Consider the following 144179-nt stretch of genomic DNA (forward strand, 5'->3'; position numbering starts at 1 on the left):
GAAAATAAAGCCACTGACTATGCCACTGATCTTGTGGAATGTGCACGGACTCTTCTCTCTAGCGGTTTGCCCGCTTCTTGATGGCAGAACTGAATAGCACTGGAGATCCAGCAAGAAATGCTGTGTTTGGAGAGCGGAAATCCCTTCCGCGGGGCACTGTAGGAGACAAACAATCGTGAGGATTTCCTAAAAGGTTTTGTGCGCTCCAAATAGAATTTTAAAGATCTCTGAACGTCTAAAGAATGTAAGGACCTCTGTGCTGGAGTAGTAGGTCGCGGAAAGAACGACTTTAAAATTAATGGTTTATTCAAATGGAATTCAGATGGAACTTTCGGAAATAACTTTGGATTTGTTCGTAGGATCAGGACATCCCGTCGAATTGTAAGAAAGGTTCCACGATTGTCAGTGCCTCGCAGAAGTCAAACCCAACAGAAGAGCTAGCTTCCAAGATAGGAATTTAAGGTCAGTCTTGTGAATGGGTTCAAACGGTGCTTTCATCAACTGACCCAAGACAAAATTAAGTTGCCAAACTGGTGGAGGAGGACGGATTGGAGGAAAAACAGGCCTTTCAAGAACTGCTTGACAATCCTAGCAGACCAAAGCGAAGGACCTGAAGACGTCAGTCTGAATATTGAGATGGCAGCCAGATGAACTTTGACAGAAGAATGAGCTAACCCAGATTTAGCCAGCGACAGGATATATGGCAGAATTTGATGCGGAGCTGAAGTGTAAGGGTGAAGATGTTGTTTCTGACACCAGAGGCAGAATCTTTTCCATTTTGCCTTGTAGGTTTTATTGGTACTTGGAGCTCGAGCTTGAGACAAGATGTCCCTACACTCTTTGGTGAGATTCAGAGTGTGGAATTCCCTGTACTCAGGAGCCACGCTGTCAAGTGAAGCGAGGCCAGGTCTGGATGGAGCACTTGACCCCGAGACCTTGTCAGCAGAAAAGGGACCGTTTGCAGGCGAATTGGATGATCCTGAGAAAGCAGGAGGAGTTCCGTGTACCAGAACTGTCGGGGCCACGCAGGTGCAATTAAAATCATTGTGCACGGCTCTGCCTTGATTTTCCTGAGCAACCTCGGAATTAGGGGTATCGGAGGAAAAGCGTAAAAGAATGCGCTGTACCAGGCAATCGAAAGCGCGTTCCCCAAGGATCCCGGATGGTGATCCCTGCTTGCATAGAATTGGCATTTGGTGTTCTCCCGAGTCGCAAACAGGTCTATGGCTGGGGTCCCCCAGACCGAGAACATGTTATGTTATGTTATGTTATCCGGATTTATTAAGCGCACAGATGCCCCAGCAAAGGGGCGTCCTGGCGCTAGAACAGAACAGAAAACCGGACAGAAAGAAAAAAACACAACGCAACAACAGCAGAACTAAGGTGCTAAGGGGAAGAGGAAGGTTTTGACAGCCTTCCTGAAAGCAAGGAGCCCCTCGATGGCACGAATATGGACAGGCAAGGAATTCCATAGCTTGGCGGCAAGGACTCGGAAGGAGCGTCCGCCAATCCTAGATCTCTTAAAACGAGGAACTGTGGCAAGGTGGAGAACAGAGGACCTCAGAGAGCGAGCTGGAACGTAGGGAGAGATAAGTTGCTGCAGAATCTGAGGGGAAGAAAGTTTAAGGATTTTGAAAGTCAAAATCAAAGATTTAAACTTTATTCTCTGTGCCACCGGGAGCCAATGGAGATTGTAAATGGTTTTCCTAGCTGAGCAGAATTTGGGCAAGCCAACCAGAGCCCTGGCGGCAGCGTTCTGGACGCGTTGAAGACGAGAGAGCTCAGCTTGATTGACTCCAAGAAAAAGAGAGCTAGCATAATCTAATTTAGACAGGATCATGGCTTGCACGATAAGTTGACGGGTGGGAGCGTCAAAGTATTTACAGGTGGACCGAAGCTGACGCAAGATCCCAAAGCAAGATGCAGCAGTCTTTTTAGTATGGATGGAGAAGCTCAATTGGGAGTCAAACCACACCCCAAGATTTTTAACTTCAGTAACGGGGGTAGGGGTAGGGCCGAGCTCATGAGGCCACCAGCTATCGCCCCACAGGTGAGTTTGTTTCCCCACAATGAGCACCTCGGTTTTCCTAGCGTTCAATTGCAGGAAATTGTCATTCATCCAGTGGGCCACGGATATAAGTCCCTCACGGAACTTAGCTGCCTCAAGATTGGAAGCCCCACTAATCGCAACCGCCAGCTGAGTGTCGTCTGCGTAGGACATGATGGAGAGGTTCCCACGCATGGTGACATCAGCTAGCGGCTGAACATAAAGATTAAATAAGGTGGGGCTTAAAGCCGATCCCTGTGGAACTCCCTGGGCAATCGCATGTGGTTTAGATTCGAAGGGGGGAGTGATGACCCTGAAGGAGCGATCAGATAGAAAAGATCTGAACCATTCAAGAGCCAACTTATCCACCCCAGCCTCAACCAGACGTTGGAGTAAAATGTCATGGGAGACAGTGTCGAAGGCGGCACTTAGATCGAGAAGCACAAGTGCCGCCGTGTGACCCGAATCCTCCAACATGAGAAGATGTTCAGCCATGTACAGGAGCGCAGTCTCGGTGCTGTGACCGGGCCTAAAGCCATTCTGCGTGGGATCTAAAATATTCGCAGAATGGAGATGGTTTGCTAGAATGGTATTAACATGAGCCTAAGTCAGTTTGGCAACCCACGGGAGGAGAGAAATAGGACGATAGTTCTCAGCTTTTTTGGGGTCTAGAGCAGGTTTCTTCAGAATAGGGATTACCTGCGCCTGTTTCCAGGCACAAGGTATAGAGACAAATTAATAAGCTTACAAAGCGGGGGAAGGCAAAAAGAGGGAGATTCTCTGAATTGTGAGGGCCGCAGGGGATCTTTCGGGGAGCCTGATTTCACTCTAATAACAAGTTTGTCGAACTCCTCCATAGAAAGCTCCGGAAGATGGGATAACGAAATGGAGGTTTTAGGAGTGGCTGTGATACACTGCCGAAAGCCTGTAGGGTTGGGAAAAGCTCGATAAATACCGTCCACTTTATTAATAAAAAAGACAGCCAAATCCTCGCAATGGGAGGAAGAACAGATCGCGGTAGTAGAAGTTCTACAGGTGGCAAGATCTTTCAAAGCTTTGAAAATAAGTTTACTAGGGTTGGTGCTAGCACTGAACTCACGAGAAAAGTAAGAGGCCCGGGCCCTACAGATGGCTCTGTGATATTTCTTGATGGTGGCGCGGTACAAAGCTTTCCTGACCGGGTCATATGACTTGCGCCAGAGTCTTTCGGCTTGTTTACAAGATTTTTTTAATAGCCGAAGAGCGTCATCATACCAGGGACTGGAATGGATGCGCTGTTGTTTAGTCAGGGTGAGAGGAATAAGCTTGTCCAAAGCATTGGTGAGCCAGCTGCAGTAAAGATTGTAGCCGGATTCCACATCTGTAAAAGGGGCCAAAGGGACCTCGCCTAACAGCTGATGAAAATCATTGAGTTTTAACTTTTTCCAAGGGCGCCTGAGGATGGCAGGAGCGGAGGCGACTACAGGAGGATCTTCAAGTAGAAGGTGGCATTCAATTAGGTGGTGGTCAGTCCAGGCCATGGGTCTAGGGGGCAAGACTTTGGCCGATGTAAGGGAAGTAAAAAAAGGATCTAGGATATGACCACCAATGTGTGTATCATATTGAACTAATTGAAAGAGTTGGAGAGCCTCCAAATCAGCACAGGTGCTACTGGCCACCGAAGGACAAGGAGAGTCAAAATGCAGGTTGAGATCCCCGATTATATTGAAATTAGCAGTTTTCAGGACCAAAGAGCTAACTACATCGGGAAGGGCGGCCCTGAAGGCAGCATCGGGGCCCGGAGGCCGGTAAATGAGTAAGCCAGAGAAAGTAAAGTGCGGATTAACAGAAACTGAAAAATAGGCACTTTCGCATCCCGCAATATCCATGGCCTTCCATGTACATGGATACCTAGTTTTAATAGCGGCTGCGATGCCACCCCCTCTAGAGTCACGATTAAGAGTATAAATGGTATACTCTGGGGGGAGTGCTGAATTGATGGCAACTGAAGCGTCATTATGGAGCCAAGTTTCAGACATAAAGAGAATGTCAGGGGCCTCATCGAGTAAGTCATGGACATCAAGATGGTGCTTGACCAAGGATCTAACATTAAGATGATAGATCTTAAAAGTTGTAGGCTCTGATGACACACGAAGGGCAGGGCAAAGAGTAGAAATAGGGGTAGGTGTAGGAAGCGTAAAAGCGCAGTCGGGACATCTAAAAGGGCCGTACAAAGGATGAAGAGAATGATCCGAACAAGGGGCAGAGGTTGGACGAAGGTGAAATAGGTCGGTTCTAGAGTACATGGCTGGAATAGTGCTAAAATAATACAAATATACGTACCGACCAGGAGCAGAGCCCTGCCCTAGCGCTTCCACAGCGCTGGCGGCGCAGACGGGCAGGACTCTGGCGCGACTCAGGCGCAGAGAAGGCGCGACCCCCTGCGCGTCACCGCTGCGTGCTAGGGCAGAGCTTAAGTAGGGCGGGCGGAGGAGGGCCGCAAGGCTAGAGCGCTCAGTCCGGCGCCTCTAGGACGGCACGTCCTCACCCAAGATGGCGCCTATACAATTACCGGCGAGCTAGGAAGCCCACGGAACCCAAACCCGCTAAGTAGCGGTGCGGAAGCCAATTATGTGCAAGTGGGGGCCAGGAGTCCCTATTAAAATCAGGGTAAAAGTAAAAGAAAAATAAACCAAAATAGAAAAAAGCGGTAAGTTAAAAGCGCGAAGCGCTATGCAGCGAAGTGTTGCAGCGTCAGGGTCACAGCCACGCTGTTTGTCCAGTAAGAGTTCTAGCAGGCCAGATGATGATCAGCCTTAAGTAGGGCGGGCGGAGGAGGACCGCAAGGCTAGAGCGCTCGGTCCAGAATGCTTTGGTCCAACTCCCATTCATGACTGATGGTTTTCCGACGACTCAGAGCATCCACTGTGATATTGAGCGAACCTGCCAGGTGTCCTGCTGTCAGAGCAATCTTGTGAAGAATTGCCCAATCCCAAATCAGTTGAGCTTATTTGGAAAAGATCTGGGATCTTGTTGCGCCCTGCTTGTTGATATAGTGCATGCCCGTTGTATTGTCTAATCGGACCAGCACTGAACGATTCCGCATTCGTGGCAGGAAAGCCTGTAAGGCTAAACAAATGGCTTTGAGTTCTAACAAGTTGATGTGGCACTTGCTTTGAACTGCATCCCAGTGTCCGCTCACGTGCAGTTCCTGGAGCATCGCTCCCCAGCCTTCTAACGAGGCGTCTGTGGTGAGAACCATGGGAGACTGAGGGATTGTGAATGTCATTCCCTTTGCGATGTTGTCTTTTACCAACCACCAGTCGCATGCTTTTCTCATTGCTGGTGTAACCGTAATCCGGTCGTCGAAAGAGCCCTCTGCCTGGTACCATTGCTTGTCGAGCTGCTCTTGCAGTGGACGCATTTGCAGCCTGCAATGTGGAATTAAGGGTATGCAGGATGAGATCGATCTGAGCAGGGACTTGTAGAGCCGTACTGATAGGGATTTCCTCTTTAGCAAGAGGCGAGCCAATAACATTAGTTTGTCTTGACGTTCCTCTGTTGGGTAAGCTTTGCAACGTTTTGTGTCCAAAATGGATCCCAGAAACCTTGCTGACCTGGACGGTTGAAGAACCGACTTGTCCTTGTTGAGCTGAAGGCCCAGGTGGTTGAACAGTTGGATGCAGGTGGTAATGGCCTTGGAAGTTTCCTGGAAAGATGGAGCTTTGACTAGCCAGTCGTCCAGGTAGGGAAAAACTTCCAGAGATTGTTTCCTGAGGAATGCTGCCACCGGAGCCAACACCTTTGTAAATATCCTTGGTGCCGACCGGAGACCAAAAGGAAGTACTTTGAACTGAAAATGGCTCTTGCCTACTGTGAAGTGCAAGTATTGCCTGTGAGCTGGACCGATCACTACATGAAAATAAGCATCCTCCAAATCCAGAGTCGCCATGTAGTCTCCTGGATTTAGCAGACGAAGAATATCCTGGAGAGTGACCATCCTGAAGGATAGTTTGATGAGATAGGTGTTGAGCTCCCGTAGATCTAAAATGGGGCGCCATGTTTGACGTTTTGCGAAACCAGGAAGAACCTGGAACAAAACCCTTTCACCCTTTGTGAGAGAGGTACAGGTTCTATTGCCCCCTTGATGAAAAGCTGGTGGGGCTCGAGATGTAGCAGTCCCAGATGTTTCGACTGGTTGGCGCCTGAAGCTCTGTTTGGAGGAAGATGTTGAAACTCCAACGTGTTGTCGTAATTGGCCCGTTCGGATTAGCGATTAGCTGAACCTACACGTTGTCCTCTTTAACTTGGCTATATACGATAACGCCATTTTGAATGTTGCAGCGGCCATCTTAGACCATGAGCGGCCTCGTGGCCGACGTGCCCTTTAGTCCTTTGTCCGTTCCGCTGACCACTTTTGTCTGCCCAGCAACAGGCTATTTTTAGCCTTGGTCAAGCCACACATGCGCAGTTCCCACTGACTCGTAAACCTTCAGGAATGTGCCGCTAACTGACCAGTGGGTTTGAAACCCTCCAATGAGCTGGCAGTATTCCAAAAGATGACCATATATGTCTCTGAAACTGTGTCTTTACTTGTGCCGCCTATCTTTTATTGCCCCAAAATTGTATATAAACGGGGTCACACCGGTGTTCGGTGTGATACCTCTTGCATTACCGAAGGGTGCTGTTTGAGTGTACCACCACCCCATGGGGTCTTAATAAACTTGTTCTTTGCCTTTTACAGTTTCCGTGCCAACAGTTCTTGTGTGTAAGTGGGTAATCTCTGGAGCGTGTAGGCCTTGGGAACCCCGAAATACTTCAATTGGCGACCACGAAGGGACTCATCGGCGACTCGGATGCCCGAAGGAGAGGTCGTGACGAAGGCTTGGAAACCCGCCATGGGCGCGCGCTGCCACGAGTGACCCGAGTCTTGGCTGCCACGGTGTTTTTTCCTTTCCTTCCGATCTGACCTTCCAGGTGGCGCCGGTCTCCGACTGAGTCTTTGAAGTGTCTGCATCGCTGCGAAAGTGCCGTTTGGCTGATTTGGCTTATAAGACCTTGGCAGTTGGAACCTGGACATTTGAGAATTTGGTAAGCTTTGTGTTCGGTAAGGTAGTCTTCGGACGCTTACTGAAGTTCTGCGATTTGTGTTCGGTAAGGTAGTCTTCGGACGCTTACTGAAATTCTGTGATTTGTGATCAGTGAGGTAGTCTTTGGACGCTTGCCGAGTTCTAGGAACTTTGATTTGAGTTAGCTAACATTGTGAATTTGTGATCTTTGAACTTATATGTGTAGTGCACTTCACATAGGCAGGCATGTAGAGATGTTTCTCTAACTTTGTTTTTTTTCCCTTTGAGCGGCACAATCGTGTGGAGAACTGTAAGTGCCATTTTTGTCTGGTGTCACGCTTTCGTGATACTTTTTGAACATGCCTGTTTTCAGCACACTCCGAGGAATGTGTTATTTTGGAGAAGGTACCTCAATTAGGTTAGCGGAATCACAGCCGGCTCCCCCAGAGGGAACACCAAATAGGGACATGTATATCAAATTTGGCCTTCCACCTATTATGTACAGTAAATTATGGCATAAGTACACCAAGGCCGATCCTGAATTGCAATGGCCCCTACACGGGTCGTACGATTTGAGTAAAATCCAATTTGTAGAGCAATGTATGTTTCAACGCAGGTCTAGACAAAACATGTTTGATTGCGTACGAATGTGGGAGAAAGCGGCGCGTGAGCGAATGAAGCGTGAGGTTGCCTTGGCGGACAAAGAGCAGCGCAAGGCTGCTCGGGATAAGGCTTTACAGCTTGAGGAAAAGGAGGCTCAGGAGAAGAAAGAAAGGGAGGAAAGGGAACGTAATTTGCAAACGACTGGTCAGTTTCCTATTCGCCGACCACTTTATCCTGTCCTTAATAATGAAATTGATGATTTTTCTTTGTTAGATCGGTCACCGCCTCCGTACGTTACGCCGACGGCTCCAGCTGTGGATTCTGATGATGGCGGACAGGATAAGTCGGGCAAGAAGGGCGTATCTGCTCTCAGGTTTACTGCGGATAGGTCCGCTCATTTACGCAGTTGGGCTCGTAAAGTGAATACGCGTACTGTTACTCAGGATCAATTGATATCAGAAAAAACAGGGTGGACGGATCTTGAATTGATGTATTTTCTGTCTTCCTTGGCTGACGAGGTTGTGAGCGCATATCGTGACCTTTCTGATACGTTAGAGCCCAAAGTGTTGTCAGTATATCGTGAAAACTTGACTAAAGGTGATTTTGATCTTTCAGATGTTGATGACCTGTTTGCGCAATTGATCAAGCTGCGGGATGAGACAACTCGATTGCGGGAGGAGCGGAAAAGGAAACAAAAGGAGTCTGAATTGGAGCATGATGGGCAGGCTAAACAGTGTTCTCTCCGTGGTTCAGATAAGAGTTCTGCGTTGCATGTTATGCCTATGCGTGAAGCTGCGCCTTTGTATGTTCCACCAAAAGGGGAAGGTACGGATGATGATAAGTTGTCGAAGGATGCGAAAGGGTATTTTGTGTATAATTGGGTATATACGCCATGGAATAGAGCAGATGTCATGGCATTGAAAAATTCTTTACCTGATCTTCGGAAGAATCCAGCGGCATTTTATGAAGGGGTGGAGGGGGCTATATCGTCTTGTGTGATGACTCTTGTAGACATAGATTTGTTTTTTGGGCTAATTCTACCACCCGATATGTGGAGGCAAATTCGTAAAACTAATGATGAAACGATTTTAGGGGGGACATGGAAAGAAATAAATGCTGCAGACTTAGATAGGGAACCAGCATGTAAGCCTTGTCAGTTAATACTAGATCTCCCAGCAGCTATCTTGCATAAATTAAAAACGCTTGTTCCCTCCAAAAAGATTGATTGGACCATGTTAACGTCGTGCAAACAGAAACCCGATGAAACGGTTTCAGATTTCTTTACGCGCTTCGAGGAGGCCTTTCATGATTACAGTGGTCAATCTTTAACAGATGATACGGGTCGGCATTTGTTTGTAGATAAGTATGTGGCTAATCTCCTACCAGAGATTGCAAAGCGATTGAAGTCAAGTGAAAGTTCCTGGGTCACGGCGACCCCTGCGTCCTTGTTAACTATGGCTCAGTATTATGAGCGGCAGGAAGTGGAGGCTAAAGAAAGTGTAGAGAAAAAGACGAAGGAATTGAAAACGAAGGTGATGTTGGCACAGGTTCGGGGAACACAGGGTAGAGGGAATGATAGAGGCAGACGAGGTGGAGGAAACGCATCGTATGGTCGTACGGATATTGCGGAGGATCAGTGTGCCTATTGTAAGGAGTTTGGGCATTGGGCCGAAGATTGTCCGGTACTTCGTGAACAGCGTAGTCAGCGTGGTCGAGGCAGTGGAAGGTCAAGAGGAGGTTATACTGGAATGAGAGGTGGCGGAGGTGATCGTAGACAGGTTGAGGAGAGGGGCCGTGGCCAGGACGAACGAAATACGTTTGATAGACGGAATCAATATCAGATTTCGGAAGGAGAGAATGTGGAACATCAGGATTATGTGCATGCATAGGATTGCGTAGGATGGGGTAAGGAATCAGTTGAAGTGGCAGTAGATCAGCAAGGTCCATATGTAACAGCGGGTATTTTGGGTTCTACTGATCAATTTCTAGTCGACACCGGAGCTACTCGTAGCGCGCTGTCGAAAAACTTGGTTCCGAGGGCTCCCCTGTCTGGCGAAATGATTATGTGCGTAGGGTTTGATGGCACACCCTCCCCCAGCCCATTGTCCAAGCCCCTTGCACTATGCATTGACAAATACTTTAGTTTTGGGCAATTTTTGTTATCACCTCATACCCCAGACAATATCCTGGGCATTGATTTGCTTAAATATTTCCGAGCGACGATACGCTGCGCTCCAGAGGGAGTGCGGGTTATCCTGAACGACAACTACCCTGACCCTGATGATTGCCCTGACCCTGACAGATTCTATGCCATTTTCGATATCCCTGCTTTGGCCTCTCTGCCGCACACGTTGTGGGCGACATCAGATACGGATGTGGGAGAGATGCGCATTCCACCAATACACATTACTGTTAAGGAGGGGGCCCCTCTACCACGAGTACCACAGTATAAGATCTTGAAGGAAGGTGAAATTGCATTGACACATATCGTTCAGGATTTGATTTCTGCAGGGGTGGTGGAGGAGGTCCCTTATAATGTCTGTAACAGCCCTATTCTACCGATTCTTAAGAGAGACTCGGATGGCAAGATCTATCGGTTTATTATTGATTTGCGTGAAATAAATAAAATTGTCATTCCCCAATACCCAGTGGTGTCCGATATCACGACTTTGCTTACTTTGGTTCCACCGACGGCCACCACCTTTAGTGTTATTGACTTAAAGAATGCGTTCTTTTCCATTCCTGTTCACCCAGATAGTAGATATCTGTTTGGTTTTACGCTCAATAATAAATCGTATAGATTTTGTCGTGTTCCCCAAGGATATACTGAAAGCCCTAGCATCTACAGCCAGGCTTTGAAATGACAACTAGATTCCTTTAAATTGCAGTCTGGCGTTGCGCTCATCCAGTACGTGGATGACCTTTTGCTTGCCGCCGACTCCTATGCACAATGTGAACAGAGTACACTTGCATTACTTTCCTTTTTGGCACAACATAATCACAAGGTTTCCAAGAAAAAGCTTCAATATTGTAGACCCCAGGTGACCTACCTCGGTCATCTGTTGTCTAAGGAGGGGCGGGCATTAACATCTGATCGAATTCAAGCAATTTTAGATACACCAGTCCCCTGCACGCAGAGAGATGTGCGTGCCTTTATAGGGTTGACATCCTTTTGTAGACAATGGATCATGGATTTTTCACATATCATAAAACCGTTGCTAGCATTACTGTCCAAAACTACACCGATGCCTCTTGAGTGGACAGATGAATGTCAGAAAGCTTTTGAACAGTTGAGACAGGCCCTTTGTTCCACACCCGTGTTAGGAACACCAGACTACACGAAACTTTTCACATTATACGTGCACGAGAATGATGGGTGTGCGTTGTCAGTGCTAGTGCAGTTACACGGGGATAAGCAGAGACCATGTGCATACTTCTCTGCCATTTTGGATCCTGTAGCACGAGGGCTGCCTGGGTGTTTTCGAGCAGTAGCGGCAACAGCAGTAGCCATACGACAGGGTGAGGGCATAGTGTTATCACACAAATTGTTGGTGTTAGTTCCTCATGCAGTAGATGCCCTGTTAAACCAAACAAAGACCCAATACCTCACGAGTGCACGACTTACAGGATACGAGCTGACGCTCTTAGCGCCACACATAACATTGAAAAGATGCGCTACTTTGAACCCCGCGACTTTATTGCCCTATCCGGCCGAGGAGGGTCAGGAAGAAAAACATCACGACTGTGTTTTCCTGACTGAGGAACAGACAAAGGGTCGTGTTGACTTACAGGATGTGCCACTTCCTGATGTGGATGGGGAACTGTGGGTTGATGGATCGTGTTTGAGGCTGCCAGATGGTACGACTTCCGCAGCATATGCGATCACGACTCTTAAAACGGTGGTCGAAACAGCTAGAATACCACAAAAATCGGCTCAGGCAGCAGAGCTGATAGCTTTAACAAGAGCCTGCGAATTGAGTGCTGGCCTATGTGTGAACATATACACGGACAGCCGGTATGCCTTTGGAGTGGCCCATGACTTTGGGCTTCTCTGGAGAGAACGCGGGTTCCTGACGTCACACGGGGAGCACATTATGCACGGAGAGCTAGTGCGTGATCTCCTGAATGCGTTGCTCAGTCCTAAAAAAGTAGCGATAGTGAAGTGCAGTGCCCATAAGAAGATTACGGATAAAGTGGGCCAAGGAAATGCCTTTGCAGACAGCATAGCAAGGCAGACGGCTATGTCCCGAACTAGCTCCCCTATGTACGTGGTACAATCACAGGCTGAGAGATGGAGTGACGCTAGAGCAGAGATACGGGATATTCAAAAATCAGCTACAGAATCTGAACTTGCGGCTTGGGCAGCAGATGGGGTACTAGATGACGAAGGTTGTTGGAGAAGCAAAGACATGGAGAAGTGGAAATTGCCTGCGGCTTACTTACAGGCGATGGTCCAGATGACTCATGGACTGGCCCATGTCGGAGCCCTTGCAATCACTCGTCTTTTAACGCGAGTTTGGGAACATCCGGAGATTGCAAATACTGCAAAGAGAGTAGTGCAGACCTGCCTGGTGTGTTTGCAACACAATCCTGGGAAGGGGACCCATACTCCGAAAGGAGGGTTCGTTCCACCTTCTGCACCGTTTGAAGTGCTTCAAATGGATTACATCCAACTCGAGCGCTGCAATAACCTGAAGTACGTTCTAGTGGTGGTGTGTGCTTTTAGCAAATGGGTTGAGGCCTACCCCACGAAAGACAATACGGCTTTGACAACAGCTAAGGTGCTGCTTAAGGAATTCTTTCCTCGCTTTGGAGTTTGCAAGTTTTTGTGGAGCGATAATGGGCCCCATTTTGTTGGGAAGATTGTGGAATATGTACTGAAGGGGTTAGGGATTCAGCAAAAGTTCCACGCTGTATTCCACCCTCAGTCAGCAGGTTTGGTTGAGCGGTACAATGCTACGTTGAAGCTTAAGCTGGCCAAAATTGTGGCGTCTACATCATTGAAGTGGCCAGATGCGTTGCCGCTAGCACTACTATCTCTCAGATCAGTACCCCACTCACGAACCGGCCTTACGCCCTATGAGGTGGTGTTTGGCCGCCCTATGAATATCTGGGGGGTGCCCAAGCCGCGATTAATACATGATGTGCCTTGTGTTATGATGAATGATTATTTGGCACGATTAACAAATGATTTGCTCTCTATTCATCAACAGGTTCGAGAAGCGCTCCCTGATAACTCCGCTGGAGAGGGCCACGATCTTCGTCCTGGGGACCATGTAATGGTCCGTTCGTTTGAAAGAGCAAGCAGTTTGGAGCCCAGGTGGAAGGGCCCCGAGCAGGTCCTCCTGGCGACCCGCACCGCAGTACGAGTGACGAACAGGAAGCGGTGGGTGCATTCGACACATTGTCGCCGTGTCTCTCCGGATCTGGTGACTCCTGCTGTGTTGACTGATTATAAAGAGATCTTGGAGAAAGAAAAGAGCCCCGCTGTGACGTCGGCCGAAGTGGAGGGAGCCTTCCCGGACCAATCTGCTACCGGAAGAGAGCGCTACGATCTGCGTCCACGATAAGAAGATTTTTGTTCTTTTTGTTCATGACTGGTTGGTTACCGCTCCAGGTTTGTGAAACGGAAACCGGGAATTCCAAGGGGGGGGGTATCAGTTCTGCCAGAGTAGCGACACCCGTCTTGGCCCGGAGAAGAAAACAACGGCTACCTCGGAGTTCAGCACCGCATTTTTCCTTTTTTTTTTAGGTATACACGCACGTGTATCTGAGACAATCTGTGAACAATTTGTGAACAATTTGTGCCACTTGAGACTTTGCACAAACTTTCTTGAACTATGGCATCAACGGCATCCCGTGATAAGAAAATATTGGGTGCCTTTCTCTTTGTTCTAACTATTGTGGTGATAGCTGTTATGGCCTGGGTAGTCGAACTTGTGGTGCCTGTACGTGAACATTTGCTGCCGACTACCCCGGCACCGTCCGAACACTTTCATTTTACATTGCCATTCCATGAAGAGCGCCATCGCCAAACGTATTTAAATAACAGCTTCATTCAGATTCTTCACCACACGCATAATATGACCAATACCTCTAATTGCTGGGTGTGTGGAATGTTGCCTGGGCACCAGAAAAGAGGGGGCACCCCACTTATTCCACTCCCGTTTTCGCACGATGGGTCATGCAATGCTTGGTACACCCTCCTCTTTACTCTGAGATGGCCAACTAAAGGGGGGGTGCTTTTCCGTTTGAATAAAGTATGTTCTCATGACAAGGATGGGTTTCCCCGGGCTGAGGGCACACGTTTTGAATGGGAAGAATACAGGCCTGATAATGTATCTGCTCCACGTGTATATAGCAATCAGCGAAACGTGAATGTATCCAGTGCTCATGTCATAAATGTCATTGCCACAAAAGCCGATTTATGCATTAGAAACAAGGGCACGATTGCGGTGGGGAAAAGCGAATGTAATATTACTCTCACATTTGATAGCCCGAATGGCATTTCATTTGTTGCATCTCGAAACACCTACTTTATCTGTGGAACGAAGGGGTACCATCAGCTTCCAGTGGGGTGGTTGGGCACGTGCTACGTATCGTTTGTGCTACCTCCTGTATTCATTGCCCCTCCAATGTACCACAACGATTACACTTTGTACCACGATTTCGTTTTGAACAGGGTTAAACGAACTGTTGTCCTAGAGGACATTGATCAAACGGACACTACGTTACAACAGTATGTGGATTTTAATCTGGGACTATTTTCCTTTGTGGGGGCTGCATTGAACAGCCGGAAAATAAGACGGCTGACACGTGTTGTTGAGGCTGTTGCGAATGACACCGCCGTTGCCCTGGGGAATATTACTGAGGAACTACAGATTTCTAGAATTGTTACCCTCCAAAATCGGATGGTTTTGGACGTAGTTTTGGCAGATCGTGGGGGAGCATGTAGAATCATCGGAAGCAGCTGTTGTGTTTATGTCCCGGATAATTCTCCCTCTGTGTATGATGCAATTTCCAAGCTGCATAAAATAGCTGCCGAAATACACCCGGACAATGGAACTTGGACACTTTCTGGATGGTTCTGGTCCATGATTGCAACTTGGGGCTGGAAACTGTTGACAATTCTCTGTATACTTGTGGGAGCAATGTTCTTTATATGCTTGTGTATTCAATGTGGCCCTGCCTTATGTTCAATGTGTCTATCAGCTTGCTTGCCATCAAGGCGGGCTCTTGCCCATGACAAAATAATGCTACACAAAGAGGTGACACAAATTATGTTAATAGACATCGAGGACGAACATCCAGACTATGTTCATTATGAGGTAGATTCAGCTAAACGCTAAAAGGGTCGTCTGTCGTAATTGGCCCGTTCGGATTAGCGATTAGCTGAACCTACACGTTGTCCTCTTTAACTTGGCTATATACGATAACGCCATTTTGAATGTTGCAGCGGCCATCTTAGACCATGAGCGGCCTCGTGGCCGACGTGCCCTTTAGTCCTTTGTCCGTTCCGCTGACCACTTTTGTCTGCCCAGCAACAGGCTATTTTTAGCCTTGGTCAAGCCACACATGCGCAGTTCCCACTGACTCGTAAACCTTCAGGAATGTGCCGCTAACTGACCAGTGGGTTTGAAACCCTCCAATGAGCTGGCAGTATTCCAAAAGATGACCATATATGTCTCTGAAACTGTGTCTTTAATTGTGCCGCCTATCTTTTATTGCCCCAAAATTGTATATAAACGGGGTCACACCGGTGTTCGGTGTGATACCTCTTGCATTACCGAAGGGTGCTGTTTGAGTGTACCACCACCCCATGGGGTCTTAATAAACTTGTTCTTTGCCTTTTACAGTTTCCGTGCCAACAGTTCTTGTGTGTAAGTGGGTAATCTCTGGAGCGTGTAGGCCTTGGGAACCCCGAAATACTTCAGTGTGGCCACTCTGAACGATATTTAGGACGCACTGGTCTGATGTAATAACCTTCCAACTGTTCAGACAGTGAGAAATCCTGCCCCCCCCACTGATGTCATTGGAGGGGTAGGAACAGTAGAAAGAGCCGGGAGGCCGCTATTGACGCTTGGAGTTATCCCGACCTGGACGATTTTGACGTCCTCTCTATTGTTGGCGAGAGAAAGACGCCGACTGGCCTTGGCATTGATTGGAGTATTGAGGTTTGTAAGATTGGGAGGATTGTGAATAGGAAGAATATCTCTGTTGGTTGCCACCTCTGTATGAGGAGAAACCTCTCCCCCTCGCACCTCTGAATGGAACCTTGCGGTAATTAAGAGACCCCAAAGACTTTGCCATGTCAGTGTCCCTTTTGATGCCTTGAAGTATGTCATCTACATGCTTTCCAAAAAGCATTTCTCCATCGAACGGCAAATCCAAGATTTTGTTTTGGACTTCCTGGCGAAACCAGTTGCTCTCAGCCAACCCTGGGGCTGTAACACAGCTGAACCCGCCAAGATACGAAAAGCAGTAGACACTATGTCCATAGCACAGTTTATTATCTCCGAAGAGGAACGTTCTCCTTCCGTCAACATTTTTCTGGCCTCAGCCTTTGCTGACTCTGGAAGTTGATCCACAAACAGGGAGAAATCGCACCACATTTGGCGATCATACCTGCCCAGGATGGCTAGTGCATTAGAAGCTCGAACTAGGAGACTGGCCATAGTGGAGAATCTTTTGCCCACATTCTCCAGACATCTCTCTTCCTTATCCGGCGGTGTCATGAGTGGCGTTGAAGGATTTTTTGACTTGCTTTGCGCCGCTTGGGAAATGACAGAATCCGGTTTAGGTTGTCCAGTTAGGCAAGCTGGACTGCACTCTGGCGCTTTATATTTCTTCTCCAGCCGGGGAAGAACCGGATGACTGTTGCTGGATTTTGCATGACCTTAATTCCTTCTGACCATACATGCTCTATTATAGGTATTGGGCGAACCGACTACTTGTACGGTTCTTTAAAGTCATAAAGAAAACGATCCGTCTGCACTGTAGTAATTGGCAGGCCAAATCTTTTGGATGCTCTCTCCATAAGGTTATGAAAACCTCCAATGTCAGCTGGAGGGGAGGTAGCAGTATCCGGCACTGGTGCATCCGGATCCTGAAGGTCATCAACATCATAACCTCTATCTGGATCATGAGGAGGGTCATCCTGAAAATTGTCATCAGAGGAGACATCGTCATCCTGAACCGTCACCACCTCATGGTGACTATCCCTTGGTTCTGGCTCTGCAACTCGTGGAGCCACCGGTGTTACTGTCACTGCAGGAATAGGAGGTAGAGAAGGTGAAGAAGGCCATTCCTGCTGAATGGTAGTATGTGATGGAAATCTGTTTCTGTAATCCTGCAACATCAATTGCAAATCTGAAATGAGAGAAGACGGCATTGCCACCATATCCTGACCTATGTTCTGCGGAGGCCTGTCCTGTTGGACATATTGGCGATCGTAAAAATACTCCGAATCTGTATCTTGACATTTTACATTTAAGTTCGATGGGCTGTAAGCATCCCCATAAGGACCATTATCCTCCTCGTCGTCAGATTCCTCATCCAGTAGTAGAGTAGGAGGCAAAGGTGTTACCCGCCGTGCAGACGTCATCTCAGGTGTTATCTGGCATCTTCTTATTGAGAAGCGAACTTTTTGGATCATCGTCGACGGAAGCGTCGTCGATGGAACCGTCGACGGGGCTGTCGACGGAAAGAAGGTTCTCGTCGACGGAAGACTCAACATCGACGGAGGATTAATCGTCGACGAGCTTGTCGTCATGATCATCAAAGCCGTCGTCGACGTAGTTCTCGTCGTCGACGCAGCCGTCAACACTACCTTCGTCGTCATCATCGTCGACGTTGAGAAAGTAGATACCATCGTCGACGAACAAGAAACAGGTACTTTAAACGTCAACAAAGCTATTAATGCTGCCAACGACGACGAAGCTGCCGTCGACGGAGACATACCTGAACTTAGATCTTTTTTAGAAGTCGTCGTCGAACCAGCTGTTTCTGTCATCGACGGACGTTGCTTCTTGTCAGATCTTTTCTCCCTGAGGGACCGCAGAAGGTTCTTTGCCTCCTTTCTCCTTTTCAGATGGTGAAGTAACGGAAACACTTTTCTTCACCTTCTTAGCTGTCTGTGTCTCCTCAGTCTGTCCCTGCCTCTCCTTTACACCTCGGTGAGGAGATTTTATGGGACTAGCCCTTTCAGAGGTCCTTTGTAGGGCTTTCACAGGGGGCTCAGTCGAAGTTGAAGGGGAGGACCAACCCCTTTTCTTAGATCTTCTGGAGGACACAGCAGAGGAAGAGCCCTCACTGTCTGATGACAGGACTTCCTTCCGGGACTTTATTTTCTGGAGCCAAGTTAACAATCTGCCTTCCGTGTCTCTCAAGGTCTTTGTTGAGAATGTTTTACAGATCTTACAATCTGTGGCTTTGTGGTCAGGGTACAAGCAGTAGATAGAGTCCTCATGCTTGTCTTCCACAAACAGCCTTTTCTTTGAGCAGGTAGCACAAGCTCTAAATAAAGCCTTCTTCTCCTTGTCAGACATAATAAAGTTAAAGAGATTGAAAAAGAATTCACTTTAAGAGAAAAAAATCTGAGCAGAGCTCAGTGGAGACTCCCTAGCACAACGTGCAGTAGAAAAATCTGAGGCTCTCTCAGGAGGGTTCTAAGGGGTGAGGCAGTTCTGATTGGTTGTTACAGAATTCTTGGTCTCTTTTACAAAAAGAGGCGGATAGGATACAAAATGAGATGAGGTCTAGGCCTAGTTTTCTCTTTTGTACTTACTACTATGGTATTTTTTATTTACTGAGGCTCCCATTCCAACGACGGGGGAATGATATAAAGCATGGGAATCTATGAAAGTTCCAATACTGGGGCAAAGTAGTATAGTTCAATAGTTACAGCTATTGCCTCAAAAGTACATTCTCCAAATTTCTGAAAGCACGTGTCATCTTTCAATCGGTATAGTTGAAACTGCAACTGTCCCCTGAATCGCATATGGACTATGGACTATATGTTGAATTCTCCACAACGAAGCAAGAGATGCCAAGACATACAATGCATTTTTAACAAGACTGGAGTGGGGGTGCTGCTTACCTCGCTGCCAGGTCTTGACAAGACTGCTGTGCGAAAGCACAGCAAAGGAAAAATCAGTTACCTGACAGACATTACCCTGTCGAACGTTAACCTGCCCGGGAGGGGAAATCTTTCTGCCAACTGCTAAGAGTTAGCAGATACAGCTACGCCGCGGTGCAGGGGCGCAGCCCTGGCCCGCTCTGCGCTAGAGAGCTGCTTGGTCTCTTCCGCGCCGCCTCACGGTGTGCAACCAGGAGCTGTGCGAGCGAACACGGTTCGTGAGACAAATGGTAAGTCGATCTCTTTGAGTAATGACTTCTCCCTGCTGGGGGAAGGGGTGGCGGAGGATTTAGAGCCCGCAGCCAGAAAGGGGGGGGGGGCAGAGGTGGCCAACGCCAAGTTATGCATCGGCACAGACGCATTTAACTGGATAATAGGGTAGCCCTCCTAATACGCTAGGGTAGTGTTTCCCAAACTGGGGTCCATGGACCCCCAGGAGCCTGTGACACATTCCCAGGGGGTCCGCAGGAAGCTGTTTTAAATGCACTGCAAAGTTCCTTGTAGAATTAGCAGTTTTGGAGCAACAATAAAAGTGTCAAGATAACACCAGAGATTAATCTACCTGCTGGAGAGAGATGAGTTTTGTCCAGTGGCAGGTATGACATATCTGATGTAGCACAGAGGGTGTATATGCCTGCTGCAAAGAACGTGTACCATGCATTAAAAAAACAAAAAAAGTATTTTATGTGCATAGGTCAGTGGGTTGCTGCTTTTGTCACAGAGATTCATTTGTTACTCTGCAGCTCATTAGAGACAATCAATCTAGCACAGTGACCTATAAACGGTCATCAAAGAGCTGCTTACACACTGCATGGTACAAGTTAGTAACTTATGTTTTTTTCCAGTCTTTTTTTATTATCCTGATGCTGTTAAAGGAATTTATTTGGGAGGAAATACAGTTTTATTGTTACTGAATGCTAACCACTGTGTTATGTTCTGAATCCTGAGTTTGTGCTTTTCCAGACGAAGCACTCTTTAAAAATGCCTACCAGTATGAATGCCATGTGAATCCTACATCTTGTAGTTCCCTTTCCCTTATGTAACATTTTCTCTATGCTGATTTACAAGTATGATTCATTGTCTCTAAATGTGTGTGATGTAAAGTGTTCTGACATCCTACAATGGTATTCAGAGATGCTATAAAGCAAATGAAATACATGTGACAGGTGTGCTATGGAGAAATGAGAGGCACTGTTAAAGGGTGATAAGGGAATCATTAAACCCCAACAAAGATTGTTGTATCTTGGTGCATAGTAAGATCATTTACTATTCTTTAAAAGCTAATACAATTCAATTTATAATGATAACTGTGTGGTAGAATGCACCATTGTATCTTAAATTTTCTTTGGGGGGTGGGGGGGGGGGGTGGAGCCCCACAAACCTCTTTGTAGTGGTCAGGCTCACTCACTGCACTAGGTGTGCACTGTATGGGGACTGATCTGAAAATATTTGCCAGGGCTGCCCTGGGTTTCCACTCTGGCCCTGACCGGAGCCTTATACTGCGAAATAAAACTAACCATTTAAAATTTAATCACGGAGGAGCAGCACCATCTTTCCCATTAAAATGTTCTGTTTTTTGCAAACTCTTTCAATAGAAAATACCAAATACCTTTGTTTATTTTTTTCAAATTACTCTTTTAATGTTTGAAAATTAAATCCTACAAATTGCTGGCGGTCCACGGCTTCCAGTGGTGAGTCAATGGGGGTCCTCAGGAGTCAAAAGTTTGGGAACCACTGCGCTAGGGTGTCTCTCGCAGCCCTGCAGACTTAAGGTGAATGGAGCTGAGGAAACAGGATTGAAAGACGTGTGGTTGTGAAATGGGCAGGGGTTTGGGGATGGAGGTCAGATGTATACTTTTTTTAATCGTCAGCTCGCAAATGAGAAAGGCACTTTTAAAGAAGTAAAATAAACTTGGGTTTCGTAAGAAAGCAAATACAAGTACTAATGCTGATTCTACAGCTGCGTTGTAGTGTTATAACTTGAACACAATTGTCTCTAGGCATTGCAGAGTTGTCTTCATTAATCAGCACATGGTATTTCTCTCATCAACATCGGAAGAATGAAAGGAAGAGTGTACCAGAGCGATGACAACTTTTGACCTGGAGGTGGGTTCGGCGCATATCCTTTGACACGTCACTGGCACCGGCAAACACGGGCTAAGAGACTTTTTAATACTTTGCAAAATGTACACTTGGTATCTTACCTTGGAGTTCTGGACCTTTTTGGTTCCGTCCAGAGGTGTCAGGGAACAACACCCAAAGACCCCGGAGTTCCACCTGCCTTGGTGCACAAATGAACAGAAACACGGGCTTCTCGATGGTGGCGTCAAAGACCAAAGGTTTATTACTGCAGGGACACAGAAGTCACAGAAACTACGCATGGGCAGTAACTAGGAGCCTGTTCGATTTGTACAAAGTGGGTTGCTCCTTATATACTAAATTTTGGCCTTCAGGCGAATTCTTCACATTTTAGTACATTCCCAAACCTTTGTGTCCTAAACAATAAATATTTGGCGTTGCACAGGAATCGTCGACAATATCTGATGTCAAAACATTACGAACGAGGGGTTCCCACTTTTCCATCATAATCTCATGTCAACTTTTCATTCAAGACCCGGACCGCCTCATCGTAAATTTCGTTACCTCCCCCTAATAAAGGCCCAGAAGGAAAGGAGCAGAGCCAGGTGCAGAAGATAGAAAAGCAGGATAAGGGATGTTTGTGGGTTGTAAATGGGCAAGGCTACCGGCTTCGGCCGCCTAATCGTGATCAGGACAATGGACACGAAGACCAGTTTAGCAGGACTGGCCTCGGGCAGAGGAGGCAGCCTTTGTCGAGTCATGCAGCTACAGCGTGATCTGGTTTAAGGTGCACGTGTCATGAAAGAGGTGAATCTCCGGTTAAGGCTGCGTGTCCTTAATCTAAATGAAGTGATCAGAGGTTATTGCGTATGTGAGGGCAAGAAACACAAAATGGCGGCCATGATCTAAGATGGATGCCGTGGGTAGATCAGAAATGTGTTTATAAAAGGAGTGCTCTTGCTCGTAGCGTAGCGAAAACACCAGGATATGCTAAATGGATCATTTGCGGTTCGCTGATACCAATATTATGTATTTCCTACAATATTGAAAACACGGGTTCAAATCGTCACGGAACCTCAGACCCTCCTTTTGCCCTTACATAGGCAATTACTTAATCTATGTCATCTAATTCTATGTTCATTAGGTCAGTGACATGCTGTTGTATCATCATCCTTTCTCGTGCCTTTTCTCCAAACGCAGGTGGTTTTCTAAGACAAGTTGCAGCACAAAGACTACACAGAGCAGGACCACACTGGATAATCAGGCAACATGAGAATAGGAATACTAAGATGACACCAATGACCATTAGAACCTTCCATCCCCACGCTGAGATCAGAGTCCAAAACCACTCCATGAAGGACCAGTTTCCCTTGTCTACGTGAATAGAGTCGGAAATCTTGTGTAGCTTAGAGATCGCCTCATAGACTGTTGGAGCATTATTAGGAATAAAGACACAGCAGCTCGATTGGATCATTCTGCATACCCCACCTCGATCTGCAAGGATAACGTCTAGAACCATACGGTTCTGCAACGTCATGAGTCTATCCGCCTGAAGCTCAGCTGTCAGATTGCTAAGGGCACCAGCAGTTTCGGTAATAGTAGATTCAACTACCCGTGTTAGCTGACGTATGTTTCTACTATTGGCCATAGGCCCCCAGAACGGAAGGAAGCCTTTGAAGAAGTCTCCAGCTTCCTGACCAGCAGTATCTTCCTTACTGAAGACACCTCTCGCTACTCTGGTCTTGTGGTAGTCAGATGATGCAGTATATGTTGGAGGCAACAATCGAGCAATATAACATGAACCTGAAAAGTCGGCAGGTAACCATGTATAAGCTCTATCTCGACAGATGAAGTAGGTACCCCTAGCAGTAAGAAAGGCAGGGGAAGAGTTAGCCGGAAACACATAAGTCTCTACGCACTCACTCCTCCCTAGCTGAGCTCTCGGATTTCTCCCATTCCCTTGCAAACAGACCTGACCTCGGTGAGGTACGACCCAGATTGGAGTTGAGCTTTTGCGCTTGCTTTCTCCTAAACTAAGGCGATACTCTGAAGCATTCCAACTTAAATATACTCGCAATTCGTCTCTATGGTAAGATGGAGTATTATTGACGTCCTTGATCATGTCAATAATTCCCTGGACTAAAGCTTTGTTGGCAGAGTTATATTTAGTAGAACGTGGTGGACGTGGAGGATAGGTTTCAAGGGCATAAGCAAAGATGGTTTGAAGGGCCTGAAATGATCCATTGTAGCTGAAAGGCAAAACCAGATAGGGAATACCTTTATCCATAGTGTGGGGTATCAAGCCACACACCCAGCAGTCTGTAGTGTTAACTACCAGTTGGTGTTGATGCAAGAGCTGTACAAAAGTGTTGTTAATGAATTCTGAGCGTCGGGCTTGCTCATGTTCGGGAAACGAGTGAAAAGAGTGTATAGAAGAAACAGTAGAAACAGCAGGATCAAGGGGAGGTACTGTAGTAACTGGCACAAAAATCAAATGTATACTGAAAACGATTCCTCCCACCAACGTTATCAAAACAATCAAGAATGTAATGGCACATTGCATCAAAAAGCATTTGCTGTGAAGGATTCTGTAAAGTCTGTTTCTGCGAATATAAAGCACATTTTCTCGTTGCAGCGCAGGAAGCTCCATCTTCTACAATCCGCTCGCGACCACTGATGATGTGTACGTAGATGAAAATGCCTCTATCAGCCCTGGGAGTTCCCAGAACCAACAGAAAGATCAACCTTGTGTCAGACCCCCGCAGATTCAACTAGGCACACAGCCACGACCCTACGGCTACCCAGACGGCAAGGCAATTTTAAAACAACAAAATAATAGCAAACTTCCTGGCTGAAGGCAAAAGTTCAAAATTTCAAAATATCACAATGGGCAGTTGCCTGCTTTATTTGTCCATTTTACGGTTTCGTAAATTATATCTTTGCTTCGCAGGTACTGTCTGATCGGCAAATAGCGTTTCACTGGTAGCTGTTGCAGTGTTCAAGTTCGCAGATGAGAGTTTTTTCTGATGCAGGGGACAAATGTTCAGAGTTCAAAGGAGTCTTTTTCGAAGGAGTCAGAGCTTGGAGTGTCCGTGATCAATTCGGCATCGCTGAAAGGGATGAACTTTGGCGTGCTTTCAAATTCGGAGGAACCAATTCCCTTCTTCACCCAGTCGTCGTAAGGAAGTGGCAAAGGTACACGCTTTACGTGGGATGCGTGCACCCAATGCTTGCGACCAGCCACACGAACTGCTGTTCTTGTTACAAGTAGGATCTGGAAGGGGCCGACAAATCTCGGCTGAAGGTTCTTCGTCCCGAAATTCCTGATAACCACAAGATCTCCTGGTTTCAGCTGATGCCCTGGACTCTCCGGAGGCTTTGGTAAAGCATCGAAAACCTGTTGGTGAATAAGACTCAATTTAGCAGTCAAGTCGTAAAGGTAGTCTATCAACATAGGATATTCTAGAGAACAAAACTCCTTAGGCCTCGGCACACCCCAAATATTTGCTGGACGGCCAAACACTATCTCATAAGGGCTAAGCCCCACTCTAGAATGTACAGTTGCTCTCGTTGATAACAAAGCCAAAGGAAGTGCGTCTGGCCAGGCTAAACCTGTGGATAATTGTATTTTAGCTAGTTTCAGCTTGAGGGTGCCATTGTAACCCTCCACTAAACCAGCAGACTGGGGATGGTTCGCACTGTGGAACTTTTGTTTCAGACCTAGGCCGGCACACACACTCTGCATAACTTTCCCTATAAACTCACTTCCGTTATCTGACCATACAATCCGTGGCATACCGAATCTAGGGAAATATTCTTTGAGAAGAATCTTGGCAGTTGATAGGGCAGTGTTGTCTTTTAGTGGGTATGCTTCAATCCACCTGGAAAAAGCACAGACTACCACCAGGACATATTTCAAATTATTACAGCGATCCATGTGAATGAAATCTAACTGAATCACTTCAAAGGGACAGGAAGGAGGAGCGAAGTGACCAGCAGGAGTTGGAGTTCCCTTGCCAGGATTATGCATCAGGCATACCATACAATTTTTCACCACTCTCTCTGCACACTTACTGATCCCATCATTCTTCCAGACCGGAGCCAACATCTTACAGATTCCTTTAGAACTTATATGTGCTACTCCATGTGCCATTGTCACCACTGCAAGCACATACGCATCAGGCAACATCCAACGCTGCTGTTCTGTCAAATCAATCCAACACCCATTCGAATCCAACTTGCCCGTACTTTCTTTCCATACACGTTTTTCCTCCTCAGTTGCTTCTTTCTGAATCTCTTTCACACTTTCCATAGTATCCTCACACATTCCAGACTCAGCAATCCATCTTGCAGACGTAGCAACATACATTCTGCTCATCGTGTCTCTAGCTGTCTGTTTAGCAGTTTCATCAGCAAAAGCATTCCCGCGACCAACATCATCCGTGATTGCTTTATGAGCACTGCACTTTACAATCGCAACTTCAGTCGGCAAGGTTAGAGATTCCAACAAGTCGTTAACTAGCTGACCATGTTGAATCTTAGTCCCATGGGACGTAATGAAACCTCTTTCTCTCCACAAACGGCCAAAACTATGGGCCACGCCAAATGCGTACTGACTATCTGTAAAGACATTCACTCTCTTTCCCTTAGCTAAAACGCACGCTCTTGTTAGAGCTATTAATTCTGCAGCTTGGGCAGAATTCTGACTCACTCTTGCAGTCTCCACAATCGTCCTCAAAGTTGTTACTGCGTAAGCAGCAGTCACATCACCATTCTCCAATTTAAAACATGACCCGTCCACATACAGCGTGCCATCTGGATCGGATAACGGAGTATCCTTTAAGTCAATTCGTCCTTTTGTCTCTTCCTCCGTTTTAAAACAACAATCATGTGGCTCGGAATCACTCGACTCTTGATCAGTCGGCAACAGCGTTGCTGGATTCAATACATTACATCTTTTGATCTGAATATGACTCGCTAGTAATGTCAGCTCATAACCAGATAATCTCGCACTGGTAAGGTGTTGTGTCTTCGTTCGATTCATGAGTGTATCCACCGCATGAGGAACCATGACCACTAGCATGTTGTTCATCACCAAACCAGCAGATTGTCGAATGGAAGCCGCAGCTGCCGCTGTAGCTCTCAAACAACTAGGCAACGCTCTAGCTACCGGATCTAATGTTGATGAAAAATACGCACAAGGGCGTTTTTTATCACCAAATTTCTGTGTCAGAACACTCAACGCGCAACCCTCTCTCTCATGAACATAGAGCGTGAATGGCTTACTGTAATCAGGTGTACCCAATACAGGAGCTGAACACAATGCTTTTCGTAATTCAGTAAAACTCTCTTGACATTCCTCAGACCATGGCACCGGACTCGGAACATTTTTCCCAGTCAAAGCTACCAACGGTTTTGCTAAAAGAGAAAAATTTGGGATCCACTGTCTACAGTAAGAGGTAATACCTAGGAAGGCACGTACTTCTCTCTGTGTGCGTGGAACACTCATCTGCGTAATTGCTTTTATTCTCTCTGGGGTCAACTTCCTTCCCTCCTTTGACAAGAGATGACCTAGGTAGGTCACTTCTTGGCAGCAGTATTGCATTTTCGAAGGTGACACCTTGTGATTCAAATTAGACAAATGATGCAATAACGAGATCGTAGCTGCTTTGCAAGTTTCTTTGTCATCGGCAGCCACTAAAAGATCGTCTACATACTGTACTAGAGCAGAACCTGGAGGAAGGACAAAGGAATCTAACTGGCTTTTTAATGCTTGACTATAAATAGATGGGCTCTCACAATAACCTTGTGGAGCGCGTTTGAATCTGAAACTTCGACCTCCTAGACAGAAGCCGAAAATATCTCTGCTTTCCTCGGCTATCGGAATGCTGAAAAAGGCATTCTTCAAGTCGATGACTGAGAACCAAGTGGCTGTAGCAGGAATTAATGTTAACAAGGCAGTAATGTCTGGAACCACAGGAAACTGCGGAACTACAATCTTATTAACTTCTCTTAGGTCGATAACAAACCTATACACTGGAGGCTTTGTGGGATCAGTTCGTTTCAGAATCGGTAGTACAGGACTGTTACAGACATTTCCTCTCGTTTCTTCAACCACACCTTTCTTAATCAAATCTTGCACAATCAATAAAAGTGCACGCTCACCTTCACTAGATATTTTGTATTGCGGAATTCTTGGAAATTTTACATTTGCTTTCAAAGTTACTACATATGGTGGAATTTCTAAAAGGCCTACATCATTAGGACCAGTCGCCCAAAGAGAATCTGGGAGTGAACACAGCTCTGGCGGGAGTGCATCCATTGACAAGTACATCGGAGAAGTGATATTTTTACCCAGTGTAAGCTGTACTCCTTCCGGAGAACAGTACAATGTCGCATATAGTCGTTTTAACAAGTCTAAACCAAGCAGATTTTCATTACAACCTGTCGTCAAAATCAGGGGTGCTTTCAAGTGACACGGTCCCACAGAAATAGACAAAGGACCACATATAGGGTTGTACACAGGGGCGCCTGAAAAACCTACAGAAACATTTGTTGAGCCGGACAAAGGTGCGCCAGGGAGTTTCGATAGAACTTTTTGCGGCACCAGTATCCAACAGAAACGGTTCGACTACACCTGATGTTGCTACTGCGACATAAGGCCCACTCTGATCCACTGGAACTGATACTACTCCCTCTCTTTGTCCATGGCTGTCCTAGTACCCCATTTGCTGAAATCCTTCATCCACTTCACAATAATCTTCAACAAGATATTGTTGAGATCTATTTTGCTGAGTAGATCGTTGATCAAAGTGATTGGAAGGACGATCATTCGTTTGTGGAGGCATAGCACCTCGCCCTCGACCTCTAGAATTCTGCACAAAACCACCACGACTTCTCTGAGCTGCTGCTGCATTATTTTGCGCTAAGATCGGACATTCATTTTTATAGTGACCCTCTTTCTTACAGTACGCACATTGGTTCCACTGATATTGAGGTCTCGATGTACTATAATCTGTCCTTTGATACGAACCCTGTTGCGTATTAGTCTGATTCATGCGAGGCGGATACGCCTGTTGCAAAAGAACTTTAGTTTTTAAGTCTTTCGTTTTCTTGTCTGATTTCTCCTTTTCCTCTTTATCCCTATTTTCGTAATACTGTGCAGTTGCAAGTATTTGCGCAGTTGTGGAAACAGCCCACGCACTCTCCGAATCCTTTAATTTATTGCATAATTCAGGTAACAAATTATGCACAAATTTATCGACAAACAGTCTTTGTCCTCCTTCTGTGCTCATGTCCTGACCACTATGATCTACAAAAGTCTCTTCGAACCTCGTGAAAAAGTCGGAGACACTCTCGTCTTTCTTCTGTCTGCATGCGGATAACTTGTCCCAATTAACACGCAATGCGGGCATCAGAGTCTTCATTAGATCGATTATCCTACCTGGAAGATTAGCAATTAGGGGTTCAGGCTTTGCACCACCTGTTTGCTGACCATCCGCTGCAGTGATAGCTGCCCAATCACCACCTAAGGCAACTTGATGATCCTCTCTACGAATTTTAGCCCACACTGGTTGCGGAACTACATTGCCAAATAACATATCGATGTCTGCTAAGTTCATTATACAAGCTTCAACTGTCTGTGTTAATTCCTTATAATATCCAGCAGGATTTTTACGCGGATCTGGCAAGGCCTGCTTCACTGCTAGCACTTCAGCTCGTTTCCACGGAATGTGTATCCACACCCTTTGGAATTGCGCTGGAGCAGCTACAATACCATTATTCTGATCAGCTTGCACAGCTTCGCGCCAAATTGGAGGAACCTCCCTCATTGGATATTGGCGCACACCCTTTGGAATTGCGCTGGAGCAGCTACAATACCATTATTCTGATCAGCTTGCACAGCTTCGCGCCAAATTGGAGGAACCTCCCTCATTGGATATTGGCGACTTAATTTCATTTTGCCTTTCTCTAGATTTCTCGGTGAACGAAGTGATGGGTCATTCCTATAACTTAAAATCAATTCCATCGCTTCTTCTATATTATCACCCACTATCATTCCTGCAGCAAACTCTTTCTGAACCTTAATTAAATCTTCTAAATTTGATTCAACATCGTCTTCTTCTATCTCCTCACGTAACAACGAGCACATCTCATCAAAGACATACCGTTGCGTTGGTTCTTTCCACTGCATAAATGTTTCTAGCACATCTCTCGTACTATATCTCCTACTCTTCGAAATCCATCTGAGAGCCGTGGAATCTAAAATTCCCCGTTCCTCAGTACTTGGAAGCTGACTACGTCTCTGAACAGAGTCGGAAGTAGGAGTCTTGATTAAGGTTTTATAGAAAGGAGACAGCATACTAGACACAGACTCAGTGATTCTCCGACGAACAGAAAGTGGAGTCAACACACTCGCAGATGTAGAAAACACAGTAGAGGTAGGAACAGATAACAGAACAGTAGGAGTATCGAGAAAAATAGTTTGTGGAACAGTAGGTGTAAGCGAGACAGATACAGGTATAGAAGTCGGCAACCCAGGAAGAGGAGGAGCCGTAGGAACATTTACATTGACCACAGGAGGTACGATAACCTGATTCTGAGGGACAGGAGCAAGAACACCAAGTTGTCCAGCAACCGGCAATTGAACATTTGGCACAAATTGGGCCGTAGCACCTTGTGCATACGGTGGAGGTGACCGTAACAAGTAAGACAGCAGAGGATCGTTTTCAGAATCCTCCAGTATCTTAGCTGCTTTCGATGGCAAGGCAGGGTAGCACTTGTCAATCGCTAAATTGTGCTCTCTAATGGCCACCTCTATGGCTTTCTCACACTCGTTATCCTGCAACTGCTTAGTTGCTTGTTCTAGAGTCAACTCTTCTTTCTCTTTCTGTTCTTTCTTTAACCTTTTCATTTCTCTCTGTTTGGATTCTTTTCGCCAGTAACGGAAAGAATCAAACATTGCCGGCCGGGCTTTCTTCCTAAACAATTTCGCTTCTAAATTGTCGAGAATTTCGGGTTCAAAACTACCATGCAGTGGCCAACTAAGGACACCATCCTTCGCAGTGTATCGGACCCATACCTCATTATAAGATATAGGACCCACACCATGTTTACAATACAAGTCATATAGGGGAGTCCCAATCGGAGGAACCAGACATGAGTCCTCCAATCGTGAGTCACTGTTGCAACTAAAACACGCCAACATACAGTTTCTCCGACTTACCATTTTTCAGTTCGGAACACAAAACAAACAAAACACAAAACAGATATGTGCACTTTGAACCAAGAACTTAGGCCTACCAAAACGAACTGATGTATCGATACCCACACTAAGCCAAATAGATTATCGTAACCAGAACAACCAGTGATAATCTTACGAAACCAAACCAAACCAAGAACCGATCAAGGATTTTAACAACCCTCACAGAGTAACTAGCTAGCAACCACTAAATACTTAACTGAGGCACTGAAGACGTCACCAAGGAGAAACCCGTCACGTTTCGCTGTACTAAGGACTGCACCTCGGGTCCAAGACAGGGCGACGGTCAAGGCAACGGCCCACTGCAGCCGTCCTGAACGGGAACCCTCGTGGAAGAGAACTTCGGGCCACTTTTGCGATATGCCGGGATCGATGAAGTGGGGCGCCTCCCTCAGGAATCTTCTCACGAAGCTTCTCGAACTCTTCAGGCTTTTGGACTGGTACCGAATGACGTCGCCCGACGTTGGGCGCCAATTGGAGTTCTGGACCTTTTTGGTTCCGTCCAGAGGTGTCAGGGAACAACACCCAAAGACCCCGGAGTTCCACCTGCCTTGGTGCACAAATGAACAGAAACACGGGCTTCTCGATGGTGGCGTCAAAGACCAAAGGTTTATTACTGCAGGGACACAGAAGTCACAGAAACTACGCATGGGCAGTAACTAGGAGCCTGTTCGATTTGTACAAAGTGGGTTGCTCCTTATATACTAAATTTTGGCCTTCAGGCGAATTCTTCACATGTTAGTACATTCCCAAACCTTTGTGTCCTAAACAATAAATATTTGGCGTTGCACAGGAATCGTCGACAATATCTGATGTCAAAACATTACGAACGAGGGGTTCCCACTTTTGCATCATAATCTCATGTCAACTTTTCATTCAAGACCCGGACCGCCTCATCGTAAATTTCGTTACCTCCCCCTAATAAAGGCCCAGAAGGAAAGGAGCAGAGCCAGGTGCAGAAGATAGAAAAGCAGGATAAGGGATGTTTGTGGGTTGTAAATGGGCAAGGCTACCGGCTTCGGCCGCCTAATCGTGATCAGGACAATGGACACGAAGACCAGTTTAGCAGGACTGGCCTCGGGCAGAGGAGGCAGCCTTTGTCGAGTCATGCAGCTACAGCGTGATCTGGTTTAAGGTGCACGTGTCATGAAAGAGGTGAATCTCCGGTTAAGGCTGCGTGTCCTTAATCGAAATGAAGTGATCAGAGGTTATTGCGTATGTGAGGGCAAGAAACACAAAATGGCGGCTATGATCTAAGATGGATGCCGTGGGTAGATCAGAAATGTGTTTATAAAAGGAGTGCTCTTGCTCGTAGCGTAGCGAAAACACCAGGATATGCTAAATGGATCATTTGCGGTTCGCTGATACCAATATTATGTATTTCCTACAATATTGAAAACACGGGTTCAAATCGTCACGGAACCTCAACCTTCTTTTCCAATACATGAAGGGAAAAAAATGGAGTAACACAAAAAGCGAAAGCAAATTTAATAATCTTCACCATGTGAAAAAGGCAAATTTATAGCAGCCGATCAGGGCTTCACTCAATGAAAGCGGAAATGACGGTATATTTCTGAGCACACAGCACTAAATACAAGCGCTCACTATTCCAGATGTTTAATTTTGTATCACGCTTTATCTTAAGTGAAAGCGAGATGCAAAAAAGGTGCCATCTCTTTTTTGTCCGGCCCAATCAGAGAGCCAGACTGGCGCGTGCAAGGCAGCGTAACGAAGCTTGTGATAAGAAACTTCGTCACAACAGCCGTAATGGAGGCAATGAAGTCCTTGGGGGCCGTCCAAAAAAGCCTAAGGGTGGCAACGGGAAACCCTCCTTTTCAATGGGAAGCCAGCATTTAGCATAAGCACTGACGCTACCCAATGAAAATGAGGGGCGGGGCTCGAGTCCCCTTCTTGAAACTAACTTGTTAACTATAGTTCTCGCAGGCGAAGAGCTCATGCATGCCCAAACGCCAGGCGAGACCTAAAAAACCAATAAAGACGGCACCCCGGTTTAAATGTGAAAGATTCGACTAAACATGAACTAAACTCAAGCCACTCGTTTTCATAACAGAGTTTACATTTTTTAATGAGAATATGATATTCACAGCTATTATTTAATTGTTAAAATGTGTCACACATGTAATGTTATTTATAAGACAAAAGATCTATTATATGTGTCAGGGCCGGCCCTAGGCATGTGCAAAGTGTGCACCTGCACAGGGCCGCCAAACCCCAGGGGCCGCCACGACGAGGATCGGATCAGGATCACTGGCACTGGCGGCCCTCTCGCACACACATTTCAACTTGAGACCAGGTCATCGAAAACCGGGAATCTAAAATGGGAGAAATTGAAAATATACCTAGAAGGCCTCTTGGGAAGAAAAGCTGTGGCCAGGTTGGTTGCGCTAGAATGAGAACGTGCACAAAAACGGTTCAAACGAAATCTTTTAGGCTGGCCTGATAAAGTACAAATAGTTTTACTATATGTGAAACAATCACGATCACAGACATGCATTTTAATTGGCCTTTCTTTTAATTATAGAAATATATCCCTATGCTTTACTGCTTTGTGTATTAGATAAATTGAGAAGCAGACTTCTCCAGTAATCGCAGGGCTCATTTAGTTTTCAATAGATTTTCCTTTAATTTAGATCTTTTTATTTGCCCGCGCCATGGCATTGATCACGAGTTTGTTTGCAGACAAAGTAATTACATTAGGTTTACTCTTTCACCTCCTAATTACAGCTTCGTGAATAAAGCTACTCGAGAGTATTTCAGGGTTCAATTTCGAAGTGGGCACATTCCTTTACTGAATGTCCTGGAAAAACAGGCTGAGAGTTAATTAAAGGTGTTTTGTAAAACTATAAAGCACTCACAGGCCTCATTAGAGTGCAGCAAAATGAACGTCCAATTACTACCATCATTACAAAAACCTATAATATGTGCATTAAAGGGATGGAGAGAGAATTGGGGAAATGTGAATTGCCCTGGTGCAGCATCATATGTATTTTATTATTAACTGCAGTTTTTAGGTTGGATGTAGAGACACCACTAGCTGTCGTCCCAGCCTCATTTTACCAAATAAAATATATAAAATAATATAAATAAAAATTCTTATATACATACCTATTGAGGATTTGGGTCGGCCCTCTTCATCCAAGGGATCTGTAAATCTGCCATTCACTGTTTGCTTCCCCCACTAAAACACGAGGCATGTTGTCATGGACGAGCCCACTTGCTTGTACTGCTAGAGACCGCATTTTACCTTTCATACGTCCACATCTGCCTAAAAATAAGTGCACTTTGGTGCGAGGGATGTTTGCCTAACACTTTATTTTGTCCCTTATTTTTAGCCTTTTATTCTTTATCCTTTTTAGTAATCCTTCTGTTTTAAACTACGTCTTCAGGTTACAGTAATGGAAAGTCAATTGCACCTTTTCTGTGTACCCAAAAGACATATATTACTGTGATGTCCATTACAACAAAAAAAGACCTTAACACCTGTTGTAAGTACACTTGCCAGCTAGCAATGTACCCATGCTGTTGTTTTTTTTTAATATATACTGGCTATTTTCATTTGTTTTTTCAAAGCTTATGGCCACCAAATTTCTGCACGGGATGGGTCACACACCACTCAGCCAGGTTGAATTCCCGAAGCCGGCGGCCCGACCCAGTTATTATGCAGCGACGCGTTGTTGTTTTACTTTCAGTTTCACTTACTTGCCCAGCCTGGCAGCCAGCCAGCCAGCAGGTTGGGTCCCAGGGCCGTCAATCTTAGTCCTACTACCAATGACGTGTCGTGGCGGTCCTGGGACAGTCAGCCCGGGCCCCACCTACGCTCCCTGCACAGGGCCACCATGAGCCTAGAGCCGGCCCTGTATGTGTTTATCAATGGTTGCAAACTCCACCTTGGTGCTAGCCCATTCCAATAATATGTATTTGCTCAAATTTGGATTACACAAACAACGGATTTGCTGCGTTTATCAGTGTGTGTAATTAGGTTGCTGACGCAACTTACAGGATATTGTAGCAGTTCTCGGCTAGCCCCTCAACACCAGCAGCTCTTTCCAAACATCTGTCAGCAAAGAACTGTACAAAATCACAAAAAATGTTTCATGCGCTTTTAATACAAAATAGACAATAAAAAACAAATGCAATTGATGATCGACATTTATGTACTGTTCTTGCAAAAGAAGACACCACGGGGAGAAGGGAAAAAAGTTTTATCAATTTATTAAATATGGAAATAAGTTTTGCTGCAACTTTGGGGACATTTCAAAAGAGAACAACGTAAAAAAGCAAAGAAAGGTGTGGTAACGCCGGAGTCTACTGGTAGTATAATTCAAGGTTCATTCCATCGTGAATTTCATCTGGAGTAAACGATGTAAGGAAATTTTCAGCAGGTAACTGTTTGTCACACAACAAGTTTAACTTACAATTTAGAACAATTCTCTGGTATAGCTGGAGGGTGATCTGTTATTCTGTGTGCATTCCCTTTCGTCACCATTGCTATATATACCAAGTAAAACGGTTAAAAAAATATATGTAACAATTAAATAGTTGATCTGCTGCTACAGAAATTCTACCCATAGTCCTGCTGGGAGTGAGATGAAAACATTCTATCAGTACCCCAGGCAACAGAACCCCCTTTAGAAGCATTCTGAAACATTTGTGCCGTCTCCAGAATACTAAACAATATGCAACATGGAAATTTCTTTCTCTAACCAAACACCATGACTCCAGCAATAAGAAGGCCAAAAGCGTAAAGGGAGTCAGTATCGGACATACAAATGCAGCCAGCCAACGTTATGTATAAAGCACTGGCGTCTCGGGGGGGGTCGGGGGGGTGTAATAGTTGGGTCCGGTGCCCCAGCTCCATATGTCCTGCACTGCCGAACCCCCCCCCCCCCCCCACTCCCCCCCTTCTGCCCTACCTCCATAGCTGTCGACTGCTGCTCCATGCTAAAAACAACACGGAGAAAAATAAAACCACACTTTTCAACACACAATACGTCCAGCTACCTGTCACTTCAGGGGCAATTCTTTGAGGCTCTCCATCAGACATTACATGAGCCTTTAAACATATGGATGTGTGCATCTAGATCTGCATAGATACACACATGAAAAGTCATATTTAACATTTTGAACAATCACACATATATCGGTATACATGTAAATGTTCATATAAATGAATGCAGGCAAACACCTTCTTCAACTGCCCCTTGTAGCGACCAATTTCATCTGTGGCCCAATGCGTGAACCCAGTAAAAAAAGACTACTCCTAAAGACGGTACCGGCCTGAAGGAAATGTAACTTAAAAAAAAAAAATGTATGCATAAACATTCTGCTGTAATTAAATGGTCTCGTGTTTCTGGGTGGCAAGGACGAGAAGGCATGCACTCAACTTTAATTTAACATCACAGCATGCATAGTTTCTTAACCACAGGAATGAAGGAATTAGAAACCCAGCAATAACACACCACAGATGGATATCACACTACAGAGTAGGGAACAAAACCGGTTTAACCTCTTCCGTGCTCATGACGGAACCACTCCATCACGAGCCACAGACGTGCTGTGCGGGTGACTGAGTGGTTCTGCAGGAATTCCGCGCCTGCGCGGGTGTTCTATTGAGCGGGCGGGCCGGCCGTGACGGAACCACTCCGTCAGAAGCACAGCATGCCCGTGGCGGAGTGGTTCCGTCACGAGCATGGAGGCACCGCGCGGACCGCCCTCCCACCCAGCGCCGCGGAGGAATTACCGCTGCGGCCAAGGGGTTAAGTGTGTCTAAAAAAACAAAAACACCCTCAGTTTCCCATTACTTTTATGGCAACGCAGCCAGGACAGTACGAGAACCTTAAATGAGCGATCCCATATATGTACTCCCAGTAACTGCGTATTTGCAAGTCGTTGGGGGTCCATTATATAATCTACATGCAACCTTCCTAACAATTGCAGCTGTCCGATCAATGTGGGCTCTTTAGCAGGAGTAAAATGAGCCTTACTGTATAGGAGTCGTGATCTGTAGAAACAGAAAATCTAGCAACCAAGTGCTTGCCATGAATTCATATGAATGATACTGGGCTTGGATACTGACCTTTCCTGGCCAGCTAATGGTGTGGGGTTCAGGTATCTTGCATTCAATGTGTTCTGTGGGTCCCTGTTCCATCATGAGTATGAGGTTGTCTGGAAGTTACTGTGTCGCTTGGAAACCTGGCTTGGCAGGTGGGACCAATGACTGAGCAGGGAGGTTTCCAGCTCCTGGAAGGGCACCTATGGGTAGCGTGGGTGTTATATTCCTTATGAAATGGTCAATGTTTGATAATGGAGTGTTGGAATATAGTATGTGGAACCCGGTGCATACAGTGGTGGTGGTGGTGGTGGGGGGGGGGGGGGGGGGTAGGGGAGTTGGAACGAGGAGGGGACAGGATGTCATACACCTACCCTCTGTCTTTCAATTGGTTTTATCCCGTTTCTCTGCCCTTCCCATAACACACCTGTAGTTACATTTGCGCTCGAATGTAAACTTGTGTGTGGCATCTTTCCCTATGTATCCAGTGGATGTAACCTGTAAATGGTTATAACATACATTTGGACCAAAGTTCAGTGTTGGATGAGTTTTAAATCACCTCAAACAAAATAAAACTATGCCTAGAGAGACGAACACCTTTTTGGCTGACATCATTGAGCCCTTACCGTAATATGGCATGGAGCGTAAAAAACATTCATCACATCGAAACAGATTCATCCTTGAATTTATCGCCCAGATTACAGCAGTTGTCATGACCTGTTATTTTTCCATCTAAATTCATTGAAGCATACTCTCTCTTTTCATTTCCTTATAATGTACAGATTTGTAATGCTTTAGTGTAATATTGTCTGAATTACTGCAGCTCCTGTCATCTCAGTCTAAACTTTATCTGATCTACAAGTTACAGTTAATCCCAAACTATGCAGCAGAGCTGGCCCAGAGACTTCGCAAATAATTGGCCAGCCCTGGTACATAAAGCCATTTTTACCCCCAAATCAATCTCCATTAAATCACTGTTTCCACTGATACTCTCCCAACAGAGTACTGAGATCTAAGGGCAAATTTTCTCTTAGAGGTCCCAACGTTGCATTAAAGGCAGTCAGGCTTTTCAATTGTGGCGGCTTTGAAGTCGCTCACCTTTCCACTCAGTCTTCACTGAGAATCTAATCTACACACATTTCGGAAAATTTTGAAGACTTTGTTGTTTCCATGATTAAATTAAGATTGCAATGGTGGTTTTGATGTTCTAAACACAATTTGATTATTGTGCTTCTCATCACCAACGTACTCATCAGGGTGAACAATGCGCTCTATAAATGCAAAACCTAACCTAGTTGAAGGAAAACCTGAGGAGTCTAAGTAAGCAGGACAAGATATGCAATTAAAAGCAAAACAGTGAGATGAACCCTGTGGGCCAACACTGCAATCCCTTTTAAAACAAAAATTTGAAAGGGTACATAGCAATGGGTTAGACTCTGGAAAGACGAAAAGTAGTGAGTACTGTTAAAGTATCATTCAGTCATCAAGCAGTATCCCCCACCAACCAGTCATTACAATATCATAAATATACAACATATGAAATTAGTCGAGAGGTAGAAGGAGTCAGCACTGGTCTGCATTCGCCCTGGGTAGATGAGTCAATTCATTTAAGATTATATTTAGATGTACTGTGCTAGATCGGAGGAGGGGGGGGCAGTGTTTAATGTCTCTGCTCTTTGCCAAGCATTTATTGTGAAGTCTATTGAGAATATTCTGTTCATGTCCTAGGATTGTGGGTCTTGGGAAAGTGTTAAGTATTATTAGAACATTGGAATGTGGAGCACTCCATTGCATACAATGAAGTGCGTAGAAGAAAAACAAGGTGGTCCCTCTTACTGATTCACAAAAAAAGGGGGGATAGCACTTGCTTTATATAATGCCACTATAGCTCACGAGATCTTTACAATTTCAAGCCACTCATAACAGTTTATACCAAGTTATAATACTCAACACAATCAAATAAAATATCTTAGTCATTTATTAAAAGAATTTTTGACAATGTTAAACATCAAATAACTGTGCCACAGGAAAATGTTAAAAAAGAGTGTCGGCATCATGCAACAATGATGTACATCTCTTAAGTATATACAATAAACAAATTAAAAACAACAATTGATTAAAAAAACCAAGTAGTCGACGCAGCGTTTCGGTTCTTTAAGTTGACACCTTCATCAGGACGGGGTTCTATACAACAGAGAAACATTGGATTAACACCACATATTGCTTTCACAATTCATAAGTGTCGTATCCCACCTATTGCTACTTTTTACAACTTATATAATCTTTAGTGACCATCTTCTATTTTTATACCAAAGAGACATAGTTCATTACTAATGTGTGGTGGTTTCTCTTAGAACATCTTTTAGAACAACAATTAAAGTGACACAAACAACCGTGGCTACTGGATCTCATGAGCTACAAGGAGAGGTTTCATAAAGAAAGCTTCATTGGGGCATTAGGTCTATACTTGTGATGCAGTACATGGCATCATTTAGATGTATTATTGCAACCAAGGTGATTATGCTGCAAGGAAGAATATGTGAACTTACTTTTAAAAACAGAACGAACTCGTGTTGTCTTCCTCTATTTTAAATTGAAGGAGACAATTCTAGATTCATGGTAGAATATCACATGAAATGGATTGTAATGGTTGTAAAGGGTAATCCCTTTATATCTGAAAACATATATAAAAGCTTCCGTTACAAAAAATATATATATATAAGCACATTTTAATTTGATGTAAATGTGTGTGCATGGCCCATTTATACAGCAAGTTACCTGAGTGTTTAAAAGAAGTTTTCATTCAATGGAGGAAAAAGGAGCCACCGATATATAGGACAGTTTCTTTCAAAAGGCTTCCTTAGGGAAATAAAACAGGGAATCCCAATTAGTTCCCGGGGTGGTCTAATAATTTACAACTCATTCATCAATCATTTGAAAAAGAACTCACCCCTATCAATGAGGTACCAACGAAAGAGTGAAGCACGTGACTGGATGGCGTCAGGCTATTTTCGTTCAGTGGGGATAGGTTCCTTGTCACTGTTCTTGGAGGGTTTTTTTTACATTCACCTCTCTACAAGAGACATGCAATAATGAAGCGTTTATACATTAGTCGCTCTATTAAAGTATTGCACCCATTGTTGACTCAGTTATCTATAATCTGAATCTATGGTCGGATGGATATAATTTTTACCAAAAGAAGCTCCCCCTAGGGTATTTGGGTTCTTTAGAGTCGCTTTCTTTATGCATTATACAGGAAGAACGCTATTGAACATTCGCATTTCTATTAGTGGGGATTCACGCACCTCTCCCCATCTTTAAAAACGCTTTCTTTATGTATGTGCCATTGATTATATCGGATGGACGTTATTGAACATAGGCATTTAAGTAGCAACCTCTCGCTATTAATCCATTACTGGGTGCATTTAAGTGGTTCCTTTATTACTTAACTTTGTAAATATGGGCGGTTTAGCTGTCTAAATTCAAAAACACAATTACTGGGTGTATTACTGGCCAACGTTAAAGTGCATAGTTAGCAATTTTCTAAGGCCGGTTATTAAAAAAGGAAGGAAGAGAGGGCGCCCTACCCATCTCCCCTACAGCTAGAGGTGCTTAGCGATGCCTCGTATATATTAGCGGGGGTTCACGCTTACCTTCTTGCCGAGATTCGGCCTCCCTGCTCCTATTTACGCTCCAGATTCATCGGGTAGATATTCCCCATGCCCGCACCTATGTGTATTTAAAGGGAATTCTCGCGCCGAATTTTTGCAAGTCTCGCGAGATCTTGGACGTTATTTGCAAGTCATATTGGATGCGCCGTCATTTAGAGAACTACCTGAGTAGTTCAACATTAGATGTAAACAAAACATTCGTAATTGCAATCTGACCTTAATCTATATCAACATAGGTCGTTTGTTATAGATTTCAGCATTATATTAGCTGGGATATATGCTCCAAGGCGTATCTTTTAATATGGCAACGTGCAATAAACTACCGCAGTAGTTTTTGGACTAAATTATCCTAATTTGTCCTCCTTCATATTACGCGGGGCTACACTGGTAATTTGGGTCTTATTTCCCGCATGGTTCTGGTATTATTTTAGTTGACCAACGGGGATAGTTTCTTGCTTTAATGCGATTTTATCCAACAATACTACCGCTGTATTCTAAGGATTCGTGTTAACCTAGTTATTACTCAGCCATCATGTAAAGTGTCGAACAATAATTATTACTGGAAAGACATTGAAACATCAAAATCTTTTGACATATAATGTTTAGTGGTGAATATTATAACGGCTATATCTTTTTTTACTTTCTTGTTTCTCTGAAAGTTGCTATTTACCTGGAGGCTATTGAGCCAAGGGATTAGGAGTATCCATTGTGAGTCACATATCATCAAGAGCGAGAACCATGTGTATTGTCTAAATATTTCTATAGCAGAAGCCGTTCCCAGTCCTCTTTATTATTCAATCCGGTTCTCACAGTATTGAATCGGGACATAAAAAATTGTTCACGCTTTTTTCTTTTAAGGACCTTAAAAGAAAAAAGCGTGAACAATTTTTTATGTCCCGATTCAATACTGTGAGAACCGGATTGAATAATAAAGAGGACTGGGAACGGCTTCTGCTATAGAAATATTTAGACAATACACATGGTTCTCGCTCTTGATGATATGTGACTCACAATGGATACTCCTAATCCCTTGGCTCAATAGCCTCCAGGTAAATAGCAACTTTCAGAGAAACAAGAAAGTAAAAAAAGATATAGCCGTTATAATATTCACCACTAAACATTATATGTCAAAAGATTTTGATGTTTCAATGTCTTTCCAGTAATAATTATTGTTCGACACTTTACATGATGGCTGAGTAATAACTAGGTTAACACGAATCCTTAGAATACAGCGGTAGTATTGTTGGATAAAATCGCATTAAAGCAAGAAACTATCCCCGTTGGTCAACTAAAATAATACCAGAACCATGCGGGAAATAAGACCCAAATTACCAGTGTAGCCCCGCGTAATATGAAGGAGGACAAATTAGGATAATTTAGTCCAAAAACTACTGCGGTAGTTTATTGCACGTTGCCATATTAAAAGATACGCCTTGGAGCATATATCCCAGCTAATATAATGCTGAAATCTATAACAAACGACCTATGTTGATATAGATTAAGGTCAGATTGCAATTACGAATGTTTTGTTTACATCTAATGTTGAACTACTCAGGTAGTTCTCTAAATGACGGCGCATCCAATATGACTTGCAAATAACGTCCAAGATCTCGCGAGACTTGCAAAAATTCGGCGCGAAAATTCCCTTTAAATACACATAGGTGCGGGCATGGGGAATATCTACCCGATGAATCTGGAGCGTAAATAGGAGCAGGGAGGCCGAATCTCGGCAAGAAGGTAAGCGTGAACCCCCGCTAATATATACGAGGCATCGCTAAGCACCTCTAGCTGTAGGGGAGATGGGTAGGGCGCCCTCTCTTCCTTCCTTTTTTAATAACCGGCCTTAGAAAATTGCTAACTATGCACTTTAACGTTGGCCAGTAATACACCCAGTAATTGTGTTTTTGAATTTAGACAGCTAAACCGCCCATATTTACAAAGTTAAGTAATAAAGGAACCACTTAAATGCACCCAGTAATGGATTAATAGCGAGAGGTTGCTACTTAAATGCCTATGTTCAATAACGTCCATCCGATATAATCAATGGCACATACATAAAGAAAGCGTTTTTAAAGATGGGGAGAGGTGCGTGAATCCCCACTAATAGAAATGCGAATGTTCAATAGCGTTCTTCCTGTATAATGCATAAAGAAAGCGACTCTAAAGAACCCAAATACCCTAGGGGGAGCTTCTTTTGGTAAAAATTATATCCATCCGACCATAGATTCAGATTATAGATAACTGAGTCAACAATGGGTGCAATACTTTAATAGAGCGACTAATGTATAAACGCTTCATTATTGCATGTCTCTTGTAGAGAGGTGAATGTAAAAAAAACCCTCCAAGAACAGTGACAAGGAACCTATCCCCACTGAACGAAAATAGCCTGACGCCATCCAGTCACGTGCTTCACTCTTTCGTTGGTACCTCATTGATAGGGGTGAGTTCTTTTTCAAATGATTGATGAATGAGTTGTAAATTATTAGACCACCCCGGGAACTAATTGGGATTCCCTGTTTTATTTCCCTAAGGAAGCCTTTTGAAAGAAACTGTCCTATATATCGGTGGCTCCTTTTTCCTCCATTGAATGAAAACTTCTTTTAAACACTCAGGTAACTTGCTGTATAAATGGGCCATGCACACACATTTACATCAAATTAAAATGTGCTTATATATATATATTTTTTGTAACGGAAGCTTTTATATATGTTTTCAGATATAAAGGGATTACCCTTTACAACCATTACAATCCATTTCATGTGATATTCTACCATGAATCTAGAATTGTCTCCTTCAATTTAAAATAGAGGAAGACAACACGAGTTCGTTCTGTTTTTAAAAGTAAGTTCACATATTCTTCCTTGCAGCATAATCACCTTGGTTGCAATAATACATCTAAATGATGCCATGTACTGCATCACAAGTATAGACCTAATGCCCCAATGAAGCTTTCTTTATGAAACCTCTCCTTGTAGCTCATGAGATCCAGTAGCCACGGTTGTTTGTGTCACTTTAATTGTTGTTCTAAAAGATGTTCTAAGAGAAACCACCACACATTAGTAATGAACTATGTCTCTTTGGTATAAAAATAGAAGATGGTCACTAAAGATTATATAAGTTGTAAAAAGTAGCAATAGGTGGGATACGACACTTATGAATTGTGAAAGCAATATGTGGTGTTAATCCAATGTTTCTCTGTTGTATAGAACCCCGTCCTGATGAAGGTGTCAACTTAAAGAACCGAAACGCTGCGTCGACTACTTGGTTTTTTTAATCAATTGTTGTTTTTAATTTGTTTATTGTATATACTTAAGAGATGTACATCATTGTTGCATGATGCCGACACTCTTTTTTAACATTTTCCTGTGGCACAGTTATTTGATGTTTAACATTGTCAAAAATTCTTTTAATAAATGACTAAGATATTTTATTTGATTGTGTTGAGTATTATAACTTGGTATAAACTGTTATGAGTGGCTTGAAATTGTAAAGATCTCGTGAGCTATAGTGGCATTATATAAAGCAAGTGCTATCCCCCCTTTTTTTGTGAATCAGTAAGAGGGACCACCTTGTTTTTCTTCTACTCCTTTCACTCCTCGTCCCTTGATTGGATTTGTGAGGAGACCTCCCTTTCTGCTTTGTATACAATGAAGTGCTCCGGGCTTCTACGGGCTGGTAAAGGCCCGCAGAGACACATTCCAATATTGTTTGAACAAAGGCCCCTCGGGCTCTTGAAGCCTTTGCTTTATTTGTTAGAACATTCTGCGCTCTAGCGGCAGAATGTTCTAATAGCATTATAGCCCTTCTTAGCTGAGCTATACCAGTTTCTTTTCCTTGTTAAAGGCCTTTGGCTCTGGCCTTTAACGCTGGAGCGGGCCTTTAATGGCCGGTATAGCCCACTACGGTGGGCTACTAGGCTATAATGAGGTGATTCTATTATGTTACGTCCACTTTCCCTAGACCAGCAAAGGATGGAGGAGAGGACATTAAACAGCATTAGCATGTTGAGCACTTCATTGCAGACAATGGAGTTTTCTGGGCTTCTACAGGCCAGTAGAAGCCCGCAGAGCAACATTCTAAATTTTCTTTTTTTTCATTTACAGCCGCTGCAGTGAACAACAGCCTCTGGGAGCCAGATTGGATTTAAATCCCCTCGGGGTCAGTGAAGCATTGGTTTTATTTGTTAGAACATTCTCCCCTCTAGTGATAGAATGTTATTATAGCCCTCCGTAGCTGGGCTACACCGGCCATTAGAACACTGGAATGTGGAGCACTCCATTGAATACAATCGAGTGCTCCGTGCTTCTACAAGCCGATAAAGGCCCGCAGAGCAACATTCCAATGTTGTCTGAACAAAGGCCACTGAGCCCATCCTCTCATGATCCGAGAGGCCTCTGTTTTTATTTGTTAGAACATTCTGCCCTCTAGTGGTATTATGTTCTAATAGCCTTATAGCCCTTCGTAGTTGGGATATAACGGTTATTAAAGACCCGCTCCCTTCTTAAAGGCCCTCACTTTCGGCTCAGGCCTTGAACGCTGGAGAGGGCCCTTAATGGCTAGTATAGCTATAAAGCTATACTAATACGAAAAGAGGTTATATTTCTTTATGTTTTATATTACACAATTCATCTTTTGAAACAGGTTAATGGGAGATCATAAATACTGCAAATACTTTCCAAGTGGTCATTTCTTTAAAGCTGCCAGTGAAAAATGTACAATTATTCCACAGGACAATGTATGAAAAGGATGTAGAAAGCTAGCTGTGCATTTTTTTTGTGACAAAACAAGTTCAATAGGCTTACAATCCAGTTCTTGAATTAAAACCTAATAGGCAACATAATTCCCAATAAATAAGTGCCATAACAAACCCCTGGAGCGAGGACAATCAGAAAGAAACGAGGTTATGAAAAAGGATACAATCACCCAACGTCACATGATCCTTAAAGATAGTATACCTGTAAGATAACAGATTGTTATTAAAACACAATGTACTTTTTCTATTTTCTTAAATCATAACAAATTTATTGACAGACAAGCTATCAGAAATGAGTATGTGTAATGATGGAAGACTAAAAAGACAGGACAGATCAGAGGTGGGAGAAATAAAAGTGAAAACCTTGAATGAAACAATTGGTGTATGTCTATTATGTCTAGATTCTGACCATGTAAGTACACACAGGAAAAATCCAATTATTTCCTATTACTCACTTGCTTTCAATCAAATGAATCCTAACAAGTTAAAAACAAAACAAAGCCCTAAGCTTCTGAAGACAATATGGCTCAAAAACGATGGGGAATTGAAATAGTTCACGAGGTGCACCTCTCGTAAGCACTTCCAAGAAGCAAGCCTACCGTCAAACAGGTTTGTCACATAACCCGAAAAGTCAAGAAGGAAGAACAGCACAAACACCTCATGCAAGTAGTAACTCCAACTCAGGCTGCAATTTCTCATCAAACCTAACTTCATTTCCTAAGGAATGCCCAAATAAGGTGCCGGGACGAGATAAGGAAAAAAACTGTGGAGGAAGTATTATCCATCTCCAGTCCTGCCAACCTTGCTGGAGTTCAATTGCCTCCCATCAAGACACGACTCGTGTCAACAGCCAGACTTCTGCTGTCCACTAAAAAAATTCAACAACATCTTACCTATTAAAACGAACTACGAGTGAAGAGAGGAATACATTCAAGTTTGCTGCACAGGTCCCCTTGCCTGCAATATTCAGCTAACCTTCTCAACTTGGCTAACAAAATGGCTTTAGGGGCAAAAAATAATCCGTTACAATGTGCAGAATAAACAGGAGAATATATTGTAGGAAACGTATTAATGTTACAAATGATTCTTCCAGTCACAGAAATTGTTAAAACAATAAATAAAGCCAATAATTTTGTAACTCACCACTTCTTGAGCACAATCTTGTCCCATCTTGTACCAGTTTGAGCAGCAATTAATTTCTTTAAATCTCCTATAGTATCTTCACTGCTAAGTAACTTGTTAAAGAAAAAGTACACAATATTTGAAGAGCATCATGCATGAAATAACAGGAAATTTCTTCAGTAAGGATATTCGCTTATGTCTCCGGATAATCATTCGTAACCAGTTCTACACTGCATTGAACATGTGGTTAAATAGGGGAATCAAGGCACTAGCAGAAGGAAGAGCATGCAAACCTTCACCAACAGATCATCCTCTTTTAGCATAAAGGTGGAAAATGTAAGCTCAGAATTATAAATGCTTATATCACGGACGATTTTTGTTAAATGTGGAACAGGAAAGTTCCGATGCAGGGACTATGACAAAGTTTAAAACTATAGTTCAAGCACAAGAAAAGGAAGGTGATGGAGCAAGGAGGAGAAACAATTTTGTGTACCCCTTCTGAAGTTCTACTTCAATAACAATGACGAACTAATGGAATGATGTGTGGAACGAATCAATCTAGAGTACAAATTGCACCTACACAAGTACACGTGGGGATTAACTTTGCTTATGTTGCAATAATAAACTAATTATGTGATCTTGTCGTGTCCTAAACTAATAAGCAGCTTTGAAATAATAAAATGCAGCATTAATGTGCTTTTGTTTACGTATTTGTGGCAGAATCTGAAGGAGAAGTGAGTATATTACGCCTAAATGTCGCTCATCTGCTAGGTAACTACTAATAGGGAAAACCTTAGTAAGGGGGGTGGTAAACATAAGGGCTAAAATTCTAAAATTAACGTTTGTTTGTGTTTGTTTCTATGATCGTTCCCATTCAGGCCTGTGAGGCCTTGCAAAAGATGACAGACTTGCTGAACTGCGAACAGAAAATGTACTGAGCATGCGCAGGTCCGACTCAGAGTTCGAATGCAAGCTGCTGGTGCCTGGAGTGAAAGCAGTTCAAGGACAGAGTAGCCTGGAAGTATAGATGACTGCCAAAAGATGAGCACAATGGTTCTGAACGTGAGAAAGTTAGGCAAAGTTGCCAAGTGAGAACAGGACTAGGCCGGACAAGGCCCAGGACAATGACCCATTTAAAATCAAGCGGACGGAAGCGGAATAGATGATAGATGTTGTAATACTGAGATTATGCTCATCCACCCCAAAACTGTCCAGTCAGAACTCGAATTTATGTTGAAAGTTACACTTTTAGATAGATAGAGCTAGTGAAAAAGGTATAAAAAGTGCTGATTTTAGTTAAGAAAAAACCTCCTTTTTGATTTCCTACCGAGATGCTGTCCGTATGCTGATTTTTCCTGAGATGTAAGACTCTGAATAATTAGAATGAGATTTGAATTTTAGGTGGGGTTATTAGTTAGGGAAGTTAGGAGAAAGAATGAATTTTGGGAATTATCTGTCTTTTGCTAAAATACTTGCATTTCTGCAATCTAAATAAATGTCTATTTCTGAATCTTCTGAAATAGACATGTTAAATTTGCTGTTAATAAAAATTTGATAAATGGAGAATTAAGCTGGTCTTGAGTTTTTATACGCCTAATTTTTTACTAGCAGATCCGTCGACCACAGTGGCGGCGTGTCTAAATAAATGTTTTGTTAATGAAAAACCATGGTAAACTCATTTAAACTGCAGGTGTAAATAGAATAAATATTCATATATAGTTTAGACATCCCGCTATGATACAGCAGCTCCCCTTTGAATCTCACCGATCCATGGAGTAAGGTGTAAGTATTTTGTGAGTGACTCGCAGTGTCATGGGCCCCACTGTCGAGTATATGGATGATTTTGTACTTCAGGGAAAGGTGTCATGGTTTTAGAAATTATTTCTGGAGAACCGCTGCATCAGTAATTCGCTTGGTAACACTTGCACTTGGATTAAGAACTTTATTGTCCTAGCAAGATCCTACATAAGGTTCATAGCCTTCGCGTCGCACCGCAGAATTATTGCACGCTGTATGCGGTGGCCGTATCCTTGTGTTTTGATTGCATGTGTGCGGATTTTAACTTTATAATTCTTTTAAGAACTTGCACTTGCACTTTGATTAAGAACTTGCACTTGCAAAACGGGAAATACCTGTCTAACGTAGCCTCCATTCCCCTCATCACGCCGCACGCCTAACGCTCCGACCCCGGTCCACCGCAGCTGATCGCTGTTTGTGTAGAGGGTGGACCGGTGAGAGCGAGACACGCCCCTTCCTGACACGCCCCCCCTAGGGTATTTACTCAATACATGCTAAGACCGCGCAGCAGACGCGCGCAGCGGGCGCGCCTAAGGCAAGCCCGTCTGCGCCTGTCCGCGCCCGGCCGGGACCAGCTATTATGCCCAACTTACCTCCTACCCCTCCTGGGAGCTTTACAACCTACATGATAACTGGCCCATCGACCTTAACACATGGGCAGCTTTAAAAAATGAAGGGATTCTGTGTCCTCAACACATTCTCCCCAGCCGCCACCCCCAGTGTACTGCTCCCTCGAGATCAGCGGCATCCACAACTCCCATCCCCCTGGCAGCCAGTCCCCTCTCCATCTATTTAAACACTCGCTCGATGGTAAAGCATCAGCTTGATATTTTCCTTCTTCTGGACGCGGAGAAACCTGACATTATACTTCTGTAAGAGACATGGCTCACCGCTGACTCCGACCCAGATATCCTGGCAGCAATCCCTACGGGTTATTACATACTCCACGCTAACAGGGCATCAGGCAAGCCAGGGGGCGGAGTGGCCGCCATCATTCTTCATAAACATAAATTCGCCGCCATCCAGCTAAACGCCCTACCTCACGTAGATGGTCTGATTTTAAAATTCGACTCCCCCAAATTCTCCTTTATCTGCTCTCTTTTCTACCGACCCCCGGATCACATGCCCCTTTTCCCACAAATTTTCGGCGATCTCATCTCCCAGTTAGTAATCAATCATGCTAAGATCATCATCCTTGGTGACTTCGATTACTGGCTCTCTGACACCCTTGAAAGCCATATCTCAGTTGAGTTCACGGACTGTCTACATGGCATGAATCTCCTCCAGCATGTGCACACGCCCACTCATGTAAAGGGGCACATCTTAGACCAAATCTGGACCTCCAATCTAGAAATTACACCTCCTCTTGTCTTCCCCTGCCCATGGTCGGACCACCACTGTATCTCCTTTACCATTACCGATGTGCCCCCCACTACGCTGCCCCTCACCACCAATCTTCTAGCCAGGAACTGGAAACGGGCCAATCTGGATGAGTTCCATGCTATATTAACTGCCTCCCACGCTCAAGCCCAGTCCCCCATTGCTCTTGAAGCTTCCAACCTTGACAGCTGGCTTGAAGCAGCTAGCAACAACGTAGCTCCCCTGAGGAAAATTTCACTCAAACGACCCCATGATGCCCAACGCTGGTTCTCCGACTCCCTAAAAACAGAAAAACCTGCTCTTAGACAAACAGAACGCCGTTGGCGCAGAGTCTATGCACCGACGGAGAGAGCGGCCTACGCCGCGCTACAAAAAAACTATAAAGACGCCATCCTTCAGGCCAAATCTGCCTATTTCTCGCAAAAAATTATGAATTCCTCCACTAAGATCAAGGATATTTTTAGGTCTCGTAGAGAGACCTATTACTGTTAAACCACAAAATTACCTAAAAGCGGATTTCTAACAGTTCACGTGAATCACGTGACCTAACAAGCACGAGCATTTCCCCACATGAAAGGCATCAGCCTCCCTCCCCTAATTATTCACTTCACTTTTCACGGCCGCAGGCCGTGACTCGCATTTCTAATCCCACCTGCATCAGCCTCCCACAGGCTTCCCTCCCCATGACTTCAAAGGCTCTACCAGCGTTCGCTCCGCCGGCCTCTGGCATTTCTCCTCCCCTAATAATTCACTTCACTTTGGCCGCCTCGACTAGAAGTATCCCGGAAAGCAAGCAAGCGCGCTACAAGCAGCCTTAAGTGGCACAAGCAATTACTTTAAAACGCAAATTATTTAACTGACCTGCTCTATGTACACACACTGCGTTTTTTGAGATCAGTTACCGTGCTTTAGAAGCGCGTGACCTTAGTTTTACATCTTTACTACAGGTGCATTAACCAGCTAAGTTAACCATCACCTCCTCCAGTCGCTCACTAATAAGCATTTTAGAAGCAGAGTTCATAATATTTCAGCGGTTACAAACTGTTGTCATTTCTTCACCACCGAGGAGGGAAATTAGGCTAACCAACTTTTTAAAAATATACCTAAGAATCCAGTTAATGTAAAAAAGAGAGGAAGGTGCGTATCGAGACCACCAACCTCAGAGAGGGCTTCAAGGCTTTTTAAATGTACATTTCCGGACTTTTTTTTCCTAGGAGATTTTAATCCGTCTCTTTTTTGTGTGTAAAATGCATGAGAGAGCTTTAAACAGGAACAACCCATTAATTGTTTTCTTCTTTTCATAAAATAAGGCATTTAAAAGAGGAGGCTGTGGCTTTAAGTGAGACAGAGGTAATTGCCTCTCTGCAGCCAGCCAGATAAACAGCTCGCCAGGGTGGCGCCAGCAGCAGGCAGACTGTGTATTATCAGCACTCCCCTCCTGAAGAGCGCAGGGACCTCCTTGGGAAAGGGGGGAAAGGCTTTTAAAGCACAACTTGAAACTGATCTCATTTCAAAGAGCGTCAGAATGCCAGGCCAAAGAGGAAAGGAAAAAACAAATCTGCTTTACTCCCACCCTCGCCAGGGCCCCCGCGGCAAAACTAGCCTTTCCAAGGCGGTTTCCTGAAAGTTGCTCAAGAAATAAACACATAAGAAAACACAACTCAGTTTTTAGGCACAACGGGCTTTTACTTGTGCAATTCCTGTCGAATTCTGAACACCAAGGTCTTCCCACACTCGGTTTTCGTGCATAAAAGGAATAATTTATTTCATGCGTTTTCGTCTTTGTACCCCTCAAAAATAATCAAACTTGGTTCATGTTCTGGGCGACCAAAAACTGATGGATTTAGAACCCTTATTAGAACAGAAAAAAATGGCCATTTCCCCTTTCAAAAATTACAATAAAATGTTTTGGCCCCAAAGCATAAAAGTTTATTTCGCATCATCTGCCAGCTACTGCAGAGTCTCCAGGTTTATCCGCACTTTGTCGAGAGCTGCTGTGCTGTGTTATTTCACAACTTTCAAAGGAATGGAAGCGCTATAGAGACTGTGTACTCTGTACATCTGGCGCTACTGGCGGGCTTCTCTAAAGCTAGATTAGTCGGCAATCGTTTTCACTTGATCGACCCAATGGATTTTAAACGGGTATATATGCAATTATTTTCCTTTGTACTTTTTTTTAATTTAAATTAATCTATCTATACCAGTGTGCTGTCTAGTTAACGTAGTCCACACTATAGAAAACCTCAAATAATTATACAGAAGATATTTGTCATTTTCCTACCCACCCACCTGGAACCTGAACACATCAGACGCTCACTCCTCTTTTGCTCAAAAAGATTTTCATAGCTACCCCCGAGCTTTCTTCCCTCCCTCCAGCCTGTAATGACTGGACTCTCTCCTGCCACTTAGACATATAGGCATGCTCTACCTTGGCTTCCGCCTCACTCTCCGTGCCAGCCCCTCTGCCCCTCGCTCTCCGTGCCAGCCCCTCTGCCCCTCGCTCTCCGTGCCAGCCCCTCTGCCCCTCGCTCTCCGTGCCGGCCCCTCGGCCCCTCGCTCTCCGTGCCGGCCCCTCGGCCCCTCGCTCTCCGTGCCGGCCCCTCGCTCTCCGTGCCGGCCCCTCACTCTCCGTGCCGGCCCCTCTGCCCCTCACTCTCCGCGCCAGCCCCTCTGCCCCTCACTCTCCGTGCCAGCCCCTCTGCCCCTCACTCTCCATGCCACCCCCTGCCCCTCACTCTCACTCTCCTTGCCAGCCCCTCTGCCCCTCACTCTCCTTGCCAGCCCCTCTGCCCCTCACTCTCCTTGCCAGCCCCTCTGCCCCTCACTCTCCATGCCAGCCGCTCTGCCCCTCACTCTGTGCTTGCCCCTCACTCTCCTTGGCAGCCCCTCTGCCCCTCACTCTCCATGCCAGCCCCTCTGCCCCTCACTCTCCTTGCCAGCCCCTCTGCCCCTCACTCTCCTTGCCAGCCCCTCTGCCCCTCACTCTCCGTGCCAGCCCCTCTGCCCCTCACTTTCATTAACTAACTCGCGAGTCAGCTTGTGAGGTGAGTCAGGCTGATCATACAGAATCTTGGCTCCTCTGCTGGGGGCCGTGTTCCATCTCCAGCCCTCACCCTCACACCCCTCACCCTCACACCCCCTCACCCTCACACACCCTCACACCCCCTCACCCTCACACCCCCTCATCCTCACACACCCTCACTCACCCTCACACCGTCACCCCCCTCACAACCCTCTCACCCTCACAACCCCTCACCCTCACACCCCCTCACCCCCTCACCCTCACCACCCTCACACACCCTTACCCTCACTCACACCCTCACCCTCAGTCACCCTCACCCACCCTCAGTCACCCTCACCCACCCTCAGTCACCCTCACACCCCCTCACTCACCCTCACCCACCCTCACACCCCCTCACCCTCACACCCCCTAACCCTCACACCCCCTAACCCTCACACCCCCTCACCCTCACACCCCCTCACCCTCACTTACCCTCTCACCCTCACACACCCTCACCCACACCCCTCACTCACCCTCACACACCTTCACACCCCTCACTCACCCTCACACACCCTCACCCACCCTCACAGCCCCTCACCCTCACCCACCCTCACGACCCTCTCACCCTCACACACCCTCACACACCCTCACCCTCACACACCCTCACCCTCACACACCCTCACCCTCACCCTCACACACCCTCACCCTCACACACCCTCACCCACCCTCACCCTCACACACCCTCACCCTCACACACCCTCACACACCCTCACCCTCACACACCCTCACCCTCACACACCCTCACACACCCTCACACACCCTCACCCTCACACACCCTCACACACCCTCACCCTCACACACCCTCACACACCCTCACCCACAGACACCCTCACACACCCTCACAAGCATAGCATAACAAAACCTAGCATAGCATAGCAAAACATAGCATAGCATAACAAAACAAAGCATAGGATAGCAAAACCAAACCTAAACAAGAAATAGCATAGCAAAACACAACAAAGCATAGCATAACAAAACACAACAAAACATAGCATAACAAAACATAACAAAACATAACAAAGCATAGCAAAACAAAACATAGCATAACAATACACAAAACATATCATAAGATAAAACATAGCATAACAAAACAAAGCATTGCATAACAAAACATAGCAAAACACAAAGCATAGTATAACAAAACATAGCATAACAAAGCATATCAAAACATAACATAACTTAGCATAACAAAACACAACAAAACATAGCATAACAAAACACAACATAGCATAGCATAACAAAACAAAGGTTAGCATAGTATAGCATAACAAAACATAGCATAACAAAACATAGCATAGCAAAACAAAGCATAGCATAATAAAACAACAAACCATTGCATAGCATAACAAAACATAGCATAGAATAACAAAGCATAGCATAGCAAAACACAACAAAACATAGCATAACAAAACAAAACATAGCATAACAAAACAAAGCATAGAATAGCAAAACTAAACATAGCATAACATAACAAAACATAGCATAACAAAACATAGCATAGCATAAAAAACAAAGCATAGCAGAGCATAACAAAACAAAGCATAGCAGAGCATAACAAAACAAAGCATAGCAGAGCATAACAAAACAAAGCATAGGATAGCATATCAAAACAAAACATAGCATAACACAACAAACCAAAGCATAACAAAACATAGCAAAACACAACAAACCATAGCATAACAAAACATAGCATACATAACAAAATATAGCATAGCATAACAAAACATAGCATAACAAAACATAGCATAACAAAACATAGCATAGCATAACACAACACGACATAGCACAACAAAACAAAGCTTAGCATAGCATAACAAAACACAACATAGCATAGCATAACAAAACACAACACAACATAGCATAACAAAACAAAGCTTAGCAAAGCATAACAAAACATAGCATAACAAAACATAGCATAGCATAATAAAACACAACAAAACAAAGCATAACAAAGCATAGCAGAGCATAACAGCATAGCTTAAAAAAATAGCATAGCGAAACACAACAAAACATAGCATAGCACAACAAAACAAAGCATAACAAAACAAAGCATAGCATAACAAAACATAGCATAATAAAACATAGCAAAACATAGCATAACAAAACACAACAACACATAGCATAACAAAACACAAAAAAACAGCATAGCTTAACACCTTAGCTGCTTCGCAAATATCCCTCCCCAGTGCTGCGCTGTCCATTGGAACTAGTGCTGAATGGACGTCCAATGGTCGTGCGCAGCACTGGGGAGGTAGCGCTCGTGACGACCGTTGGCCGTCAGCAGCACTTAAGAGGTTAACAAAACACAACAAAACATAGCATGGCTTAACAAAACATAAAACATATAATAGCATAGCAAAACACAGCATAGCATAGCGTACTAAACACAGCAAAACATAGCATAGCAAAACAAAGCATAGCATAGCATAATAAAAAACAACAAAGCATAGCATAACAAAACATAGCATAACAAAACATAGCATTACAAAGCATAGCCTAGCAAAACACAACAAAACATAGCACAGCATAACACAACACAACAAAACAAAACAGCATAACAAAACAAAGCATAGGATAGCAAAACTAAACATAGCATAGCATAACAAAACAAAGCATAGGATAGCAAAACAAAGCATAGCATAACAAAACACAACAAAACAGCTTAGCAGAACAAAACAAAACATAGCATGGCTGAACAAAACATAACAAAACAGAATAGCATAGCAAAACACAGCATAGCATACCAACGCAACAAAACATAGCATAGCATAACAAAACATAGCATAGCAAAACAAAGCATAGCATAATAAAACACAACAAAACATAGCATAGCAGAGCAAAACATAGCATAACAAAGCATAGCATAACAAAACATAGCATAGAATAGCATAACATAACAAAACATAGCATAGCAAAACAAAGCATAGCATAATAAAACACAACAAAACATAGCATAACAAAGCATATCAGAGCAAAACGTAGCATAGCAAAACATAGCATAGCATAAACAAAACAGCATAGCATAACAAAACAAAACATAGGATAGCAAAACATAGCATAGCATACAGCATCACTCAGCACCACTACAGCATCACTCAGTGGCACCACAACATCACTGAGCTCCACCACAGCATCAATCAGTGCAACCATTCAACAACAACTGGTTCAAATATGTTATCTCAATGTTTCAAGCTTTATTACAAATGTAACAAAAAGATGTTAATATTCGACATATGTTCTTGGATTTTCGTCACAATAAAATACACTGAACATAATCTTCAAAAATGTTATTTACAAAAGCTTAAGCTATTGCCATTATAAATTACAAAAACTTTTATTTAAGTATTAATTATTTTAAAAAATTAAAAACCATTGTTATTTGTAATATCAATACATGTAAGTCACGTAAATACAACACATTGCATTACAAATGCTATAGGTGTAACATTTGCGAAAGTTATAACTATTGGCATGGTAAATGACAAAGCTATTAATTTCGTTATTTTCAAAAACAAAACCTAAATAAAAAATGTTTAATTTACAATACCAATAGCTCAAACTTTCCTAATACGAGACCTATTGCATTGCAAATGCTTGTTTCAATAGTCAATGAGCTTGCCCATCCCGACCGGGTCGCCCAATAATCTGTGCCCTCACAGATATTGTGTGATTCCCTAAATTCCTTTTTTATTGACAAAATTACCGCTATAAAAAAACAATATCCCCCACCCCCACCTCCCCTTCTACCCTCCCCACCATATATAAAAACCCCTCCATGCTTGACCAAACTCCTCTGATCACTCGTGAAGAATTTTTGACCCTTATAAACAGTGGGATTAGGCTCCCCCAATGACTGCTGCCCCCCCCACATCCTGAAAGAAGCCTTCATTACCTGCCCTGATCCGCCGCTTTCGCTCCTGAATAAGTCTCTCACAACAGGTGTCGCTCCAGACACCTTTAAAAGCGCCACCGTAGTCCCCATACTGAAGAAACCCAATGCAGACCCCTCGGTCCTAAGTAACTTTCGTCCCATCTCCCTGCTTCCTTACCTCAGTAACATTTTAGAGGCTCATGTCACGAACTGCCTCAGTTCTTTCATTGAGCTCTCTCAATTCCTTGACCCTCGAACAAGCAGATTTTAAGCCCGCTCACTACAGAATCTGTGATTCTGGCAGTTATGGACGAACTCAGGAATGGAGCCAATAACAACATTCCCCAGGCTTTGGTGCTCCTAGATCTCTCAGCGGCTTTTGACACGGTCGATCATGAACTCCTGATCGACCTTGTCAACAACGCGGGTCTCCAGGGTATGGCACTAAAGTGGATCTCCTCCTTCCTTGAAGGACTTTGTCAGGCAGTTCGCCTAAACAATTTTTCGGCGAGAAAAACCTATCTGACCTGTGGGGTCCCTCAGGTCTCTGCCTCCTTTCGCCCCTTTTGCTCAACCGCTATATGCAACCCCTGATTGCATCTTTACGAAATAGCCCAGCTATTATCTTTAACTATGCTGACAACCTTCAATTGGTCTTCAACATAGATTCCTCCGATACATCCATCAGCAATTTTCAATCTACCATGACTTTTCTCAGCGAATGGATGTATTCCAGCCAGCTCAAACTCAATCCAGATAAAACCGAGCTGGTTCTTATCGGAGGCCCTGCCAATCCCTGGAACTCCAACTTCTGGCCGTCATCACTAGGCACTGCCCCTCTCCCAGTAAAATCAGTTAAAAGCCTCGGTGTTACCATTTGCAGCGATCTGTCCCTTAAGCCACAAATTAATGCAGTGGTCTCTTCTTGCTTCTTCCATCTTTGCAGGATCCGTAAAATCTGCAGATTCCTCACCAAGGAAGCACTCATCCTTGTCATCATGGCTCTTGTCACCTCCCGTATTGATTACGCAAGTGCACAATATGTGGGCATTCCGGCTTACCAACTCCACCGCCTGCTACTCGTGCAGAATCAGGCAGCCAGGCTCATTTTCCGTCAAGCGAAACATCAACACACTAGTCCTCTGCTGAAGAGCCTACATTGGCTCCCGGTAGCCAAACACTGCATCTTTAAACTTGGCTGCACCATCTTCAAAGCCTTAACTGACCAAGCCCATGCTTTTGTCTCCTCTCGGATCCAACGCTATGTCCCTTCCCGTGAACTCCGTTCCTCCCATCTTCCTTCAGATGAAAAAAACATGGAGGTCTGAGATTTTCTTTCCTAGCCCCTCGCTTCTGGAACTCCCTCCCGAACGAGCTGAGAATGGCTACTTGCTACACCAAATTCAGAATCCTACTGAAGACACGCTTATTCTCACAAGCCTATGACTAAAATCTCCACGACTCTCATAGCCACAGTTTTTCTCCCTCAGCGCCATGAAACCGTTGGTGTAAGTGCGCTTAAGAAATATTTTTAACATAACAGCAGAGCATTGGTTATAATAGAATTAGCTAGGATTATGTATAAAGTGTTAAATAAGGGTTTTTGATGTACAGAATTAGGATTAACATCTGTTGAGTTAGTATTACGTTATATGTATTCCTGAAAAGGCTTTCGAGTATTGCGTGAAGCTGGTCACTCGGTCTGCAGGCAGAGGAAGTGTGGCAATAAAGTCGCACATCGCATAGTCTGTTTCAAAAAGTAGTATTGTCGCATACTGCGGTGGTATCGTCGTATATCACAAGTGGTGTTGTCGCACATCACTGGTTTAGGGACTTTTCGGATGAAAGGAAAAATGTATAGCGAGGGCAGTCTATAAAATCTTGGCTTTCAAGTAAAGGACTCATTGTGTATCCCGATTTAAAACTTACTGCTGGGAGAGTAATAGAGCTTAACCCGAGCTTAAGAGAAGTGTAAAGTAGAGGAAGTGGTGCTACTTTATCGGTGAATGAAAATTCTGTGGTAGAGAAGAGGTAAGCGCGGACTACTGGAAATACAGAATACTTGTGCGATAGAGAAAATTCTATCACTTTATTTAGCGAAACAGATGAATGGAGTTATTTTGTGTAAGTTACTAACCGATTTTGTAAATACGGCTTCTTGAAAAATCTTGTAAAGGAGGGGTCAGTCGGCGCTGCAGAAGCCGGAGCGCTGGGGACGTCAAAAGTGTCGCAATGGGATTGGTCCACGTGACCAAGATAGGGCAAAGGGCTGATTGGTGCATCACGAAAAGCAGCGAAACTATTGGTTAAGCACTAAGGAGACGTATCTTGTTCTAATTGGTACGCTAGTGTACACCGCGCTGTGATAGGTTTGTGTTACGGAACAGCAACAGGGAAGTACGCGGTCTTTTGAAAGACAGGGAATTTACAGAAAAATGGATTACTATTACGGAGAGGAAAGAAGAAACCTTCATGGTTTAAGAAATTGAAAAATGTGTTTCTGAAAGACAAGGCGAGAGTCACAAGAGAGGAAAAATTGCTTCCTACGCCGAAAATGCCTTCTTCCTATATGTTGTCAAAATATGGTTACCATACTTGTGTTTGGTTAGAGAATTGGGTGAGATATACCAGAAATTATGGTGTGTTAGCTTTTCCAGAAGGAGGATCATTTGATGTGGCAGTTTTGAGAAATTTGAGAGAAAAGATAATGAATCTTGACCCAAGACCCAGACCAACTCATTGTGAAGCTTAAGTTGAATGGGAGGATGAGATGCATGAATTAGAAAGCGAAAGATTGAAAGGGCATGTCAGACCAAGAGGTAGATTTCGAAATTTATAGGGAGAGACACATGAGAATAGAATGCGTAGATGGAGAAATGCGGACATGTGTGATGGCATGTTTCCAGTTAGATTAGTGGATGATTATGAAGGACGAAAATGCACAGAAAAGAGGAAAAATATAGAAACAGGGAGAGAAGGTTATGGTGACCGTGAATCAGAGGATGCTGTGCTAGAAGAAATATTAAATAGGAGACCGCCACCATATCAACCAGGTTCTTTATGGACTACACCTAATGCTCCGCCCGTAGATGAAAGAAAGAAAGAAACCCCAAGACAATTTTCTAATTTTAGAGATGTACCCGAAAGAGTAGAAGTGAGATATAATCCAAGTACCTCAATAACAGAACCAAGACTTACTGGTACTCAAAGCACAAGAGTGAGCGACAAAGCATAAATAGAGTAGAAAAACGAGTCGAAGAACAAACAAGTACTGATGAATATATACGAACTACAAATGCGTTGACAGAAAAAATACAAGAATTAACGAAAAACATAGAAGCAGTAACAGTCCCAGTAATGATAGGACCTGTAATTCCCGTGTTTAAAAACCAAAGAATAAAAGAACTAAGTTTGACAATTCCTTTACAACAGAGTTTGCAAAGAGTGAGAGGAAATATTTATCCAGATTTGTCAGAAATTAGACAAACAAATAATGTAAATCAGCCTGACTTAACTTTCAATCAGAGTTTACCATACAAATATGCAACTGGAGCAGAGTCTGATTCTGCTACACCGGAAAAGAGCGTAGAGAAAATAGATTTAACGCAAACTCCTGTAGGACCATCAGAGCAAGAATTGAGTGATTGGATTAAAACTCTGAAATTAAAAGAGCATGAACCTAAAGTACTGGAGGTAGAAAGATTAAAAGTTGACATGGAAGAAATAATGATTGGAACAATTGGAACAGATAGACTAAAAACGTACCAAGATGATGAACTCATGTTCATGAGTAAAAGCATAACATGGAAAGCGAAGTCTGTACATGATCAGTTAGAGAGATTGGCAAATGAATTTGAAATAGAATTTGCAAAGAATAAAACATTGCAGAAATCCTATAGAGTGGAGTTTTCAGAAAAAAGACATTGGAAAGATGAATACTGCCGGAAGGTTAACTCAAATAAAAGAGTTGATTGGGCTGTTACGCAGATGGGGAGATGTGAATAAATGGAGAGTGAAATGGGCAAAGAAGAAAGAGGAGGCTAGTGATCAATCCACATTAGCGTTTCCAGTCAGAAAAAAAGACAGTCGTAAATGAGCTCCCCTACGAGAGAAATACCTGGAGGAGGATATGTACATGTACCATGGAGTAGACCGGATATATTATCATTTACAAAAGATTTCCCAAGATTGAGAGAAAAGCCAGTAGAATGGTATCGACAAGTTGATTGATTTGTGAAAGTTTCAAAAGTGCTATGGGTTGATTTAGATGGATTATTTGACATAGTAGTGCCAGCAGATTTATGGACCGAATGCAAAATAACTTAGTTGGCCAAAAGAGGAATTTCCTCGAGACTAAGTAACAGGTGCTCCGTCACCTGAAGTAATGCGTAAATATGAACAAGTGATTGTGTTTTTGAAAAATAAAATCTCACTAAAAGGGACAGATTGGGTTAAAATAGACAGGACTACACAGGAACCAAAATAATCTGTGCATGCATTTTATGAAAGATTGTTTTTGGTATTTAAACAATATAGTGGATATGAAGTGTTGAGCGAAAAGGACATGAGTCACTTATATTCGTATACGGATTAGGAACAGAAATTGGAGATATGGTTAGGCATAGGATGATAGGATGGCAGGCAGGTTCTGTAGATGTCTTAAGAAAAGCAAAATATTGTAGTAAAGAGATCGATGCCAAACAAAAGAAGCTAAAAGAAAAAGCTATGTGGGCACAAGTGAAAGTAGCAGAACACCACGTGGCACAATTAGAAAGTAAAAATGTTGATGCAAGTCAGGGAAAACCAAAAAGAAATTTTCCAAAAACAAAATTAGTAGGAAACATAGAAGAGCTGAAGAAAAAGTTCCCTTGTCATAATTGCGGCAGAATAGGGCATTGGAGAAAAGAGTGCGAGTTGCCACAAAGAGTTAATCCAGAATACATCATTGAATCCACAGGTGCAGAATGAGGTAATTCAGCAGCAACCGCAACAGCAGCAGATAGTTGCTCAGCAAAGTCAGGTGCCACAACCGCCACTTCCACACAGTGTAAACCATCAAAGATACAGTGCAGAGACAGGATTCAGCGGAGGCGAACAGGTAAATAGATCGCCCAGAGTGAATGCGAGTCACCAGTATTGGTTATAAGAGGAAGGTGGGAGTGAGTCGGATGAAAGTTTCTGACAGTGCCTGAGAGAGGAAGAAGAGTGTGTGCTTGGAGCCACTCTTGAGGTAGATCAGTCTGGTCGATTTGTGAACGGGAAGGTGAATGATGTAGAAATAACTTTCCTAGTGGACACTGGTGCTACCCGTTCTACTGTTAGGTCAGTGGAAGTCCAAAATCTTCCTCTCTCGGGAGACAAAATCCAGGTTGTAGGTGTAGCTAACAGACAAATTAAAACTTCTTTGACACAACCAGGTGAATTAGAAATTGGAAATTTTAAAGACATGCACCAATTTGTGGTGTGTGATAGTAGTCCCGTAAATTTGTTAGGAGGAGATATTCTGTGTAAAATGAACTGTGCCATATACTGTTCACCAGATGGCATAGAGTTGCAAACTCCAGACAGATGTAGACCCTGTAAAAGTCTCTGTAAAAGAAGGTGCAAATTACCCAAATATTCCTCAATACAAAATGACTGCAGAAATAATTGAAGGAATAACCCCAGTGATAAACAAAATGATTGAACAAGGCATATTGAGAGAAATAGAGAGTAGTCATTGTAATTCGCCAATTATGGGATTGAAAAAGCCAAATGGAACATTTAGAATTGTACAGGATTTGAGAAAGGTAAATAAAATAGTTGTCCCATGTTGTCCAATTGTACCAAATCCAGCAGTGATTTTATATCAAATTCCCCATGATGCAGAATGGTATACTGTGATTGATTTGTGTAATGCGTTCTTTACAGTTTCATTGCACCCAGAAAGACAGCCAATTTTTGCGTTCAGATTCGGAGATTGTATCTTGGCATGGTGCCGAATTCCTCAAGGTTATACTGAAAGTCCATCCATCTTTAATCAGTTACTAAAGAAATCATTAGAAAGTTTGAGCATGCCTGGAGAGTCTGTAATGGTTCAATATATCGATTATCTCCTAGTGGCGTCAAAGACAAAAGATGCATGTGTTACAGATACTATTGCATTGCTAAATCATTTAGCAGAAGAGGGACATAAAGTGCCTCCATCAAAATTACAATTTTGTCAGAAAGAAGTGCAATACCTAGGTTGTAAGATTGCCAAAGGAATAAGACAAATTACCGCAGAAAGGATTAAAATGATACAAGGAATGCAGCCACCAAAAGACAAGTGACAATGTTCCTAGGAATGGTGGGTTATTGTAGACAGTGGATTCTCACTGATTGCAAAGCCGTTACAGAGATTAACCAAAGCAGATATCAGAGACCCTATAGTTTTGAACAAAACTGAGATGGAAGCATTTGAACACTTAAAAATCAAGTTTACGTGAAGCTCCAGCATTAGGGATGCCAGATTATGATAGAGTTTGAACTGTACTGCAGTGAGCGAGAAGGATGTGCATGGTCAGTACTAATTCAGAGACATGGAAAACTGAGAAAGCCAATAGCGTATTTCTCAGCTGTTTTGGACCCTGTTGCAAAAGCATTGCCAGGTTGTCTGAAAGCAGTAGCAGCTACAAGCGTCAGTCTAGAACAAAGTGAAGGAATAGTGATGGAATTTCCTATAAGAGTGTATGTACCTTACTCTGTGGAGATTCTCCTCACTAGAACAAAAACACAGTACTTGACCAACAATAGGATGACCAAGTATGAGTAAATAATTCTGGGAGCAGAGAATGTGACAATTTCTCGATGTGTAAATGTGAATCCTTCCACATTATTGCCCGACACCATGGAAACAGAAGTGAGAGATGAGCTATTGCCTGAATCAGACTATGTGATGTTTGTCAATGGTTCGTGCCTGAGAACAGATGAGGGTGTTTTGAGTGCAGCATATGCTGTCTGTACAGTGGCAGATGTATTGGAAGCTCCTTGTCTGAAAGGAATTTGTTCTGCTCAAATAACAGAGTTGATTGCCTTGATTTGAGCATGTGAGTTGGGAAAGGAAATCAAGGTAACCATAGTAACAGATAGTCAGTATGGTTTTGGGGTTGTCCATGACTACGGACAACTGTGGTCCCAAAGAGGTTCTTTGACTTCTGCAGGATCCCCATACGTAATGCAGAGTTTGTGAGAATGTTGATAGATGTGATTCAGCTACCTGACAAAATAGCTGTTGTGAAGTGTGCAGCACACAAAAAAGGGGATGACTACATCACTCGAGGTAACAGGTATGTACACTCAATTGCAAAATACTGTGCCAAAAATCTTGCATCCATTAATCGGGACAGGGAAAAGGAGCAGGTTTCAAGTCCTTTAATGCTAACAACTGTAGTTGAGACTTGGCAGGAAGTGAGGCAAATGCAGGAAGAAGCTGATGAAGAAGAGAAAAATGTCTGATTAAAAGCAGGATGCAGACAAAGGGAGGAAGATGAAATCTGGGTTTATAAAGATGAAAGACCAGTAATGCCTGATAGCATGATCTCAAATATGGCTCGAATGTACCATGGTCAAGCTCATATAGGAAGAGATGCTATGCTTCGCCTATTTAGACAGACATGGTATAATCCTAAATTCAGGAGGATTGCGGAGAGCTTGTGCCAGAGATGTCTAGTATGCCAACAGTTTAATCCAAACAGGAGAACAATTGTAAGTTTGGGAACCATAGGACGGGAGGGAGTTCCATTTACACGAATGCAATTGGATTTCATTGAGCTTCCGCCATGTAACAGACTAAGATATGTTTTGGTTATCATCTGTTTGTTCTCCTGATGGGTAGAGGCCTTCCCCACGAGGAGGAATGATGGGCTAACTGTTGCAAAGTTACTCCTACGAAAAATCATCCCAAGGTTCGGCTTCCCAGTGACGATCGAGAATGATCATGGCCCCCATTTTCAGAATGAAGCACTAGACATTCGTCAGAAACTGCATTGTGCTTACAGACCTGAGGCTTCAGGAGTAGTTGAGCAGGTAAATGGAACTATTAAGAACAGGATTGCAAAAATGTGTTTGGCAACAGGACTAAAGTGGCCAGATGCCTTGCCACTGGTTTTGATGGCCTTAAGAAGCATACCTGACAGAAAAACTGGATTGAGTCCACATGAAATTCTGATGGGTAGAGTGATGAGACAGGCATTTGTACCAGCTGATAAATTGTTAACAATAAATGATGACATCATACTGGATTATTGCAAAAACCTGTCTGACGTGGTGACTTCTGTGTTCCATCAGGTGGGAACTGAATCAAACACCAAAGAATAAAATCCAGCACATGACTTAGTTCCTGGAGATTGGGTGCGTATAAAAAGTGCACCGCAGAAGAAACTGTTTGGTGCCTCGTTGGCAGAGACCACGACAGGTCATTTTGGTTAGCACCACTGCAGTTAAGTGTGCTGGAGTAAAAAGATGGGTACACGCAAGCCTTACTATTCGTGTGCCTGAACCTGAAAATCCAAACGAAGAAGGTGAAAGCACAACTGATTCGGACTCTGAAGGGGAACCAGAGAGAGGTCCAGATACTGAAGATCGACAGGAACATTGATATCTGGAAGTATCAGATACTAGCTCTGCGTCTGAAGGAGAAAGTCTTGAAGTACCGAATTCTGAAGATCAATCAGAAGATCGAGATTTGGTAAAGACTGACACTAGTGAAGACACTGAGCAAAGTGAAGATAAAGCTGATAAGGAAGAAAACTCTGGAGAACAGTCTGAAAGCTCTGGAAGCAAGAACGAAGATCCTGAAACTGGAAAAGAAGGAAAAACTCACGAGAAGGATGAGATTCCAAGTACCAGCTATGGAGATGTTCCTAACAGAGTGAAAGAACTGTCAAAAGAGAAAACTGACTCTGAAAAAGGAACAGACGTCGTAAAGTTATTGTGAATGAAACTGTCGAGGACACTGAAAGTGAAACTGACGACAGTGAAGATGAAATTCCATTAAGAGAGTTCAAGAAAAAGGGCTTGGAGAGTGGAACATAACACCACAGAGCTTAAGACAAAAAGAGTTTGTAAAGGAGACAATTGGCCTAAAGGAAATGATGGACTGAGATTCAAACTGGTTAATAAAGAAAGAAAGCCAGAGGAGCAGGTTAACGAAATAAGCAGTCAAAGAGACATTGGGAAAAAAATAGAGGTTGTCCAAGTGAGAACAGGACTAGGCCGGACAAGGCCCAGAACAATGACCCATTTAAAATCAAACTGACGGAAGCGGAATAGATGTTGTAATGATAAGATGATGCTCATCCACCCCAAAACTGTCCAATCAGAACTCGAATTTATTTTGAAAGTTACACTTTTAGATAGATAGAGCTAGTGAAAAAGGTACAAAAGTGCTGATTTTAGTGAAGAAAAAAACGCCTTTGATTTCCTACCGAGATGATGTCCGTATACTGATTTTTCTTGAGATGTAAGACTTTGAATAATTTTCTTATTTCTTTGAATGAGATTTGAATTTTAGGTGAGGTTATTAGTTAGGGAAGTTAGGAGAAAGAATGAATTTTGGAAACTACGGTATCTGTCTTTTGCTAAAATACTCGCATTTCTACAATCAAAATAAATGTCTATTTCTGAATCTTCTGAAATAAATTAAATTAACTGTTTTAAAATAAAATCCTTATATCCTTTAAATGTCATTTTTGACTAAATAAAGTGAATAAAACTTTAGACATGTTAAATTTGCTGTTCATAAAAATTAGATATATGGAGAATTAAGCTGGTCTTGAGTTTTCCTAAGCCTAATTTTTTACTAGCAGATCCGTCTACCACAGTGGCGGCGTGTCTAAATAAATGTTTTGTTAATGAAAAACCATGGTAAACTCATTTAGACTGCAGGTGTAAATAGAATAAATATTCAGATATAGTTTAGACATCCCACTATAATGCAGCAGCTCTACTTTGAATCTCACTGATCCATGGAGTAAGGTGTGAGTATTTTGTGAGTGACTCGCAGTGTCATGGGCCCTACTGTTGAGTATATGTATGATTTTGTACTTCAGGGAAAGATGTCATGGTTTTAGAAATTATTTCTGGAGAACCGCTGCATCAAATGCAAGCCATTGAATAAGAAACAAGCAAACAAGAGTTATGATAAAGTCAAACAATGGCAACAATGGGCGGACTGTAAACCCACTGCAAGTTCACACTAAGGGGTCTATTGGAATGTCGGGCGGATCGCCACCGCCCGCATGGCAGTGGAGAACCGCCCGACATTCTCCTCCGCCCGCATGACATTTCCCCCTCACCATATTAGTATGGCGGGGGGACTTCAGTGGACAGAAAGACTGTCCGCCGGTCACACACGTGACCGGGCGGAAAAGGGGCCCAATATGGTGGCGGTGTCTGCTAGACATGGCCATCCATATTATGATGGCAGCAGAAAGCAGCCTAACGCCGCCACAGAAAGGTATGCAGTTTCCTCCGTTGGGAGCCAGTTGCGAGCCCCCAGGAAGTTGGGGGGGGGACCCCCCCTTCATTTGCATGGACGACATGGCAGGCACGACGCAGTGCCTACCACGTTGTGCATGCAAATGCGCATATGCCTTTTTTGTATTGCGGCGGGTGCTGCTGACAGCACCGCCCGCCGCAATGCAAGAAATGCAGGATGCCCGCGCCACACTCCCAATTGCCCATACAGGACTGCCGCATCCTTAGCGGGCAGTCCCTTTTCCAGGGGCGATGGCGGGCGGACATCATAATAGACCCCTAGGTCTTTGCAACCACACAGCTTGCACTGGCTGTTAGGGGAATAAGTAACAATGTAAATGTCAAATGTTTTCCAATTAAAAGCTAATAGTTTTTCAGTTCAGGGTAAGACATTGTTTTTTCATTTCTGTTTCTTGGACTTAAGTGCACTACGCAATGCAATCACACCCACCTCAAGCCTATCTGTACCCAACAAAAGTTAAATATAGGGGATTAATCAAACTCAATGCCAAACTTGTGAATCCTCTCCAGTTTCAATTTCTACGAAGGCCCGGTTGAAATTCTTTTGCAACAAAATAGTTTTTTTTAATTTGTAATTATTTACATAGTTGATTCCATAAACTGAATTGTCACATAGGCTTGGAAAATGTGTTTTACATCTCAACACATTGTCGCGGTTTATCGTGATTGTTTCAAGCACTGACCATTATATATTAGTTCAAAATGGTTAACCTTTATTGGATTTCAACTATATGGTGAAACTACAGACCCCATTATATCTGAGAGGTAGTTGCCCAAGGCTGTGACTTACCACCACCTGATTTACATTTATAGACCAGTCTACAGCGTCAGCTCCTGCATCGGGTCAGCCCAGGGCTGGGGCAAGGAAAGTTAATTCTCAATTTGACTATTTGTGGATGATGCAGCTCTCATGGGGAGCAAAGGAAGAAGTCCAAGCGTTAAGCAGTCCAACGTTTACCACCCATCACAAATTAATGTATCAAGTCAAAAGTGATTATACAGAAACTAAGCTTAAGATCATTCGCGATCACAAATTGAAAGGTCTTGTTTGCACCTTAGACCCACTGCATTTAATTTCTGAACAAACCAATGCAGAGCCAAGCAAATAAGAATTGTGCTCTGCTGTTACACTGTCACTGTAGGCGTGCCATGGTATAATGAAATACGTCAAATCAAGCAACAACGACAGAAAACCTAGGTACACGCGGGTGGTTGGCGTTCACGTCCCGGTGTCATTTCCAAACACCGGGACACTTTCAGCAGCGCCTGCACGTTTTCTGCTTTTCTTCTGCAACAAGCAACAACATGCAGGCGGGGACGGAGCTTTCTTATTTTAGACTCCTGCTGGGCTCATAAAAAAGGCCGAATTTGAGGGGCCATCTGGCCTCCTTTTGTTCCAATCTCTTGGCAGGCAGCAGTCAGGAGCCTCACATCTGATGCAAATGAAGCGGAGGGGAAACAAAGGCTCACACCTGGTTAGCACTTTACACATACTTAAGAGAGGCAGCTTTTCACTTTGTTCAGTCCGGGTTAGGAGATATACATGCACTGTAAGAATGTCAGATGTGTTGGTCTTTCCCAGTATTTACACAAAACAAAATTGCATTTATATAGAGTTCACTGCCCCTGAGGAGGCGTTGAAATAATGTAAGTACTAGTATTTTTTTCTTGTACAGCCCTACTCATCCCAATGCAGGGTGTCAGAGCACTTTACATCAGACGTGCATATTACATATACAATTATATACATTTGTAAATGAATGTACAGGATGTGTTACATAAAACAGGAGGACTACAAGGTGTAGAAGTCACATTTCATCTTCCTTAGCTCACTGTGCTATTATCCTCGCAATGCGCTCAAACGTACGCGATAGACCTGCTAAACATATATGTGAGGACTTTAGATCTGATGTCACTTCTTGTGATGCCAATTTCTGTAAAGTCGTAGCTTGTGATGCCATTTTCTATGATGTCAATTCCTGTTATGTCGTGCACCGTGATGTCACCTGCATACTGCCCAACTAGGTTAGTCCCCCACTTTATTTTTTTTAGGACTTGTGCCCTGTTAATAGCTCGAACTAGCTACCACATCATAAACTAGGACTGCAGTGGGTCATAGACAAAATAATGAAATCACTAATTCTGTATACAAGCGTGGACAGTGATGCCATCATAACCAATCCATTTAGCGTAAAACAGGAGAAAAAGATATAAGACAGGGGATTATCCATGATTGAAGGTTGGATTTTATATCCACAGGCAGTTGTAATTATAGAGCTGTTTTTTATAGCCTGTTCACTTATCTACTGAATCTCAATAATTACTTTATTGCCAATCTCCTTCATTTTTAGATGGGGCGAACGTTTCAGGAGAAATTCTAACTGTTTAAATACCAAATGATGTCATGCCAATCAAGGTGTAGTAAATGTACTTTCTCACAGCTGTCACTGGACAATTACAGGTGTGAAAGGAAACAAAATAAGAACTAACAATTGAAGGAACACTATGCTTGCTGTTGTAATTTGATGTTTGGTGATGCTATTTTCCATTGAATTGTACTCTGACCGTGATGTGTTAATCGTAGTTTTCTTTTGGTTAAAGTGTCAGGAGCTATATTTGGTAAATTTTAAAGACTCAAAAGCTTGTCACCGACTACATAAATCGAACTCCTCATGCTTGATCAACAGTTAAATATATATATATATATATATATATATATATATATATAGATATATAAATAATTGTAATAAGGTGGTTATTATGAAAATAGACATATGCTTAAGTACATGAACTGAATTCACCCATTAGACATTGATAAGTTCAGATTGTGAATTACATACAGTATGAATTTATAAGATGTAATGAATTATGCCGTTTAAAAGCCTGAATGTCAGGTTTTGAAAACAACTAGGCAAGAAAGAAAACCATGTGCATGTTTTACACGTTCTCTGCGGCAAATTTCCCCGCTGTGCGGGCGGATTCTACGCTTGCGCATATCGGACTGCCCCCAGCCGTCCGACGCCCACATGACGTCAGACATCCGAGGGGCCGTCCGACGCATGGAACGCGTTAAAGATGACCGCCATGGGAATGTTATGCACTAGTACTCCAGATTGTGCTACTTTTACAGTGGTGGGTAGATCACAATGTATTTATGGTGGAACACGGTAAACGCTAATGGCGCATGACAAAGAAGCGAGAGCTTCGAAATGAGTCTGGCGTTTTTCTTTTTTTGCTGCTTATAAAAGAGAATAAACAGGCTGATGTTAATTGAGCCTGGCTGCCTTTCCGTTTATACGGACATGACCCAGTCATATGAGAAAGGACTTTGAAGTTATTGGTGAGGGGCCAGCCACCCCGCTAGGGCATCCTTTGTAAGTGGCGAGAGAATCTGCATTTGTGAGTAGGAATATATATATATAACGCTTCTCATCTCCTTCGTCTTCAAAAAAGATTATATATATATATATATATATATATATATAAAATTTGTAATTCTACCTCAATCAAGCAGCCTGTGTATGTAAGCATTTGGATTAAAAAAAATCCCCAAAAAATTAAGCATCTTTGGAATTTCAGCTGCCCAACTCCGTAATAACAATTGAATTCCTCCAAAGGGAAATGCGGAGTCTATGCGGATTAACATTCTTTAAACACTCCTAGATGTCAGGGAGGGGTTCTGAGTCCAATTTAAAAGTCACCCTGAAAGTGAGACCAACCAATTATCTGGCAGGAGATCTTAAATGCTTTTTCACTCTTCCCAGGTAGGCATTCTAAAGCACACAATGTTTGTTTTCTCAAAGGATACTTGCACTTCACCCGGACTTTCTTCCCCAAGCGGTCGTTACACACAACCTCGATCATTTCTGCAGCCTGCGGGTACAAAATAAACATACAAACTACTTATTGCCAGCAAAGATATCACTTTTAAATTACTTTAGCAGTTTTGATATATACCACATGAGAGCTCTGTGTCATCTTTGAATGCTTGGAAGATTATTCACTCGTTACCTCCTACTTATTTCTAAGATTGATTTCTAGTTATGTATTGGATTTGTAGCACATGTGAAACCATTCAGATGGGGTGTAGTGAAATCCAGCAGGTAGATAAGGAGATACTTTTGTGATCTAGTCCTAAAAGGGACGAATGAGTGGAAAAGAGAGCAAGAGGTATTCTGTAATTTTACTAACCCGGATATGGACATAATTTCTCTTTTTTTAGTGAATGAAATGGAGGATTGACAACAGGAAAGAAAATACAATTTGTTGATGAGAGCCCACATCATCGTTCGCTGGGGTACTAATGTAGCCGAGGTGCAGACTCCATTGCCCATATTTTTGGGCTCCATTTTATTTTCTTCTGCTGTGACAAACACAAACGGAAATAAAAGCTTTACCTAATTAATGGCTTTCTTGACTGCTCTGACGCTTCCCAGATGACCTCGGAGAGGCCGAGGCAGGCCGCAATGGTGCGAGAGGCGGCATGCTCGTCACCTCAGCCGGACCTCTTGTAATAAATAATCATCTGCTCCTGCCTCTGCCATGACTCAGACTGTAGGGCCCGCATCACCGTTCAGTGAACACCAGATCCAGAAGGCACCAACATAATGTCTGCTCCGTGACGGGCACAGAAAACTTTACCATCCACGCGCTCAGAGTTCTGGCCACACCTGTTGCAACAATCACGTGATACACCAGGTCACGTGAACGCTGGCCCCAGCAGCTGTACTAACCATCAACGCTCTTTGCTGCATGGAGCACAGCAATCAGCTACTAGTGGTCGGCGCCACACTCCTAACCTGACATTACTGCGAGACACTCTGCATAGCAGCATGCAGTCCCCGCTGCCTCCTAATTAGCAGTGTTTGGCCAGGGCGGCCATTTTGGTCCACGTGTCTCTTCCTCTGTACCAGCGATGGTACAGAGGAAGAGACACGCTGCAACGACCCCCTCCTTCTGGCCGCCATTCACGAGGGCGAGGCGCGCCTCGAGACACGCCCACTCGGTTGGCCACACCCCCTCCAATTTCCTGTTCCTTCACCATAAATCATGTGCCTTGGCAGGAAGCGCAGCGGACGAGCGCAGCGGGCGCGACGATTGCGCACCGAAGGCAAGCCCGCCTGCGCCCGTCCGCGACTAGGGGCTCGTCACTCTGCCCCGCCTATCACCTATACCCCGGACCAACTTCGCTGCTGCCAGGGCCCCTGGCCTATCCCGGCCTCTATCTGCTCTCGCATCTCCTCCCTTGGTCTCTCTCCTGCTACTCCCTTTCTCTGTCCTTTCCCCACAGTTGACACCCCTCCCGTGTCTTGTAGCACCGCTCCCTCATCAACCCCCAAAGCCTTCACAGCCTTTTATCTCAACACCCGATCTGCTGTTGCCCATGCACATGAACTCTCAGTCTTATTGGATCTCCATGCTCCCGACCTTCTTTTTTTAACCGAGACATGGTTCTGCGATGACTCCCTCCCTGCCCTACTATCCACCCTACCGGCCACCTACTATGCCCTCAGGGCGGACCGCCCTTCTGGCAGGGCCGGGGGTGGCGTGGCGGTCATCGCACGCACCAATCTCCCCTTCCAAATTTTATCTTTACCTGACATTACGACCACTGAATTTCTGGTGATCCGCACAGTCTCCACCTCTCCCCCCTGACCTGCTTCCTCACCTACCGTCCCCCTCAGTCCCCCTCAGAGTTTCTCCCCGACTTTTTGGAGGTCTTGGCCACCATCACAGTCAACAACTCCTCCATTCTGCTCCTTGGCGATTTTAATTTCTGGCCCTCCGACCCCGCTGAGTGCCCATCCTCCAAGGAATTCTCCGAAACCCTTCACTCCCTTAACTTCATTTCCCATGTCCATTCCCCTACCCACATCAAAGGTCATATACTCGATCAGATCTGGTCCCTGAACTGCCCTGTGGATTCACTCTCTATTACCCCTTGCTCCTGGTCTGATCACCACCTGATCTCATTCCTTCTTCCCATCCTCCCTCCAGCTAAGCCCTCCCGGCCTAAAAACACCTGGGTCCGATCATGGGGTCGTGTCAACCTGGAGAATCTCTCTTCCCTTCTTACCTCATCCCTCCCCCCCTACAGGGTCTTCCCACATTTTCCCAGGTCGATGCCATAGATCAGTGGCTTTCCTACGGACGCAACGCTTTTGCCCCGCTCAAGCACATTACCTCCAAACGCGACAAGGACGCTAATCGGTGGTTCACCGAAGAGCTTAAGACCACCAAATTAACAGTACGCCGCGCGGAGCGGGCATGGAGAAGAAATTACTGCCCCACTCTAAAACTGGATTATACCAACATCCTGAGCCAGTATAAAAAAGACATCTTGGAGGCAAAAACATCTTACTTCTCCTCCAAAATTTTAGCCGCGGAAAACCAGTCCAAGGAGATATTCACCATCATCCACAACCTAGCGTTCTCGGACAGAACTACTCTTAAGCCAGCCCCGTCCGAAGAACTCTGTTCTTCTCTCAACAACTATTTCATTCACAAAATCATCACCATCAAGGCTAACATCCCGCCACCCTCCCCTTCTTTTGTCGACCCCCAATGTCCCCCCCCCCCCCAAGGGCGTGCTTACCTCACTTCCCCCTATCACTCGGGAGAGCCTGATCACCCTGGTCCCCCTGGTCAAATCCGGCTCTCCTCTAGACCCCTGTCCCGCTCACATTCTCCGCCATATCTTTGTTTCCTGCCCTGACCCTCCCCTTCACCTTCTTAACAGCTCTCTTGCCCAAGGCATCGTTCCTAAACCCTTGAAATCTGCGGTAATTGTGCCCATCCTAAAAAAACCCGGGGCAGACCCTTCTGTCCCCGCCAATTTCCGTCCTATCTCCCTCCTACCATTCCTAGCCAAGGTGCTCGAGCGCCACGTCACCTGTGCTCTGAGCTCTTTCGTGGAGAATCATGGTGCTCTTGCCCCCCCGTCAAGCAGGTTTCCGCCCTGCACACTCTACGGAGTCCGTTGTCCTGTCGGTCTTGGACACCCTCAGGGAGGGTATGGACACTAATCAGCACCAGGCCCTTGTACTCCTCGATCTCTCAGCTGCCTTCGATACGGTGGATCACACCATCCTCCTCTCCCGTATCGGAGCGGCGGGGATCGGGGGGACTGCCCTGGTCTGGTTGTCCTCCTTCCTGAGTGACCGCACCCAGGCTGTTCGCCTGGGTGACTTCACGGCGGACGTCCGTAAAGTTCAGTGCGGGGTTCCCCAGGGTTCCTCTCTTTCTCCCCTCTTGTTCAATCTGTATATTGCTCCCCTAATCTTCTCTCTTCAACAGATGGAGGTCGGCGTATTTAATTATGCGGACGACCTCAAGCTTGTCTTCAATCTATCTTCTCCTTCCTCTGTTCTAAACTTTCAATCTGTTATGCTTCACATCAGGGACTGGATGAACCACAATCACCTTAAACTCAACCCCGACAAAACCGAGTTGGTGTTGACGGGTGGCTCATCCAGCCCCTGGTCCCCTCTTTTCAGGCCCCCTTCTCTTGGCCCCCCTCCTACCCCCGCTTCCTCAGTCAAAACACTTGGTATAAAACTTAATTCTCAACTCACTCTTCACTCCCAGGTTAGCTCTGTGGTGTCTTCTTCTTTTCTTTCACTGCGCACTATACGCAGGGTGTCCCGTTTCTTCACTTTCTCTGCTCTAAAGCTCATCATCTTGGCCATGGTAGTATCCCGCCTGGACTATGGCAACGCCCTGTATGCCGGCAACCCCGCCTACAGTTTGCGTCGCCTACAACAGATCCAAAACCAGGCGGCCCGCCTGGTTTTCAAACTCCCCAAATTTCACCACTCTACCCCGCTCCTAAAATCACTTCACTGGCTCCCTGTGCGAGCCAGAATTCAATTCAAGCTTGCTTCCATCACTTTTCGGGCCCGACACGGACTCGCACCTGCGTTCATCTCCTCCGAGATTGTTTCCTATGTTCCCACCAGGGAACTTCGTTCATCTTCCCAGTCCCTCCTCACCATCCCACGCTACCGGAGAAAGAAGTGGGGAGGCTCTAAATTTGCCACTCTCGCCCCTACCCTCTGGAACTCCCTTCCCCTTGAACTCCGTACCATCTCTCTCTACCCACAATTCCGTAACCAACTCAAAACCTACCTGTTCACAAAATATTTCGAATAATAACTCTTCTGTTCCCCCAGCTTTTTAATTTAGGATCCTGTTAGTAACAGCGCCAAGAAACCGCAGGTATACGTGCGCTTTATAAGAAATTTTAAATTCAAATTCAAATTCAAATTCAAATTTAAATTCAAATTCATGGTGTAAAGGAGGTCCTAGAAATGCGTGACCTCGCATTTTTGTGCAGTAATGCGTGAAGGATGAAGGCTGTGTGGGGGCATAACAGATATGCAATAATATCAAAACATATAAAGTGATCACTGCTGACGGTGTTTGCTCTAACTCTCTCACTCTGCTTACAAGTCATACGCAGGATTAGCAATTTAACCCTAAGAGATTACCTCACGGTGGTGAGCCTGAGCCAATGGCAATTGGTCAGGCCGTGGCCGCAACAATTTGTGCACTTCCGCGGCAATGCATGGCTGCATTCTGGCTCAGCTGTACATGCCTCCTCTGGGCTGTTAAGGAACCGGTCGGGTCCGGTCCTGGAATCACTTTACTGCAGAGCGAGCACAGAAGCTCTGCGCAGCTGCCATGATTGTAAGAGTATAAGAGCACTCACTGCTATTTAAATGAACCGCCTGCGCTGGTGAGCTCTAATCTCATCATCATTTACGCAGCAGCCTTAATTAACAGATTGCACCTTCCACCACTGAGCGCTAGATCTGCAGGTGGCAGATTCTCATTGGGCACGGATTCCTCTCGTAATTCCGCGCTGTCAGGTCATTCATGTTTAACATTGTGCAGTGCAGCAGCTAGAGCTGCAAGCTGCTGAATCACCCCCTTAGCCTGCCAGGAACAGTGCACATTGTGCGCTGCTACAGCATTCACAGACACTAGGGTGCATTATAGCAGCCTCCGACTTGACAACTGCAGAGGCACTATATAATGTGTAACTGCATTTCAGTGCAGTGATGCGGGTTTCCTCACTGAAATGCCATTTAGTCTAACGTCTGTTGTGTGATACTTGGTAGGGCTGGCAGAGTTCCTTAACCTGAAAAGGAACTCCCCTGTGACTTGGGGTATCCTTGTGGTGTGTGGCAGATAGTACTTTATTCTATGTAGTGATCCAATCTCAGGTATTCAGATTTGTAACGTCTTCATTCACGCAACTTCATCCAAAAGCAAGATAATAAAAAGTAAACAGAATAGTCGTAAAGTTTAGAAATCCATTTTAGAATTGTGTTTCTAAAGTTATAAATCACTAAAAGTTGCTATGTCATTGTTTTTAAAAATAGCAACAACTTCGAGGTTTGCACTAAATACAACATAAATTGCCCTCAACTGTTGCGAGTGCAGTGTGCTTGAAAACATTCATGGGAATATGGTAGTGAGCATGCATTTTAGTGTAGAGTGCTAACATTTATAATATAATCGGAAGATAGTGGTGCTCTAAAGAGGTATTTATTTTCTTTTAGTAAAAATGTGTATTTCCTGGCTGTGTCCTTCACCTTTTTGAACTTGAGATTTTGACACACTGCACCACATCGGAGTTCTACTCCATACAGGGGCGACGCTATCAGTAGTGCAGCAAGTGCAGTTGCACCAGGTGCCAGTGATCTTAGATGTCCAGTGCACCCAAATTATGGCGGCACTTTACAGTCCAGCCAGTTGACTTTCCATCCAATTTACCTTGCTGGGGCAGAAACCATTGGCTTTTATGAACTGTTCCACAGTTCTTACCTTAGATCAGCCTTGTCCTAGGTGCCTCTGAGTTTGGATGGGCGTGATGCGCTTCCAGGTTCCAGCACTTCCACTGGTGTTTATCATTTAATATTCTCTTGATGCGGATAGCCTTCCTGCTCTGGCTTTGTAATATCTTCTGTAGGCTTTGCCACCTTTTACTGTGTGATCCTGAGTGCCAGGCCCCAAGATATTGTTTTTTTAGTACTGTCAAAGTGAAAACATCCTGCCTGCGCCGACTGGAGCCTTTCAGTCCCTGTCTGTCTACACGACGAACCTGCTGAGCTTCTTCCTTTAGCTGCAATGACGGACTGCCTGGCAATAGTAAACTTTGTGTTTTGCAGGCCACATGGCTGCATGCACGTGTGCACTACTACTGACCTTTTGGTGCCTGGGAGGTAGCCAAGTCAGCCTGCGCTACACAACACAAACAAAAGACAGTCCAATAACCAGCCCGGTCCCAGCAAAGAATAACAGCATTCACATTGAATGCTGTGCGCCACCTTACAACCTCACAAAATATCCGACTCTACAAAGCATTAAAACAGGTAATACACTCAGCTTTTTAGTAAGCCGATTTGCATGACAATCTTTTTACATGCGGTAATGTGACTTAAAATGTGTTAGTGTAATGTGAGATGTGTGACACTTGGCAGCGCTGGAAAGCGCGGCTACGAGAGCAATTGTGGGCTTTTGTTTAAGTATTCACTTCAATCACAGCCCCTTCACGAGCTGTGATTAACATGAATACTTAAACAAAAGCCCACATGCCTTTGTTAATCTTTACTACTCACCTTTTTAATTTTGCCATATTCTTGTAAACTTTGATCATGGATAGTTTGGAAACAAATGTAAAAGCTTTTTTCAGCATAAACATGATAGGGCCACATTCTTTGATATCTATGCTTATGGAAAATGTGCCACGGTGGTGCAAATCTGCCTTAAGCCCCTTTACGTAGGTTGTATGTGTTTTTTAAGCAAAAGTTTGGAGCGATATTTGGCGCTGCGCTCACGCGCAGTCTGGTTCCTGGTGCACATAGCCATGGCTGCAGCGCAGAGACCCTACAATGCTGCAGAGGGATCATTGGCTATAACCCCTTCCTCACTCATGAAGCAATCCATTAAGCGATGAAACGTCATGGCAGAAAATGGCATATGTAGTGGTTTCAACATGCCGAGCCTCTGATTTTCTTGAGTTTGCAAAGTTATGTTGCAATTAACTGAGCTACATTCTTTAGACGTTAAATATTTAGTCTTTAATTTGTATACTGTGTTTTGTTCCTTTTCATTGACTGAATTTCTCTGACAACTGCAATCCTCCTCATGGGGTAAAGGCCAAGCTTGGCATAGCTAAACAATCAAATTTTACTCCAAAAAACAGTTATACGCTTGGAAACAAACATACATTATGACAAAGTAATAATACAGAACCTCACTGTCCAGTCAAGGAAATAGCCATGGTCACTGTAACAATGCAGGACTAACTTGGCGGCAGCAAAGACTTTGTTATGTAGAAAGAAGAGCTCCAGACAACCAACACTTCATACACTCCCTGCACCCATCCGGACCTAGATGTCCAGCACCTAATTGAAGCTTAACCCAACAAAGACAGAATTTCTATTACTTTGTATGAACAAGCAAGGAATAGTACAAATCTGGCTCAAAGACATGAACAATGACCGTTTCAAACCTGAACTTTCACTTAAGTCACTTGGAATCACCCTGGACCAACCTGACCCTCAGCATTGCCAAAATACCAAATAGGAGTGTGCGGGTACCAGCTCACTCTTAAAAAAGAAAGAGCACCAATTTCTTCTAGAAAACAACTTCAGCATCGGCTGGTGGTAACACCCTGTTTCGTGGCTTCCCTCTCAACACTGGCACCCCTATGGCCAACCTACTGCTGCAGCTCGGTTCATCCTATGATCACATCACCCCCATCCGGATCAAACTCCATTTGCACCACTTGCCTCCCTGCACCATTTACAAAGCCACCACGCCAGCACCCTTGCTTATCTTGTGGACAATCTCACTTCTCCGGTGACTTTTAGTAGTCAGGTTACCATCAGACAGGAGACTAAGAAGTGTAACCTCTTCGCCGCTAATGACAAGGGTAACTCGTCATGGACTTTCCATTGATTTCAATGGAAATTACATAAAAGAAGTAAAATAGCCTTAGCAGTAAAGGGGTTAAAAAAGCAAATCAGAAGGCCTTTTTCAATCTATGCATCTACTTGTTCCAATTAATCAAGTCACATATAGATTTGAGGTCTATAAAAAGTCACACTCGATGGCACTATCGTGGAGCTACATATTTGTGCAATCATACAAAGGTGGGTGGCCTGGTAAGTACTACTCAATCCTTTCCTAAAACCAGCCTGCACATCAGTTAGCACAGCACTAATGTCTACCCAACTCTGTAGCCGGCTGAGTAACACTTTCCCATAAATGTTGCCGGCCCACATCTAGTAAGGAAAAGGGACTATAATTAGTGGATTTGCTTTGCTACCCTTTTCATGCAATGGGATTGCAAAAGCTGATTGCTAAAATGGATGAGGCTTTTCAATAGTAAATGCAGGCTTAAAACACCTTTTGTAAATAATTCCATGTATACCACAACCAGCCCGTGGGATTTGTTAAGCTTCAAGCTGTTGATATTTATTTTATCTTATGAGGTGAAATTACTAGAGACCCACTGCATTTTGTCAAAATATATAAACTAATAGCATTGTTATTCACAAAGCCAATAACTTACACTTTCCTAATGTGAGTCCTATTGGCAACGGCAATGCTTGTTGGTAGCAAGCAAGGACAGTGCTGTTGTGGTGCTGAGTGATGATGTGGTGGTATCCCTGAGTGACGTGGTGGTGTCCCCGAGTGACGTGGTGGTGTCCCCGAGTGACGTGGTGGTGTCCCCGAGTGACGTGGTGGTGTCCCAGAGTGACGTGGTGGTGTCCCAGAGTGACGTGGTGGTGTCCCAGAGTGACGTGGTGGTGTCCCAGAGTGACGTGGTGGTGTCCCAGAGTGACGTGGTGGTGTCCCAGAGTGACGTGGTGGTGTCCCAGAGTGACGTGGTGGTGTCCCAGAGTGACGTGGTGGTGTCCCAGAGTGACGTGGTGGTGTCCCAGAGTGACGTGGTGGTGTCCCAGAGTGACGTGGTGGTGTCCCAGAGTGACGTGGTGGTGTCCCCGAGTGACGTGGTGGTGCCTCCGAGTGACGTGGTGGTGCCTCCAAGTGACGTGGTGGTGCCTCCGAGTGACGTGGTGGTGCCTCCAAGTGACGTGGTGGTGCCTCCAAGTGACGTGGTGGTGCCTCCAAGTGACGTGGTGGTGCCTCCAAGTGACGTGGTGGTGCCTCCGAGTGACGTGGTGGTGCCTCCGAGTGACGTGGTGGTGCCCCTGAGTGACGTGGTGGTGTTCCCGAGTGACGTGGGGGTGTCTCCGAGTGACGTGGGGGTGTCACCGAGTGACGTGGGGGTGTCACCGAGTGACGTGGCGGTGTTCCCTAGCGAGGTATCCTTTTAATAGACCTGTAAACAAAACCCTTGTTATGTATATAACATTGATTAACAAAGCCTGGGATGCGTTATGAAGAGAGACGAGTAGGCACAGATCAATACTGCAATGATTTTCTTAGCCAAAATTGATTTTATATGGTTTTAACGCAATGTGCTGGTTATACATTTAGTATAATGAGTCCTTGTTATAGTGCAAAATGGGGTTTGACCCTGAACACATTTGTTTTGGCAAGGCAGACGTCCTCAATAACAGCGCTTCATCAATTATGCCACTCCTGCTAGGCCTAATCCCAAATACAATACAGAGAAGTGAGAGTAAAGCTGCGAAATAAGAAAGTCTCTGACACTGAACATACAGCTGACAACACTAGCGAAAAGAACGCCGATAAGACGCGCACTGTCTTTTAACAAAGCTGATTTAACTTCTGACAAAATGTTCCCGTGGGAGATTCATGCTAACTATACCAAGAAGAGCAGAAACTTGATAGTAAGTAAATCATGAAATCAGGCGTTAAATACCCCTGCTTGGCAACGAAGAGGTGTATAAACCAACAAATATAATCTACAAATTTAAGAAGACGGGGAATACTGCATAAGTGTAGAAAACGAACTTGTAAAAAATAGAAAAGAAGAAAAAACAGATCAACGTTGTGGGGTGCTTCGTCTTGCAGTAAGGAACAATACCTTCAACAGGTAATCTAAACTACAGCCAGCCTCTTCAAAAGCATAGGCAGGGTGAAGAGAGTGTGGCTAACTCAACTGGGCATTTGTTAGGTGAAGGCACCCGGCGTGCAAGTCATCAGCTGTGCAGTCACCTTGCAGTCCCCGACCACACTTCAAATTATATTTAAAAAATGCGGTGGCTTGCCCAATATTATCGGTCTTGCCAGTGTGTGTGTGTGTTTCTTCCAGCACGTTGTATCCACATGGATGATGTTACCCACGTGTAACACTGTTGGATCTTTGCCGCCAACACTTTGTCTGTATTTCTAATTCACCGCATTTTTATGCGAAAATCTCAAGCAGGTATGCCTCAGGTAAACGACATCTGGACAGGACACAGTACTCCGCCTCCATGGGTCTGCGTGGGGTGCCCCCACTCTGTGGACGCCTGTGCTGTGTATCAAAAAGTGCAGTGGTCACAACTCACATGGGCTTTTGTGAGCCATGGAAAGAAGGGCAGTGGTTCGCTCGCATATGGGCGTGAGGTGAAGACAAAATGCAGTGTGTCACAACAACCCAGGGGACTACCGTATGCTCCGGGAGGTAGTGCGGGGGGAGGGCTCACAACCCACTGGGACTCCCTATGCTCCGTGAAGCAGTGCAGGGGGTCACGTCACGAGCTTGGAGCATGCGAAGCAGTGCAGGGGGCCGTACACTCTAACAAGTGTTCTCCTACGTTATGGTTATCTATTCATAATAAATAAAATACGATTGCATCGCTCTGAGCACCACATCCCCTTAGATAACGGTCCAGTGGCTCATTACGAAATGGAATCAGAGAAAATAATTGTCGGTCCTCTAAAATACTTCTTGGAAAAGCTGTTGTGAGGTTGTAAAGCATGGCGTGCGAAATGTGTGGTAGTGCAAGTCCGGGCACTCGGGATGATATTTAAGGAGGGTGGGGTGTATTAAATGCATAATTAGGTGAGTGCAGCTGGAGAATAAGCGGTGCTGTCTGCGGCGTCAGCGGGGCCCCGTATTAGTGGTTTGTAAAACAAGGCCACAGCTTTCACTGTGTATAATCAGCATGTAGAGTGAAAAATACACGGAACACAATGTTCCAGTCTTTCAAATCTCGTGCAGCATCACACATTACTCACATGTAGTAAATGCATGTACTTCTACACACCATATGTCAAATTCACCTCTCATCCAAAGTACAGATCTGCATGCTCATGTTAAACCAGCATTGGCCGCGCAGCCGGTCCGCGAAATGAATAATTTAAAAAACAAGCTTTTTTAGCGTTATTGAAGGTGTAAAGCTCAATGATTATGTTCCTCTGCCCACAGAGGCACGCCAATGATAAACAATTAAACTCACCAGAAAACCTCACAGACTTCTAATTGCAACTTATTTAAATTTATGGGATGAAAATCGAATACATGCTGGAGCGTCAACAAAGCCGGTAAAAAGGGAAGAGGTTTGTAACTTTATTTCACTCTGCACTGCTTTGTTCTAGAGACTGTCAAACGTTGGGCTCGGCGCCACATAACCAGCAAGGAAGGATCGGGGTCGAAGTGGCTTTTTTTCTAAAGGCACGTTAAGCACTTTGTGCGTTTTGATTTGGCTTAATAAGTTACACTGTTTTTGAAAAACGTAAAAACAAATATTTAAAACATGCAACGAGACGACATGGATGGCATGAGAAACGAATGCTTCAAAAAAAACAAGCAATGTCCTGAGCAAATGGTGGGGGCCTGAAGGAGGAGGGGGTGCGAGGGATGAGTGAGGATGGGGTAGCAGGGGAGGGTACAAATGGACCCTTCGTCGGGGGTCTCTACGGAAAGAAATAAAGAATACATAATGAGCCCCAAGCTACGTTCAAGGTCCTTGAGTAACATAACTCATATTCAAATAGCTAATATACTACAAATCCTGAGTTTTATCTCTTAAACTAAACGAGTTGCTAAACCCATGCCTGACCATGACTTCATAACATTGTAAACTGAAGGTTAAGCTTTGACAAAATTAAGAACCGACCGGCGTCTAAATAATGCATAACGCAGTTTAAACAAACAAAATTCCTCTCGCATTTGTGTGGCGTTGCTCGCCCATACTCACAGTGAAATGTAGCGTCACAGCTTCCTGCTCTTTCATCCAATGCCTGCCGCATTTGGATTCCCTAGCGCAGACGCCCCTTATAGCTGCTCTGATAGGTCGGTTACGCGATCACGTGGTCGCTACATATTATAGATGTTAACATTGCGTCTATGTGTGAATTAAAGACTAACTACCAATGCCCACTTAATCTAACATATATTATCTCTACATGAATCGAAGCTAAGAATTATCGTCCGTAATGATTTTTATGAACCTTCACGAGGTTATTGAATGTGAAACATATACAGGACAATAATTAACTAATGGGAACTCTTAATTCTACAACATATACAATATTAGTAGGCATGATAAAGTCTAGGTATAGAACACGGTATATTTTTACTTTACTCATGCAAATCGACCTGAAAGCAAAAGCGGTCGGCCATTTTGGAACGGGCAATCGGATTCAATTGAAATACAGAGGTTCTCTGTGTTAAAGAGGAAAACGTATATCACAAAGTAAAACAATGAAAATTTCAAAAAACAATTCAAATGATAAAACAAAACTCATGTTACTTTCAAAATGTGTCACACAACGTCATGAAGACAAGCACAATGTCCTCCGCCCTGTCAGGGCAAATCCTGTCTCATAGTTCAAAGTTCTATAGAAAACATGTAAGTTCCAACCTGTCATTAAGCCCATCTGGCTGAAGGCTTCCCATTTTCTTTATCCAAAAGTATTCAGATCTCAGTCTCATTTTATGAGTATCAACATCTGGGCGCCCTTTGACCACTTCTAATATGGTGAAGCGTAACTGAGCGATATTATGTCCTGACTCTGTCCAGTGGGCTGCCACTGTGGATTTTGAATTCTTTAACCGGATATTACTCTTGTGCTCGGTTATTCTTACCTTAACCTTACGTAGAGACCCCCGACGAAGGGTCCATTTGTACCCGAAATGCATTGGGTGAAAGTGTAATGTTGTACCATTGAAACCTGCTAATATTTGAAAAACGACGAATTTAATGAGAAATCATCATTAAAAATATACAAATAAAGATGACATAAGGACATTGTTTCTAAAGATTTTTCATTGAAAAACATTATGGATTAAGAGGACTATCATTGGTCCATGATAAAGCGTGTGCACACCCTGAACTCGAGGACAGTACTCCTGTTCTTACCTATCATAAATTCACTGGACAGTGTTCATAGACAAAACACTCACAAGGGTGTTGCACCAAATTAACTTGGCTAAAGAAGCAAGATAAATATCAAGAAGAATACTCAGAGTGCAACTGTTGATCAATATAAGTAGCAGGGGAGGGAACACGGCCTGGGGGAAGCTGGCTGGGGAGGGGGAGGAGAAATCCAAGTAAGGCTGTGCGGGGGGGAAAGAGAGAGGGGAGGTGCTGGAGCTGGGGAACAGATGGCCGTGAAAGTTTATGGCCAAATAGCGCGTGCCTGTGGCCACGTGAACTCGAAGAAAACCGCACGAAAAAACCTGTGGTTTCACGAGTATTTTGAGCACTTGAATTCTCGCCATTTCCCATTCCTTCGGAATGGAAAAGGTGAGACCTAAAAATGACCTAATATGGTCTATTTGAAGCGTGGTGATAGGGCCTCATGAGCCTGCGTCTTAGGGTGATTAGTTGGCATCTACGGAGCTGCTGAAGGGTATGGAATAAAGCCAGATTAGGCATGCGGTCACTAACCAGTCAACTAATCACCCTAAGATGCAGGCTCATGAGGCCCTATCACCACGCTTCAAATAGACCATATTAGGTCATTTTTCATGATAATGCCTCACTAAGGGCCAACTCAAGCCCCGAGGCTAAACCTAGCAGCCGATTTTTGCTGTTAAGTTTTAGGACCATAGGCATTTAACATTAAGTTTAGAATGGAGTATTTTGTAAGGATCAACAGAGGTCCTGAAGAATAGGCAGGAGGGGTCTGCCTATGAAACATGTCATGTCGACAAAGTAGACCACTCTTGTAATTCTACTTACTAACCCCCTTTTTAATGTTCCTAGCTTGCAAAACCATTAAAGTTAATTTTTTCGACTAGCCAGGGAATTTGTAACCCTTTTTTACACTACCATTCACGTAAATAGGTCCCTACACTCCCTAACACATATCACTATCCTCATCACATCACATAGCCTATTGTCAAAAAATATAAGTGCTCCGCGTCACTCGTAGGTCGAAGCACGCCCCGCCCCGTAGAGGGACGGGAAGACCCCAATGGTGGGAGAATGACACTATGGGATTCATAGTGTGTGAGGGGTATTTTAAAAACACACAGTGCCCTCATTCTGCCACCCGCAGAGAGGCCTAATTTTCACATTGCAGTGTATTCACGAGTTTAGAGAAATATACAAAATCATATAAAATTAGTCACCACTCACATTGATAGAATCCCATTGTTTACAAGTCTAGCTCAGGAGGGTGATTCTATCATCTCCTCTAGACTTCCCCAATTGATTTTTTGGAATCCCCCATTTGTCCAGTTTCCTCCATAGAATGTCGCAAGACACTTTGTCAAAGGCTGCGCTGTAGTCTATGAAGCAGCAGTATAGTGGAAGATGTTTTTTTTGTGCTGCCTGTTGACTCAGAAAGGCCAGGGTTGTGATGCTATCTATGGTGGAGGCCGAGGAGCGAAACCCTGTTTGGAAGTAGGTTGGATGTTGTTTTCTGCTACCCAATCTTCTAAGAGCTAAAGAAGACACCGGGCATATGCCTTCGCCTCCAGGTCTAATAGGGCAATAAGTCGATAGTTGGCTGGGCACGTGGTGTCTCCTTTCTTAAATATGGGGCATAAGATCGAACCAAGCCATGAGTCTGGTAGCTGACATGTCGTAAACACGATGTTATATAGTGAGGCAAGAAGTGCGGCCCACTCCTCCAGAGCACATTTGAATACCCCTGCAGGAAGGCCGTTGGGCCCGGGAGCCCCATCGTTTTTCATGGCCTCAAGAAATTTGGAGACTTCAGCTGCAGTGGTCAGCTCATGGATTTCTGTCAGGGTGTGATCAACACGGTCTCTTAGATCGATCACCACGGGATCCGCCGTGTCACAGCAGTATAATTGAGTTACATGCTGGTCTTCTTCGCGGACTGCGTTTCCTCTGTTATTCGACGAGCGGAGCTTGTTCATGTAGTTCCAGAACTGGGACAGGTTTTTACCCCTTAGCAGGACGAATATTTTTAGCCACTCATTCTGTTCTTTTAGTCTCCTGGCAGCCCATGCTGATTTTCTGAAGGCCTTGCGCAACAGAGCCATGTTGTTGGCCGAGTGCTCTGCGCCATTCAATTTATGCAGGCGCTCGGCCCTCCTTACGGCTTTCCTTTTGGTGACTAGCTCTGGGTCATAGGTCCGGTTCGGGCGTAGCCCCTGGAATTTATGTTGAGCCTTGGGACTCGTTAACCTCATCCATGCTGCCATGATTTACCGCCGGTGCTGGGGCCCAATGTTAATGGGTGTGGTCATGACGGAACAGTTCCATCATGAGCACAGCCCAACCGATGCTCATGACGGAACTGTTCCGTCATGAGCATCGAGATGGTTAAGAGATATTGCAATTTAATAATGGAGTCATCCCACCGATGATGTAGGTCAGGGATAGAGTTGTGCCTAAAATTAGGAGTTTCTCCTGTAAGCCAAGTGCCCACTTTGGCAGAACCGGATGTATCCCATTTGATTCTTCCGACTACTGTGTGGAGTTCAGCCAGCGTTGAGTGCCCCACCGCTGTTATTTCAGCGGCTGCAGGCGCTAGCAGTTGCATTGTTACCGTTAAGGGGTTATGGTCACTCTCATGATGGAGGAGGAATTTCCATCCTGGTTAATTTATTTCCCAGTAACGGTGAAAGGAAAATGTAGTCGATTGTCGAGATGTTCTTAAAAGTTGGTGGAAAATGTGTCCCAGGATTCTGTTCCATTCTAATTTGCTTAGCTGAGCGTAGGTTATGATTGATTAAAAATGTTATCATAACTTCTTTCTCTTTGGTTCTGATAGCTGGACGGGCGTTGATAACCAGATCTTTGATGTTAAAGTCTCCTAATAACAGAACCTCTGCGGATGCAAATTCCAATAACAGATCTTCCAGATGTTTGATCAGTCGCTCTATAGCAGTTACTTTTGTGGTTTTCGCAGAATTGTGGTAACAGTTGATTAGAAGCAAGGAAAAGGCCCTGGCGGAGGATGAGAGGCCGGTAATTAAAACAGTCTGCCCTGTCATTAAGTTCCGAAAGATGGGGGTGGCTGCTATCTTACACCTGTGCTTGATGAAAATAGACAGACCCCCAGAGGGTCTTCCGTAGGAATTGGCCTGAGTAGCTGGTTGAAAAAGTTCATAATAGCTGAGGAGAGGTGTTGGGGCTCGAGACCAACTCTCCTGTAGACAAATAATGTCACTTTTATTCAGATATCCCACGGCTGATCTAGAGGCGATCGTTGACTTTAGCCCAGCCACATTCCAGGACGTAATAGTCAGATTATGATCTGACCAATTAACTTCCCCGTTAGGAGGAGCACTGCCAGGCAGATGTATTTGCAGGCTCTGGGTGAGGCTGCCCGTGGCGGTTATCGGTCACGTGGACAGGGCGGCTCAGTTTGCAGCTCACCAGACGGTGGTTGTTGTTGCAAGAGATGTTTATGAAATTATCCACTTTCATTGCTTCTGGGAGCCAGGCGTGAGTTGCGCCCCTGGACCCCTTCAGAGCGCTAATATGCTACCTCGCAGGGGCCGCTGGAAGGAGACGTGTGGATATTTTTGTTGTGTAGGCACCCACATTTCTATGCCCCAGTTTTCAAATATGCTTGCTTCACCACGGATTCCATCCCTTGTCAATTCCCGGGACCACGTTGTTGCGGTTGCCTCTGAGCGCCCTCTGCCTGGTATTGAGGAAAACTTGACCAAAGCAAGGTCCAAAGTGCTGACTCCAGACAGCGCTGCAACGTTATTAAGTAGCCGAATAAGGTTGGTTCTGTTGAGGATGTCGTATGGGCCCTTATGGGCGTAATGAGGGAAGAAAACAAGTCCAGCATCTTTTTCCAGACTTTGATGGTTCTGACTCCTGGATAATTCACTTGAAGATGCGAGCACCTTCAGTTGTTGGGGTCGTGCTTCAGTTGAGTGATTGTTCCCCTCCTGATGGCCTTTCGCTCCCGGGGCATATATACATTGGGGCTGAAAAAGCCTCTGTATTTATTTAGAAGAGTCCCCACAGTCTTTGGTTGGAACTTCTGGCATGTGGCACATAGAACAGCCCGTCACTACACCCTCTGATACAATTTGAAGTTCTCCTTTCACTGCTTTTGCAAAGGCCCTGGCCATTAATTTGGCTGTTCTGAGCGCCTGGTGTTGCTACTGCAGGCTGTGCAGTAATGTTCTGGCTCCCAAGGCCTGGGTCGGTCATGGTTAGCAATTCCTTTGATTTTGTTTGGTAGAGATCCATACCTTGCCGTTGTGGAGTGTAGTTCGCTGCCTCCCAAAGACGGGGATGTTCAAAAGGGCATACCCTGTATCGGTTGCCCTATATTTTCTATGGTATCCTTATTGCACAACTGAGTCGAGCTTGTCCCGATAGTTTTCATTTTAAGGCCAGATTAAAAATTGGAAAATACGGAAGGTCCTTGGATTTGATGGCTGGTATACTAAGAGCCGCTGGCCCGTCAAGCCCCACTCCTTTTCGCTAGACCTTGTTTTTTTTATTGTTTTTTCAATTTCTTTCTCTCCTTCCTTGACAATAGAGGTTTCATTGGGAGATTGGAGGACGTGCGATTCGAGTTTTTATACGCTGTATTAGTGGGATTGGGCCGCTGAATCGCGGATTTCGTCAGTGTTAGGCTGCTCAAATCGGAGCGTTCTGGACCCGCTTGGAGGTTCCCTGGGCTGGTCCCCAGTGGCAAACGACCCGAGCTATTAGGATCTGAATCAGAAGACAGGGGGGTAGCTTTACTCCCTGATGGTGAGCCGTCCAATGTAGCAGTGTGTAAAAACTCCTCAGAGGAGATTGAAGTTTGGGGCTCTTGAGGGAGTTTCACTGTCCCGTTTCCCTTGATGTTGCTCTTCACACTGTCCAAAAGTGCTCCCAAGATTTCTGGGAAAGAGGAGAGTTTAATAATTATTGGGGAACAGGAGCAGAAATTCGAGTTATCCTGCGGCCCTACAGACCTTTCTAGTAAATTTAGCCGGGAGCCCAGGTCAGACAGTGCTGAGGCCAAAGTTTGAATTAGGTCAATCTGCAGTTCCATTTTCTGAGATTGCCAAAGCATAGCTGCATCAATTGCGTCTTTCTTTACATGAAGAGATGTCAACGAGACCAAGATGGAGTTTGTCGATCCCATTGAGGCGAACACAGGTAGCTCTTGATCATCTTGCATAATACTAGAGGAGTTGGAATGCGAACTGAGGCCCGGTGTGTGGGCAAGGGATTCCTGAATTCTGGCTTCTAGAGAGGCCAAGAATCGCTTAGATGACAGGGGGCTTTTAAACTTTAGGCTCTTTTTTAAAGATAGAGGGTCCTTCTGGCTGATTTGGAGAGCACCTGAACCTGGGCTGCATTGTGGTAAGGGCTTAGGTGTCAAATCTACCATGTTGCAGTGGTCAGAATATTTTGGAGGAGTAGGCGGCGCTCTACTATGGACTTGGACTTGTAACTTGGCCGCAGTATTTATTACAGAGGTGTTTGTAGTGAAGTTTGTAGAGTCTGAGCCCGAGACTGGTTCCGGTAGGTTCCCCAGGCCAGTAGAAAGGACACTTGGTGAAACAGTGAGGCTGTCCTGGGTCGTGATGGCGTCGTCCTGGGAAAGTATACACAACTGGGGATTCTCATGTGAGACAAAGACTTTGGGCGAGGATGAATGCGGATTTTCCGAAAGTGAGCTTTTGAAGTGAACAGGGCTGGAAGCGGAATGTTTGTCGTAACCCAGGATATCCGCATTTGTTTCCGCGTCGTACTGTGATGTTGCGGTGGGGGGAGAGCCTGTTTGAGGAGCAGAGTTGCCGAAGAAGTCCCTAATCCGGGATTGCGACAATGAGCCACCAGTGTGGGGAGTTTAGGCCTGGGGTGGCTGCAACTGCTGCTGGTCGGCCTCCAGGGAGACATTACGTAAAACAGTGCCCTTTCTCCAAGGTAATTTCCTGAGCGGCTTGGAAGTCTCCATAACAATTCCGCAAATATTGCAGTTTGCTGGGAGCGGAGCTTACACGCTCTCTGGGACCCTCCAGGAACTATGGCAGCCCAAGAGTGATGGTGAGAAAGCTGCAGGTGCCACAATCCACCAGCGACGGCCCGAGAACAGTACGTCAAGTTGCTGACAGTGGTGTAGACAAAGATTTCAAGTTGCTGCACCGCTCCTGGCCTCCGGGCCGCGGCTGATCCGGACCGTCTAGGTAGGTAACCGCTCTTTTGATGGTAAGCCCCTTTGAACACACTCATCCACGTGTCACCTCCGTGGGTGGCAACACCACCGAAACTCCAGGTGGCGGGCAGGTAGACAGGCAGTCCGGCTGGTAGACCTCAGCCACGGGCGATGGTCTGACAGACAGGCTGCCAATCGGTGACTGGGAGTGTCTGGATGGCCCGACCTCAGCACCGGCAGACCCAGCAGCTTGTGCTCAACAGTTAGGGGGCGTTGGGAAGCGCGGGGGCGATTCACGGACCACACCCGAATCGGGTTTCAGCCTCGCCCGAGCTCAACAGAGCACACACCCTGCTCTTTAACCCAAGATTCCTCCCACAGCCGGAGCTGACAGCCGGAGCCGGGCCGCTGCCGGAGCCAAGCCGCACAGCTGCTGGTGTCTCACCCGGGGTAATGGCTGTTTTCTGCGCCTTTCCGGCTTTCACAGGTTTTCACACGTTTCTGCCGCACGGGTATCCGCCGCACTCCCCGGTCTCTTTGCCTCCCCCTTATCTCCTCTGGTGGGGGCTCTGGCAGGGGGGGCTTAGCACTCAGCGCTTGGCGTGCTGGGAAGAGGCTGTGGAGGCTTGCGGCTTGCTGCTTGCTCGTGAAATGGCGATCTGGCTCTCTGGCTTGCAGCTCTCTGCTGCTAAGAGTTATGCTTACATTTGTAGTAAGAAGTCTTCCAATATAAGTTTGAGACTACATCTTGGCCTAAACAAAATGGACGGTCTGAAAAGAAGTGTGTTAATATGTGTACTTTTGACTGTAAGTTTCAATCCAAAGTGTTGCTATATGATGTGTTCAGTAGAACATTGTTCTTTTTAGTGCTACGTTCTGCATTACATTATATGTTGCGGCTCGGACTTAGTGGACTGTTGGTGTGCCAGAATTTAGATTTATTTTGGTGGGGCTCCTATGACTTACTTAGATTGACGGAATAAGTTCAAAAAGAGAGTTCTCAAGAGCACACAATTTAGTCAAGTCAAGGCCTTGTCCCCCAGCCCACTGGACCAACATTTTAATGGCAGTGATTCTGATGGAAAGGTCAAGGGACTACCCTCCCAAGTAAGGGTCATTGTTTTGTGGGCCCTGCCCAGATTTATAATTAATATTTTTGCAGCATATTTAGGTAAAGCGTTAAAGCCAGTTTTAGCGATAAATCTAGTGGAGGTGTCTGTCCAGCCCAGTGTGGTGCCTGCACCGTCAACCTGCTTTTATATAGCACTCAATACCTGTATTATGTATATTTTTTAGCCCCTCTCACACTATTGTTACATAATGGCAATAATGCAGAAGCACAATGTGAAACCTTTTCATTAGGTACTGGGGCATGTAGTCGTTATTGAGCAGCTACAGATGGCAGATACCATTGCTGACCATTAGTATATCAGATTTTAATACTATTCATTTCACTTGGTTCATGAAGTTATTCATTTTGTCAAAGAAGAATATAAATTCCTTTCGGTAACCAAATAAAGATAATTTTTCACCCATTTATCTCACATATACCCCAAACCATTCATATCAGTTGTACCAAAAAACCCATATGCCTATGTTTGCAATGCTACAAGACAACCACTGAATGATAATGGAATGCCACCTGTAGTTTATTGGGTTATTCATTTTGTAACTGTCTCTTGAACGGTGATAATAGCGAGTAGCCAAGGCTTACTCCAGGAGGTGGTAAAGAGGCTGTAATTCAAACACAGTATGACACTGTAATCAAGCTTCATACGCTTAATATGGCCAAGTTGCATATTTTAAGAGGGGCCTGAATTATAAAAGGGGGTTATTGAATTCAACTTCAAAAATAGTTCCACAATGCATAATCCTCCCAGTTCTGATGTGTCTAGTATGCAAACTGTTGCTGCGTGCCTAAAGTGTCCTTTAAAGATTTAATGGATAGTTGGCCGCACTAAATGGAGATGTACCTTGATCTAAATGTAAAAAGGGCAAAATATTCACAAAATCATGAAATTCTACAATACGATAAGATTGACGACAGTGTACTTTGCTGACAATTGGGGGTATCACAAACGAATACAATGCCAGAGACCAAACGACAACCTGTGAGGAAGCAAAAGACGACAAACAGGACTGACTCAGTCTTTCATCCTTCAAATGTCCATTACATGTGCTCGATTGTAGGATATGTATGACAGAAGCTGCCTTTCAATAATCAATTCAGAGTTTGAAGGCGCTATAAACACGGCCAAAAACAGCCTCAAGTTTCACTAAACATTACCCTAGATAGGTCTGAGGAATGCACATTACTAAAGTACAACCCTTCTCATTCACTTGAGCAACAAAATGCCCATACCTTTAATTGCCAAAGGCCTCTCCCCTAAGCCACCCTACCTTGAGTCCTTACTTGCACCGGTACACACATCCACGACAGTACGAGCATGCAAGAAGGCTGCGAACTAGTCCACACAACGTTGGTAAAATCTTTTAGCCGGACATGACGTTCAAGCCGCAGCTCAGTCGCAATAAAAATAGGACTGTCATATTGTATTTCCGTAATAAGGCTCGCGAGGATGCCATTTCGGAGTGGAGCAGACTACAGTTTAACAAGCGAAGCATCGGGGTGGAGGAAAAATGAATAAATAAAAGGTATTCCTATACAGAAATTAAGATCTTCTTTTACAAACTCAACTGATCATGTGTAGAAATAAAGGCATCTTTGTAATTGTTTGTGAAGTTACGGCCATTAACGTTTGTTAAACCATCAAATAAAAGAACTCAAATAGTTAAAATGTTAGTCCATATTAAAGATTAGTTCACAGTTCATTAGTCAATACTATCAATACCATAATGTAGCCTCTGTTACATAGAACCATTGCCTGCTCAGCAAAGACATACGAAGACTTTCCATAGCAAGATGTCCGCTGTAAATATTTTTCACTCATCGTAGGAAGCCCAAAAATAATAACACAACTATATAGCGCCAACCTTGTAATAGGCCTAGATACTAGAATCTACTGCTTAACCTAAGTAGAAAAGGTTGGCTATCTACAGAGGGTGGGTTAGTCCGAGTAGGTTTGTATTTACTGGCAAAGCTGCCGACTATGACTTTAGGAAATCTTTGCGTCGGGTCGATACCTTGTGATTCTGGGCAAATCACTTATTCTCGCAACGCCTAAAAATAAGAAATAATGTGACTTTGTGTAACGTAACTGGTCCTCGTGAAAAGCTCTCTGATATCGTCGAGTCCGCGCTGTATAAAAAAATGCACAAATATATGTACAAGCTTGGGCACCGCTATGAATATTAATACCAGATGACAGGTAAATTCTAACCGCACCGGAATGAACATTTATGTGCCTGTTCGCACTAAACACATCTTGGCAGCATTTATGTGTGAATGAGTTGCAACCGGCAATGGTCATGTGTGCTAACACCATCCGCATGCGGTTTGTCTATCCTTACCAGAAACTCAATGACAACGGATGCAACATACACTGTGAGATGAAGAAGCCACTCTGCTAATGGAAATAGCCCTTAAAGTCAGGGCGAGTCGTCGTTCACTCTCACGGTTTGTGCTTGAGTGCGCAGATATGGCTTTCCAAATCACATCTGAGATTCATTGTCATGTCCTCTTAAAGAGAATTGTCCCTCGAAGCCCATGGTGTCTTCTGCACTTTCACAATCAGACCTGGCATTCCACACAAGTTGAGTGAGTGTAAGGTGACAGATTGTTTCTCAAACTGTTGTCTTCTCCACGTCGGCTCTCAGATGCTATACGTCATATGTATATTGGGTGGGTTCAGTCCTCGTGGTATTGTTGTTCATTTCTTGTTTATTGAAATCCTGGTGAACTGTCACCTTGATGCGTCATCGTCATGCGTTTGCTTAGGGTTACTTTCAAGCAAAGGTTCTCAGATGACATACAACGCATAGCTCTAGCAAAGCATTCCTTGATCAGAGTAGCTGATAACACTTCTGTTTATCTATCACTGCAAGACCTTTTAAATGTACAATCGATCTACAAATGTAATATTATATAACATAACAGTGATTTCCAGATTAATATTCAAGTGCCTTGCAAAAGCAGCCTTGCCTTTTCTCTTAGTGCAATAGCCCTGCGGTGCATTAATAATGGCATGTAAGATTTTCTTAGCAACCGGGGTACAATTTGTGCTTCCTGGACTAGAAACAAGCATCAAGGGACTAGTTTCAGGTCATCACCCCTCATCAGCCAGGCTAGCTTGAATCCAGTGGCACAGGAAGCCACATCTGGGCATACCCGGCGCACTTAAGACGAGAAAGCAGAAGACAAACAGATGATGGACGGAATGCAGAGCAAACCAAACATTCACCCCCAGTCAAGAGATCTGGGTTAAATCCATCATTCTTTTGCTCACCATGTCACCCCAGTTTGGACCCAGCCATATGCAAATCAGTCTTGACCCTGTTCCTCATGGGGAAAGTCCAGCCCGAACTGCCAAGCTAAGTCCTCCCAGGACCAAAAACAAGCATCCTGGGATCAGCTTCGAGGCATAACCCATCATCAGCCAGGGTAGCTTGAATCAACTATTAGAATTCAGCTATTTGCTCTGGGGGATGAGCATGTGGTTCTTAGACCACTTACCCTATTTTTGCTTAAGATCTCATCTAAATTCCATTGTTTGACAGATTTGTTTGACCAGTTTTTCTCCGATCCAACCTCAACAGACAAGATCTATCTATCTTCACTCTGGATGTCCACAGAGCCCTATCGTTTGTACCTAAACAGAACAGGCTCTTTTTGCAAAAGTAATTCACTTTTTGTAACCTTTGGACTCTTGGGCCTCTTTGGCTCTTCATCCTCCTTCTTCTTCCACCCTTTTTAGGTGAAGTAAGATGACATTTCCAAGGCTTATAGGCTGTTAGGTCAGGATTTCATAACCCTGTTGAAGAAACATCTACTAGAGGGGTGGCTACGTCTTGGACAGCCTTTAGGAGCACTTCTTTTAAAGACATTTGTTGACTGTGACATGTTCATCTTCTCCTTTCATGACTTCTTATTGTCCAAAATTAAGTGGTGGTAAAACTGCACATTTTGGTACTCATGTACTGTCCTCAGTTCAGAACGTGTAGATTATTCCTCCTCATATGTTCCTAATAAGTTCATGGATTTAGCATTCAAATTCAGTTTTTTATTTGTCTCTTTCTGTAGTAGTAATCAATAAGTCAGTCAGAATTTCTGCTTGTGTACCACCTCATCGTGTAAGAACTGTGTGCGGAAAATGGAAAAGGAGGTAATTGTACTAAAAGATCACTGCGAGGCATCAGAAGAAAGATCATGAGTCAATTGCCGTTATCCAGGTCATTAGTTTATTCCATGTCACACCAAAAGTATAGCATACAATGAATGAATCCAGAGTATAGCAGACAATTAATGAATCCCAATGATCCCTCTTCATGTATAAATATATATTTATGCAACCGTCCCACCCACACTCTCCATATCTTTGAAAACTGCACTGGGATCATTGAGTGAGCACGCAATATTTAAACTCCGCTTGGTTATACAGCTGCATTATACAATCTAGGCCACGCACACAAAGGAGGCACGCATAAGTCCCATTACATTAGAACACAAGCACAACAACATCCTGTCACGCTTGTGTTATATGTAACAGTAATGACCTGGTTACTTACTGTAATATTCATTACTTTGAGTCCAGGTCTTCCTTGTCACAGACCTGAACCCCTCCCTATGCTAGCTTTCTGTCAGATGTTTTTTTTCTCATCCTGTTTTTCGTTCAGCCTGATTATTACAGGAAGTTGTCATAGTATGTTTCTTCTTTTAGAGATCTATGGAATATGGACACCCTATTGGTAGTAATATTTTGGTCGGGCTACATATGCAAGATCTGTGAGATTGGAGAAATATTGATAATGTAACCGATTGGATGATGAAGACCAGGACTCGGAGAAATGAAGATTACCAGTAAGTAATTGGGTCATTTATTGCTACTTGCAGGCACTCAATAAGAAGGGATGCCTGTACATCACTTTGAGTAGTGTGACACTCTCCTAAATGAGTTGTATGTGTTCATTGGACATGATACCTTCCCTCCATTCAATGGTTATTGCTAGGTTGAGACAGTTTGTCTAAAGAGGGCAATGTCCCAGCCCAAGGACAATGTCCATCTCCAATTCACACTCTTGCAGTTCAAGTATTCACTTTCAATCAAAAGTGGTGTTCTTTGTAGAAGACATATGTATTGTTGGCAATAACAATCTAGATTGAAAGCTGGCATCTTTCCCTATCATCCAGTACCATCACTATATCACCCAAGGTTCATACAGTGGCAGTGATAACTAGTTCCATTGCTCTGCGCAAATCATAGTGGGGTCTGCGACAGTGCATCTCTGATGACCCGAAAGGGCTATTTTGTGAGTGCTGTCACAATCAGCTCCATCTCTACAGCTGCACAGCAGGTCATTCACAGGGTCTTTTAGCATGGAAAGATTTGTAATGACCTTCTGCAGTGTGCTATGGTTGTAAAGAAACACCTTAACCCTGGGCAGTCTGCTCAGTGGATTTTATTTTGATACTGTGCACTTATTAGAGACGTCAGACATCTCTTTGTTACTTTACACATACACAATGAATTGCATATGAATCCACTAATTTGGTCCTGCACCCATCATTATGTCATAAACATGATTTCATTTTCAATTGAGTTTAAAAACATACCAATTCAAATAATGTAACATGAATCCATTGTTATTATTATACATAACATCAATCAAACATATCTGTTTTATGATCCTTTATTCGTGATTCTTCATGTTCACAATTGGTTAAAAACGTAGCCAACGTATTTCGTCCTTCAGACTTCTTAAGGGCTACAACATTGTACATAAATACATGTTATATTTAAAATATTTACAAACATAAAACAATTACCTTCATACATTTTTAGTTCTAACATCCAACGATCTATCTACTACATTGATTTCTATCTGATTAATAAGACTTCAAAATACCCATGTGTAGAATGAAATACCAAAGTGAAGAAAAGGGAACAAACCCCCTAATATTAATTCATAGCTGAACTCCTACCACAATATCAAATAGATTAGTACATTATTACATCACTACATTTAAAATTCTATCAATATATAGGCATCTCAACACATATTTAACATCAAATGCAATCAGTATGAACGCTCTATCATTAGTTTACAGCTAATTCTCAAAAGTTAAAAAAAATGTTTTGTAATGTCTGAGGCCGGATGGAGCGTGTTATGTTTTAATTGGCAATAATTTCCTAAAATTTGTTTTAAGGATGTTTTGTACATATTAGTGGGCAGAGAATATCGCAAACTCTGTCCGAGGCAATATATAAGTGGTCCTTATCATTCAATAAGATTTATCCTATCTTGAATACACGATGTGTAAACCAATTTCCTTTCTTCTAACCATGTACTGTTTTAACCTACTTTAGTGACCTGATATTTTGTCCTATTTCTGAGTGATGGTGACTTTGGTCTACTACCATCCTAGTATAGTGGTAAGATGCCTATTTGTAGGGCTTGCCTATTGGCTATGGCATGATTCTATGTCTCTTTTGCCTCTTTTGGGGCCTAAAGGCCTAAACTAGAGAGCAGCCATCTTGTCTTCCTGCATCAGTTGTCTGAGGCGCTTGTAGGTCAGAAGTGATGTTTAGAGTTGAGCCTGTTATTCACTAGTTAGAAACCAGTGAGGACCGGCCTTTATCAAAGGAATGTGCTTACTTCCCCCGGGCTCTAGACGGAACTACAGCTGGTCACTGTGGGAGCGCAGGGAGCTCGGGGCTTGGTGCAGGAATTCGGTGGGAGGCGGGGTGCTTGCTGGAAATTTCCATGAGCAGAGAGCTTCCCATATTATCAGAGAACAGAAGAGCAGAGAAGTCAGTTGGTTTTTGGAGTGGACAAGGGCAGATGGTTTTTGGAGTTGATGCAGTCGGTTGGATCAGTTTGGTCAGATGGAGTCAGATGGTTTTTGGAATTGAAGGAGTCAGATGATTTTTGGAATTGAAGAAGTTAGTTGAACAGATGGTTTCCAGAGCGGCTGAAACGATAGATTGAAGTCTGGAGGTGAAGACAGTTTGTGGGAGAGAGGAAGCCAGTGTAAAGTGATCGGTGCAGAGCTGAGACACGGAGAAGAAGAAGACAAGAGAAGGGTTCCAGTGCTTTGAAGGAGCATAGCGGTGCAGAGGTGTATCCGTGGGTGCAGAGTAGAATCTGAGATGAGCCAAGGCACAGGCGAGAGAGGGACCCAGATGACAGCTAGAACCGGACTCAGTAATTATAAGGTGAAGTCTGTCCTGCTATTATAGCGCACATCTATACTAATTCTTTCCTTTACTTTTCAGGCTATGCTTAGATTGTTAGGTAGTATTGTGACTTTATAATTTAATGTTTTCTTCGTCTGTTATTGTGTAATAAAGGGACCCCAGTTTGTAACAAACACATACTTGAGTATTGTTTCTATGATAAAGCTAACCTTTCTTTACAGTCAGGTGCTATCGTATGGAAGGATGGGCGATTCCCTTCCTACAGGTAACTGATGCTGGAGATTGATGTGAGTTTTATGTCAGGGAATAATTCTTAAGTGTAACAATTTGGCAGTTCTTGTGTGAGAGGATCGGATCTCCTGTCTATCACATGAGGGATAACAATTTATATAAGCTAGACTCCCAGTAAATATTAGGTATTTAGAAACTTCCCCAATAGAGAGAGAGAAGAAGGTATTAATAGGACAGTGAGATCGCTCAAGATAGGGCGTTAATGAGAGCACCAATTGGGATTGGTGTGTAGTGAGATCGCTCAAGATAGGGCGTTAATGAGAGCACCGATTGGGGATGGTGTGTAGTGAGATCGCTCAAGATAGGGGGTTAATGAGAGCCCCAATTGTGATTGGTGTGTAGTTAGATCGCTCAAGATAGGGGGTTAATGAGAACACCAATTGTGGTTGGTGTGGTAGAGTGAGCTGCTCTCCGCCATGAGAAGGAGGGCAGAATAGTCTGGGCCAGATTGTCGCGGGGCTATAAGGTAAGATCATAGGATGGGACATGGAATTCCGTAGTTATTAGTGACTATTCTTAGAAACCCCTTAGATCTAGCAGTGTTTTTGATGATATAAGCTTGTATATTGCGAGTGCCCCATTCCCGGGTAAGTATCCAGGAACCATTGTAAATAGGGTCCGGGAAGGGATGGTGTTACGTTTTGGCCGGGTTGGTTGTATTTAGGTGAGTGGGTGATTCTTGGTCTGAGAATCCGGTCATTACACCTACAGAGAGAAGTTTTAAGAAAGAGGTAAGCGGTAACCCTAAGGGGACACAATGAATGTAGTGAAAGCGAGATTTATTTAGATTCATACCTCATGGATTGAAGTATGTTCAAGAACTGATGAGTCAGAAAAGAGTGTTCACGCAAATGTGGGCTTTTCATCCAGCATATGCAGAATGGGTATTTAACCCCTTCGCTGTGGCGGTAATTCCCCCACAGCGTGGGGGGGCGGGGGGTGAGCACGGCACGGCGGTGCTCGTGACGAGCCCAGCTCATCATGAGTCACAGTGGAGCTGTGCTCATGATGAGCTGGGTGTGAGAAGTTGGCCCGATATGCAGCGTTCGCTATTCTAGCGACCACTATGTATCGTTCCAAACGACCCTTATGGTGATTGGTTGTAAGTCAACCTTAGACCAGCTATCCTAGTAGCGTGGATACGAGCAGTCTTCGGGCTAAACTCTAGAGGGTGTGTTAAGCCAGCTGTTATACCATCACATACCCCTTGAACACCAAGTGAAAGAACACCACACAAGTGTTATGAAAATAAACAAGTTATTTATTAAGAATCACAACAGCCCTGTTCTCTTTATGAGGACAGGGTACTAAGCACAAACCAAAGCTCTTAGAAAATACTTCAAGTGCACAATTAAAACAAATGCCAGAGGGCACGGAAAGTTCTAATGGTCTTGGGCGGACCCGATAAGGCAAGTCGGAAGCGAGGGACTCGGGACCCTAGAGTAAGGAGGCTATGCAGGCACCGAAATGCCCAAGTTACCTAGCCACGAGGGCTGCGGCTGCACAAGTCTTACAGGCGTCGGGGTCTTCGCTGACGAGCCAGGAGCCGGAAGAAAAGGAGTTGCTGGCCGGCGACCAGTGCTGAATAGTTCGTAGAGATCCAAGCCTGGATCAGAGATCGTTGATACCTGAAAGCAGAGGGGACCAAGTTTGTACTACTAGCCAGTAGTCAGAGGGTACCAGGAAGGCACCGGTTGGCCGTCACCTCGACAAGGTGAGTGGGCGACGCTAGGCTCTGCAGTCTCACGGACCAGGAGGCGTTGTCGGCGACCAGGGTGGAGGTGCGAGCTGTCCCACGAAGGTTGATGCTGTCGGCGTCGCTGGGCCCAGGATTGGGGCAACAAGCCTTGGCAAATTTCAGGACCACGTGGTGGGCCTAAAATGGCGTCTTGAGTGGACCAGGAGGGTCCGAGGTGCTTCTCGCAAAGAAGGAAGCAAGGGCCAGTCTGGAGCAACCAGACCAGCAGCGTTGGTTGTCGGATGTCGTCAAAGAAGGGCACAAGCCAGCGGCTAGTGACCAGACAACGGCTGAGCGGCGAGCAGAAGGGCCCCACGCAGATCGTGGAGATGCTGGGAGGCTGCACTTCGGTGCTGGAGCGGCTCAGGGTCGGGGCTTCTCGGACCCCAGAGCACTCACCAGAGAATTGCTTCGATGGTCGTGCTGTTTAAGAAAGTGTGCAGGTTTTGATGATGGCCGGTCCCTCGAGGTCTCGTCGCACCCACAGATCTCAGCTGAGCTGACGACGTGAGTAGAGGTCAGAGGTGCCAGGGAAGCCGGTTCTCGTCGAGCTGGGCCGTCGGATTCCTGAGGAAGGACTTGCAGCAAACCGCAGAGTTCTTAGATGGTGCCTGCTGGTGCAGGGTGACTACTCCTTAGTCACAAGGGAGAAATCTTAAGAAGAGTCTCGAAGTCCTTTCGTAGAAAGAATTCTTGATTCAAAGATGATCTGATTTGGAAGGGTCCCGGCTTCGGCCTTTATCCTAAAGAAAGGGGTGGGTACATGACTAGGTCCTGCCCTAAGGGTGGGACCAGGAAGGGGGGTAGTTACACCCCTCTCCCCCTGCTGGACCTTCCCCAGGTCAGGGGCTGCGCGCCCCTGGAACTGGTTCTAGCCGGCAGATGCGTAGTGAGCACCGGGGTGCCACTCCGCAGTCACCTTCTCGCAAAGCCCTACCTACCCAGAATACACAAACCCTGTCTGGGACGGTGCGAACACCGCCCTTGACAGGAAACCCTTTGTCCGAGCTCTCCTCGATGGAAGGACTCCCAGCAGCAGGAGGTCAGACTTGTGTCTGTGGTGGCAGCGTCCATTTTGTGGAACTGAGGCTTCAGTTAACTTTAACCGGGGTTCACAGTTACGTACATGTCGTGTCCCTCTAGAAGGGCGGAATGCCAACCTCGTCGCCAGAATTGGTGAGGGGGCAACATCCCGATTCGTATGACACCTTACTCGACATGTCTTGATAACGCGATACCGAAGTTACCGATATGATACTCGTTATCATGGAACAGCCATTGGGTCTTGGTTCCGCAAGCTGCAACCGGGCTCGGCTCGTGCCAGAGCCCAATTCACACGGTTCCATGCACTCTGCCTTCAGGATTGTCAAGGCCTGCCATAGGAGTGACTGATAGGAACCCAGGTGTCCATTGTGAGGTTAGATATAGGGATACTATACCTAAAGCAACGAACGAGTACGCTACGTTGCCCCAGCTGTCGTGCAGCCAGTTGTGTCAGTTTTAGATGGCCATCCAGGGGTGGCATAATACATGCTTCGGCCCCTGGTAGGCCCTGGGTACACCGATGCCCTGAGTTACAGGGTCTGACGGGGTGGCCCAGTTCCAATTGGGTAATGCACCTAAGGTACACACATCAATTTAGTGAGAGAACAGCTAGGCTGTGGGTCTGATTGGCAGGCCCACAGCCCGAGAAAGTCGTAAACCAGTGAAACAAAAGCAAAAAGTCCGGGTGATCATAGGATTGCAGACCCTACTCTCCTACACTGGGCTCGTCACGACTCTGCCCACTGATTAATTCTCCCGCACAGGCGGGGAATCAATCACACGTGGGTGTAGGGCAGCCGTTATGACGAGCCCAGCTCATCATGAGCACAGCTCCACTGTGACTCATGACGAGCTGGGCTCGTCATGAGCACCGAAGGAGTTAACTATAGTTAGTGGTGCCCCATAATTCCTGAATCTACAAGTAAACGTCATCAACCAAAATTGTTATGCAAAAAGAGTCTGAGCAAAAGTAAATATATTGTGACAAATATTTGGATGAAAAGCCCACATGTGCGTGAACCCTCCTGGTGTGCTGCTGAACTCAATTGAAAATAAAATCATGTTTATGATCTAATGATGGGTGCTGGACCAAATGAATGGAATCATATGTTGAAGGGTTTCTAAAACTCAGGAAGTATAGGGGTATTGAGCGTCCATTAATGTGCACCAAAGATTTGTTCGGACTATCCCTACATTTAGATAAGTGCAGTCCTTGTTGCGTCAATCCCTGTGAACCGAAAATTCTAACCAATTAGATACTTGTTTTGAGCAAATTAAGTTTCTCAAGATCTGCTGGGCCTTTATAATACAACTTAAAGCGAGTTGCAATATCTCTTTTGTGCAAATCACTCACATTCAAAACCCTGAAAACATTTTGGCAGTGAATGATACCTTGATGCATAGGTGTTTACGCTGCTGGAGCACCCAAGAATGGAGAATATTATGACACCAAAGGACAACGTGTGCAATAGCTTGGCGAAAACTAGCTGACCCCACTGTATTCATCCCTTTCCTTGAGAGTGGGTGCCGAATGCCTCTTCCACATATTTCTTTATTGGAGATGTTTACGTCGAAATATTTGTTGACTTCTCCAGGTTGTTTCATCTGTTTATGGATTATGTGAATCTCTCACTTTTTCTCAAATGTCTGCATCCTCCACCTTTTTAATTCTTTTCTCCATTCTGGATCACCTGGGCAAGGGGGTGGCAGCAATTCCTCAGGGCATGCAGCACTAATGTGACATCAGTTCGGAACCATATTTGTTTGTGATAGATCCCACAGCTCGTCAATAGGCAGTGAAGCGTATAACAAGTGTAGTCCTACTGGAACTTGCACATATTCAGTGTAAATTGTATCAGTTGTAATGGTCTTATTGTGTTAGATTTAGCAGCATCCCTCTCTCAGCCTCAGGTAGAAATATCTTCGGTGTTTAGTTTTTCTCTGCATTTCACTCATAGTCTCAAAAATGTCATGGACAGCATGGGGGCTATACCTCCTTGCAGATTAGTGTGTTGAGGTATGGCTACAACCTGTGAACATTTTCTATGACCTGTACTCTGAAAGATGCATCTGTATAAATTAGCACAGTGGTCTCCTCAACTATAACACTGCAAAAGGACACATTCTGCCATATTTTGCTTCATTCCCCCTCTGGGTGAGTTTGACTGTTTTCCCAATCCATTAAATATTGTACAACTTTATATGTAGCAATTTTTTTTTAAACCAGATTTTATTGGCATTTAGTGTATCAACACTTTACCTACTGTTCAGTTATTCATTGCTTACAGTATTCTTGGTGTATTGCTGCTGCATTAAATTCAAATTCCCCCAACTGGTGCCCCCTTCCCTCCCTCCCTCTCTCTTGAGTTACGTCCATTAGTTACTCTCTTTTCTCTGATGATGATTGGTGACTGGTGCATCCCTGAGGTTGGACATAATGAGCATGTGTTCCACCTGCTTTTTGCCTGATATGGGGGAAAGGTGGGATCTTTCCAGCGGGGCCCTGTCTCGTCTCTAACTGCCCTGTATCTCATCTGCAGCTTGGTTTCGCGGAGGGATGCCGTCTGGTTTTGGTGGTTACAGCTCTTAATCAGGTGCCATTAGGACATCTACTAGCTGTCCCCATGCTCTGACTCTGTCAATTGTGCCTATGCCTCTCTCCGCCTCTGCAAGTAATAATCCTTCCGCACTCGCCCATTTTCTAGTTCTCATCACCATGCCCCTATTCTTGGCACCCTTGCTGATTTCCAGTTCCTGGTGATCTCTCGTTTGGCTAGTCCTAGGGCTAGGTCCTAGAATTTTGCGGTCATTTTAGTCTTGGCTGTTTGTGGGAACCAGCCCAGGATGCAGTGCCCCAGGGTGTGTGGGATTTCCTTGTCTACTACCGGCCCTAATGCATGGAGGACCTCGTCCGAGAAGGGGGGTCAGTGTAGGGCAGTTCCAAAACATGTGCAGCATGTGTGCCTCCCTAAACCCACATCTAGGGCAGGCCGCCTCCTCTACCTGGAAATGTTTCCTGATACAAGTCGGCGTGAGATAGGCCCTTTGCAGGACATAGTAGATGATTAGTTTAGATCTTGCATTTCTGGTTGCCTTTAGCGTTCCCTCATTATACCCTCTCAGGCCTCTTCTGGAAGCGTGATTCCTAAGTTCTCTTCCCACTGCTCGCAATCGCTCCATAGGTTGCTGGATATCCTGGTTCATGGCTTTGTATAGGCAAGAGACTGTTTTTATCCTCCCCTCCGACGTGGAGACATATCTGCACCCGTCCATTGCCTGGGGCTCTACAGTTCCGGTCCCCAAATGTTTTTCGCATGCTCATGGTGAGTGCCCCAATGTAGTAGAAAGTAGCCCTGGGGCAGATCATATGCGGACCGGAAGTCCTCAAAGAGGAGCATTTCTGAATCACCGTACAGATCCTCGCCCAACACCGCCGCAGATCCTTCAACATTGACAAAACGACCACAACTGCTGAAGGCCCGCCTGATGCATGCACCACCGAAACCCTGACCTGTATTCTCCTCAACGTTCACTCCCTGCACCGACATGCCATAGAGATCTGGGACCTGATCGACACCCTCTCGCCCGACGGTGCCTTCTTCACAGAAACTTGGACCATCGCCACCTCCGACCCTGACATCACCACGGCCATCCCTGACGGCTACAAGATCCAGAGAAAGGACTGACCCTCCGCACAGGAAGAGGACTCGCCATCGCACACAAGACCCCCCTCCGACTCTCCACATCCAGCACCATTGATCCCCACTCAAACACAGAACACCTCCACTTCCAGATCCAGACAATCCCCAGGACCACGCTACGTGGCACATCATCTACAGACCGCCCGGACCTCGCACCCAGTCCGCAACTACCATCGCCGAGCTCAACGCACCCCACGCCATCACCTCCACCGACTACATTCGACTCTGGGACCTGAACTTCCACCTGGACAACTGCGACAATCCCGACTCCACCAACCTCCTCGAAAACCTCGCCAACCTAGGACTGAAGCAACTGGTCAGCACGCCCACTCACAAAGCCGGACACACCCTCGACCCCATCTTCGCGGGTGGGACAAACATCCGCTTCAGCCACACCACCCAGCCCCTCTGGACGGACCACCAGTGCATCCACTTCACCTTCAACACCACCTCCCCACCCTAGCCCCCCGCGCTCACCAAGAAGGAGCTGGAGCAAGGTCACAGAGGATACCTCAACACCACCCTCCACTGAAGTTCCCCAGCGCCACGACGGACACCAACTCCTTAGCCATGAAATGTCACTGTTGGATCGCCTCCTGCGCCAACAAGCTCGCACCCCTCTGCCACCCCGCCAAACTACGCCCTCTGAAGGCCGCATGGTTCACCACAGAACTACAAGAAGCCAGATGCTCCTGCAGACGTCTTGAGAAAACATGGTTAAACCAGAAAACCACAGAAGAACGGAACAACCACAGGAGTGCCCTGAAGAAATACCACCAGTGCATAAGAGACACCAAACAGACCTTCATAAGAGACAAAATCCAGACCAACGCGACCAACGCCAAGGAACTGTTCAACGTCATACAGCAGTTTGCAAAAACCTCAGCGAAGCCACGGATGTCACACCTTCCCAGGAACTCCGCGGCAAGCTCAGCTCCTACTTCCACCTGAAGATCAAGGCCCTCTACGACAACTTCAGCGAACAGATGCCTGACACCCCCCCTACACCACCGATTAGCCAACCATCATGACCTGGACCCCGCCAACGTCGAACACATCACCACGACCATGAAGAAAACCCACTCAGGAGCCCTCACGGACCCCTGCCCACTGCACATATTCCACAGGGCCGCTGCCACCATCTCGCCCGAACTAGGTCAGACCATCAACTCCTCCTTCATATCCGGCATTTTCCCAGATGACTGGAAGCGGGCGAAGGTTAAACCCTTCCTCAAGAAACCAACGGCTGACTCAACAGACCTGAAAAACTACCGGCCCATCTCTCTCCTCCCCTTTGCGGCCAAGGTCACGAGAGACTCGTAAATACCCAGCTGACTGCCTTCATCGAAGAAAACTCCATTGTGGACACCTCCCAGCATGGATTTCGCAGCCACCACAGCACCGAGACCGCCCTCCTCGCCACCACTGACTACATCCGCATGCTACTCGACCAGGGATACACTGCGGCCCTCATTCTTCTAGACCTCTCCTCAGCTTTTGACACAGTTTCACATCGCATGCTCGCAGTCAGCCTTCACGACGCGGGGATACAAGGACTGCTCTCAACAGGCTTCAATCCTTTTTCTCCGGCCGTTCCCAGAGGATCAGACTCCCTCCCTTCTCTCCAAACCCACCAATATCAACTGTGGAGTACCCCAAGGATCATCACTCAGCCCCACGCTCTTTAACATCTACATGGCCCCCCTCGCAGCCATCGTCAGACAGCACGGGCTCAGCATTTTATCCTATGCTGACGACACCCAGCTCATCCTCTCACTCACGAAGAACCCCAAAGACACCAGGCTCTGTTTCCATGAAGGAATGAAGAACGCAGCAGACTGGATGAAAGAAAGCTGTTTGATGCTCAACTCAGAGAAGACCAAAGTCCTCATCTTCGGACCCTGCACCTCTGCCTGGGACCATACCTGGTGGCCCTCTGCCCTCGGGAGTCCACCCACCCCTACAAACCACACACGAAACCTCGGCATCATCCTCGACTCCTCCCTCTCCATGAACCGCCAGATCTACGCTGTCGCCTCCACCAGTTTCAACTGCCTGCAAATACTCTGCAAGACCTACAAATGGATCCCCCCGACTGCAGAAGGACCGTCACCATGCGCTTATCACTAGCAGACTTGACTATGGCAACGCCCTATACGCCGGAATCGACAGAACTCTTCTACACAAACTCCAAACCATCCAGAATGCTGCGGCCAGATTCATCCTCAGGACACTGCGTCATGAACACATGACCCCTCGCCTGCGAGACCGCCACTGGCTCCCAGTTGAGAATAGGGTCACCTTCAAACTCCTCACCCACGCCTACAAATCCCTCAACAACATTGGACCCAAATACATTAATGAGAGAATATCCTTTCGAGTACCTAAGAGGAACCTCCTTTCTGCCGAACTCGCCCTGGCAGAGGTCCCTCGCATCTGCAGAAACAGAACAGGCTGGAGAGCCTTCTCCTGCATCGCAGCCAAAACCTGGAACGAGCTCCCGGTGAACCTCAGACGCTCCCCCACCCTGCACATGTACAGTAAGGACCTCAAGACCTGGCTCTTCGACTGATCCGGAGCTGCTCCCTCTCCCCCAGCACCTTGAGACCCTCACATGTGAGTAGCGTGCTTTATAAGCCCCTGATTGATTGATTGATTGATTGAGATCTTTCGCTTTCCGCGCACCAGCCTCCTCCCAGACAGCGACAACCCCCCCCCCCCCCAGTTCCCCCTGTGCGGGAGGCCCCTAAGTATCTTCATTGGTCGCTCGGGCGAGTATGAGAGTTTATGATTTGCACCCGGGAGGTACCTAAACCAGCATTTAGGGCCCGATGTAGGTAGGGCGTTACCGATCGGTAACGGCCGAAAATACCGATTTTTGGCCCTTACCGATCGGTAAACAGCCATCGAGATGTAGGGAACGAAAAACATAAAGAATCGGAGTGAAAACCGATTCAGAATGAGTAGCGAATGGGAAATAATCCGATACGTACATACCGAAAATCGGATATGTAACGATTCGGAAAAACACCGATTCGGATGCAAAGACCGATTCGGTCCATGTACCGAATCGTTAGTGACACCGAATCGGAAAATCACTGATTCGGTCCATTGACCGAATCGTTAGTGACACCGATTCGGAAAATCACCGAATCGGTCCATGTACCGATTCGGTAGAAAGACCGATTCGGGCATGAGCCGAATCGGAAAACATGCCGATTCGTATGAATCGCCGATCGGGAAATTCCCCGATTCCGACAGTTGGGGAGATGTAGGGAGGCACAGAAACACCGAAATCGGCTCAAAATCGGTAGAATTCACTCGGTATTTACCATGGATTGCAATCAGGTGGTAACCAACTCCAACCCATATAAACAGTCCCAAAATGCATTGCAACTTGCAGGATGGCAGCTTTCTATGTCATTGCGAGGCGGCTACGGCTACAGCACGAAGGACAGAGGGAATGGCTAAGAAATGAACAGGTCTACAGACAGAGGATAACCCTGTTCATGCTCACAGAGGCAGAGATACTACAGAGATACAGGCTGGACTCTGACACCATACTTGAGCTCATCAGGGATCTCAAGCCATTCTTGGACCACCACACCCCAAGGGCACACGCCATCCCTGCGCACATCCAGGTGCTATGCAGCCTACACCTGCTAGCGTCTGGCAGCTATCAAAGTGGTGTAGCAGCAGCAGGAGGGGTGAGCCAGAGCAGCCTGTCAAGGTTCTTCCACACATTCCTTGACGCCATGATACACAGGATGGACCAATACATCTCTTTCCCTGCAACCCACGCAGAACTGCTACAAACCAAAGCTGACTTCTACCAGATGGCACAATTTCCCCAAATCATCGGTTGCATAGATGGCACGCACATTCCGATTTGCCCACCAGCGGACACTGAATACATATACCGCAATCGCAAGTCTACACACACCATCAACGTGCAGGTGATCTGCAATGCAAAGTGCACCATCACAGACCTGGTAGCAAAATTTCCAGGGAGTACCCATGACTCCTATATTTTCCAACAGAGCGGCATATATGCACGGCTGATGGCTGGCGAATTTGGAGAAGGATACCTCCTAGGTGAGACACATCATCAGACCCCCATAACACATAGTAGGTAGGTGGAATACATGTATGCATGTGTCTAATGTGACCCCTTTCTCTTCCAGGCGACAGTGCATATGCCCTCCGCTCATTCATACTCACCCCCTACCTCAACCCCTCCACACTCAGCCAAAGGAGGTATAACCGGGCCCACATACGCACAAGGAATGTTGTCGAACGGACCTTTGGCATCTGGAAAAGTAGATTCAGATGCCTGCACAAGAGTGGAGGTGCAAGGCAGTATACCCCCATCACCTGCTGCAAGATCATAGCTGTATGTGCAATGTTACACAACCTTGCGGTGAAGAAGGGCACTGAGGTGGAGTTGTCTGACTACGAGGACCATGACGACGACGAAGCTGTGCCACTGACACAGCCAGCTGGGGTGTGTACGCCAAGTGATGGCAGATACAGACGTGAGGAGATCACTGAGAACTATTTCTGACTGAGTACAGATGCAAAGACAGCTAAATGTTGCTTGGAAAAAACAAATTTTAATAGTGTTGCACCACAGTTACAGCACTGATGTGCAACAAAAAATGGAGTATGGTAAATAAAATAAAGTCCAAGGTTCTGGTTGCCTCACCCGCCCTTGCCAGGCTATTTCTTTGCCCGCTTGCCAGACCCACTGGGGTGTCCCTCAGCCCCCTCTGAATGCCCAGCAGCATCAGCGGAGAGCCTGGTGCTCCTCCGTGGCTCAGACGCAGCGCTGGCCGGGCTGCTGCGGCTGCTGCTGTCCCCAGCATCACCCAGGTCCAGGGCCGGATTGGAGGCGGTGTTTGAAATTATCATGGCCTCCATAGCAGTGGTGATCCTGGCCATCCCCCTAGTGAGCTCAGCCGTATGCTGACTAAGGACAGATTCCTGGTTGGCGCTGCGATGGCACAGTTGTGCCGTCGCCGCTGCAAGGCGGCCCATGGCGCGGTTCAGCACCCGGGCATCCCGCCTGCGCACCAGCTCATTCTCCTCCTGTCTGGTAGATGAGTGGGTGATGGCAGTGGTTAGCCTGCCTAACCCTGCTGCCACCTCCTTGTTCGATTCCACGACGGCCTGGAATCCCTTGACCAACTCTCCCATCTGCATGTTGTGCTGCAGGAGCTGGCGTTGGCAGGCCATAGTGGATCTTGCCTGTTGCCTCTGAATTTTCACCATCTGTCCCTCCAGGCCCAGGAATACACTGCCCTCCCGTGCTGGTGCAGCAGTGGTGGTGATGGTACGGCGCCGGGCACTGCTGCTTCCGGCCTGCTGAGTGGGCTGGGGTGCCACTGGTGGGGGTGTGAAGCTGGCCGGTCCCTGAGCCCCTGCTCCCAGGACAGGTTGAACAGGTGGCAAGGCCACGGTTGTGGCAGGAGCTGGTGTAGGCGGAATGGTGTCCCCTGTAGGGGAGTTCTCTGGGGAGAACTGCAAGGGGGGTGTGCTGGCCATTACTGGGGAGTGCAGTGCATCGAAGTCAATGACCAGGACTCCCTCCATACCTAGCCCTGGGGTGTCTCCTTCCACCTCCTCCTCCTGGCCAGCCTGGCTGGTGCTCGGCCCTGCGACTGCAGTGTCGGACGGTGCTGCTCCCTCTGATGTGACTGTTGTTCCGCCTGATGGGGCCCCTAGGTACAAAGAAGCATTTGTAAACTGAGTGCCGATGTATTACAGTCAGTACAATTATAGCATTCCACATGTCCTTGCATCTCCTTACACTGTGTCACACTGTTTCCTGTCTTGTGATTCTGCACTGCCATATTTAGCTAACTTCTGCTGACTACATGTACCATGATGCTTGTCTCTTGTATGTTGGTGACAGTACTGTGCTGGGGTTTGCCTATGCATTGTGTCTAATGGGGAGGTGTCTGGTAGGGTGTGTCATGATGCGCATGCTTCTTACCTGTAGCTTTAGCTCTCGCAGAGCTGTCCAGGGTCCCGATTCCACTGACACTCTCCCTCTCAATGGTGCTGGAGACCAGGTCCTCCAGCTCGGTGAGGGGTGGCGCCGGGTTCGTGCCTCCTCCAGTGAGTCCAGCCTGCCTCTGTATCTCAGCCATCTTCCTCTTAGTGAGGCTGCAGATGTCATAGAATCTCTTTTTCAGTTCTTCTACAGACCTGGGGGTGACACCCGCAGCATTCACCTTCTGGGCGATGTCGGCCCAGATTCTCCTCTTGGTGCTGTCTGGCACGTTGAGGGACAGCTTGCCAAACAGCTGGCGGTGCACCCTCACCACCTCCTCGACCAGCACCTGAAGTTCGGTGGTGGTGAACTTCGGCTTCCTCTTCTGGGAGGACTTCTGGCTTTCTGACTGCTCTGCCATGTTCTCCAGTTCAGTTGGCAACCTCCTACTCCCACTGCTGCTAACTGTGAGTGTTGAGCTCAGGCTGGCTCTCCAGAAACTTCTTAATTAGCTGCACCTGCCAGTGTTGCCACTCCCTGTTTGGGTGGGGGAGGGGGAGCCACCTCATTGGCTGAATCGGCTTTTGCCGAATCGGCTTTTACCGATTCGGTAATATCCGATTCGGTAAAATCCGATTCGGTATTATCCGATTCGGTAAAAGCCGAATCGGTTCCTTCAATGCATTCCTATGGGCTTTTTCGCCAAGGGTGTGTTTTCATGGCTACGAATCTATGATTGCCGAATCGGATTTTACCGAATCGGTATTCGCCGATTCGGGACTATCCGAATCGGTGGTAGCCGAATCGGTAATTTCCGATTCGTTGTTAGCCGATTCGGTACTTTCCAATTCGGACCGAGCCGATTCGGAACGTACCGATTCTCATTACCGATGCCGACCGATTCGGTATTCATTCGCTTTTTTTTCCCTACATCTCGTTTTCCGATTTCAGAATACCGATTCGGCCCGCCTCGGTATTTTGAAATCGGAAAATCGCGTTTACCTACATCGGGCCCTTAGTGATTATTTTAGTTTCCATAGTGAGTGAGTATAAGACTTGTAAAGCGCAGACTTAGCCCAGGGGCATCATAGTGTTGTGCGTTATCTATCTTTGCACTTGTAGTACCAGTTTTGCCTGTTCCGCTTCTGTTGGCGCAAACGGGTATTGAGTTCTTTCCAGGTCTCGTCCTGCTGCTAACCACTGTATCAACCAGTTGAGCTGTGCCGCCAAATAATACAGCTCTAGATCTGGTACCGCCAGGCCCCCTGTTGCCGATGATCTCTTGAGCCTGGTAAGAGCCACTTGCTTGCTTCCCGTACTCCATAAGAATGAAGTTATCATGGAGGCCAGATCCTTAACCTTTGCCCTTGGTATCCATACTGGGAGGGTGCCAAAAAAGTACAGCAGCCGGGGCAGTACCACCATCTTTAATAGGGCCACTCTGCCTGCCACAGACAACGGCTGGGCTCCCCAGAAGCCCATGGATGCTTCTAGCGTGTTGATAGCAGAGGTACTTACCTTCCCTTATATATCTAGTGCATGAGATCTTTCAGCAAAAAGATAGCTTGCTTCCTCTGTACTCACACTGACAACTTTTTCTGTGCCTGAGTCAGACCACTTTTTTGTACAACCACATCACCTTTTGTTGGAAGCCGGAGTCCCTGTCCGCACCACTGTCACCAAATGCGAGACCCAGGACTCCCCACTCAATGTTAGGCCAAGTAAGGACACCGTTTGAGATAGCCCTGCTCACCCCATTAGTAGCTTAGCACAAGCTTTCAGGCCTATCTCCAAGGCACAAGTGTACAGTATGTGCAGCTACACACACAGCAGTCCACTGGTGACACCACAAATGGACTCCACACGAGTATGATTAAACAAGTATAAACTTTATATAAAAAGATATAGGATCAGACCACACGATACAGAAACCAACATATAATAAAGGGTAATATTCGTTCTGGCTGGCTGGTAGGTTCAAATCCCAACCACCGCTTTCAAAATGCTATGCTGGTCGCAATGCTAGAATCACACATATTGCACTGGAAAAACAATCATGCACTGCATAACGATACAATCCTGTGCTGGGCAAAGGAGAAATAATTCAATACGTAATGTGACACCCCGGTACCTTGCAGTGGGTTAAATAATTCAATGCGTACTGCTACAATCATGTACTGCACAATCTATACTACTATTATAAAGTAAGAACTTTGAACCTTTGAGGCGGGTAAACTCGGGAACCACAGCGCCAATCCACACACCCGATACATCATTGTAATCGACAGGGTGTGCAGATGGACATAGGCTATATAAACTATACAAATATGCGTTATTTAAAAAATTTACATAAAAAAAGTAGTCCCTTCGAAGTAGCGCCGGCCGCGACCTGCGTGGTGACGTCAGGAGCGCGGGGAGGAGCGGCGTCCAGGAGCGCGAGGAGGAGCGGCGGACATGGCGTGGGGGAGGAGCGGTGAGGAGCGGCAGACAGGCGGTGAGGAGCAGCGGATAGGCGGGAGGAGCTGTGAGGAGCGGCAGAGTGGTGAACTGAGGAGCGCGGGGAGGAGCGGCGGCTGAGGTAAGGCTCCGGGGGACCCATGGACAATGTCGGGGCAGGCAGGGGTTGGGGCAGGCAGGGGTCGGGGCAGGCGGGGGACGGGGCAGGCGGGGGGCGGGCGGGGGCCCCGCTGCTGGTCAATGTTGGGGCGGGCGGGGACCCGGGCTGCTGGACAATGTCGGGGCGGGCGGGGGTCACGTCATGGATAGAGCCAAACAGCAGCAATGTCACATCGCTCCAAAAGAAAAGTACACTGTGCTCAATACCAAGAACCCCAAATAACAAAGGGCACTAATGATCGCAGCGGGGGCCCGCGCTGCTGGACAATGTCGGGGCATCGGGGAAGCCTGATTGCTCCCGCACAAGGTCAGGACGGGCTGCTAGTGAAGGAATAATGCTATGCGCCACACCCCAATCATGTACTTTGCAAATAAGGAATAATGCAATGCACACCGCTTCCATCATGTACTTTGCAATTGAGGAATAATGCAATGCCCAGCTACAATCATGTACTTTGCAATGAATAAATAATGCAATGCCGGTCGCTGCAATACTGTACTTTGCAATGGAGAAATAATGCAATGCGTAGCGCTACAATTGTGTACTTCGTTATGCAGAAATAATGTCAGGCGTCATAAGACAGTCCAGCAGTTAGTTTTTGGCAAAGTGTATTACGACAATCAGCCTCTTCGATAACAGTTGCCTCCCACATGTATCCACAATGACATAAAGTGCAGCTTCTCACTCTGGCCCCAGTACTGCCACTCTGTTGGTCAGTATGGGCCCCAATTGGAGCCGAAGCAAAGGCTCACGTCGCCAGAAGGACTGAGAGGCTGAGAGAGTGTCCCTCCGAGCCCACACCCCACCCAGGTAGTGATCCACGTTACCTGGGAGCGCGAACCGACTCTCTTCTCCTCCTCCAGCGAACTGGGCCTTCCGGGCAGAACGTTCTCAATGGGCCTCAGCGGCTCAGCCTGGCAGCTCAGCTCCTCCTGGGCTGCCGGTCCGGGCTGCTACTGTTAGGAAGGTCTCAGGCGGCCGCAGGGCACATGTACCCCACGCCTGAGTACGTTACTCCTGGTGCACGTTCACCACAGCAGCCTCCGGGTCTCCTCAGGCACGAAGCCACACATACAATGCTGATGGGACTTCACGTCGACTCCGAGTGCACGTTCACTAGGCACTCCTTCCTGCGGTCTCAGTTGGCACCAAGACACGCACACCGCGCTGCAGAGACTCACTTTCCTCCGGTGCACACAATGATCAGCCGATCACCTCCACAGTCCCAAATTGCACCAAAGCAAGCACACTGCTTCACAGAGACTTACTCCAACTCCGGTGCCCCGATATCCAGGCGCCCTTCACCAATGCTTTTGGTTGCACCACGACATGCTCCCCGTGTCCGAGCCTCAATTCTCCGGTGCACATCAGCGTCTCCAGTACACCCCTACACACGCCCTGCGCGTCCGAGACTCACTCCACTTCCGATGCACACATTGAGCAGGCGGTCCTCACCAATGCCTCCTGTGCAACACAACACGCACCTTGCACGTCCGAGACTCCCTTCACCTCTGATGCACACGCCGACCAGGCGCTTCTCACCAGCACCGGCAGTGCGCCTCAACACGCACTGTGCGCGTCCGAGTCTCACTTCACCTCTGGTGCATACGCTGGCCAGGCACTCTTCACCAACGCCTGTGGTGCACCATGACACGCTCCGAACTCGTCCGAGGCTCACCTCACCTTCGATGCACATGTTGACCAGGTGATCTTTACCAACGCCTCCTGTGCACCACGACACGCTCCCAGCGCGTCCGAGTCTCACTTTTCCGTGTGTCCAAGATCACAGGGCACACCTTCTGAGTGTCTCAAGCTGCCACAACACGTGCCCACTGCGTCGCTTGAAACTTCTCCGCAAACTTTTATGTTCATGTGTTTCCAAACAGGGAGCCAGCTCACCTCTGGCCCTTGCGGTTACAAGACATAGCACAAAGCACAGTCTTCTTCAAGCTGGGGAACCTAGCGCACAAAACACAGTTCCAACAGCCTGTTCCTTGGTTAAAACTGCAGACCAGCCCCAGATCACGAAGCAAGGGTTGGTCTTCCCCCAGCAGTCTATTTAGTTGTTCTTTCCAAAGCAGAGGTTAGTCTTGACCACGAAACGGGTCTAAGCCTTTTCAGTCTCAATACATTTCTATTCCATTCCAACGTTCAGGGGCCTCAGCTCTAATAGTTATACCCCTAAATGTCTTTGAAGTTAATTGTGCTCAGGAGGCCTAAATGTCGTAAATTGGCAGCAATGGGTTAGCATTTAGCTGAAGCCATTCTGTATTTAGAAGTTATCTTGTGAAAGCAATTTTGTATTCTCTTTGTATTCCTGGTTATAGCTTATATATACCCGCTTAATGAAATGTTTAGAAGGGAAAATTGCCCACCTAGCAATGAATTAGGAAATTGATAAAAATATAAAAATTAATGTGTAAATATTTTCTATGTTCCTACTGGATCATAGGAATGTCTTTAGCTAATGCTAAAACGGTCGTCTGTCGTAAATTGACAGCAATGGTTTAGCATTTAGCTGAAGCCATCCTGTATTTAGAAGTTATCTTATCGGCTTTGTGAGAGCCATTTTGTATTTTTGGCAGCCATTTTGTTTGCCATGTGCTCTGTTCTACCTTTCTGCTAACTGCTCTTGAAATCTGTCTAGAGACAAACTATATTCAGCATCCTCCACCTTCGCATATGCCTAGAAGGGCCTAGCTAGTAGAATGCACCTGCTTCCCTAGTATAACTGTCAGGCTATTTTTGCTGCTGTATGGAGAAGTAACTTTCCTCCCACTTTGTTGAGCAAGTAGATCTTGTATGCCCAACTTAGTCATTTTGCATGTTTACATGAGCCAGGACTGCCCTTGCATTTATGCTTACTATGTAACCCTAAGCATATATAAAGCCCAGTTTTCTGTACTCCTCAGACTGCCTCATTCAGTTGCTAAGGCTTCTGTGTGACTTAGTCTCACTCATTTGAGGTTAATAAAAATGCTCTTTTATATTTCATCTTCTGTGCCAATTTCTTCTTTGTTGGTTTAAAAGGACCAAGTATCAGTGGGACCCCTGTCTCAAGGTTTCAATGTTCATCAATCAGTTCTGGGTATCTCCCTCCCAGTGTTACCTTTCTCCCTTTGATACTCGGGGTTCTGGATCCTTAATCACTCAGCAGGAGATGGGTCAATTGGTTTATAGCAGCAGCGCAGGCCTTTTCACCTCCCAGGCTTCTCCTCCCCTACCCTCCAGATGCAGGGCAGCCTGGTGGCATCTCAACGACTTCCTGGGTCAAGACCTCTCCCAGCTCCTCTCACCTCTCAGACCCAGACAGTCAATCCACATTCAGCAGAGACACACAGAAATGCTTAAAGCACAAAATTCAGCCACTTTCTAAAAGAGTGTTTTCTGAACACACAGTGACAAAACCACTTTCATAGAAAGATGTGTTATGACCCTATGAGTTCATCCATACTAAACTTCACCTCTCCATAGGAAACTTGGCTAACAAATACAATACCCAGCCTCCCTCATTCTGACCTTTGGGCAGGATGGCCTTTCACCAGTGAAAAACGAAATGGAGTGGTTTTCACTGTCAGGACATAGCACACACCTCAGTATATGTCCTGCCTTACTGCACCCTGCCCGGGGTTACCCGGGACCTACCACAGGGGTGCCCACTGTGTATGCAAAAGGGAAAGTAAGGCCTGACAAGTGGTTGTACTTGTCAGGACAACATGCTAACTTAGCAAACTGCGTGCAGGCCCTACACTGAAGGCCAGAGTTTCCTTCTCCGTGCACCTTTGCATTACTAGCCCTGGCACACACAGTGCACATCACTAGGGACTTTAATAGTAAGGCAAACATGCCAATCATGGCCAACCAATTACCATTACACTTTACACAGGGAACACTTGTACTTTAACACTGATCAGTAGTGGCAAAGTACCCAAAGCATCTAAATTGCAAAGGAGGCAGAAGCAAAACGTCAGGGGTAAGCACGCCAATATATGCTAGGTCAAACACCTTTGTTCTATGATGATTTCTTATCTGTCTTTATTAAGGTGCGTGCATGTTCATATTTTATGGGCAAACAGAAGTACACATATTCCATCAGCTCATATGTTAGCATCACTGTATCCTTTACATGAGTGCCTTACCTATTGCCCATCCACCAAGCAGGCAGCTCCTTTGAGAGCACTACGGAGTTCTTAATCCAACCATAATTGGAGGGTCTCTCTGGAAGCGTCTATGAAAATAGCATACAGAAAGGGGTTGCCAAGTTCAGGAGTAGCAGATACCTCGCAGAACATTCACAATCCAGAGACTTCTGTACTAAAACTATGAATCTGGTTTTGCCACCACAAATCACCACAAATCACCTCTTCACATTGCACCAAAACCCAAGTCTGTTTATCTGACAGTAACAGACGGGGTGGCCTGGGCTCCTCTCTTACATTCAAAAGACTAACCCCAGTAAAAAGAGGGCCTTCGATTTAAGAATTTTCCCAGCAACATTGCCTCCATGCACATGTGAGGATGGAGGGAGTGCATTATATTAGGTAGGGTCACCATTAGGAGGGGGTTTCTCTCTGAGGAGGATGGCATCTATTTGGAATGGCTCAACTCAAAGGCAGGCTAAGATTGCCCAGAGTGCTGAGAGGGGATGAGGTTCCTTGCAACCATTTTAAAATAGTGCTTTCTAGGAAAGGCTTTACCGTAAAGGAAACTAAGTTGAGATTTGTATAGCGCACTACTCACCCAGAGGGTCTCAAGGCGCTTGGGGGAGGGGGTGTATTTTATTTATCGAATATCCAAGTTTTAAGTTGCTTTCTGAAGGAGAGGTGGTTCTGTACAAGGCGGAGGTGGAAGGGGAGAGAATTCCAGGTTTTGGCCGCTAAGTAGGAGAAGGTTCTTCCTCCCATGGTGGATATATGGATGCGGGGAATTGCGGCGAGGGCTTGATTGGATGATCGTAGTTGGCGGGTGGGGGTGTAGAAGGACAGTCGCGTGTTGAGGCATTCGGGTCCTAAGTCGTAGAGGGCTTTGTGTGCGTGGGTGAGGAGACGGAACGTTATTCTCTTGTTGACGGGGAGCCAGTGGAGGTCTTTCAGGTGACCGGAAATGTGAGCTTGACGGGGAATGTCCAGTATGAGTCTAGCTGAGGCGTTTTGGATGCGTTTGAGTTTTTTCTGTAGTTTGGCTGTGGTTCCGGCGTAGAGGGTGTTTCCGTAATCCAGTCGGCTAGTGACCAGTGCGTGGGTGACCGTCTTTCTTGTTTCGGTGGGGATCCATCGTAAGATTTTTTTGAGCATGCGTAGGATGTTGAAGCATGAGGATGAGACGGCGTTGACTTGTCTGGTCATTGAGAGGGAGGAGTCCAGGATGAAGCCAAGGTTGCGTGCGTGGTCCGTAGGTATAGGTGCGGTTCCCAGTGCCGGTGGCCACCATGAGTCGTCCCAGGCGGAGGGGGATGATCCTAAGATGAGGACTTCCGTTTTGTCCGAGTTCAGTTTTAAACGGCTGTTCTTCATCCATTCCTTCGTGTAAGTTGGTTTTGGCGGTGTTTGGGTCTTTGGTGAGGGAGAGGATCATCTGGGTGTTGTCTGCGTAGGAGATGATGTTGAGGTTGTGTTGGCGTGCGAAGGCTGCGAGGGAACTCAAGTATATGTTGAAGAGGGTGGGACTGAGTGATGATCCTTGTGGAACGCCGCAGATGACTTCGGTGGCCTCAGATCTAAAAGGGGGGAGGCGGACTCTCTGGGTTCTTCCGGCGAGGAACGAGATGATCCAGTCCAATGCTTTTCCTTGTATTCCAACGTTGTTGAGGCGTTGTATGAGGGTGCTATGACAGACTGTGTGAAGGCTGCGGAGAGGTCAAGTAGGATGAGGGCAGCTGTTTCTCCGTTGTCCAGTAGAGTTCGGATGTCGTCTGTTGCTGCAATGAGAACGGTTTCGGTGCTGTGTTTGGCTCGGAAGCCGGACTGTGAGGGGTCGAGGGATTTGTTGGCTTCGAGGAAGGCGGCGAGCTGACTGTTGACGGCTTTCTCTATAACCTTGGCAGGGAATGGGAGTAGCGATATGGGGCGGTAGTTCTTAAGTTCAGTGGGGTCTGCTGTGGGTTTCTTTAGGAGGGCGCTGAGTTCGGCATGTTTCCAGCTTTCCGGGAAGGTAGCGGAGTTAAGGGAGCAGTTGATGGCGTCTCGGAGATGGGGTGCGATGCTGGAGTCTGCTTTGTTGAAAATGTGGTGGGGACATGGGTCGGTTGGCGATCCTGAGTGGATAGAGTTCATCAGACTAATGGTGTCTTCAGTGGTGATTGGGGTCCAGGCGCAGAGGTTGTTAGAGGGGGGTGTTGGTTTGGGGGTGGGTGCAGTGGACTGGTCTCCGGACTGGTTTCAAAGCTGTTATGTATGTTGGCGATTTTGTTGTAGAAGAAAGAGGCTAGGGAATCACAGAGGTCTTGGGAGGGAGTGATGTCGTTGGTGCCGGCGGTGGGGTTGGTGAAATCTTTGACGATGTTGAATAGTTCCTTGCTGTTGTGGGCGTTGTTGTCAAGTCGATCCTTGAATGCTGATTTCTTGGTGGATGGGATCAGTTGGTGGTGTTTTCGGGAAGCGTTCTTGAAGGTGGTCAGGTTGTCAGTGGTAGGGTTTTTTCTCCAGGCTTTCTCGAGGGTACGACATAACTTCTTGGAATTCATAAGGTCATCGTTGAACCCGGGGGCTTTTTTGTTACCATGCTTGATTTGATGATTCTTCAAGGGTGCTAGTTCATCTGCGCTGTGGGTGATCCATTGTGTGAGGTTGGTGGCTGCTTGGTTTGGGTCCGGTGATTTGGCAGGAGGGTTTTGGTGTAGCGATGTGAAGAGCTGGTCGGTGGTAATTTTGTTCCAGTTTCTTCGGGGAATAGGTTGTGGGTCAAGGTCTTTTTGAAGTTGAAGTGAACGCAGCTGTGGTCCGTCCAGTGGAGAGCTGTGGTGTGATTGAAGGAGATGTGCTTGCTGGAGGTGAAGATTGGGTCGAGCATGTGTCCGGCATAGTGGGTTGGGGTATTGACAAGTTGTTTGAGTCCGAGGTTGGCCAGGTTGGCCAGAAGGGTGGTGGTGTTGGAGTCGTTTTTCTTTTCAAGGTGGTAGTTGAGGTCTCCCAGTAGAATGTAGTCCTCGGAGGGGAGGGCGTGTGGGCTGATGAAGTCAGTGATGTCATCGCTGAATTGTGTGCGGGGTCCTGGTGGTCTGTAGATAAGGGTGCCTCTGAGTGTGGTCTTAGGGTCGGTGTGGATCTGGAAGTGAAGGTGTTCGGCGTTTGTGAGGTAGTCGTCGGAAGTGGTCGTGATGCGGATGGTGTTCCTGTGGACAATGGCGATTCCTCCTCCTGTTTGGTTGGTGCGGTCCTTTCGGATGATCTTGTAGCCGTCCGGGATGGCTATGGCGATGTCGGGTGCAGATGAGGCGTTCATCCAGGTTTCTGTAAGGAAGGCAACATCCGGCGATGTAGTGTCGAGTAGGTTCGAGAGTTCAATGGCGTGTCTGTGGACCGAGCGGGTGTTGAGCAGGATGCACTTTAGTTGGTTAGTGTCGGAGCTCTGTGTGGAGTTTGTGGATTTGGTGTGGGTCCTGATGCAGTCGAACTTGCAGGAGTGGCAGGTGAAGGGTCCATGGGTGTGTCCTGGGGCGGCTTGGTAGCAGTTGGGTGGGCGGCCGGGTTGAGGGCTGAAAGGGATGCGGCGTCATATGTTATGTGGGTTGAGTGGGATTTGCGAGGACCACGGGGTCTGGCGCTGGGCGCGGTCCAGGCACGGACGGGCGTAGACGGGCTTACCTTTGGCGCACCTTCGGCTCGCATGGGGCGCGACCGCTGTGTGTGAACGCTGCGCGCAAAGGCATCTGTCATAAGTGGCAAGTGGAGGGGGGAGGGGCGAGGGAGGAGCAGCTGGGAGGCGGGAGCGGGGTGGAGAGGACGGAACTGAAATATATGGGAGAGGGCAGCTCAAAGGGCATCACCAGTTACTTTTGGGATACTTGTCTAAAGAAAGTTGTCTGCCACCTGTGAACGAGAACGCTGCTTGAACCTAAAGAAGATCAAAAGAGACAGTGGAAGGCATACTCTCTACACTGAGGAATGACTCCGGGAAACATGCTTCCCCTTGAAACTCCAGAGCTGAAAGCCATGCACCCAGACTAGAGAAGCTGGTCCCTTGCACCAGGCAAGGAAAAAGGGGGCGTTGGACTGATCAGGAGAACCATTTCTGTCCTCTGTTTCCAAGTCTGGGGAGAAGGAATAGGATCCAGAAGGAGCAATTGGGAAGGGATGTTTGGCTGTGGTCCTTAGGACAGAGGTTATGAACCCTGCTTTCCGCTGAAATCCATGGCCTGGTAACCCAAGAGAAGTTTCTGAATATTTCGAATCACTTGGAACATTCAGGATGAAGATATTTTTGATATTATTATTATTATTATTATTATTATTATTATTATTATTATTCTGAGTTTTGTATAGCGCCTGGTTACCAATAGGCATCCCAGCGCTTTAGACATTATTTGACTTCTGTAGAATTGGGACATGATTGCCAAGCCAGCCTGATAAAAGACTGTGATCACTGTTTCAAGATTCTTGGTGCTTTTGAGCACACTTGAGCCTACCATGGGGCTACGAAATGTTGGTATCAAAACTTAGGTAGCCCTGTTCAAATGTAGCATGCCTCTATGTCCCATTGAAAGAGGTTGAGCTCTGAAAAAGTTTCTAACTTTGAAGGTAAAACCATTTGGGATAAACTGCCCACTCTTACCCGTCCCTCACTCCATGACTAGTCATCCACAGACCGTTCTTAGGTCGTTGTCTAGCGCACCCCGTTGACATACATTGGATTTTGGCTCATTGTTGTTCTATGGGTGCTTTTACCGCTTTCTTAACAGTTCACAGCTTCTTATTCGTTGAACCGATTTTTGTCGTTTTGGTATTTTTATTCGTTGTGTTAAATTAGTTTAGGAACTTTGTCAAATTTATGTATTGACTTTTATGTAGTTATGGTACTGAAAAAAATAATACCCACATATTCTCTAAGAGAAGCATGCCACTTACTCCACAGCTACCAGGTTTACAGATAGATACTTGTGTTTATTTTTAACAACTGGAATCTGGATAATATAACTTTGTGGCAGTCCTGCTGCAGCGTCCATTAAAACTGAGGCTGCTTTCCACACTAATTAACAACCCCGTTTCTTATAAAAGGCATATGGGGCACGTCGTTAAATCTATTGCTGCCGGTGGTATGATTAATCAACTACTTATTGAATGCTTTCTCTCCCCTCTTCGAACTTTATATCTTGCAATTTATTGTTAATTATACATTCAGAAAGACAAAGCTATTAGTCTCCGCAAAATTAAATTTTTTGTAAAACTGGACCTCACCAAAAGCCCTTGAGTGGAATTATGTTATAAATCCATTGCTATAGATTCATCAATTGGAGTTGACTTAGAGTTCTTCTGTGTGAATAAACAGTGATGTTGTAGTCTTTAAAGAAGTTCACTTTGAAAGGTGATATGCAGGATGTAAACCCGTGTCAAACAATGGGCTGCATCTCCTGTCATTGGAAGGACAACACACTGGCTTCTACGCTATATGCAGTCAATGCATTATATAAATGGGGTACAACTCTTTAGAATCTGTACGTTTTCCCTCCTGTTGTCCTTCTTATTAATATGATATTTTCCTCTTAGTTTTTGCTAAGAAGTGGTGCTTACATTATTATTTCAGGGAGAAGTATAGTGTTAGTACAATCTGCACCTCGTCCATGAACAATCCTTTGTTTCCTGTCTCCAAACCAGACGAATCAGATCGTCTAGTTTTGGATTACAGACATTTAAACTCTTGTTGCAAAATATTTGCAGTACAAAATGCACACAGTGCAGCACTGATGAATAATATCGTTCGCAAAAAATACAAAACGACATTGGACATTTCAAACAGTTTCTTCTGTCAAAATATCGCACCAGAAAGCAGGTATTTGACCGCTTTCTCAATAATGGGGACACAGCGTCAATTTTGCTGTCCCCCCCAAGGATTCAAGAATAGTCCAGGGTTATTTTCAGCCAGAGTAACAGAGTTACTAACAAACGTATGATGATGAGGCATTATCTTATGTCGCTGACATCTATCTTACAGATGATGATTTGGACAGGCATTTGAACAGGGTGAACACCATAATACTTTGATTCGCCTCTGAAGAGTATAAATTCAACTTTAAAAAATCAAGAATTGCCCACCTCAACGTCCTAGTCTTGGGATACAAACTTTCAAGTGAAGGCAAAAGCCTAGCAGCCAACTTTTTAGAAAAATATGCGCTGCTCCAACCTCTAAAAACGCTGAAACACTTAGTCAATTCTAGGATTCCTAAATTTCAGAAGAACTTACATTCTGAATTATGCAGAAAGGGTTAAAACTTTCTACGAACTAATCAAACCTGATTTCAAACATATAAATTGGACTCAAAAACACACAGAAATTTTGCGTTCAGTACAAACAGACATGTTGGCAACAACACACTTACAAACACGCGACAATCTACGCAACCTTATCATCCCAGGGAGATGCAGATTCACATACCTAACCTTTAATGAATGTTAAAAGGTGCTAATAGCTTACAAATCACACTTGTACACACAAGCTGAAATGAAATTCACTTCAATAGAAAGAATTCTGACAGCGGTTCAAACTGCAGTAGCAAAGGAGAGAGCCCTCGCACAGGGTAAACGCATTAAAGTCGTTACACCTGTACCCACCTTAGAGGCAGTTACGAAGGCAAGCATTCCAAATGCAAAAGCTCTACATCCAAGATGGATACACTGGGTTAATTCTCTTGCTGCGACAGACGTTAAGTACGTTTTTGATCCTTACTTGAAGACACAAGAATTTCTACACTACGAACAAGAATGTCCTCTGCCTACTGAAATTCTACTTCTAGAACATTACAGCTGTATAATATATACAGACGGATCAGCACAACCTGCAATTGGGAGTAAACAAGCTTATAGTGCAGCGTGCGCGATTGTTAAAGGTCGCTGGCGCGATGGTAAATTCCGACCTATGGTCACAAAAACTCAATCTCTAGGAGACTGTACAGCTCAGCGAGCTGAACTACAGGCTTTCAAGATGGCGTTCGAAAATACCGATCGCAAATTCCCCACACTTATAGTGTGCGATTCGTATTACTGCGTCCAGTCTTACAATGAATATATGCAGAACTGGCTTCAAAATGGTTTTAAAGATGCAAACGGTGGCACAATCAAGCATAAAATGCTTTGGGAACAAGTAGTTATTTTGCAGAAAGAACTACAAAAGACTCACATGATCCATACACTGAGTCATCAGCGTGATGGCGTTCACGTTGAATGGAATTCATTGGCTGATGAAGCCGCAAAGGCAGCTGTGCAAACGGCTTCCGTAGCTGGAATTCGAAAACGAAAATAGACAGCGAAATAATGCAAGCAGTCACTGCTTCAATCAAAGACAGTGGTAAAACACTACCAAAAGGCTATCCACTCAAGTACTCATATATAACTGATGCAAATAATGTTCCGTTAGCTCAAATCCCTGGAGTGAGGTATAGAGCAATCCCAAACATGGAACACAGGTTAGGACTAATCTTAGCAGCACATGAAGGGCTTGCCTCTGCACACGCAGGTGTTTCCGCCACAGTTTCATTATTAAAACAGAGATACTGGTGGCCACGCATGAGGAAACAAACCAGAAACTATGTTTTAGAATGTGAAATCTGCCAGAAAATGAAAGTTTCAACAGTGAAACGCCCAGCGCAGACACCCCTGCTGATTTCAGATAAACCACTAGTGTGTGTTTACCTGGACCACTGTGGTCCCTTACAAAGGGATGGCAACTATAAATATATCATGGTCGCAGTGGATTCATGCACAAGATTCATTTGGATGTGGCCTCAGCGCTTGGCTGACGCCCGAACTGTTTTAAAAGATTTGCGAGTCTTTATCGGCACATACGCAATCGGAATGCTACATTCTGACCAGGGTCCTGCCTTTAGCTCTAGGGCTTACAAGGAGGCCATGGCCAGCTTGGGCGCTGCATTGCGATTTTCAAGTCCATTCCATCCTGATGGAAATTCGGTTGTGGAGAGAAAAAACCATGACATAAAGCAATCTATAACAGCTAGGGTATTAGGTTCGGGTGATGGGTGGGTCAAACATCTAATAAATGTCCAACGTAGTCTTAATAACCTGCCAAGAAATTCTCTGGGTGGAATCCCTCCATATGAACTCCTTTTTGGTACTAGAATGTTGGTTGAAAACCTCGATCGTCGCACTTCAGTGATGGAACAAAAACCATTTGATATCAAAGATTGTTTGGCTGTTTTACAGGACTTAAATGAAACAAGAAGAAGTCTAAGCAACACCAGTGAAAAGCCAACAACCACTGTAGTAAAACCACTTGTCCCAGCGAGACCTGTCTGGATTCCAAATATTGGGGATCTGGTCAGGGAGAAAATAGCGGACAAGAAGAAATTTGGGTCTTCTTACAGAAAACCTGTACTAGCAATCCACGTATCAAGAACAGTGCTACTGCTGCCCCTTGCTGGAAGAAAGGAGAACCGGTCTGTATCAATTGATCTGGTAAAACCACACCATGGGGCCAATAATAAGTAGTAGGCCCAGTGGGCTCCCAAGATGTAGCAGACGACCAAATCTTGCTACTATCCAAGAGGTTCAAACTGAAAGGCTCATCACCTTTGAAGATTCTGCAGTAAGAAAAGAAGGACTATGCAATAAAGCCATGGAACTTTTGCCTCTTGAAACTCAAATAACAGTTCGTCAAGACACTCCCGTCTACAATGATGTAGCATCTGACTATACAAACAGGTCAAGGGAACAAGCAGCTCCAGCAATTTCAAATAATCCGGATTCAATACCAACAATTGACAGAACTGCTTCTGGCTATTTTATCAACTTTGATAACTTTTTTGAGGATCCCAGTGAGCCAGAAACAATGCCAGCAAATAAAACTTTCAACGAACAAAATAACAGAACTTTGTCACCAGCTTGCAAATACATATCTGGTTTCACCATGGGTTGAATTTTGGATTGGATTAGGTGTATTTTATCTCTGACTATGGCTCATTCTCGTTTTAAGTTTGGGAAGGCTGATAGATGGAAAACACATTAAAATGGACACAGCAAGTAAGAACATCAACTTGCTTCTGAAGCCACATAAATCATCTCATCGTGAACAACGAGACCTGTCATCAGTAAACATCACAGCGGTTCCTCTACCTGGTGAAATAACATTGGATAGAACTAATTATGACATTTATGGCCCTGTCGAGCTGCTGAAAATTCCACACCAATTTAAGGTTTCCTTGTGATTTCCTTTCACCCAGCACGTTTTCTGATGATTGGGACTTTGAAACTGTTAATAACATGATGGCAGACTTAGAAATGTCAGCTAAATTTGCAAAACATGAATACTTAGAAGGTTCATCAAATTATGAAGAAATGTGGTGTTTTAATCATTTTGGTCATCATTACTTGCACAAATCTGCAAACCCTAGAAATGTTTTAACTTCTAATCAATGGGAACATTGTCCAACACCTCCAAAAGGTAGTTCTAAAACATTTTTAAGAAAATTTCCATATTTTACAAGTTTTAATGTTACAAACCCAGAAAGTTTTTACTTTAAAAATGTTAATAAGACATGCATGAAAAGTATGTTGACAAATACTAAACAAATTTATTCTGCGGCCTTTTATGCTCAATTGACCACCTTAGGCTTTGACTTTTGGAAAGACAACATTGACACAAAAACTGTCTGGGGCACAAAGGACTGGCTGGTACAAGGTTTAGAAGCATTGTTCAGAGCCTGCATCATCCCACAACAAATACTGTTTGTAATGAAACTGTTCAACAGACGTCTTGTCTTGGCCTGGCTAAGATAAAAGATTTAAACAAACCGTCCATACCTAAACCCACACCTGATAGTAATTTAACTACAGATGAGGAGGTAGACGTACATTACATTTTACTACAAAATAGAACACATCCTGATTGGAAAAAATGGTTAATCTGGCCCACAGACACAAATAACTGTCAAGATAGATTCCTGAACAAAACACAAGGGTTTACGGGGCGTGGCTAGCAGCCGAGCAAGATGGCGGCCTAGCTTAAGAGCTCCGGGGACGGCGTAAGCCTTTTCAACAATCCGCCTAATAATCCGCATTATTAAGAAACTCCAGGGGCCAGAGTTGAGGTCCGGGACCAAGCGGCATCGATCGGTGCACAGCCAGAGAAATTCCAACACCAGGGGGCGATGGTGATCGTGTGCGCCTGATGACGGCCTAGAACATCAGCTGAGACCGGGGCCTCAATTACACAGTGGCCAGGAACGGGACGAGACTTCAGAGGGACGAAGCAGGCGAAGTTCGGAGGTGAGGAACCGCAAAAGAAATGGACACAGAGAGCTGTGGCGCAGACACCCCAGGCGCAAAGGAACAAACGGAGACGCTTAAGGAGTGGGGAAGAGACGGCGCGGACGCGAAAGAGTCCTACGGGACCATCAGAGAACGGAGGTTTGGGTGAGGGCGGACACAGCGGGAGGCAGAAAGTTGTAGGGACACTACACCTGGCGGGAGCCGGCCTTGGGTATAATAGACATTGGCGGAGGCGCAGACCCAGAATACTCCGGGGACACGGCCAGATACCCTTCAGCCCACGCTAATTGCGGACAACAACGAGGCTCTGCGGGCTTGGACGCCATACCTCACTGACACATGCCTAAAGGTGCCCTGGGGAACAAATGACGCAGGCGAGTGGCGCAGCAAACGTCAACCGTTGGATAGAGTCCCGCATAGAGCTTTCACCTCGGCGGCATGCAGGTCCTGGTTGCATAAGACGCGACGCAAGAGATAACCAGTGCAGGAGGAGGCCTATAGGGTGAGCAATAGCCGGGTGGTCGTGCGGCGGCGGGCCGGGCTGGCAGCCGGTCAGAGAGTCGTAATGACACACCCGTTGTAAACACAAGACTTTTTGAGCCCGGAGCTTGAAGGCGGCAGAGATCCTGGTTGCCCCTTAGGCACTGCAACATACCACCCCCACTGTCACAACTCACGCAAAATGAGGGAAAACCCAAGGCATAGCTAGACAGAGCTCCGCGCCTCATTTGCCCAGCCCAGGCACAGCAGTGAAAGACGGCGAGACGGACCAGGGGGCGAGTGACGTTGGCACCGGACGAAATTGTAAAAAGGGACCACAACTGGAGTCAGACTCCTGCGATGCGAATGCCAATTCGCCCACACGTCACTTGTTGTAAGAAGATTGGTACGTGCTTCCTGATCGACGGTTGGCTAGTTATAGAGGCCAGAGAGGCCCTGTCCAGAAGGCAGCATGTCGAGTAGGGGCCCACGAAATCAGAGTGCACAAGCCAAACTGGATAAATTTGCATACGATAAAGGAGTCCCACCACTCCCAGAGGGACGCACTTCATCGGGCAAGGGATCATATGGAAATGGAGGTAAAAAGGTAACGCTAGAAGAAATTATGGTGGCTCTTTCAAATGTCCAAACCACGGTAAGATCTTTATCAACGGATGTCAATCTGCTCCGGGCACATTTCCAGAAAATGACGGACAGAGTCAGAGAGGTGGAAATCGTCACGAAATCCTTGGTGGCAGATACAACAAAACTACAGACAGCACTGGCTCGTTTGGAGGCGGATAAAAAGCAGCTAACAGAGAAGCTTGATGACCAAGAAGGACGGCGGAATAACGTCCGTATCCTTGGTATTCCAGAAAATGAAGGCACCCAAGTGATGGATCTGTACGTAGAAGAGCTGGTAAAAACGAGATAGCAACCAAAAGGGCCTATCCAGCTTTTTCTCGGCGGAGAGAGCCCACAGGGTTCCAGGAGGTAGGCCTAAACCAGGAGCTCCCGCTAGGCCGGTGCTCGCCAGACTCTTCAATTACCGAGATAGAGATGCCATCTTACAGACAGCGAGAGTCTCTCCACCAATCCGAATCCAGAACTCGACAGTCGCCTTCTTCCCGCATTACATGGTGGCAGTCTCCCGGCGCCGACGCAGCTTTATGGAAGTGAAGAAAGCCCTACGAGCACAGGAATCGCCTTATTCCATGTTGTTCCCTGCAAGGCTCACGGTGGTGGCAGAGGACAAGATGTTGTTCTTTGAGACTCCTGAGGCGGCTTATGACTGGCTTGAAGGATGGCGTACAGTGGGAAAACAACGTGGTAGACACAGAAACCATCAACGTAGCGAAGAAGAGAATAGCCCGAGCAGCCAGGACACACGGCATCTACATCCGAGCCACTCACCACGGTCAGAAACAGAGGTGGCCGATCAAGAGTGACCATACTGACCATTTCCATCCCAAGAAAATGCTCCCTGACAGTGAAACCACGGTCATGTTGCTTTTGGATACCGGACTGAACCAGGCCATGGAGGCAGAAAAGGCCTGACGCTTCCTTGGACTCTCTACCCCAGTGAAGCAAGTACTATGGTTGGGTTGGGGAGTAAGCACTGTGCTAAGTTGTGGGGGCGGGTGGTTCTAAGTCCGTTAAGCAGGGAGGCAGGGAGAAGGGGAGGGTTAAGGGAAAGGGAAGTTGAGACTCTGTCTCGTTTGGATCTAGTTTACAAAGTTACTGGCAGGCAGGCAGAGAATCGAAAGGTGAGAAGACCCTCGAAGATGTTGAATAGACGGTACTCCCAGATACACATACACAGCGTTCATGACAGGAGATCCACAACGTGAGGAAACCCACACCCCGGCCCAGGTAACCCAAACAACTTCCCTAAAACTGGTCACTTGGAACGTCCGTGGACTGGGTGATAAAATAAAGAGGGGATTAGTATTGCAGGCCCTGAAGCGTCAAGGCCCCACTTTAGCGTTATTACAAGAGACACACCTCACAGGGACGACATGTAAAGCACTGGATAGATGGGGCTTTAGGATGGTGGTACACTCAGAGTTCTCCTCAGGATCCAGGGGGACAGGAATCCTAGTGAAGAAAACTCTCCCTTCATGGTGCTCCAGACTAAAATAGATGGGCAAGGGCGATTTGCAGCACTGCAGGGCCAATGGGAAGGCAAACTGCTCAATGTAGTATCAGTATACTCCCTGCTTTGAGTGATTTCCTCCTTGCCCTGCCTGAGTGCGATCTCATTATGGGAGGGGACTTTAATGTCACAATAGACGCATCCAGGGATAGATGTCCGCCCCAAACCCCACTGATTGGCGCCTCTCGCTTCCAGGGATTTACGAACGCAATGGGCCTGACAGACGTTTGGAGACACACACACCCCACGACACATCAGTACACATATCACTCAGCGGTGCATAATAGTCTGTCCAGGATCGACTATTTTATGATGTTGAATGCGAGCTTGCAGAATGTAGTAGAGGTGGATCTTAAGCCCAGGGGCATATCTGACCACTCTTCTGTAATACTGACTTACTCCTATCAACGGAAGTCTCAACGGCGAATATACCCTATACACCCCGGATACCTCCAGGTTCCCCGGATAAAAAGAGACTTACGGACGACCACAAAACATTATTTTGAAGAAAATGCAGCGTCGGTAACTTCACCCTCAATAGTATGGTAGGCATATAAGACCGTCTTAATGGGACAAGCAATAGCTTCTATTACTGGACACAGGCGAGAAAAGGATAGGGAACTCTCGGAATTAGAAATAGCACTACAGGCAGCTGACACTGAACACGCAACAAACCCCACTCCGGACACGGCGCATACCTTGCATCTTAGACAACAGCAACACAGAGCACACCTGCAGGAAAAGACAGAAGCCAACATGGCAGCTACCAAACACAAAATATATGACGTAGGCGACAAAGCAGGAAAACTACTGGCTTGGCTGGACAAGCGGGAGAAAGGTAACAGAGGAATACGAGAGATAAGGCAAACAGGGGGGCATCTTACGACAGACCCGGAGGACATAGTAGGCACACTGGCACAGCACTTTCGAGAAGTATATACACCGACATCGAGAATAACTGAGGCAAAAATACCAGAGTTTGTAAGGAATATAGAGATGCCGATACTGACGCAGGAGGCTTCCCAAGAATTGGAAGCAAGCCTTACGATCGAGGAATTGAAAGTAGCAATTAGATCGATTCAGTCAGGAAAAGCACTAGGACCCAATGGGATCCCGATTGAATGGTACAAACAGATGGCGGAAACCGTGAGCCCGCCTCTGCTGGCTAGGTATAACGAAAGCCTGGAGAAGGGCGAACTGACGCCAGACCAACAGCTAGCAACGATAGTGGCAATCCCTAAATTGGACATGCCCATGTCTGAGTGCACCTCCTACCGCCCTACATCCCTACTTAATTCAGAGGCGAAGATTCTAGCTAAACTGTTGGCTAACAGACTGATGCCCTACCTATCTCATTTAATACACCCAGACCAATCGGGCTTCATGCCCAATAGGAACACAGCACTCAACCTCCGGCGCCTCCACGGAGTGCTGGCGAAAGCTCCATCACTATTAGAACCGGCGGTGATACTAGCATTAGATGCGAAGATGGCCTTCGATATGGTGGAGTGGAAATATCTCTTTGTGCTCCTTCCACGTCTGGGATTCGGTCCCATGTTCTGCGCATGGATACGACTCCTATACATGAAGCCCCTGGCGCGGATATTAGCTAACGGGCATACATCGGATGAGATATCATTGGCACGGGGAACGCATCAGGGAGGCCCCTTGTCACTGCTCCTATTTGCGCTGGTCCTAAAGCCACTGGCAATATTGATTAGGGAGACCCCATTGCTGAAAGAAATACAATGGAGAGACGGTTGGGAAGAGCATCTCTCCCTCTATGCAGATGACATATTGGTGTACTTGACAGACCCAGAGCGCTGCATACCAGAGCTCCTCCACATATGCGACACCTTCGGGAAAATGTCGGGGTACCTGATAAATTGGTCTAAATCGGTCCTTTATGTTCTACGAGGGCGTGGCCGTGCATACCTTCCGACTGTCCGCTCGTGGTCACAAGTGACTCCTTTAAATACCTAGGCATACATATTACGGAAGACCCAAAAGACTTTTTCTCCAAAAACCTGGAACACCCCCTGAAAAGATTAAAAAGTGACGTGATTCACTGGGCATCCCTGCCCCTTACATTACTGGGTAAAGCGGCATTATACAAAATGATGGCCCTACCGCGATTTCTCTATGCCCTTTACAACACACCATTTCCTGTACCACCCCGTTATTTCAAACAAGTAAATGCACAAGTATCCACACTGCTCTGGGGCCATAGCCCTGCGCGTATAGCGCGTACAAAACTGCACAAGAGTTGGCATGAGGGGGTAATAGCACTACCGGACATTCAGTTATATTATTGGGCTGCCCATCTTAAAGTCATCAACCAGTGGATCCACGCTCCACAGGATGATCCAGCGGACAGGGCTGACCGAGATCAACTAGGCTCATGCAACATGATTGCAACCCTGTACAATAAAGGACTGGCACTGAAACTGGAAGGCCCTACTAAACACACAGTCGCACTATGGGACACAGCACAGACCAAGTTAGGTTGGGGTGGAGTTATCACTAAACTTACTCCACTCTGGGACACCAGGAAACTGGAACAGTTGAGGAACAGCAAGGGATTTGACCAGTGGGAAAACATAGGCATCTCCACGGTAGGCGACCTATGGAAGAGGGGGACGGTGATACCATTCGCCCAACTTCAGTCACAATATGATTTGAGCCCAGCAGAATCATATAGGGACGCTCAAATACGTCATGCATTTCTGGCAGTGATACCACCGGACACGGCAGACCCGGAATCAACTCCGTTGGAAGACAGACTGCTCACTGAATACATGCAAAAACGCGCCACGTCCTTCACATACAGAAAACTAATTAACAACCTGCCAGACCCAACGGTAAATCTACGGGGCAAATGGGTAGTAGAGGTAGGCGATATGGACGCGTCCCTGGCATCTCCTAGAGAGGTCGGAATCTCGGCCAGGTTCTGATTAATACAACTTAAGATTCTACACCGAGTGTATTACACTAGTACCATGTTATATAAAAAATACATAGAGCTCAACATCAATATTGCATTAGGGGTTGCGGGGAAGAGGGGTCGTTCATCCACACAATATGGGAATGTGCAGCAATAATGAACTACTGGCGACAGGTGCTACGTACAATGTCGCAAGCGATAGGGGTGTTACTCCTCCCCGACTCACATAGATGCCTGCTCAACATTTGGGAACCAAGTGACCTCACAAGGTACGGTCAAATATGGGTCACGTTGGGACTCATGGTAGTGAAACGAAATGTTGCGCAGAAATGGGGGCAGTTGAAACACCGTCATTAGCGACTTGGTGCAGAGATATGGATGTAATCATGATCATGGAACGAACAGTGTATGCTAATCGAAAGAGCCCCAGAAAATGGACAAAAATATGGGCAGCTTGGAATACATAAAGAGGGGATATATGTGACCCGTTACCAGAACCAGAGGGGGAGAGCACGCATGAAGAATGAGGGCTGGTTGATGGGTACGGGTAAAATTGTACAGACAAGTGAGACATTGCAGGAAAAGTGGAACACTATTGAGGACATAGCCATGAGATCTTCTGCTGTATACCATCCAATCTCACTATATGATTCTTTGTACACTGTCATTATAAAACAATAAAAACAGTTTTAAAAAAAACAAAACACAAGGGTTTACAGTAACCCGGCCAGATCCAAGATATATCCAAAGACAACATCCAGGGATAATACCAACTTATAGTGTAGGAAAACTATGCCTTGAGTGGCTACAGAGATCCACACTTCCAGAAATAAAACAACACTTATCTTTGCTTAAAGATGGTGTTGATTTACGAGAATTCTTACTGGGACCTCGTAATCCACGTTAGAAACGTTACATATACACCGGTATATACGCTGCATTCAATGAAGCATGGAAAGTCACGCAAATGAAACAGCTGAAAGAAATATGAGAAATTGATCGTATTAATTTAGAGCAATCACTCTCTGTAGTTGACAATGGGTTAACAACTCTGTCGTCCTGAATATATTCTTTGGACAGCATTGTATCCTTTGCCATTGACATAATGGAACTGAACTTGCTAATGTTACAACATGGCCAGTCTCAATTACGTTCTATAATGCAGTTAGGCTGGACGTTGCAAAACCTTCGTTCTGGCTATGTGCCTTGGCGCTTAATCAACACTATGTCATTGTTTACTGTGTTTAACCTTCCAGATAAACAAATCTTGTTGGCACAGAGGGGAGCAGACTATACGGTGCTGAGCATAAAAAAACTGGAGAGATTACCTTTGACCGTTTCTGAGAAACCATCGGTTGAATGGATAATACATGGCACCATCACATTACCAGTGACGATTTTCCAGTTTCAGTATTGCTTAAAACACATACCAGCAGGCATGTTTGAAAGGTTGGGTAAAGAATACATTGTCGATCTGGGATTTACCATACACATACAAATGTTGGAGTGGGCGAAAGGAGGTATTTCTTAGTGGTAAAACTTGTAAAAACTCACTAAGCAGTCCACTGTTATGTCAAGGTATTAATTTACATTTGTGGTGGTGAGGCCTACCAGTGCAAGGGATTCACCCTTCTCTGCACAGAGCCCTCAGACCAATAGGAAGAGGTTGGCACAGAAACTGAAATAGAAAGTACAGAGTTAATTAAACCTCATGAGGTGGAACTACATTCACACAACACCCTTCGGCAATGTATGACGTAGCACACTGAATGGAAGGAGCTTGGTCCTTTTATAACCACACAGGGGCTCAAATGAAGGCAATACAAGTACAAATGCTGGTTTTAGGTACATATATGGTCATACAAAAAATGCACAGTCAACAAGTGGGAGGAGCTAACAGTTTGCTAATTCTGGTGGACACATCCTGACAATCACAGACTAGGGGCAGCTGCAAGCCCAACTGAGCATGTGCCAAGGTGGAAGATGCTAAATATATCTCGTCTCTAGGCAGATTTCAAGAGCAGTTAACAAGAAGGTAGAACAGAGCACATGGCGAGCACATGGTAAACAAAATGGCTGACAGAAATACAAAATGGATTCAACAAAACGGACAAGATAGTCTCTAAATACATGATGTCTTCTGCTAATGCTTAACCTAATTGCTGCTAAATTATAACAGAGGACCCATTCAGCATTAGCTGAAGACATTCGTGTTTCTGGGGTAATCTAGATATGCATTCTGTACATTGATGCTCATCATCTCAGCTACTTCTTTATTTAACGTTTGTTGTGCTTTTATTTCTGTAATATTTCTTTTGGCAGGTGTACAAGCAGTGATGGACATGGAGCAAATCATAGGACCACATTGTTTGCAAGTACAGCATGTAAATAGTATCACCAGTTGTATACATAGAATAGTCAATAGCTTCCAGCCCCAAGTAATAAAGTGTCCATATCAGTTCGAAAATGTCCATGTACCAGTCTCTGTATGAATTTCTGCAGCAATATTATGCAGTTTAGAGATTGCATCATATACTGAAGGTGAGTGATCTGGTATAAATATGCAACAACTGCTACCGATGATGCGACATGCACCACCTCGATCAGCCAAAATCACATCAAGCACCATTCTGTTTTGGAGTGCTACAATCCTTGCAATTTGCAGTTCCTCTGTAATGTTCCCAAGTGCCATAGCTGTTTGATTGGTGAAAGCTTCCACAACGCGAGTCAAACGCCTTATCTTTCTGCTATTCAATGCAGCACCCACAAAGAAGAACAGTCCCAAATTGAAATCGACATATTGTTGCAAAGTGGTATCAGTCTGATCGACCTCATCTATACTTATTGTTCGTTTGTATCTATTCTTAGAAATGTCATTATACAACTTTAAATTTTGGTGATACGATGGAGGGGCCAAGAACAGAGGTGGTAACAAGAATGATATGTAACATACCCCGGACCACCCAACAGGTTAGTATCCTTTATTACCGCACACAAAATACGTGTTATGTGAAGACGTAAAACTGCTGTTATTAGCACCTTCAATAGTCAATGTCAAAATACATTCACTCGGTCCTACTGGAATTCCCCCAGCACTGCCAATACATAAATCTGCTTTAGCTCTGGTCACAGAAATTACAAAAGGTCCAGTGTTCTTGATGTTTCTCATATTCGTGAAGACATATGGTGTCGAAATATTGTCCGGTTGATACTCTTCCCATTCCCATTTAGTCCCTTTAGCTTGAGGATAACCATCTTTATCCTGATAGCATACTTTATTTAAGTGAAGGATAATTCCACCTACTGAAGGTTTTCCGGAAGCAAACAGAAGTGCATACAAAGCTTGACAAGAACGATTATGGGAAAACGGTGGAGGAATAAAAGGTGTTCCTCCTTTCTTTTGGTATGCAGGTATCATTCCACACACCCAACAGTTGGTAGCATTCGTGGCATTGTGTGTATGATGCAACATCTGGATGAATGTATTATTTAGGTAGGATTTTCAATGCTTCTGCTCATGGTAGGGAAGCGTGAAGTAATGATGTTCCACTGGAGCTGGCTGGAGTAGTGGCAACAAAAAGCTGTCGAGCAGTAGCCACTTTCTCAACAAACCAGATGATTATTTCCATAACCACCAGAGCAACAATAAACCCTATTGAACAAATGATTCTTTTGTTATTCATTTCAGCAACAGCGATTATTGATCTTTCTAAAAACTAGTTGAAAACAATTGTTGGTGCTCTTATCCCTGGGCAGCCGTTGATTTCTTGACCACGTGCCAAGACAGGTGTCACTACACTACGCAGGGCTGATACCCCCCCCCCCCCTGCCACATCGGCTCTCCGTTTCACTAACCCAGGGCGGTAGCTCAACCAGTCTTTTTCAGCACTGCAGATTCTTTTCTCGGTCTCAAGTGGTATCGCGATGCATCTGGAATCGTGTGGTCCGGGAAGACTCCCTCAGATTCGTCAGGTGAGATAGCTTGACCTTTCTCCGTCTCTAGAATCTCTCGATGGTGGGTCAGTACAGCAGATTCCACCAAGGCAGGCGACACACGTTTACAGTGTGTGCTATGGACCCAATTCTTCTTGTTCGTCACTCGAACTGCTGTCCTTGTAGCCAGGAGCACCTGCTCCTGACCTTTCCACCTCAGCTCCAAGCTGTTCGATCTGTCGAAGACCTTGACCATCACGTGGTCGCCAGGACTGAGTTCGTGGGCCTCACCTGTAGTCAGGAATCGCTTCTCGAACCTGTTGATGAATAGAGATCAAACTGTTGGTTAACTGTACCAAATAATCATGCAACAGAATACAAGGAACATCATATATGGGGCGTGGCTTAGGAACTCCCCAAATGTTCATCAGTCTCCCAAATACTATCTCATGCGGTATAAGCCCAGATCGTGAGTGTGGCACCGATCTTATGGACAACCATGCCAAAGGTAGTGCATCTGGCCACTTTAAAGACGTGGAAGCCAGTATTTTCGCCAACTTCAATTTTAAAGTAGCGTTGTACCTTTCCACTAATCCTGCTGATTGCGGGTGGAACAATGTATGGAATTTCTGTTTGATCCCTAATCCTTTCAGGACATGCTCAACAACTTGCCCAATAAAATGAGGTCCGTTGTCTTTCCACAAAAGCTTGCAAGCACCATATCTAGGGAAAAACTCATTTAGAAGCACCTTTGCTGTAGTGAGAGCAGTATTTTCCTCTGTAGGGTATGCCTCTATCCATTTGCTGAAGGCACATACCACCACTAGGACATATTTCAAATTATTGCAGCGTTCGAGTTGGATGTAATCCATCTGCAAAACTTCAAAAGGTGCGGTTGGTGCTGAAAACCCTCCTGTAGGAGTCCGTGTCCCTGTTCAAGGATTATACTGCCAACAGATCAAACAGGACTGTACTACTCTTTTAGCTGTGCTGGCAATTTGAGGTTGCTCCCAAACTTGTGTAAGCAATTTAGTTATTGCTAGAGCTCCAACATGTGCCAGCCCATGTGCCATTTGAACCATAGGTTGTAAATAGGCTGCAGGCAATTTCCACTTACTCATTTCTTTGTTACGCCAACAACCCTCATCGTCTGACATTCCTTCTTTAGACCATTGCTTAAGTTCTGCTACAGAAGCAGATCTCTGTATATCCAATACTTCTTCTCTAGCGTCATGCCAACTCTCAGCTTGTAATTTTACGTACGTGAATGTAAGAAAGCCTCTTTCCTTCCAGAGTAGGCCAAAATCTTGAACCACACCAAAAGCATAGCGGCTATCCGTGTAAATGTTCACACAAAAGTCAGTGCTAAATTTGTCACGATTCGCTCCCTATGTTCTCGTGTCCACCACCAGGGGGCTGAACTGTGGGACTCTCCAGTGTTCTAATATGCTTCCTGACACTCCCTTGCATGCATATCTTGACTTCCAGCCATTTGGACACTATTTGGGAATTGACATCCATTCCCAATCCATGCCGGGTTTTGTGAAAGCCAGCCTGCTTAGACTTAAAGCCAGCCTACTCATGCCTGAAACTCCATTACCCAGAATTCCCTGCTTTGTCTCCACCCCTGCAGGCCAAGGATGGGTGGAGGAATTCAGCTCACCTGTGGCTGGCTGCTGCTAGCCTGCTCACACCAGCTGCATGTGATTACTGTGAGCTCTTTTAAGCCCCAGCTCCCTTCAGGCAAAGGTTGGTCATTGTAGCTGTTTACCGGTGAGACCAATCCTTGGTTCCAGAGTTCCCTGAGCTTTTGCTATTCTTGTTTCCAGTGTTTCCTGAGCTTTAATTATGCCTTGTTCCTGACCTGCTGCTGTTTTCCCTGTTCCTGAATTAGCACTGCCTACAGTGCTACCCTGACCCCATAGCCTTATTATTCCTTGTTCCTGAACTGCAGCAGTTTCCCTTCTCCTGAATTAGCGCTACCTTGTTTCATGAGTTCCTGAGCTATAGCTATTCCCTGTACCTGAATTAGCACTGCCTGCAGTGCTACCTCGTTTCCTGAGTTCCTGAGCTATAGTTATTCTTTGTTCCTGGGCTTAGCTATTTCTTGTTCCTGATTTGCACTTCTTGCAGTGCTCTCTTGACTCCTTGTTTCCTGAGCTGTAGCTATGTCCCGTTTCCTTGTACCAGTATTGCCTGCAGTGCTACCTTGACTCCTGAAGCTTTGGTAGTTCCTTGTTCCTGAACCAGCACTGTCTGCAGTGACTCCTGAGCCTTAGCTCACTTCTTGTTCCTGCCCCAGCATTGCCTTCTCTGCTAGTTTGTTTTCTTGCAGCCAGATTCATCATTGTCCCGTTTTGCGAATCCTTAATAGCGATTATTAAGGAATCGCTATTAAGGACTGGCAAAACGGGATTCATGTAGGAATCGCAAAATACATTGCGATTCCTACAGCTTCCTTATTTGCGATTAGCAAATTGCTAATCGCAACTAAGGAATAACTCCCCATTCATTCCTATGGGCATAGGAATGAATGGGGAGTTATTGTTATTGCTTATTTGCGATTAGTAATTTGCTAATCGCAATAAGGATGCGATTTCAAGGGTGCCAAAGGACACCCTGTAGCACCCCTGAAATGAAAATGTAGACTGATGTTGCGCACACACATGTCCAAAGGACGTGTGTGTGTGTGTGTGTAACATACAACTTAGAAAAATGCACTAAGAGTTATTGTTATTGCTTATTTGCGATTAGTAATTTGCTAATCGCAAATAAGGATGCGATTTCAAGGGTGCCAGGGGTGTCCAAAGGACACCCTGTAGCACCCCTGAAATGAAAATGTAGACTGATGTTGCGCACACACATGTCCAAAGGACGTGTGTGTGTGTGTGTAACATACAACTTAGAAAAATGCACTAAAGTGCATTTTTCTAAGTTTTCGCTATTTACCACAAAGTCAGACTTTGCGGTAAATAGCGGCCAAAAATTGCGAATTCGCAAATAAAAAATGGTTAATGAATTGCATTTAAGGAATCTCAAATAGAGATTCCTTAAATGCAATTCCTCGCAATTTAGCGATTTTGCTAATAACGATTTTTGCATTTGGGATGATGAATCCCAAATGCAAAAATTGCGCTCGCAAAGGGCCAGATTCTCAGAATCTAGCCCTTTGCGAGCGCAATTTTCAATGATGAATCTGGCTGTTGGTTCCTTAACCTGCACTATTCTAGTATACCCTTGTAGCTTCCCCTTCTGTATATCTGTTTCCGGTCCCTGCCTTGCTTCCCATTTCCTTGGTTCCAGTTCTAGTCTGCTGCCCTTCTATTCTGCTGTCTTACTTTTGTTACCTTGTATGTTTGTTACCTGCTTTCTGCCAAGTGTGCCCTGTCATTTCCTTCCTTTCCTGTTAAGCAATCCTCCTTGCTAGCTCCTTGTCTATTGTGCTTGTGTTTAGTTCTACCCCTTTGCTGTTACTGCCTTGCTCGTTCCTGTTTGATCGCCAGGATCCGTGGGCTCTGCTGACTACCTAGGTGGTGTTTCTTGTTCACTGTGAGTTTTGTCTTTGAGTTACATTTATAACATCACTATAGGTATAAGCTCCACAGACCCTGCCTTTGCATGCATATCCTACATGTGGGTATTTGCAGTCCGTATCTGTAACAGCAATTGCAGGTAAGAAACTTACTGAGCTTCAGTCTTACCATGTGGAGCTCCTGAGTGCTTTACCCCACACCCCCCTTTATTGTATATGTTGTATTATATATATGTCTTGCACGTCCGTCCTGGGTGTAGTTAGTCTGAATGCTAAATTGCCTTGTGAGTGCCCTTCCTTTCTGAGTCTTACCCATCTTGTTCACTTGTACAGGCTTCCCCTTTGGATTCCTCTTTCTCCTCTGACTCCCTGTATGATCCTGGGCAGCACTGTACTCTTCCTTTTTGTGTACATCTTCTACCCAGTTCCCAGTCCTTGTCCAAGTCCCTGACTGTGTTCCCCACATAGTCCCGGACAGTCCCTGACAGAATGACCAACCTACATTTCCAGGGTCACTTCTGAGGTTTCTTTGCATTCAGTTAGCTACCTTTTTCTGTTTCATGTGTGTGTGCAAATATTAAGTGTGTCATAATGAGAGGTTTAAGAAAGAGACACACCAGTGCTTCATTTAAGTTTGTTAAGGGCAGGTTCCCAGTGTTCACCAATGAGAGACATTTAGTGTCTACTTTCCAGTTTGAAAATGTTCACCCTAGTCCTGAAACAATGAATCCTCTTATGAAAAATGGACATTTACGTTCTAAATATTTTACTCATAGGCTCTCAAACACCTCTTTGCCAGATCCTGACTTGCTCTTCTGTTCTGATCCAGATTCAATGTCGGTGTCAGAATAGCAAAAGGAAAATAATACCTTACTCAGTTTGCTGAACAAGAATTCTGATTCTCGCATGTCTGCTGACAGTGGTTGTAAAATACAATGTTCAACCACACAACCAAAGAAAGAGCAGATCCATTTCATAACCTCTTTTTTCCATTCACATAATGTTACCCAGTCCTGTAGTCCAGTAAAAATCTCAGTCCCGGATACTAAAGGGACCTTGTTAAATACCACATTCAAAGTAAACAATAATCAGTTCAACAAAAGAGAGAAAAGACCTACTAGAGCACAAGAGGCTAATAGCCACTTTTAATAAAATCCAAGGTATAACTGTTGCTTGTGAAGTTGCTAAGTCTGCCACTGTCCTTATAGACGTTAACAACAAACGGGGGTTGCTGAACTGTTCCTGGAAGGTATTGAAGGGAGACTGGCTGTACCGAAGGTGTATATTAACACCCTTGGGCATCCATTCTGTTGGACATGTTTGCCTCACACACCCCGAAGGATGTCATGCTTCATCATCGGCGATTGCTCCTCGTCGGGGAGGCGGTGCAATCCCCGACGGGCTCACCTCAAAGAGGGGCTCTTTGGCGGAGATCTTTTTGTCCAGCTGCCTGTTGGTGAAGTGCGGGTATGCGGGCCAGGGCAATCAGTATCCTGAACTGAAAGGGTGAAGTTTAAAATGTAGTAGAGGGTCCCGGAAAGACTTTATTCTGGAGGTCCTACTACTACCATTAAAAGGTGTAGTTAGCTTGTTGGGTCACGGAGAGTTACGTGGCGTGCCCCAAAGCAAGACTAATGTGAAGGTCGGTCAACATGTTTCTCGCTTGGGGATTTCCCGCGATTCGTCAGGACCTAGTGAAGTAGTGAGTGAAGAGTTTAAAAAGGAAACATGCTAGTGTCATGAATCTCATGTGGTTTACCTCAGGGGATAATCCTATGCCTAAAGGTCTTGGACTAATGGCCACCTGAGTTGTCGGCGGGTCGGTACAACAGGAATTGCCTATAAATCAGGCTCAAGTTACCCGTGTCCGTGTATCGTCACCTACCCATCACCGCCGAGCTCGGCGGTGATGGGTAGGTGACTCTACACGGACAGTCTTTCCGGGACCCTCTACTACATTTTAAACTTCACCCTTTCAGTTCAGGATACTGATTGCCCTGGCCTGCATACCCGCACTTCACCAACAGGCAGCTGGACAAAAAGATCTCCGCCAAAGAGCCCCTCTTTGAGGTGAGCCCGTCGGGGATTGCACCGCCTCCCCGACGAGGAGCAACCGCCGATGATGAAGCATGACATCCTTCGGGGTGTGTGAGGCAAACATGTCCAACAGAATGGATGCCCAAGGGTGTTAATATACACCTTCGGTACAGCCAGTCTCCCTTCAATACCTTCCAGGAACAGTTCAGCAACCCCCGTTTGTTGTTAACGTGTTCTCTACACGGGCACACGCTGATACTGGACCTTCCACCCCTCCTGAGGTGGTAATTGGTGCCCGTCTGATCAATAGATCGCTCTCCCTCCCTTTTAAAAAAATTTTTTTTTATACATTTTTGGAAACCTTTATTGGTGCATCCACAAAAGTACAAATACGGGCCCACAACCCTCAGGCCGGCCACGAATACTGTTCAGGCACAATTGCATGCATACGGTGACGCGATAGCACATCGGTATCAATAATTGAGCATGCAGCAGTTACACTGGAGATCACGTGCTATCCCGCCTCAGGAGCAGTGAAGGTTAATTTTAAAGGTTTTCCATAGCAACTATTAAAGTCCAAACTGTTCCATTTTAGCTGAAAATAAAGAATACAAAAGAAAAGGCAAGGTCCATGTAGGTGTAATACAGCAGTAGCGACCGAATCACACACCGCCCGGCAACCCAAACGTCATCACGGACCCGAGGTGGGAAAGAAGAAGAACAAATAAAGAGGAAAAACAAGGCACCATAGTAACAGAAAGGAACGAAGGACCCCTCCCCCAACCCCCACCCTACACGCATGCAAAGGCTACGGCCTACCCCCCCCCCCCCAGCAGTGTGTCTGTCGCCCAATAAACCCGAAATATAGTAGAATAGAATAAGAGAAGATAAAGAAAATGTCGCATCACATAAGCTACAGGGAGCAAGAAGAGAGTAATCTAATCAAAACTCCCAGGAAACCCCTAACCCCGGAGGAGGGCCACAATCACGAATCCCGGACTCCACTCCCCGCATAAGCCTTCAGCGCATCAACAAAGTAAAGAAATTACAAATATTGCATCCGCA

The 144179-nt window shown here is 45.5% G+C and overlaps 1 protein-coding gene across 1 annotated transcript; it reads right to left on the reverse strand.

Annotated features, from left to right (window-relative positions):
• Positions 1–34283: 34283 nt before the first annotated feature.
• On the reverse strand, positions 34284–92408 carry UBL5 (ubiquitin like 5). The gene is made up of 5 exons (XM_086936553.1): positions 92301–92408; positions 70228–70292; positions 45814–45897; positions 44835–44872; positions 34284–34546 (listed from the first exon to the last, which is right to left on the reverse strand). Exons 2-5 carry the CDS (start codon positions 70281–70283, stop codon positions 34503–34505), a joined length of 222 nt encoding a protein of 73 aa, XP_086792679.1. The 5' UTR covers positions 70284–70292; positions 92301–92408; the 3' UTR covers positions 34284–34502.
• Positions 92409–144179: the final 51771 nt, after the last annotated feature.

This window comes from Lissotriton vulgaris, chromosome 1_1 (genome assembly GCF_964263255.1).
Source record: "Lissotriton vulgaris chromosome 1_1, aLisVul1.2, whole genome shotgun sequence".
Lineage (NCBI taxonomy): Eukaryota > Metazoa > Chordata > Amphibia > Caudata > Salamandridae > Lissotriton > Lissotriton vulgaris.

Excerpts from the sequence above, each read along its gene's own strand:
- UBL5 (XM_086936553.1), bottom strand. The coding sequence starts at position 70,283 with ATGATCGAGGTTGTGTGTAACGACCGCTTGGGGAAGAAAGTCCGGGTG. Across the intron at positions 44,873-45,813 it reads AAGATTGTGCTCAAGAAGTG|GTATACTATCTTTAAGGATC; the intron begins GTGAGTTACAAA and ends GTTATCTTACAG. Across the intron at positions 34,547-44,834 it reads TCATGTGACGTTGGGTGATT|ATGAAATTCACGATGGAATG; the intron begins GTATCCTTTTTC and ends CGTTTACTCCAG.